General features: G+C 47.1%; 1 long non-coding RNA gene across 1 annotated transcript; it reads left to right on the forward strand.

Moving 5' to 3' along the window:
• Window positions 1-32097: 32097 nt before the first annotated feature.
• LOC113998711 lies at window positions 32098-106940 on the forward strand. The gene is made up of 19 exons (XR_005565900.1): window positions 32098-32212; window positions 44051-44187; window positions 46252-46371; window positions 57281-57520; window positions 73187-73314; window positions 73621-73695; window positions 76796-76925; window positions 77843-78285; window positions 78768-78925; window positions 83257-83346; window positions 85500-85545; window positions 88544-89085; window positions 95866-95941; window positions 96440-96483; window positions 98042-98184; window positions 98268-99025; window positions 99863-100048; window positions 100792-100854; window positions 106601-106940. It is a non-coding gene; the product is annotated as an uncharacterized LOC113998711 (long non-coding RNA).
• Window positions 106941-143752: the final 36812 nt, after the last annotated feature.

The raw sequence follows: 143752 nt of genomic DNA on the forward strand, positions 1-143752 counted from the left end.
AGGTTTTTAGTCTCATTTGTTGAATGTTGTTTGAGGTATAAAGTGAAATTTGTTACTGAAAACTGAAGGGGGAAGAGGGGAAAACTACTGAGGGTGACAGAAGAGAGGTTCTTGTTCTATGGAATTGTAAAATGGGATATCCTGAGCTGGGAGGGACCCCCAAGGCCCATCCAGTCCAACCCCTGGCCCTGCCCAGGGCACCCCAACAATCCCCCCCTGTGCCCCAGAGGATCATCCAAACCCTCCTGGAGCTCTGGCAGCCTTGGGGCCGTGCCCACTGCCCTGGGGAGCCTGGGCAGTGCCAACCACCCTCTGAGGGAAGAACCTTGTCCTGAGATCCAACCTGACCCTGCCCTGGGCAGCCTGGGCAGTGCCCCCCCATTCCCTCCTTTCCCTCGGGAGCAGGTTCCCAATCCCTGGGTGGCTGCAGTGGCTCATCCTGTCCTAGGGAATGCAGGTGGGAACTGTGTTAAAAATGGCAAAACTTCCCCCTGTGCTGGTGCAGAGAGAACAGCACTGCCTGTTCCCTGGCAGATCCCACCTGGGAACACTTCACAGTGAGAGCTCCCGAGCTCCCGAGTCGGAAAATTGGTGCTGGAGTTATTACCAGGATCTATTTTCAGCTCCCTTTCGTTGTGGTGTTGGCAAAATGTGCCACTCCTCTGGAATCACAGCAGCAGGGAGGGGAGGGTGGGATTCACGGGGCTGCAGCTCCTGGGGTGGGCTCTGCCCTGGTGGGGAAGTGCAAGGGAAGAAAGGGAAGAGGATGGGAGAGCCTGGATGGGAACAGGGCTGTGGAAGCAGCTTTGCTGTGGGTGGTTCCTACCACCACATTCCCAAGGAAGGGTGTCCTGGATTGGGATCCTGGGGGGGTGTGACAGCCCTGAGCTGGGCAGCTCTGGGGAGCAGGGGGGAGGTGAGGGAGGCACCTCGTGCCCAGCTTGGCCTTGAGGGTTTTTTTTTTCAGGGTATAAAACCAGGAGCTTTGGTTGTAAAGCATAAAACCAGGGAAATTCTGCTCGAAACACTGAATTTGATTTCGTGCTGAAGGGGCAGAAATTACATTAGACATGTTTTCACAACGGTGTGTGCACTAAAAGTGGTAAAATTCCCCCCAAAGCTGGGAGTGTGTGATGTAACCTGTAGGGTGGGCATAAAAAGCAAGAATTTGTGACATAAAACCACCTGAGTTCTACAGGCTGGTAAATTTGCTGTAGTATAAGCAGGAGGGAGGTGAGGGAGGCACCTCGTGCCCAGCTTGGCCTCTGCTGGGGCTCCTGCTTTATTCCCAACTGCTGGTTTGTCTTTGGGCATCCCCAAACAGCAGGGAAGGGTTGTGGGGTCAGAGCTGTGAGGGGAGAGTGGATTATCCTGTGGAAGGAAGGGGGCTGCTCCTCAGTCCCAGGATCCCAGACTGATTTGGGTGGGAAGGGACCTCAAAGCCCACCCAGTGCCACCCCTGCCATGGGAAGGGACACCTTCCACTAGCCCAGGTTGCTCCAAGCCCCGTCCAACCTGGCCTGGGACACTTCCAGGGGTTTCCCTGTTGCTCCTGGTGCCTGTGCTGGAGCTGCAGAGAGGGACAAGCACTTCCTTGGGCTGGAGAAGAGGACTCGAGGTCCTCATCCCTCTGGGTCTCCTGCTCTTTGTCCTGGAACTTCCAGCTCTTTGTCACCTCAGGAAAGACTAAATAAGCCTGTCTTATCCCCTGTCCCCCCTTCTGTCCTGGAAGCTATTTGGTGGCATTTTGAATCTTCACGAGAGGCATCTTTTACCAACGTTCCAGTTGTCAAATAAACATCTCTTTTTATTTACCAAATACTCCTTCCTGCATAAAGCAAACAAAGCCAGCTGGCAACGAGGGGGTTTGTGATTCCAGCACGTGCCAAGCACTCCCACACTTTGTTCTGGCTTTCAGGGAGCTGCTGTTCCATGTTTTGCATGTTTTGGTGATTTTTGGTTGAGCATCACACATGTTTGTACATCCTGGATTATAGGGAATTCCCTGGGAACACATTGTCCAGTGGCTGCGAGTGGGAGCTGCCTTCCCACTCCTTGATATTCCGGAGGAAAGCCTGGGTGTTGTGCAGAAACCACCTGATGGTTTGCTTTGTTGGGATATTCAGCTGGAAAAAAACTGGATAAATGTAAAATATTCCTGTATCCTGAGGGGAACACCCAGTGATCTCACTGGGAAAAGTGGGATTCCAACCCAGCTGATTCTATGGATGTTCTGAGGAGACTTCTCAAGGCTGGGTTTTAGGACTGCAAGGGCTGAAACAGAGGGATGTAAACAGAGTTTCGGTGTTTTATCGTGGCACAAAATCCCAGGAATCCATAGGAACAAGTGCTGATTCCCTCCTTTTCCCCCTCAGAGTCCCTGCTGGTGGAGAATAAGCCCCTGGAGCTCCCAGCTGCTCCCACAGGTGGGTTTGAGCTGGGACACAGGGACAAGGTGTCTCCTGCAGGAATTGGGGATGCTCAGGATGCAAAAAGCCTCCCTGGCATTCGGCCCCAACGCACTGGGGACGTGAGGGACTGATTTTTCTGAGGAGTTGGAGTGGGCTGAGGGTAATTTCGTGTAATAATTTGTATTTGAGCGTCGTCTCCACATTCCCATCTCCCTGGGCTTGGCTGCAATCCATCACTCTAATTGCCTTCCCCTGCTCAGGTGGATTTATGTGCTGGTCCCTCTCACACTTAAACCACTGTAGCTACAACCTTTCTTTTTTATTTAGATTAGGATCCCTTTTTTTTTTTTTCCTGCTCCTTGGAAGGTCACTGTGTCCCTTTTCCCAAAGCTGATGGCACATCTCAATTTTGGAGCCTTAGGCCAGAAATGGGAGGCATTTTTTTCCTCATTTTAATGGAATATGAGTCCTGGTACTTGGGGCTTGGCTGATATTCCGTGAAGGGTTTTTTGGGGCTGATCCTGAGATGTTCAAACCAGTTTGGATCAGCCCATCTTGTCCAAGTGGCTGTGGTGTGGATTTAACATGGAAAAGGAAGGGAAAGGTGCAGAGCAGCTCATTTCTCACCCTGTGTGAAACTGCTCTGCCCTCAAAGATGTTTTACAGATTTATCTGAGCACTCCATAGTCCTTCCTGGAGGGATTTAGTGCTGGAATTAATCCTGGCTTGATTTACCCATCCAAACCACCCAGCTGTGAATTGATTCAGCCCTCACAAGACACTGGGTTGGTTTTAAAAAACTCCATTTAAAAAATGAGCTTCCTAAACCGTCCTGGACATGAGGTGTGAGCGGGAGCTGAGTGGCTGGGAAAGGGACTGGTTTTGGCAGGAAAATGAAGTGACCAAGTGAACTTTGGAGTTTTCACTTAGCAAAAAACCCCCCTCTGGGAGTTGAACCTCAGGCTAAGGATGAGTTCACACTGTGGTTATGGATTCAGGAGTGACATCCCTGTCCCTGCTGCAATAAACCCCCAGTGCAGATGCAGAGGAACCTGCTGTACGTTGCTTTATTGTCATTTTATTTGAAATAATAGGTGTCAGCTTCCAAATCACTGGAAGCTTCCAAATCACTGGAAGCATTTGGCTTTTTTTTTTTTTTTTTTTTTTTTTTTTTTTTTTTTTGTGGTGGTTTGTTTTTTTTTAAAAAGAGTATTGAAGAACAATCACAGATTCTATTTCACAAGCCACACAAACAATTAACCTCCCAGCCTGCACTGCCTTAATGTGCAGCTCATTTATTTTGTGTCTCCTGCATAGGCAGGAGCGAAATCAATAACACCAGAGGAGTATAATTTTAATGTATCATTTTCAGAAGAGCAAAGAAAACAAAACCTCATAAAAGTTTAACATTTCACCGTTAGTTTTTTTTAAATAATGGATGGGTTTTTTTAAATAATGGATTCCCATTACAAAGGCTGTACTGGAGTGTTGGTTTTCCGTGTACCTGAGCTCAGGAAAGATGTTTCCCATCTATGTACAATTAGAGCAGCTAAAACCAAACAAATCCCTCCTTGGAGTCTCAGTTCAGAACTTCACTTCTCACAAATTTTCTCGGAAATTCTCATTTTTCAGTTTTGTCAATTTTCGCTGACATTTTGCACGTTGAGATTTTGATTTAAGGTTTCAAAGCAAAGCAAAAACCTCTCCCTGCCTTCCTGTCAACCTGCTTTTTTTTCCCCTGTGGGAAAAAGTCTTGTCACCTCAGTGACAAGATGTGTGATCCTAAATGTGGAGATCCATGATGAGGAGCAGGTGATCCATGATGTCCATAGAATCCCAGAATCAGCTGGGTTGGAAGAGACCTCCGAGATCATCCAGTCCAAGCCTTGATCCAACCCCGCCGTGGTTCCCAGCCCATGGCACTGATGCCACATCCAGTCTGTCCTTAAACACCTCCAGGGACGGAGAATCCCCCCCTTCCCTGGGCAGCCCATTCCAAGGGCTCAGCACCCTCTCTGGAAAGAAATTCTTCCTGATCTCCAACCTCCCCCTCCCCTGGCCCAGCTGCAGACCCAGCCCTCTTGTCTTGCTGAGAGTTGCCTGGGAAAAGAGACCAACCCCCCCCGGCTCCCCCCTCCTGGCAGGGAGTTGCAGAGAGTGAGGAGGTCTCCCCTGAGCCTCCTCTTCTCCAGGCTGAGCCCCCCAGCTCCCTCAGCCTCTCCTCCCAGCACTTGTGCTCCAGTCCCTTCCCCAGCCTCGTTGCTCTCCTCTGGCCCTGCTCCAGCCCCTCCAGGGCCTTCCTGAGCTGAGGGCCCAGAACTGGACACAGCACTCCAGGGGTGGCCTCCCCAGCGCTGAGTCCAGGGCAGGAATCCCTTCCCTGGCCCTGTTGGCCACCCTGTTCCTGAGCCAGGCCAGGCTCCATTGGCCCTCTTGTCCCCCTGGGCACACTGGGGCTCCTGTTCAGCTCCCTGTCCATCCCCACTCCCAGCTCCCTTCCTGCCTGGCTACTCTCCAGCCCCTCTGGCCCAGCCTGGAGCTGCCGGGGGTTGTTGTGGCCAAAGGGCAGGACCCGGCCCTTGGCCTGCTTGAACCTCATCCCCTTGGAATCAGCCCATGGATCCAGCCTGGCCAGGTCCCTCTGCAGAGCCCTCCTGCCTTCCAGCTGATGGACACTCTCCCCCAGCTTGGTGTCATCTGCAAACTTGCTGATGATGGACTCAATCCCCTCATCCAGATCATCAGTAAAGACATTAAACAGGACTGGGCCCAGCACTGATCCCTGGGGACACCACTGGTGATGGATCCCAACTCCTTGGCTCGGTGAGGAAAACGGGATCGAGTGGAAGGAAGCTCTGCCCCGGGATGATCAGGGAGATTCCAGGGGCAGCTGGGGCCAAGGATAACTGTGAGTTCCCAGTTTCCCTGCCTCCATAACTCGGCTGAGCTCCAGGCCATGGCAGTGGTGGAAGCACAGAGAGGAGCTGTGCTCTGAGGGAGCTGCTGCTGGGGCTGAGACCCTGGTGAGGCCCTGAACTGACAGTAGATCCTGTCAGGAAGAGCAATGACATTGTCCCGAGGTGGCTGTTCCCCATTTTATTGCCTTTTAGTTGGAAGCTTCTTGCTGTGATTGCCTCTCAATCTGGACTGAATCTTTTCCCAGTTCCCCTCAACCCCCAAGCCAGGGAGAAGAGCCACTGACCCTTCTTTGGTGTGATGTGTTGGGAGTGTTTCCCCTCAACCTTCTGCTGTGTTGCTTTCCCAGTGTTGCCTCAGAGATCCCACTGTAAATCCATCACTTTTCCTCTCCTTTGCACTTCCCAGGGAGTTTGGATTTTTGCAGGAGCCATGTCATGACTGGACTGTGCTCTGCAGACCCCACCAGGGCTGCCCAGGGCCGAGTGATTCCCTCCAGTGACCCAGTTAAGAATCCTTGATGGGATATTTGCCTCTTCTTCCTGGTCTATTTAAACCCTCTCCCCACAATTCCTGGCAGTGGGACCAGCTAAAGGTTCTCCTTCCTCCTTCACTCCATGATCCTGGTGGGTCCCTTCCAACTCAGCATATTCTGTGATTTCATTTTATTCAAATGTAGGGGCTTTGTGCTTATGGAATTTCCCCCATCCCAGGTTCCTTTTGGGATATTCTCTCAACTGATCCAGCTGAAGGTTTGTTCCTGTCTCCAGAGGTGCTCTCGGTGTTGTCCTGCTTTCCTGTTTCGCACAGATCCTGCAGATGTCCATTTTTATTCCTTTGCTCATTTAGGAGAGCAGGGAGTGGCCCCACAGAAATCAGGGAATCATCCCTCTCCTTCCCTTGTTCTGTCAGTTTAATATTCGTGGAGCTTTCCCCAAGAAACACGTTGGGGAATGAGGATGCAGCTGTTGAAATTGTCTGTAAAATGATGAAATATTGTCTTATTCTCTGGCCACAAGACTCAGTGCCACGGGCAAAGGAAGTTAAATCCCTTAGAATAATGGAATTGTTAAGGCTGGAAAAGCTCTCTAAGATCACAGGGTCCAACCTTTGACCCATCCCCACCTTGTCACCCAGACCAGAGCACCGAGGGCCACGTGCAGTTGTTATAACACGTGCTTGAATGAAGATTATAGAGGGGTCAGGGTTGTCTTTTAGTAAAGACAAAGCACTTCTGGGCACGCAATTTGCATTTAATTCCCATTTAATTTGAACATTTGGTTTATGGCGCAGTCTAAGTAAAATATTACAGTAATGAAATTCAGGAGTGAGGAGGAGGAGGGGGGTTGGTTTGAGGAGTGGGACTCTGCTGGCAGTGACCTGGGAAGCCAAAAGCAGCCCAGAGTTAACGAGGAGACTGTAAAAATAGGGATGACATGAGACCAGACCCGTGCTGGGCATTTGTCTGAGTGCAGAAAGATGAGAGAGTTCAGAGGAGAATAAACTTCAGGAACTGGAGAGAAATGTTCCTGAGGGAAGGAGGCTGAGCATCAGCACCTCTGAGCTGTGTCAGGAGGGCAGGGGGCTCCTGGAGCTCCAGGTTGGATCCCACAGGGGTTTTTCATGGCTTAGACAGCACTGCACACCTTCATGTCAGCAACTCTGAGGCTGTTGGGGTTTGATGAATCTGCCTCCAGGAGCGATTCTGGGAAGCCATTCCCTGCAGGCAGGAGCATGAGTGTGACTCATTTGCTTCTTGGTTGTGTCCCTCCTGTTTGCCCTGTGCAGGGAGCAGTTTTCCAAAGCAATCCTGGCTCTGATGGATCCACACGAGGAGCGTTTTTGCTCCGAGAGGGTTTAGCTCAAAGGATGTGATGCCTCTGGCTCGAGGTGTTGTATCCAAGGATGGTCCCCTTAGGAAAAGCTGCCAAGGGAGCGTTTTAACTGCAGCCATTTTGCTTTGTATTGCTGAAGGGGAGAAGCTGATGAGGAGTAAGGGATGTTTGCAGAGTTGCAGACTGACATACTGCAGAACCATCCCTGAGCAATAAGGAATTTGTGCAGGACTTCTTTGGAATATAGGAATGACTTCCCTCGTTTCACTCCCGCTGGGATGGGGTGTGAGCCCTTGGCTTGCCCGTGCCTGTGTGACCCCCTGGACACTGGAGGTGGTTGGGAGGTGGGAGCTGTGCTGGGGTGACAGCAGAGCTCTGTGAGACCCCGGGGGCACATCATGGAGATTCCAAGAGATGCTTCCCATTCCTGATGGGCCCTGAGCCAAGTTTAGACCCCTTCTCTTTCTTGGCACACACAGGAGAGGGCTGAGGAGCTTCCAGCCTGAACACAGGGTGTCAGGAGCAGGTTGGCATTTCATGGAATCATGGAAAGATTTGGGAGGGACCTCAAAGCCCACCCAGTGCCACCCCTGCCATGGGCAGGGACACCTTCCACTGGCCCAGGTTGCTCCAACCTGGCCTTGGACACTCCCAGGGATCCAGGGGCAGCCACAGCTTCTCTGGGCAAAGATGTGAATATGAGTGTGATTGTGCCTTCCAGTGCCTGGAGGGAACCAGTGGGAAAGATGGAGACTTTGGACAAGGGCCTGGAGCGACAGAGAAGGGCTTCCCACTGCCAGAGGGCAGGGTTAGGTGGGATATTTGGAAAGAATTCCTGGTTGAGAGGGTGGGAGGCCCTGGCCCAGGTTGCCCAGAGAAGCTGTGGCTGCCCCTGGATCCCTGCAAGTGTCCAAGGCCAGGTTGGAGCAACCTGGGCTGGTGGAAGGTGTCCCTGCCCATGGCAGGGGTGGCACTGGGTGGGCTTTGAGGTCCCTTCCCACCCAAACCATTCAGGGATTCTGTAATTCCGTGACCAGTTCTTGTGCCCTGGAGCTGCTGGGGAGGGACACCTCCCCTGGGGAGGGACAGCCCCAGGCACCAGTACAGCCTGGTTTGTTCTCAGCTGCAAAGAAGGACCTGGGGGTCCTGCTGGATAAATTCTTATTGTTGGACAGTGACAGGATGAGCTGCAGGGGACACAGGATCCACAAAGGGAAGTGCTGATCACATATTAGGAGAATAAAAGGTACCACGGCAGTGGACAGGCTGAACCAGGGGCTCACAGGGGGTGTTTGATCTCCAGCCTCAGAGATCAGGACTCCCCTGGCCCAGGCCCTGAGCAGCCTGACCTTATTTCCAAATTAGATCCGACTTCAAAGCTGACCTTGCTTTTTGAGTAAGACCTCTATGAGTCCCTTCTGACCCGAATCTCATGATTCTGGAGTATGGATGGAAACCTTTCCCACGCTGAGGGCTCAGAGTCTGTGAGATGGATGAACATTTCCTTACAGAAAAATGTCTAATTACCAAATATCAAAGATTACAGTGCAGTTGGGTGATGTTCAGTGTCACCTCTCACCTTCCCCTACCCCGTTGTTGGCAGCTGTGATCTGAGGGAGCTGTTTGTGCAGCACTGAGGTCTGTCAGCTCCTACACTTGGTTTCTCAGCCTTGACACAGTTTAAATACTTGTGATGATCCTTAGGGATTCCCCATCCCTGAACTTTGGGACTCTGTTCTTTCCCGGAGAGCAGCAGAGTTGGAGGTGCTGTGGGACCTGCAGGTCTTCTGTTTGTTGTCACAGCTGGTGGAAGTGGCTCAAGCACCTTTCCTGCCATCCCTGAGGAGCAGCAAGGAATGAGTGGAATGAGGGGGAATAAAGCTGGGAGAAGGGAAGATGCTGCCCAGCAGCACCTTGGTGAAGCAGCAGTGAGTGATGTGTGGGAGAGAAAACGCTGCCATGGAGTGCCAGAAGGTCACATCGGGGAATTTTCTGCTTGGATGACTTTCAGGGGAAGGTTTTTTGGGTTTTTTTGCTGCCAGAGGATTTTCTTTTGGCAGCTGTGACGGTCCATGAACAGTAATAAGAATAATAAGTAATAAGAAAGCCCCAAGGCTGCCAGAGCTCCAGGAGGGTTTGGACAACGCTCTCAGGGACGGGGGGGATTGTTGGGGGGTCCTGGGCAGGGTCAGGGGTTGGACTGGATGGTCCTTGGGGGTCCTTTCCAGCTCAGGGAATTCCATGGCTCTGTGGAAGGGTAAAGGGAGCTGAGCTGGGTTTTTCCTGAGGGAGCCTGGCCCTCGGTGTCCATCCCCAGTGTCCTGAGGCTGCAGCCCTGCTCAGTGCAGGGGCTGGGGGTTAGTCCTGGCTTATAGTGCAACTTAAATGTGACACCAAACCTGGTGTGTGGTTTTGGGAACACCCCCTGTGCAGAGCAGGGTGGGGTGGCAGTGCTGGCAGGAGCTGGAGCTCGGGGTGTCACAGCCTTCTGCTCTTCCCCAAACCGTGTGGGAGCAGAGCTGATGGAAGAGGTTTGAAGAGAAATTGGAAAAATAACATATATTTAAAAAAAAGGAAATAAATAGCCCCAACAGGCAAAGCTGGGGTTGCCCTCAGCCCCCCAGGGTACCCAACAGCAGAAGGGGCTCCAGAGCCCAGGACATCTCTGGGGACAAGGTCTGGGGGGAGGATGGACACTGACACTGGGCAGGTGTCACCTGAGGAGGAGGATCCAGTTTTACCCACTTTTGGGAGGGTTGGGTCCTTCATGCTGAGGGAGGTGTAGGGAGGGTTTGGGGGCTGAGGGGATGCAGCTCATTTCCAGATCAGGCAGGCCCAGGAGCTGAGCTGCACTTGGGGAATGGAGGGTCAGTCCTACGAGGAGCTGGGGGGGCTCAGCCTGGAGCAAAGGAGGCTCAGGGGGGACCTTCTGGCTCTGCAACCCCCTGACAGGAGGGGGGAGCCGGGGGGGGTCGGGCTCTGCTCCCAGGGAACAAGGGACAGGAGGAGAGGGAACGGCCTCCAGCTGTGCCAGGGGAGGCTCAGGTGGGACAGGAGGAGGAATTTCCTGCTGGAAAGGGTGGTGAGGCCTTGGCAGGGGCTGCCCAGGGAGGTTTGGAGTGCCCAGCCCTGGAGGTGTCCCAGGAAGGCCTGGCCGTGGCACTCAGTGCTCTGGGCTGGGGGACAAGGTGGGCATCGGGCACAGGGGGATCCATGGGCTGGGAGGGCTTTTCCAGCCTCAGGGATCCTGGGACTGCAGACCTGAGCTGGGATGGTCTCCCCTCACATGGGGAGGGACCTGAGCCTCCACAGCTCCTCGGGAAGGACCTGATGGGTGAGGTGTGTCCATCCTGGGCTCCATCCCAGTGTCCCGAGGGCTCTGCTCCTGCTTTCCCTGCAGCCTGGGGTGCTTGGTTAGTGATGGAGCTCATTATTTATGAAATACTGTTTTCCAGAGCCTGGCTGAGCACTGTTTGAGCACAGCAGAGCAAACAGGCTCCCTGAGAACGTGGGGGTTGTGCAAGAGATGAGCCCCCTCTCCTCAGGTCCCTTGTCTAATTGAGCAGGGACTTTGAGGCTTTCATGGATTCAGAGGCTGCTTTTAAATCCCCTGCACAGCAATGGGGTGTTTGGCTTGCTGTTGTTTGCCTGGAAATGATACATGTCTTGAGTTGCTTTTGATTTAATTTATTTTTGTGTGTTTTAATTTCTTTTTGTGCCTCGTGTGTGTTCTGTAAGATTGGCTCGAGTATTCTGGGAATTCAGCACTGGGATGAGCAGGAGAAGACATCCTTTTATTCCCTTGGGTATGGAATATGTGTGTGTGTGTGGATATGCACATTTTCCATCGTTGTGATTAGTGCAAACTGCAGGAAAAGAAGGAACAGCCTCAGGATCCCAGGCAAAAAAAAAAAAAAATAAAATTAAGTACTTATTAGGTATTGTGATTTATGGGACCTTTCTGAAAGTGAAGAAGCTTTTATGAACCAAATCTAATCCCAGAGTTATTAGGGGATGTTTTAGAACTTCATTTTAAGGAAGGAGGATAAATAGCTTTACAAGGACAAGGCTTGGGTGGATGGAGCTGGTCTCCAGAGTTCTCCCAAAATTCAAATGCCAGTGTGCTCTCAATGGAATCAACTTCTTCAGTCCTTGGATTTTCTCTTCCAGTGTGTTTGGACAGACCCTGGACAGTTTGCTGGGTATGGAACCTTCTGACAGGGAGAAGTGGCAACGGGCAAAGACACAAAAATCGGAGCCCAGAAGTTTCTTCTCAGCCAAATTCCTGGGCCTTTCCTCCTCTGCTCTGGGCTCTCCTGGACCATCTCAGACATGGAAACACAGGAGGAGCTTTACCTGGGGGGGAGTGGCCCAGTTGGAGGAGTTGGGGGGGAAGGATAAGGGGGTAAAGGTTTTTCCCCCCAGTCTGAAGGGGAAAGGATTTGGAAGCTGAAGGTGTGTGATCACAGAACCAGGGAATTGTTTAGCTTGGAAAAACCTTCACTGAGTCCAACCATCCCCCAGCACTGCCCAGGCCACCCAGGCCATGTCCCCGAGTGCCACATCCACAGGGCTTTGAAAGCCCTGCAGGGCTGGGGACTCCCCCCTGTGCCAGGGCTGGACAGCCCTTCACAGGGAGAAATTTTCCCAATATCCAACCTCTACCTCCCCTGGCACAACTTGAGGCCTTTCCCTCTCCTCCTGTCCCTTGTTCCCTGGAAGAACAGACCCTTCCCAGCTCCCCCCTCCTGTCAGGGGGTTGCAGAGCCAGAAGGTCCCCCCTGAGCCCCCTTTCCTCCAGGCTGAGCTGCTGATGCCCCTTGTCCGTGTATCCCATGGGCTGGACACGATTCCTCCATGGAGCAGGTCCAGGGAAGCTGCTCCTGGTGCATCTCTGGCACAAGCTGTGTGAGCTCAGTCAAAGAGCTCGGGGTGGTGCTGGATTTCCTGTGCTCCCAGTGGATTTTCCCAGTGCTGAGGGTCCTCTGGCTCCAGGCCCTGCTGGTGACAAGGCCCAAAATGTGTTTACACTCCTCGAGCAACTCTTGCCCATTAAAGTGGAGATAAAAGGGGAAGAAATGCTTTATCTGGGGCTTGGGGACAGCAAAGGAAGTGCCATAATTACAGTTCTCTTTTCTGCTCTATTTTTCCCTCAGTGCTGCCTTGAGGGTTGTAATTGCCCATATTTTAATGATTTCGGCGGAGTTAATGATTTATTTTTAAAAACCAGCGACACTGAGGTATCAGCTCAGGCTGCAAAGCACAAAACAGAACTTGCCACAGTCGAGTTCCAGCTGTAAAAAAGCTCTGTTTAATTTGGAAGTTTAATTTTTCAGGGAGGTTCCATAAAACCTCATGCAGTCACCAAGCTTTGCGTGCGTTTAAGTTCGTTAATATTAAATTAATTACGTAATATGCTCTCCTTTGGAGGATGAAACCTCTCTTTTGGAAGATGGAACCTCTCTTTTGGAAGGTGTAACATTCCATTTTACTCAGATTTGGAATTGTTTGTTTGTTTGTTTGCAGCAGAAATTAAAATGTGGGTGCCGTTGGAGCTTATTTGCATGGAACTGGCCACAGGGAAGGGGTGACTCCTTCCAGAGAACACCTGGGAGATTGGAAGGAGTGACATCCAAAGCAGTTTTGTTGGCAGTGACTGACAGGAGGCGAACACAGTGTTTTGGGGTTTGGCAGATGGTTTGCCTTGGGAGAATCTTACAAGGTCTGTTGGAAAGGGAAGGAGGGATGGAGGACGTTGGGGTTGGGAGCAGCAGAGCTGTGATGGTGATTTATTTACTGGGAGTGCTGCAGAGCCCTGGGAAAGAACAGAGATTCCCAGGTAACAGAGTGTCTGGGCAGGGGGGCAGTTGCTGCACCAATACCTCAACCTCCCCCTCTTGCTCCTCTTAACAGTCTCTTTTTTGCCTCTTTTTCTGGACTTACCCACAATGAAATCAAAAGAGTTCAGATTTTTTTCTTTCTGTACTAAATAAACCTCTTTTAGTCATTATGACCCAGCTCCTAATTCCATTAGGAAATGCAGTGATTGAATTTTCTGGTGTCACCATTGCAGGTGCTGCTCTGCCTTTTCCAGCTGGGAGAGGAACTGGTCGAACTTTTTGTTTGGAAAGGGATCGATTTGAGCTTCATTTTTAATCAGAGGAGAGGCTCAGGTTGTATCAAACCATCCCCACATGTATTTTTAACCAGCTGGGGGCCACATTCCTGCCTTGGTTACAGGCAGAGGTGACTCCATGTGAACTCAGATTTGGCATCATTATGGAATCATGAAATGGTTTGGGTTGGAATATATACATTTTTATATATATATGGTGGAAGCAGAAGTGATGGTGACTCTTAACCAGGGGTGTGGGAGAGGCAGACTTTGGTGCAGTGATAAACTTTTATTTTAAAGGATGTCGCCAAGATCTTCATTTAAAATCCAGAGGAGAAGTTCTCGGAATTGGGTGGGATTTTATGCGCCGGAGGTTAGAGCAGAATTGGAATGTGATGTCTTCGGGGGGGATAAAGGTGATCTGGATTTGTTTTTCCACATGTGGGATGGAAAGAAAAGGAGGAGGAAAAATGGAATTCAGCATCCAAGTAGGTGTGTCTGTGCTTTCCATGCTGGGAAGGAGTGGAGTTTGTCCCGTACCCCGGCAGTGCCACCCCTCTGGTGCCCTGAGTAGTTTGGGGTCCTTCCAGTGACTCTCCAGCCCTGGTGGGGAGTTGCTGCCACCTGGACATTTCAGAAGTTTGGGGACAGCTGGCACTGGCTGATAGGGCGGGATGTGATCCTTGGATTTGTACACTCTGAATCATGGAATGGGTTGGGTTGGAAGGAACCTTCAAGATCATCTTTAATGCCATGGGCAGGGACACCTTCCACTATTCCAGGTTGCTCCATCCTTGCCTTGGACACTTCCAGGGATCCAGGGGCAGCCACAGCTTCTCTGGGCAACCTGGGCCAGGGCCTCCCCACCCTCCCAGCCAGGAATTCCTTCCCACTATCCCATCTAAATCTCTCCTCTCTCAGTTTACACCTTTCCCCCTTGTCCTGTCGCTCTGTCCGTGTAAAATCCTGTCTGAGCAGTGTCTGCCTTCACCCCTTGCCTGCCCAGCTGTGCCTCCAGCTCCTGTTCCAGCTCCTGTGGGGGAGTTCTCTGGGTGTAATCAGTGAATGTTCTTCTGGGTTTAAGGTCAAGATCTGTGCTCGTGGTTTTGGTGAAGGAGGAGAAGGATCCAGAGCCTGAAGGGTCTGGCACCCCCAGCACTCCTTTCCCGAGCCCAGGGAGATTTCAGGCAGTGTCTCCAATCCTGGGGCTGGTCCAGAGTGCTGGGAAGGAAAATGTTCTGAGAGGGCAATGCCTGTGGAAGGTGGGAATCAGCTCAGGAGAAGGTCACTGAGCTCCTTGGTGGGTTTTCTCTCTGGGCAGCCCATTTCCCTGCCCACATCCATCACTGGGCACCGCTCAGCTCCTCTCATTTTGGCTTCTGCTGCCCTGAGCGCAGCTCATCCTTCACCCCTGACAGCTCCAGCCTTTCCCCAGACTCAGCCTGGCCCGTGGACATGTGGGAGCAGTGCTGGCCTCTCCATCTGAGCCAGGAAAACACGGGCTTGGTGCAGAGAAAGCCTTGATCCTTCACTGTGACGGTCCCTTGCCGGGTGGGATTGATGAGCTCCAGCCCAAAGGTGGAGCAGGACAGAGGCAGAAATACTTCTCCTGGTGATTATTGGAACGAATTGCTAATATTTCTAAGGCTGATAGACTGAAAAGCTATTAGATTAATAACTCAGACTTTCTTCTACATTCCTCTTGCTGCTGTTGGGCTCACAGAAAAGTTGGAAATAGTTTATTTACTGCAGTGACCCTGTGGTGGTTGCAAGAGTGGCCAAGGCCCCATCTGATGTCACTGACCCTTAAAACATGGCAGCAGAGGCACCTCTAACTCATATATTCAAGGTATATTTGTTGATAAGGAGCGTGTCTCAGTTGTTTCCGGCAGGTTTTTGTGGTTTATAAATAATAAAGGTTCTGTATCCAGGGGGATGGGGGTGAGGAATGTCTGTGTCTGTCAGGGCTCGTTCTGGATGTGTTTGTGCCACAGCACAGAGCAGACTCCTCAGTTTATTAACCTTGTTTCCCAAAGGTGCAAAGAGAGGAAATGGTGTGTGGTGGTAACTTGGGAATTCTGTAACAGAATCATGGGGGTGATGAAATGAGGCCTCCTGGTTCCTAAACCCTCCAAGCTCAGCTCACCAACAGGAGCAAAGAGTGCAACCCCCTCTTTCTGAGGGGTGGGGTGGGGTATTTTATGGCACCACTGACCTGCTGGCCCCACATGGGAATGCTCTGAGCACACTGCAGCTCTCCTTTGGGAATCTTCTTGAAGGGTCTGAGGTGTCCTTGTGTGGGACCATGGGAAATTCCCAAGGCAACTTCTCCTTCAGGAGCAGAGCTGGGCATCTCTGACCCAAACAGTTCCAGCTCTGAACCATCTCAACATCTGAGAGCTCAACATCTCCTCTCAGATGTGCAAGGAAGGTCAGGCAGGGAATGAGCTCCCAGCAAACTGAGAGAATCCCAGAACCACTGAGGCTGGAAAAGCCCTCCCAGAGTCCAACCCCTGCCCAGTCCCCACCTTGTCAAGGCTGTACCGACCTCCTTCTCTATCAAAAAATATGTATTTCTGAACCTCAACTAAACTTTTTGCCTCCAACTTCTGAATTCCTGGGTGAAAACACTGGAGAATTCCACACTCATCCACAAAGCCCTGAAAAAGGGACCAGCTTCCCACTGAAACTGCAGTGCCTTGATGTGGCACAGATTCTAAACACAGAGAAAAACAAGAGAGTGGGGTTTTTTTTATCTTCTAAACGTCCCTGACATCTTACAGGGGTTTATTTATTAATGACTGTTACGAGCACACAGACAACAACAGGCAGGGTTGATTCTTCCATATTTTATAGAACAAGGGAAAAACAGGCATTGCAGAGGAAGCTGCCATTAATTCTGCCTAAAAGGGAACCCAAAAACGTCTGACAGCTTTAAGAAGTAAGGAAATGACAGTCTGTCCAGCAGGAAAGTACATGGTGCCTGCTCATCCCCCTCTTTCTGGAGCAGACGTGCTCTTTTATTCCTCAGCAGATGGTAATGAAAAAACTCCTCTTTCTGATTTTGTCCAATCACTTTGACACTTCTCCATTAATTTCTGGGGCTTCTCAGCTCCTGGTTTGCCCACATAAACATCCCCACTCCGTCCCAGGATGTGGATTCACACCCAAACCCAGCCCTTCAGGGGTCCCTTCTGCCCGGGCTCTGCTGCAGGAGCCTGAGCTCATCCCTTTGGTCCCATTTCCAGTCTTTCCCAGAGCTTCACCCCGAGCACAGGCAGGAAACTTAGGATGTTAAACCACCAAAACCACCAGGAGCTCCTAGAGCAGAGTTGGCCTGTTTCCTTTTCCGGGATTTCCCTCTTTCTGGATCATCCACGGCTCCTGTTTTTTCTCCCTGGTGCCACCGTTTGTCCTTTGCAGGGGAGTCCCAGGAGGTGTCCAAGCAACATCCCAGCTGGGGGACTTTCTCCTCCGAGGGTTGTGCTCCTCGGATGAGGAGCAGGAGCTCTGATCACTCCAGAAGAGGTGGTTCTTCATCTCATCCACCCCCAGAAACCACGTGGCCCTTCAGAATAAGTGGCCTGTTGCTGGTCCCTAAATTACAGCTGCTCCACAGCAACTCCTGACTTGGGTTTGAGGTGGAAAATAGGGGGGAAAATGTCACTGGAGGTGCTGAGGAAGGGGATGGAGCTGGTGATCCCAGAGGGCAGATGGAGACACAGATGTGGGCAAGGACTGTGCCAGGGATAACAAGGAGGGGCTGCAAGAGAAACGAAGGAACTTTGTCTAAAACAGCAAGAGAAGATGGAGGGATGGGAGGTGGAAGACAGGGGGGGGCTGGAGCAGGGAGCATGGAATGGGACTGAAAACACAGAGCTGTTCAAAAGCAAAGGAGAAGGGGAAGTGAAGAGACAGAGGAGCCAAGGTGGAGAGGAGAGAGGGAAGAGCTGCGAGGAGAGGAGAAGGATGGCCACGATGGTGGGATGAGTGTGGGAAACAGGGAGAGGGGCACTGGGATGTTGGGGGGGTGAAACCTGGATTTTCAGTGATTGGGGAGAGTGGGCAAATCACATTAAAGTGGGCAGAAGGGACGTGTGGAGCTGATGGGGACCATCCCAAGGGAAGGACAGCCCTGCTGAGGAGATACCCCAAATGCATGGACACAGAAAGAACACAGGCTTTGAGTGAGGGAAAGAATGTTGATGTGGTGATACCACCTTAATGCAAAATACATCAATGATCCCACAAACACGCTCCCTCACTCTGCTTTTAGGAGGTTTTCAGGATCCCAAGTGTTTCTGGGCTCAGGCAGCCGAGGTCTCTCTGTTGACTAGAGAGAGGCACATCTCTGATGTGGCTGAGCAGGTTAAACTCTGACTCAACAAGTCTTTTCTGATCCTGTTCCCGATCCTGTTCCCTTTGAACATTTCCCTGTTGGACCCTTGGTTGTCACATCTCTGAACTCGCCAGGACTTGGCCCCTTCTGTGCCTCCGGGGTTCTTCTTCTCTCCTTTCAGCACCTCCAAACTAAACATGAAAAATTAACTGAGATGAGGAAATTCTGCCAAGCCTGACGTGAAGAGACCTCTATTTCACAAGGAGGCTGGAATTAAAAAGTCCTCTCAGCGTTTGTTTGCAGGAGATAGGCATTAGTGCTGGGCAGGGTGCCAGGAACACTGAGATGTTCTGAGACAGTAAAACCTTCTCTGTTCCTTGTGAATCACATTTTAAACATGTGAATTTTATGTCTCAGACATCACTGGCAGATGTTAAATCATTTCAGACACCACAATTAAAAACAGATTAATACTCACTCAAGATGAGTCTCCTTTGAATAAGGAGGACCATGAGGACCAGGATGAAAACCCAGTTGTAGGAAGCACAGCAAACATTTAAATCCATCTCCTTTCTAAGGGCTGGTGTTCCTGCCTGCAGGGATCCAGCCCCTGGGACACACTGGAGTGTTCAAACGAGCAGGAAGGGGAAAAAAACAAAATATAACCAAATTACTCAGTGTTCACTCTAAGGACTGAGTTTATTAATAGCTCCAATATTCTGGGAGAAACATGGGATGGGTTGGGTTGGGATGGACCTTAAAGCTCATTCAGTCCCACCTTCCACTAGCCCAGGTCACTCCAAGCCCCGTCCAGCCTGGCCTTGGACACTTCCAGGGATCCAGGGGCAGCCACAGCTTCTCTGGGCAACCTGGGCCAGGGCCTTCCCACCCCCCCAGCCAGGAATTCCTTCCCAATATCCCATCTCTCCCTGCCCTCTGGCAGTGGGAAACCATTCCCTGTGTCCTGTCCATCAGGATCATCAAGTCCAACTCCTGCATTGGAGAAGGTTGGGAATAGACTTGTTTTGAAACCAAGAAACAACCTTTTACTCAGCAAAGATTTAATCCTACATACTGCAAGGGGAAAAAAAAAAAAAGAGGACTATTGAAAGAATAATTGTTATCCAGCATGGAAAACTGCAGGATATCCCACTGAAAAAGAACCAGCATGTTACAGAAACACAGGGAGAAGAGCCACTGAGTGGGTGCAGGATTTTGGCTGCGTGTTCCTGTGAGTCCCAAACTAAACATGAATTGGAAATGAAATGTTATTGCAGAGATGCCAAACAGGCCCTGGAATGTCTCGGTCACTGCAGAGACTCCAAAGGTGGGGAGGTAACTCCCTGTGCCCCTTGGGAAGGGAGAACTGCAGCATTTCCATCAGTCCTCGCTGGCAGTGGGGGATACAGGCAGAGAGGCTGAATCCAAAATAATCCCAAATCGGAAAAAAACCCCACGTTTAAGGACTACAAGGAAAGAGCAAAGTAGGACTTTCAAACCAAAAGAAGGCAGATGGGCACAGGAAACAGCTTTCAAGGTCATTAAAAGGCTGTTTGTTGAATGCTCACGAATTCTAGGGCAAGAAATGAAATGCTTAAATTTCAGGAAGAAAGGCTGGAGGTGATTCCAAAGAAAAATGAACTCTATCACGAGGATGCTGAGGGCTTTGCTTGGAGGCTTTGGAGACGCTGTCTCTGAAAGTCTGGAGGAAGAAATCCATCCTTTTTCCAGCAGATACGGGGTGTGGATCATCATTACCTGGGACAAGGGGGGCATCGGGCACAGGAGGGATCCATGGGCTGGGAGGGCTTTTCCAGCCTCAGAGATCCTGGGATTCTCTGATCTTACAGGTCTTTTCCAACCTCAATGATTCCATGATTCTACACCATCCCAGTGTAGCAACTCTTCCAAATTTATGGGTTTTTCTTCCTGGAAGTTACTGCTGTATTTTAGCAGTTTAACTCAGTCTATTTTCCATAATTTTTTTTTCCCTGCAGCAATTTCAGGGAGTGTCTTGTGAGCTCTAAACGTCCCCACCACCAGCAGAGTTAAACATCTCTTCCAGTGCAAGAGCTGGGCTGGAAATGGGGCAGCAATTAACTCAGATTTGTTAGAAAGAGGGATCCTTCACTCTCACTTGGAGATTAATTCCTCTGCTTTAAACCCTTCCCCATTTATCCCTCATGTATCCCATTGTTCTCTCCTCGGGGTGGGGGCTTTGTGCAAACACCATTTTAATTACTTTTATAATTAGTCAGCAGCAAAATCTGGGATGAAACACCTCTTGTGCTTCCTGCAATCCTTGCTGCTTTTTTTTTTCATGTATTATACACAACTTCTCATTAACTTTTTCAAGTCTAATTAAATTTCTCTCATCATTCCTGCATTTTCCCCCCTCCAGTAGCACTCCCTCCTAATTCTTCTTGTGCCATTAGTCTGGATGACATCATTAAATCTCACGTGCTTTAGAGGAGAAAAAAGGCATTTTGGAAAATGGAGGCTTGGGAGCAGCTTTTATTTTACTGTTATTTTCAAAGGAGGCTTCTTTCTGCTTCGCTAAAAATTAGTGGAACAGAAATTGGTAACGACTGGAAATGCAAATTTCCCGTGACTGAAAGAGTTTAAACAAAGTCGAAATAATGTTATTGCTGTGGATCCTGAATTTTATAGACATTTTAGAAACAAAGTAGAGATTTTTACAATAACTTTTTCAATTGAAAAAATAAGATGTCTCGGCTCTTGAACTCAATGATCTTACATCTAAATTATCTTCCTGGTGGCCCCTCACTGACCTTAAAGAACCATTTCCAGAGGGTCTGTAATTAATGGCACCTCTTGAACAATCCTTGTAATTAATGACACCTCTTTAACAATCCTTTGCCGTTTGCTGCTCGTGTTTTTGGGATTCACTTCCATGGGAAAACATTTTTAGTCCTTCTTTGCAACTCCCACCTTTCTCTGCCTCTTCACAACTTACCACTGCTTGGTCCCTCCCTGCTTCCCTCTGGGATGGCCTGCAGGGATTTAGTGGTGGCACTAAATAGGAACTGCACAGCTAAACCCTTTGGAAATGAATCCCTGTGGATTTGTTGGGGAGGCAGCACCGGATGAAACAACACCTGGACACGTTTCAGTTCGTCTTTGAGAAGTTACTGTTTGGTCTCGTCGTCCCTTCCCTGCCTCTGCCCACACACCTGGGCATTTATGGTGTGGGAAATCTCTCTCTTTTTCAATTTAGAAGGACAGCATAAACTCAGGGAACAAAGAAACTCAGGGAACAAAGAAACAAGGAAGAATTTATTCAGCACGTTGGGTCTTTCTCGCCCCGAGTTTCTGGGGGAAGGACCCCTTGGGTTTAAATTCCACACATTTTATAGTTTCACAAAATCCCCACTCTTTTCAGATAAAATTAATATATTCTTTGTTTTGCCTAAAAAGGTTTCTTTTCTCTGAGAAGGGGCCTTCCCTTCTATCCAATTGGCCACTGGACATCCTCTGTCAAAAATAATGGATCTTCCTTTGCTCTTTTAGCCCGAAGAGAGAAGAGAAACCTCTGCGTGCAAAATTCTCACGTGGCCTCAAAAGATTTTAATTTTTGGGAATTTTTATATTTCCCTTATCAGGCCGAAAAAGTCCCTGATACCCAGTCCCAGTCTGGGACTTGAATATCTTGAATATGTAAAAAAACCAGATTTTTATTTCTCCTGATGGGAATTGCCAGCGCTGCTTTATCCACGCGCTTCCAGAGCTTTTGGTTTTCCTTTAGTGGGTTTCCTGCCTGTCCTTGGACCTGGGAGCACTTGGTTTGCACCTCCCCTTCAGCCCTAAAAGCAGAGGTGAGACCGGAGCGCGAAGAGGGGCTGATGTGGGCAGGAATATTCCCAGCCCTGGACCAAATCATTCCTGGTTTTCCTTTGGCTCTTTGTGCTCCTGGGATGAACGTGTGGGAAGTTTCAAAGAGCTGCAGAGCATTTCCTGGAATGTCAGAGGTTGGAAAAGACCTCCAAGGTCACCAAGTCCAACCATCAAGCAGCACCACCACGGTCACCTCTGAACCATGTCCCAAGTGCCCCATCCACGTTTTTTGAACTCTTCCAAGGATAACAGCTCCACCACTTCCCTGAGCACCCTGTCCCAATGATTTACAACTTTTCTGTGAAGAAGTTGTTCCTGATTTCCAACCTAAATGTCTCCTGATGCAATCTGAGGCCCCTTTCTCTCATCCTGCATTTGCCTCCTGCCCATTCCACGCCTTATCCCAACTTTCCCATAGAAAAATCCTATCCTGCTGCTGGTGGGACCGACCCAGCCCAGCTCACAGGTGGTGGCATCTCCCCAAAAAGAGGCCTGAACTTGGAAAACACTTCCTGTTCATCTTTTTCCCCTCTTGTTCTTCCATGTGTCCTCCCATAACAATTCCCACACTCTGGAGCACGCTACGGATTTTTAGAGGAATATCCCCAAATCACCATATTAACAAAGCCATTTCTTGGGATGTTTTCCTAAAGACTGCACTTAATATTTAAAGCCATTTTGGCGTTTTTCCCCTCCTGAAGAACATCCCTTCCTGCACCTCTGGAGTTGCTCCCTCACCCTGTGGAGGGACAGGGTGAGCTGCCCTCGGGCTCTGAGCTGTTGTTTTTTTGTGGTGAAGAAAAATTCCAGTGATTAATAGTCCATCCCAGTGATTATTATTCTTTCTTTGTTAAAAAAAAAAAAATATCCTTTTTCCAGTTTTAATTTCCCTGGGTTTAGCTTCCAACTGCTCCTTCTTCCCGTGCCTTTCTTCGTGAGATTAAAGCAGTTTTCACTCTTCATAAAAGTGCTTTGCATGTTTATAACATTCCCTCTCTTTTTTTCTCCCTTTTGATGAACAAGCCCAGCGATTTCTTTGAGTATCTTCAAATGAGAGCTTTTCTTTAACCTCGTTGGGGGCTCTTTCCTGCCTCTTCTCCGTTTTTTTCTCCCATGAAAACAGGAATAAAATCAGCAGCACGCATCTCTCCAGGCATCTTTCAGCAGGAATTTCTCCACTGCAGCATTCAGAGGTGAAACATTTCCATTTAATCACACTCTTGTCTGTCTCTCCTGGCAGATCCACGTGTTTTTTAGGTGTATTATTGTTCTGGGAGCTGGTTCACTCGCTCACTGTGACTCAGAAGGTCGTGTAGCACCACAGTTCTATGGAAACAAGGGGGATTCAGTAAAGAATGGATTTATTCTGTGGCCTGCAGTTCAGACCTTCTTATCAGAACATTTGCTGGTTGCTCTCCAGAGTTGTTTTTTTAACCTCAGTCCCAGCAGGAGTGGGAAAACTGTCCTGGCAGTGTTGCAGTGTCAGAAAATCATGGAATGGTTCATGTTGGAAGGGACCTTAGAGCCCATCTCGTTCCAAAAGCAGGGCTTTGAGGTCCCTTGCAACCCAAATACAGGCAGCAAACAGCAAAGGATTGTTCAGGAGGTGCCATTAATTACAGCCCCTTTGGAAATGGCTCGTTAGGGTCAGGGAGAGGCCGCCAGGAAGGGAATTTAGGTATGAGATCACTGGGTGACAGGGCTGTTTTCTAACAGCTCCTCAGCACACAAGTTCAAGGGCCAAGGCATGGTGTTTTTCAGTTTGCAGTGTTGATTTGAATGAGCTGAGGGTGTGCTCACGGGTTTCTGCTGGGGGTGTGTCACAGCAGGGCTCGTAAATGGATTTGTGGAGTCACTGGGAGAAGTTCTCTGCATCCAACGAGCCTGAAACTCTCATTTATGGTGGGAGTGCAGCCTCTCTAGGGTTTTATTCTGATTTCCATGGTAAATGTGGTGTCTGCTGAGCAAGTTTCCTCCCTGGCTCACAGCAGTGGGGAGGTTTGGGGCTCGTCCCAGTCCAGCCCCTCTGGGACCTCCCTGGCCCTGTGCTCAGCTCACTCTTGATGCTGACCCAGGAGGTGACACTGTGGCACCAACAGCTTCTAGGCTGGGCTTCCTCCTCCCCCCTTGAGTTCCTGTGCTGTCTGAACCAACTCAGGATGAATTCCCCTCTTGGTGAAGAGTTCACTCACTGACAATCCCGGGATTTTGTGCACTCTGGAATTGCGGCGCAAACGGCTCCAAACCGTGACCTTGGCAGCTCTTTCCAACCTGCTCTGCTTTGACATGAGCTCTGCTGGAAAGAGGGAATTGCTGGGAAGAGGGAAAACTGCTGGAAAGAGGGAATTTCTGGGCTCACCATCCCTGGGAGCGTTCAAAAAACACGTGGATGTGGCACTTGGGGACACGAGTCAGTGATGGTTTAACGATTGCACTTGAAGATCTTAGAGGTCTTTTCCAACTTTAAAATTCCATGATTTTTTTTTCCTATAATGAAACACGTGCAAACACCACCTCCTGCTATTTTCTGTGTATTCTGTTGGCATCTTCCTGGATATTTTACACCCAGCACAGAGGGCATTGGGGTTTTTATGATCTCGGTGTGTTGTTTTTTTAATTCGTGTTTGCTTTTGGAGACTTTTGGAGGCTGAGAAGATGTTCAAGGGGAGGGAGGGAATGTGCTGAGCGACACTGAGGTGGATAAACAAGGGGAGTGTGTGAATTATGCATATTTTTGAGCGTTCACCTTCAGGAAGCAGTCGGATTTGGGCAGAGAAGACCTTGAAGAGTAGCTCTGTGGGACTTACTTACTTTTTTATCAGCACAGTCTTCCAGGAAGATTAATTATCCCACAGAAAAGCCTCGAGGGATCTTTTTTTTTTTTGGTTCTCACTGTACCAGTTTTAGGACCAATAAAATAACTCTCTTCCCCAGAGAGTTCTTCTTCCCCCGTCCTGCTGCTGAACTGGACAACAGGTTACCAAGGCACCCCAGTGAGCAGGATTAGGCAGCCTGGATATGGGAATAAGGACATCTTACAGCTCTCCCTGGATTTTATGACCTTCATTAAGCCCAGGGGAGCAGCTGAGCACAGAAGCCATGGGCTCACACCCTGCCCAGGGCATGAACTGCAGAGCAACAGAGCTCCTTCCACGGGGGGCTCGTGGGGAGCAGGACAGGCTGGGCAGGGGCTGGGCAGCTCAGGCAGGACTGGGTTTAATAGTCAGGAAGCTCAAATATAACCCCTCCTAAAAAAATTAACACACAAGGAAAGGATGGATTTAGACAAGGGAGGGTTTGTGTGTGTGCAGGAATCCCAGAATCCCAGACTGGTTTGGGTTGGAAGGGACCTTAAAACCCACCCAGTGCTACCCCCTGCCATGGGCAGGGACACCTTCCACCAGCCCAGGCTGCTCCAAGCTCTGTCCAAGCTGCCTTGGACACTTCCAGGGATCCAGGGGCCGCTCATCCCATGGCTTTGGAATCACCAGCAGGTGCAGCTGCTGCACAGGACTTGTAAAGTCTGTGAGCTCAACTTTCCAAACAAACCTCCAGACCTGTGTCCTGTGCCGTGTGTACATTCTATGTGTTCATCTGGTGTGCACACAGTTAATAAATATTCCCTTTGATTAATTGGGATTGCTTTGGAGCCTGAGCCAGGGCTGGGATGCTCTCACAGTGAGGAGGTGCCCAGGAAGGCAAGGGGGGCGTGTTTGAGTCCCTAGTGACAGTCCCTGCCTTTAACACTTCTAAAGCATCCCAGAATCCCAGGATCCCTGAGGTTGGAAAAGCCCTCCCAGCCCATGGATCCCCCCTGTGCCCCATCCCCACCTTGTCCCCCAGCCCAGAGCACTGAGTGCCACGGCCAGGCCTTCCTGGGACACCTCCAGGGCTGGGCACTCCAAACCTCCCTGGGCAGCCCCTGCCAAGGCCTCACCACCCTTTCCAGGCAGAAATTCCTCCTCCTGTCCCACCTGAGCCTCCCCTGGGGCGATTCCACCAGGTTCTCTTTAAAGTTTTATAATTTCTCTTGTTGTAATAGAGACTCATAATTGCAAATTCCAGCTTAGACTCTGATTAATCATCAGCCCTCAACACTTCCAGCCTCTGGTTTGTGTTTGGAAGGCACTGATGGCCTGTGTGTGATCTCCCATCACTCCAGATAAAGTGGGGTTGCCCTAATGCTTCACACATAATCTGTTCCTAATTGGAAGAGCTCCTTGAGGCCTCTCCTCATCCTGGGGACACAACACTTCATCACTGCAGCTCGTTATGAGAGTGCCACCCTCAGAAATTATAATTCTCTACCTCTTTGAAAAGGAATTAGTGTTTTCTGATGTCTTCCCTGTAACAAGCACCTGCAGCCAAGTTATTCTGAGAGAATGATTTCCTCACAATTAACTGGGCAGGTTTCCCCTCTGTGAAAGAGCAGAGTTTGGTCAGAATGTTATATTGTGGTCAAAAATGAGTGGTTGTAAAGGTCAGGGTGTCCAGTACCTCCAGTGCCCCAACAGTTGAGTGGGGGGTTGCAAAGATTAATAGGAAAATACATGAAGGAAGCATTAAAAAAACCCTCTGTGATTCAGACAGCTCGTTGTGTTCTGCTTCTGAGCCTTGGAGGAGCTGCCAGAGTTCAGGGGGAGTGGCAGGCAAGGAACAGGGATCAGTTTATCCATGGCAAGGGGAGATGTGGCCCACTGAGTTCCCTCTCAAAGGCCAGCAGAGGGCTGGGTGCCTTGGGGCCAGGCCTGGAGAGCAAACATCCCATTTTCAGTGGTTCCTCCAAAACTTGGTGGTTTGGGAACTTCACAGATTTTTAGTGGAATCCAGATCAAAATATAAAAGGATCAGAGGAAGGTGCTGCTGGCAAATATGAGTCTGTCTCTGAGCAGGTGGACTAGAGACCCCCAGAGATCTCTTATTCCATCATTTTGAGGTGTCCACTTTGCCAGAGGAGAGTTCCAAGCTCAGCAGGTTAAATACGGAACCCAGCTCCTCTTGGAAGGAACAACCCATGTCAGGGTCACAGTCTTTGCAAAGAATTCATTTATTCCTTGGAAGGAATAACCTGTGTCAAGGTCACAATCTTCCCAAAGAATTCATTTATTCCTTGGAAGGAATAACCCATGTCAGGGTCACAACCTTTCCAAAGAATTCATTTATTCCTTGGAAGGAATAACCTGTGTCAAGGTCACAACCTTCCCAAAGAATTCATTTATTCCTTGGAAGGAATAACCTGTGTCATGGTCACAATCTTCCCAAAGAATTCATTTATTCCTTGGAAGGAATAACCCATGTCAGGGTCACAATCTTCCCAAAGAATTCATTTATTCCTTGGAAGGAATAACCCATGTCAGGGTCACAATCTTCCCAAAGAATTCATTTATTCCTTGGAAGGAATAACCTGTGTCATGGTCACAATCCTTTCCAAAGAATTAATTGATGTTCTTGGCAGAGCTCGTATCAATGTAGTTTTTATTCTTTTATATGTTGAGATTATTTGATATAATTTGGGACAAAGATATTGATACATTCACAGTGAGAGAGATTCCAGAACTGTCTGGACACAATCCTGTGCCATGTGCTCTGGGGTGGCCCTGGGACCAGAGAAGCCATTGGTCACTTCCTGTGATCTTTATTGAAAACATTGATAAATTGGTGGTGATCAATACCCAGCACCAGTGAGGAGATGGAACTCCTGCTGATCCATTAGAACCAAATGGTGCCACAGGAATGTTTTGGGAGCCTGGGGGGGGATTTCAGAGCTCAAAGTGCTGAGTCTGGTACGAACCAACTCCAAGAACATGAGGACATCTCTGTTCCATAACATCCCACAGGGAGATATCCAATATATCCACTTATTGCTCCCACATCCTTCTCCATGCTGTTGCTCTCAGAGGCAGCATTATCCTGGTTTTTTTTCACCTCCCTGGCTTTCCATCCTCATGGTCCTGCCTTCCAGTCACGTTTGATGGTGTGATTTCACTTTGTGCTTCCCTTGTGTTGGTGCCAGTGGTTACTGAGCTGTTTTTTCACTGCTCTTCCCTCCTCCCTTCCCTGGTTCCACCTGCACTGTGTTCCATCCACTGAGACGCTTCTGATCTCGAGATCAGTGCAGGATCATTTCTGAAGGGTCAGAAAACTGATGCTTTTAAATCATATGGAAGAGAGGAAACAGCCTCAAGTCGCCCCAGGGTTGGACATTAGGAAAGATTCTTCGTGGAAAAGGTTGTCAGGCACTGGAATGGACTTCCCAGGGCAGTGGTGGAGTCCCCATCCCTGGAAGTCTTCAAAGACCACGTGGATGTGGCACTTGAGGACATGGGGGTGGTTGGACTCCATGACCTGGGAGGTGTTTTCCAAACTCAAGGATTCTGTGATTTCATTCATTTAAGTTTTAAAAATGGTGCATTTTTGCACTTTTATGTGTAGTTTGTCCAGAGGAATCTCACAGGCCGTGAAAATCACTGGCTGAGCCACAATTCCAACTAGAATGGGATGGAAGAACCTGTGAGAGTAAACAGGGCTCTCGTGCACTGAACTAGAAGAGGGTTCAGGAGCTGTGGAGCACCAAGGGATGAGAAAAGAGCGTTTAAGAAAATGGTGTGAATTTTCCTTTCATACCTCGGAATAACTTTGTTTTACTGAGCAGAACAAATAAGGCAGAGCCTTTGCTGGAGGGGAGGGAGCCACGGGAGAGATTCCACAGTAAATCAACATTTACCTCCCTGAGTCACACTGAGAATTCCGTGGCCCTGAGGCCCTTTGAACAAATAGCTGGGAAGGAGCACCAAGGGGCTGGGAGGAGTTTTACAAACCTTCTCCTTGCTTTTAATGTCTCTGTACACGAAGCCAAGAGGGACATTCCAAGAGGGGACGTGTGTTTTTGCTGCTAATTTTGGCATTCAGCAGCTCAGGGGGGTGTAAAAAGTCCTGCAGGTTGTTGTGGTGGCTTTTGTCAATTGTTAAATCCTCCCATGGATCTTTTTCTGGCCAGATATTTCGGGACACTGTGTGAGGATGAATGATGGGGCTTTGAGGTGCCTTCCAAGCCAAACTCTTCTGGGATTCTGTGAGGTTTTTGTAGCTTTTAGGCTTTTCAAGCTGTCCCCCACCTCAAAAGGGAAGGGAGCACCCAGCATTCATGGATTTGAAAAGGAGCTGCAAAAGTGAGAGGGTGCAGAAAAGCTTACAAAGTTTTATTGGTGAATGACAGACTCGGGGTGGAAATTGGTGTAAATTAGTTCCTGATCTTCTGGTGCCTGGGGTTTGAGTGAGGAGGAGGGGGAGAGGGAGTTGAGAGAGAGAAAAAAAGGAAGGAAGGATGATCCTCAGTCCTGGCTCCAGCACAGATCCAGCTGAAGGGGTGTCCTGAGTCCTGGGATTCATGGGAACACCTTTTTGGAGATAAATTTCCCCACCCTGGAGATCACTTTCTTCATTTCTATGCAACTTAATTCTCATGCTCAGCCTGTTCTCCCAGACCCTTCTGGAGATGGGTCAGAGGATTTGGGGTCTTGGGTGCCCCTGATCCCCCCGTGGTCCATTCCCACTTCTCCAGCTCATCTTTGCTGATCTCCAGGAGCCAGAACAAGGATGTTTGTCCCAGAAAGTGCTGCCCTCCCTCCATGCGGCCCCTTCTCCAGCCACATCCTGCTCTTCCTCACTGTGTGTTATTCCCAGCAATCCTTGGGTGTCTCCATGGGACAGACACATGAACTCTGATCTCCTGGGCTCCTCCACACCTCCCCTGTTGGTGTCTTCAGTTAAACTCCATCTCTTCTGCTGCCCTGGACCAGCTGCCTTTTGTTTCCTCTGTCCCAAAGGGAAGGAAATCCTTGGAGTGGAGTGGTCTTGTTCCCAGCTGGGAATGGGAAGGGGATTAATGCTGATGTTTCTGAGCTGCTCCTGGGTTTTGCTTGGAGAGGAGCAGATGTGCTCATTTAGTGGGAAGTGATTGTCCTTAGCAGGGAAACAAGTTCTGCACAAGGTCTACAAATAAAAAATATGTTTAACTCAGCAGGAGCACAGGTGACCTAAAGCAATTGATTGAGGGGAATTTTGATTTATTAATTGATAGATTTTGGGTTCCAGGGAGGCCTTAGAACCCCTTGCAGGGCCTAAAGGGGCTCCAGGAGAGCTGGAGAGGGACTGGGGACAAGGCCTGGAGGGACAGGACACAGGGAATGGCTTCCCACTGCCAGAGGGCAGGGAGAGATGGGAGATTGGGAAGGAATTGCTGGCTGGGAGGGTGGGGAGGCCCTGGCCCAGGTTGCCCAGAGAAGCTGTGGCTGCCCCTGGATCCCTGGAAGTGTCCAAGGCCAGGCTGGAGCAACCTGGGCTGGTGGAAGGTGTCCCTGCTCATGGCAGGGGGTGGCACTGGGTGGGCTTTGAGGTCCCTTCCAACCCAAACCACTCAGGGATTTTATCATTAACTCATAGAATAAGTAAAAAAAAATAGAGTTTGCAATACTGGATAAATTTTAAAGCCTGATCAAGGTTTAATATGCAAATGAACAAAAGGGTCATGGGTGGGTGACCTGCAAAAATAGTGATAAAATCTGCTAAAAGGAGTGACTTTCTTGCCAGAGAGCCCGTGAGCTGGAGTCAGAACTTGGGCTCTCTGCAGGAGTGCAGGATAAATGGAATGTGTTGTGCTCCAGAACTGCCCAGACTGGATGATCTACTGTCTGTTCTGGGCTTCAAATTGGTCTGTAATTCTTTGGCCAGTGGCTGTGGCAAAGCTACACGACAATGAGCGGGACCTGCCATGAATCTCCCCGGGAGAAAGAGTTGCCAGGTCGTTCATCTTCCCCTTGCCAGCGCCGTGACAGGTCCCTGGCAGGCCCTGGCAACGCTTACGTGCTTTTAATTAGAGTTCTGCAAGATTTACATCAGTGCTCCAGCCCCTGCCCCACCATATCCCACTGCAGAGAAACGTTCTGCCCGCCCAGCTGGCAGGGAGGAGAGATTTTTCCAAGGAATAACTGATTCTCGGGAGCACATCAAGGACGAGGGCTTGAATCCAGCCCAGAGGAGTGGGGTGGGAAGTCCCAACTCTTATTCCTTCTGGGTAATTGTCAATCCGTGGTCCCTGCACAGAAATCGACTTTTAGGAGTATTTTCCCATTATTTTGTGGAAGAGTTGGGATATCTTTTATTTTCAGGAGCTGCAGCCTCTGCCCATCAGAAGTTCTTCAGTGAATACGTGACATTAAAATGCTGCACCTTAAAACTGGGAAGGGCTGGAGGTATTTTTAAATAACAGTGGCTAAAAATAGTGATGGACAAGCCACCATATATTACAAAGTACAATGTACCTTTTGCATCAGGATCCATGAAGGAAAACTACCCAAGTTCCTGGTTTTTAGTACAAATTAGGCAGGCACAGGAATATGAACACGGGAAGCAGAGTCTGGAAAAGTCAGAAACCTTGGCTGGAATTAAAGACTGGTCTTTGAGGAAATTTTTCCCTCCTGTTGCCCAGAATTCCACTGTCCAGCTGCTGTGTCTGCAGACACCTGTGACGCTGTGCTGGAGGCATTTTGGGGCTTCATTTATTTATGTGTTTATTTATTTGCTTCTACCTGAACTTCCCCACTGTGTTCAGGAGCTTCAGTCCTGCTCTGCAATGCAAAATAAATCCGGGTTAATGTGTCTGCAATGAGGTTATAAATCAAAATCCATTTAAATGACCTCCAAACCTCGATGCAGTGCCTCAGGTTTTATGTGGTTCTGGGTGGGTGGCTGGGTTGAACGTGGTCCTTTTGTTCTTAAAGAGCTGCAATAGGAAAACCATGGGAATGAGTTTAAAACATGCAGATTTAGATGAGTTTAAAACAGGTAGAGGGAGTGTGTTGAGTTGGTTTTGACTTTGTGCACTGTGTGATGTAATTATAGAATTACCTGATACTTCAAAAAAAATTAGGGATTGTATTTTCCAGTGACTGGTGAGGACCAAGGCTGGTGTTTGTCACTCAGGCCCTAATTCCCATTTTTAACTCACAGAATCCCAGACTGGTTTGGGTTGGAAGGACCTCAAAGCCCATCCAGTGCCACCCCTGCCACGGGCAGGGACACCTTCCACCGGCCCAGGTTGCTCCAACCTGGCCTTGGACACTCCCAGGGATCCAGGGGCAGCCACAGCTTCTCTGGGCAACCTGGGCCAGCCTAATTCCTTCCCAATATCCCACCTAACCCTGCCCTCTGGCAGTGGGAAGCCATTCCCTGTGTCCTGTCCCTCCAGGCCTTGTCCCCAGTCCCTCTCCAGCTCTCCTGGAGCCCCTTTAGGCCCTGCCAGGGGCTCTCAGCTCTCCCTGGAGCCTTCTCTTCTCCAGGGGAACCCCCCCAGCTCTCCCAGCCTGGCTCCATAAAAATACCACACTGCAGGAAAAAGTGGATCTTGCCCAGTCAGCTCCAGGCTGGCAAAGAGCCCCTCCTGATTTTTGGACAGGGATTCAGCCCCTGCATCAGAATCCAGCAGTGCAGCAGGTCCCGTTCCCGGCCCCGCGCCGGCAGGGACCGTAAACGGCTTTAATGTGCTTTTTGTGATGTGTGAACACGAATATCCTTCCCCTCTGCTGGGATTCAGCTCGCAGTGACCTCTCCCCTCTCTCTGCAGGAGGAATATGAAACGCTGGCAGTGTGATTATTCCTGCCCCCGGGCACATTCCCTGTTTTCCTCCGCTGGGACTCGGCCGTGCCGCATTGTCCGGGTGCTGCTCCCCTGCAGCCAACAGCAGTAAGTCTTTATTTCTCTTTTTTAAGGGTTGAAAACATTAATATCTGTAGCAGTAATAGAGGTTGTGGAATCCCCTGGATCCCTGGAAGTGTCCAAGGCCAGGTTGGAACAACCTGGGCTGGTGGAAGGTGTCCCTGCCCATGGCAGGGGTGGCACTGGATGGGCTTTGAGGTCCTTCCAACCCAAACCATCCTGGGATTCTGGGATTCCTACACACACACAAACCCTCCCTTGTCTAAATCCATCCTTTCCTTGTGTGTTAATTTTTTTAGGAGGGGTTATATTTGAGCTTCCTGACTATTAAACCCAGTCCTGCCTGAGCTGCCCAGCCCCTGCCCAGCCTGTCGTGCTCCCCACGAGCCCCCCGTGGAAGGAGCTCTGTTGCTCTGCAGTTCATGCCCTGGGCAGGGTGTGAGCCCATGGCTTCTGTGCTCAGCTGCTCCCCTGGGCTTAATGAAGGTCATAAAATCCAGGGAGAGCTGTAAGATGTCCTTATTCCCATATCCAGGCTGCCTAATCCTGCTCACTGGGGTGCCTTGGTAACCTGTTGTCCAGCTCAGCAGCAGGACGGGGGAAGAAGAACTCTCTGGGGAAGAGAGTTATTTTATTGGTCCTAAAACTGGTACAGTGAGAAGCAAAAAAAAAAGATCCCTCAAGTGGCACTGGATGGGCTTTGAGGTCCTTTCCCACCCAAACCATTCCATGATTCCATGATTCTGCGATCCAGTGCCAGCGATCTTGGAACCACAACCTCAAACCTTGTGTGGAAGAGAAAAAAAAAATGGTTAAAAAATGAGGAGTTGGAGGTGTTTGCTCAGCCCTGCAGAGCTTCAGCTTTGATTAGAGGAGTAGCTGCTGCAGGAGGTTAAGAACTCACAGGATTAAAAGAACTGATGATATTTAAACCCAGTTTCTGAAGGTTCATTATCCCCGTTGAACAAGACAGTTGTTAAATATTGGGATAAGAAGGAAACTGTTCCTGAATGGGAAGTTATTTTACCGAGGTCGCCTGAAGAATTTCTTTCTCAACAACACTGGTTTTTAACTTAGAGTTGCTTGAATGGGTGGATTTTTAGTAAGATTGTGTTTAAAAGCTTTGCCCAAAGATCTCTTGCCAAACCCACATAATTATGCAGAATTCCAATGCGGGAATTCAAATACTTCCTTTACACTTGTTTTTATTTTAATTCAAAATATAGGAAAGTACTGAATGCAATTTCTCTAGTAAAGTTTTGTCCATACCAGAGAACTCACATGATAGGCAATTAGTGAGATGTATTAGGGCATTATTTTCCCTTGACAAATGAACGGATTTTTGCACTGGATTTAGAGGATGGAAAAAATTACACCAATTAAAAACGAACCCTGAGGCTCAGCCATCAGAGCTCAAGTGTCAAAATAGAAATATTTCCCAGGGAGCCACTCTATAACGAGGAGAAGGAGGGCTGTCCCCTCAGAAAGGGATTCCAGACAAAACTTTGGCATTTCAAGAGCCAGGAGGGTGAAAAATTATGTAATTTACGGAGTGACACTACTGTGGTTGTGAGAAATGCGTGGAGAGGGGATTGGAGAAGAGAAATTCCATGTTGGGAAGCACAATCTTCTCAGCCCCTGCTTTGGGTTCCTCCTCCAGCCGGAATAGCTGTGTCACAGCAGGAGTTTTGTGTCTTTCCATGGAATTCAGGGTGAGCCAGGAGAGCCCTGGGTTGGAAGAGCTGAGCTGACCCTGAGCCCCGATGGACCTGTGGGGTCTGAGGGTCTGTGGGACTGTGGGATGGGATCCTTGGGCCCTGGGAAGGGTTTTGCTGCTCAGGGCTGGTCTCCTCTGGCAGAAGGTGGAGTCACACCATTGTTTAGGTGGGAAAAACCCTCTGAGACCATGGAGTCCAACCAGCCCCAGCACTGCCAAGGCCACCACTGACCCACGTCCCCAAGTGCCACATCCACAGGGCTTGGAAATCCCTCCAGAGATGGGAATCACCCCTGCCCTGGGCAGCTGTGCCAAGGCTGGACAGCCCCTTCCAGGAGGAAATTCCTCCTCCCGTCCCACCTGAGCCTCCCCTGGCACAGCTGGAGGCCGTTCCCTCTCCTCCTGTCCCTTGTTCCCTGGGAGCAGAGCCCGACCCCCCCCGGCTCCCCCCTCCTGTCAGGGGGTTGCAGAGCCAGAAGGTCCCCCCTGAGCCTCCTTTTCTCCAGGCTGAGCCCCCCCAGCTCCCTGAAGGAGAAGGTCTCTGGAGCTGTCATGGACATTAAAGGGTGGTGAGGCCTTGGCAGGGGCTGCCCAGGGAGGTTTGGAGTGCCCAGCCCTGGAGGTGTCCCAGGAAGGCCTGGCCGTGGCACTCAGTGCTCTGGGCTGGGGGACAAGGTGGGCATCGGGCACAGGGGGGATCCATGGGCTGGGAGGGCTTTTCCAGCCTCAGGGATTCTGTGACGTGCTGCAGACACCACCCTGCAGTTGCAGTGGAGCAAAACTGGGATGTGGCCTTTAAATTAAAACACCTTAAAGGTTCGGAATCCCAACGCTCTGCTCCTCCTGAGCTCCTGCACCCATTTCCATTCACATTTTCCCATGTCCATCAGTGTCAGCAGCAGGAATTTGAGGACAGGGAGGTTTCTGCAGCACTGCTGGTGCCCAGCAGTTCATCCCCACGGTCCTGCTCCAGCTCCCAGCTCTGTCCCTGCCGAGGGCTGAGGTGTCTGTGGGATCCCAGCCTTGTTCCTGCTCAATGGCCCTGTAAAATCCACACACTTGGAGCCTTCACAACAGAGGGTTTTTTTATAGCTCTAATAAAATCCTTGGGTGATAAATTATTTACCTCAATGTTGTTACTCCCTGGTTTGAATCCACTGTTCAAAGTGGCTGATCAGTCACCCCAACAGCCTCAGTTTTTACAGCAATAATTCTCTGGGGATTCCAGCACGGACTGGGCATGGGCTGGGAGTGTCACACGGGGGCTGGACCATCCCTTTGTGCTCCTGGGCAGTTCTCATACTCCAGAAGTCATCATGGAACGGTTTGGGGTTGGAAGAGACCTTAAAGCCCATCTCATTCCAGCCCCTGCCATGGGCAGGGACACCTTCCACTAGCCCAGGTTGCTCCAACCTGGCCTTGGACACTTCCAGGAATGTTCAGGTAAACAGGGTATTTTAAGGAGCACAACCAAAGAGGAAGAACAGGAGGGGTTTGTACACTACAAAGCAATTTTTACATCAGTAATGCCATTATATTTTCTTTATTATAAATGTTACTATCTGATGCTGTTTCACCGAACAAATATACATTGAATATCTTACCCCATTAGATTGTGTAATTCCCATTACATATTCCATGGGGATGTGAGTGCCAGATCCCACTGCACTGCACTTCTTCCACAGCTTTGACTCCTTAAAACAGGAAAAGTCAGGATAACCCCTATAAATAACCTTGCCTTCTATTCCTACATGGGGTGCTGGTGGGTGGATTTTCATCTTTGGTGGTTTTTCCTCAGGGATGATTAATGTGGTGGCTTTGCGGGGCACTGGGCTCTGCCATTCACCCTCCTGAGCATCTGGGACAAACAGGGACTGGTGACCAGGAGGAGCCTTCCCCTTCCTTGGCAATCCCAGGAATGTCACTAAAAGCTGCCTGATGAAACCCACGTGCTGCTGATGGAACAGAATTTACAACACTGAAATCTTTTCTGGTTCAGATTTCTGAAAAACAGGTGGAAATCCCTCCCGCTCAGGAAATCCTTCCTCTGTGTCACTCTGCTTGCTGTAGGACCTTCCTGCCCTCAGAACCTGTGCAATAATCTATGAGATCACCTCGGTGTATCCCATGGAGAACCATCTGCTCCTTTCCAAGAAACCTTGTCAGTGCAATCCCAGTGGTCCTGTTAATCCCCCACCTCGTGGCCTTTGGCAGCAACTTGTCAGGGATCACAGAATCATGGAATCATGGAATCATAGAATCATGGAATCATGGAATCATAGAATCATGGAATCATGGAATCATGGAATCATGGAATCATAGAATTATAGAATCATAGAATCATGGAATCATAGAATCATAGAATCATGGAATCATAGAATCATAGAATCCCAGAATCAGCTGGGTTGGAAGGGACCTCCGAGATCATCCAGTCCAACCCTTGATCCAACCCCGCCGTGGTTCCCAGCCCATGGCACTGATGCCACATCCAGTCTGTCCTTAAACACCTCCAGGGATGGAGAATCCCCCCCTTCCCTGGGCAGCCCATTCCAATGGCTGAGCACCCTCTCTGGAAAGAAATTCTTCCTAATATCCAACCTAACCCTCCCCTGGCACAGCTGCAGACCCAGCCCTCTTGTCTTGCTGAGAGTTGCCTGGGAAAAGAGACCAACCCCCCCCGGCTCCCCCCTCCTGGCAGGGAGTTGCAGAGAGTGAGGAGGTCTCCCCTGAGCCTCCTCTTCTCCAGGCTGAGCCCCCCCAGCTCCCTCAGCCTCTCCTCCCAGCACTTGTGCTCCAGTCCCTTCCCCAGCCTCGTTGCTCTCCTCTGGCCCTGCTCCAGCCCCTCCAGGGCCTTCCTGACAGCTGGACAGGTATCCTGGCCCTGGGAGCTCCAGCCAGGAGCCATCCAGGCAGTCCAGCCCTCGGCTCAATAAATCCTCCTGCACTTCATTCAGCAGCAAAGGGGCTTTGCTGCAATGTGTAAAACCCCCCCCCCGTGTGTGGCACAAGAGCTTTAATATCCCAAATTCTACCTTTTAAAACCCCAAATCCCCTTCTCATCGGAGCCGATGCTCAAAGGTCCCGTTGCCGTGGGGCAAACACGGGACAGAATTTCAAACACAACATTTCAAAGTGGTCTTTTCCCTATTTTTTTTGTTTGTTTTGTTTTTTGTTTATTTATTTGTTTGGGTTTGGTTTTGGTTTTGTGGACTTTTTTTGGTTTTGTTTTTGGGGTTTTTTTGCTTTTTTTTGGTGGGTTTTTTTTTGGTGTTTTTTTTGGTGTGTTTTTCTTTGGTTTTTGGTTTTGGGTTTTTATCCTTTTGTTTTGGTTTGGTTTGGTTTTGTTTTTTGTCCTTTTTTGTTTGTTTTTGGTTTGTTTTTGGGGGAGTCTTCTGGGATTTTTCTTTGATTTTTTTTTTGTTTGTTTGGGTTTTTTTGGGACTTTTGTTTGTTTTGGATTTTTTTGGTTTTTTTGTGTGTGTTTTTGTTTTCATTTGGTTTTGGTGTTTTTTAATCCTTTTTTGCCTTTTTTTTGGTTGTTGCTGTTGTTTTTTGTTTTTTGGTTTTTTTTGTAAGTGTGTTTTATTGTTTGTTTTGTTTTTGGGGCTTTTGTCTGTTTGGGGTTTCTTTTGGTTTTTCTTTTTGGTATGTTTTTCTTTGTTCTTGGTTTGTTTGGGGTTTTTTGTTTGTTTCTTGTTTTGTTTCAGGTTTTTTCTTTTTTGTTGTTGTTTTTTTTTAGTAGCTGAAATACCACAATTTCCCAAGGCACTGCTCCTCTGGATTTGTCCCACTCAGCCTTGTCCTAACTAAATCCCCCAAAAGCAGAGCCCTGGCCTGAAAGAAAGAATAACAACCTTGAGCAAGACAAACAAAAGTAAACCCCCAAAGAAACCCGTTGCTATTTATAAAACCAGCTCTGGTAACTGCCTTCCACGCAGGAAAGCACAAGGATTTCCCTGGAGGTGGAAAGAACATTTTGGTTGAAGCTCCTGAAGCAACTCTTGTTCTTGCGATGAAGCTTTGCCTCGTGGTTTCAGCTGCAGGGGGGGTCCTGACTCGGAATTCCCTCTCTCCTCCTCCTTCCCACTGCACAGCTGGAGCTGGGAAGAGGTGGAGGGGCTGCAGGAGACCCTCCCCTCCTGCCCCCCTCGGGCAGGGCTGGTGCTGCCACTGCTTTTCCAAGCACCTGTGGGCTCAAAAATCCACAGGCGTCCCTTTGGTTGTCACTTCAACTTGCCTTTTTTTAGGAACAGAAGGGGAATTGATAAGGAAAGAGCTGAACAAGGAGGGAATTGATAAGGAAAGAGCTCTCCCGGCTCCCCGCTCATCTTCTCCTCAGAGCGTGGAAAAAAAAAAAATAAACAACAAAACGAAAAAACCAAAAACCACAAACCCAAACGCCAAGACAAAAAACAAAAAAAACCAAAAAAAAAAACAAAAAACAAAAAAAGGAGGGAATTGATGAGGAAAGAGCTGTTTTGCTGCCCCTGGCTGTGGCAGCACAGGGGCTGGGGGCAGTGGGGTCAGGCTTTTGCTTTTCCTCTGGATATTCCAGCTCGTTTCCCACGGCAAAGCTGCTGGAGATTCCAGCTCCATTAACTGCTGCTGCTCCTTGGCCTTCCATCCCTGCCCAGCCCCAGGCTGCAGGAGAGAGAAATGCTTATTTTTATTCAACTAGAGCCTTAAAAAAGCCCCTCCAGCAGCACTTCCCCTCCTCCCAGAGTGACAAACAGCCCTGCCCTGCTGCCTGAGGTTCCTGCTGGGCCAGACCCACCGTGTTCCCCTGCCAGGGGCATTGTCAGGGAATTCATTTCGGGCGTGTGGCACCAGCAAGTGGCAGAAATCGTTTGTTTTCAAGTGTCAAAGAGCTGCTTTCCCTGTTCCCAGCTGGAAACTCCTCTGCAGCTTTTATCCCTGACTTCCTTGTGTCCAGTTCTGGGCCCTCAGCTCAGGAAGGCCCTGGAGGGGCTGGAGCAGGGCCAGAGGAGAGCAACGAGGCTGGGGAAGGGACTGGAGCACAAGTGCTGGGAGGAGAGGCTGAGGGAGCTGGGGGGGCTCAGCCTGGAGAAGAGGAGGCTCAGGGGAGACCTCCTGACTCTCTGCAACTCCCTGCCAGGAGGGGGGAGCCGGGGGGGGTTGGTCTCTTTTCCCAGGCAACTCTCAGCAAGACAAGAGGGCTGGGTCTGCAGCTGGGCCAGGGGAGGGGGAGGTTGGAGATCAGGAAGAATTTCTTTGCAGAGAGGGTGCTGAGCCCTTGGAATGGGCTGCCCAGGGAAGGGGGGGATTCTCCATCCCTGGAGGTGTTTAAGGACAGACTGGATGTGGCATCAGTGCCATGGGCTGGGAACCACGGCGGGGTTGGATCAAGGCTTGGACTGGATGATCTCGGAGGTCCCTTCCAACCCAGCTGATTCTGGGATTCCTGCAAAGTGCAGCGCACTGCAGGTTGGTGTGGGAATTTCCAGGACATCCCACTGCACCCACACATCCCGGGGTGCTGCCTCAGGGAAAGGCAGATGTGAGCAGGGCTTGGGGTCCAGCTGGGGCAGAGCTTGGGAGAGGCTTGGGAGAGGTTGGGAAAGATGTGTGGCTAAAAAATGAGGAACAGAGTGACTTTGTGCCTAAAGGGGCTCCAAGAGAACTGAAGAAGGACTGGAGTGCCAGGACACAGGGAATGACTTCCCACTGCCAGAGGGCAGGGATAGGTGGGATATTGGGAAGGAATTCCTGGCTGGGAGGGTGGGCAGGCCCTGGCCCAGGTTGCCCAGAGAAGCTGTGGCTGCCCCTGGATCCCTGGAAGTGTCCAAGGCCTGGTTGGAGCAACCTGGGCCGGTGGAAGGTGTCCCTGCCCATGGCAGGGGTGGCACTGGATGTGCTCTAAGGTCCCTTCCAATCCAGGCTGGAATTCCATGGTCACACCTGCTGCCTGCAGGGTTTGGAATTGGAGCTGAACAGCAGCTTTTAGTAGATGGTGTTTGGCACAGAGGTGGGAAGGGAGGTTGAAATATGTCCCTGGTTTTCAGCTGAACAGCTCTGAAATGAGTCTCAGGGGTTCAGGCAGCCCTGAGGAACAGGCTGGAGCAGCACTTTGTGTCCTGCTTCCCATTGATAGATCCTGTGGCTGGAGGCAAAAGCAGCATTGGAGTCTCCACAGGTTTAATTTGCTCTGTGCACAAGCAGGGGGTTGTTTCCATAAAGGGGGTTGTATGTACATAAGTACAAGTGTTCAGTCCTGACCCAAAGGGGGGAAGTACCCGGGCAGTGGCCGTGTGGAATTGTGAGTGCCAGGAAAAATACTGCTGGGGGTGGTTCTTCCTTCTAGTGGGAGGTGTCCCTGCCCATGACAGGGTTGGAATAACATGGAATTTAAGGTCCTGTCCAACCTAAGCCATTCTGTGATTCCAGGACAACAGATCTGTGAAAACCAGGCCCCAAAGGTTTGCAATGCAGTCGATGCCAGGACTCTTCTCCAGAGCAGCTGGTTGGTTTGGAGCAGGACACATTCCAAGACACCCAGTTCCTTGCATTGGCTTGGTCACAGCGACATCAGACCCCTGGAGTTCTGCTGATGTTGCTCATTATTGGCTTGAAGTGTCGCTGCCACTTGGAAATGTGGAGTTGCAGTCAGAGAAAGTTCAGTTTGGGGTCAAGTTTCCCAAAATAGCCCCGAGCTGGGCCAGGCAGAGGAGGATCTGATCCCCTGCCATGGAGAGGGGGGTGTGGATCTGACCTCCTGCCTCCACTGAGGAGCTCCTGCGAGCACCAGTGTCACTCATCAGGGAGAAACCTGCCCCAAATGGCCCATCTTCAGCACCAGGGGTTCAGCTTTGCTCTGTGGGAAAGCTGGAATTTGCCCAAGCAGGAATTTGTCTGTGCAGGTAAACAGCAGAGGTGCAGCTGCTCTGGTGCCGGCGAGAGTCCAGCTGGTGGGTGGGGAACAGATGGACAGGCAGGGCTTTGATCTCTGGGCTGAAACGTTTCTGTGAGCCCACAGCTGCTGGGGAAGAAGGAAAGCCCCCCTTTCCCACTCCAAAATGCCATCCAGAGGGTGAGAAGGGTGGGGGGAGGACACAGCCTGGAGCAACACCGAGGAGTGGGAAGGAAACTGGGAACTGGTCTCCATTTGGGTTGGGGGGTCTGGTCTGGGGGCTCTTGCCCTCTGAAGAGCCCTCTGCCAGTCCAGAGATGCTCCCACCAGAGCTGATTCCACCCCTTGAAGAGAGTGCCAGCTCTATTTAGAGCTGCTGTTCCTCCACACAGGGTTTGGGTGTCTGGCAGACCTTGGCAGCTGTCTTGGTGTTTAGCACGAGAGTCCTAATTTATTTTTCCCCTGAAACCACACAAGCCTGAACAAATCCTCTCCTTTGTCCCCTGTCAGAGCTCTGTGTCCCTGGGAGTTCATCCCCTGTCACTGGAGATCACTGTGACACAGGAGAGTGGAGCCACCAGCACCTCCAGGGCACGGGGGGCCCGTCAGTGTTGGCTTTCCTTGGCCAGGGACACGGGGAGCTGCTGTCAGCTCCCTTCTGACACACTCCACCTCTCCTGGGAGAGCCTGAGCTGCTCAGCAGAGCTGAGTCAGGCCTGAAAGCCCTTCCAGCCACCATCCTGGCTGGCAGGAGCTGTCCTGCCCACTTCCCAGTGCCAGGAGAGGTCCTTCCCTCAGGGCAGCCCTTGAGCTGCCTCAGGCTCTGACTTTGCTCTGGGTTCACCTGAAGGAAATGGGAGAATTCCCTTTTGCTCTGGGATGAAAGAGCTGCCTCTGCTGTGCTGCAGGTTTTGGGCAGGCAGGGGTTGCAGAGGAGGGTGGTGGAACAGGTTCTGCTTCAGGTCCCTCCTGGCAGATCAAAAGCTGCCTTTGTTCCTAAAATTCATGCCCTGATTCCAGGGATCTGCTGGGCAAGTGCAGGTGAAAATAATTGCCATCTCATGGTCAGGTGCACACAGCCAAGGCAAAAGGCCCTGAGCTTTGGTGAGAGAAGTGTTTCTGGAGTGGAGGACAGGGGAGAATTTCCTGTGTGAGTGAAAAGCAGGAATTGGGAACTTTTCTCTCCCTCATTGGGGAAAAACCTCCCTGGGGTGACTTAACAGAGCAAAGGAGGAACCAAGGTGGGCTTGTGATCCCCGAGGCACTGGTGGCACATCAAAGAAGGGTCTCTGTAAGTGAGACAGCAGCTCATTCGTTTCTAGGGTGGTTTTGATCCTTTTTAAGCAGGATTCCGGGGCACAACAGGCAGGTTTGAGGAATCTGTGCCTCCTTCCCATGTGTCCCACATCCCTCATAGCATGAGGAGGGGGAGGAGTTCCCTGCTCCTGCAGGGAATGCTGCAAGTTGGCCCTTTGTGGTGGGGCAGGGCCAAGAGGAGTCACCCCCACAGTGGCCACAACACGGTTTGCTTCCCCAGGAAAGGGGAGGAGATCACAGGACCTTTGGGGTCAGTCTTTTCTCCTGGATAACAAGTGACAGGGTGAGTGGACACGGCCTCAAGTTGTGCCAGGAGAGGGTCAGGTGGGATATTAAGAAAAATTCCTTCGTGGAAAGGGTTGTCCAGCCCTGGCACAGGGTGGAGTCCCCATCCCTGGAGGGACTTCAAAGCCCTGTGGATGTGGCACTTGGGGACAGGGGGCAGTGGTGGCCTGGGCAGTGCTGGGGCTGGTTGGACTTGGTGATCTCAGAGGGCTTTTCCACCTTTAATCATCCTTATCCACTGTCCCCTCCAATCATCCCTCTGGAGGCTTCTCCATGGCAGATCCCCCTGGGATTGCAGTCCAACAGCAGCTCTGCTTCTCTGCCTTTTCTTTTCACTCTGGAGGTGGTTCAGGGCCCTGAATTTGTATTTACAGAATCATGGAATGGTTTGGGTTGGAAGGCACCTTAAAGATCATCTAGTTCCAACCCCTCCACCAGAAAACTGAGTTTAAAGCACATATCTTTCTCCTGGGGTGTTTTGAAGCTTTTTCTCTGATGGCTGCAGGTCCCAGGATGAGTCAGAAAATGAGGGATGGGGAAATCCCGCTGGGTTTGTAAATGACTTGGAGGAAAAGGTGCAGCCAAGAGACACACCAGAGCCTGGGGATGCTGGAGCTGAAGTTCCTTTTGTTCTCTAATGACAGAGAGAGCTGCCAGTCTTGGCTGTGCTGCAAGGCTCGCTCTCCGTAATTAAAAATCAATTAGTGTGTTTAGCAATTAGCTCATTGACTTACTGAAGCTGTCATGTTAGATTCATATCCAGACACGCCTCGGGACTGGGGGGGTTGGTGACGATGCCAACGGTGCCTTTGCTGCTCCTGCACGTGGGGATGAAGGGAAGAGCGGGAGGCTGTTGGGAATTTGGCACATTCCCGATGCTCCGGGCCTGGGGATCCTCCAGGGATCAAGCAGGGGTGGGAAAACTTTCCTGGGAACACGTTCTCCACGTGTAGGACTTGCTCCCTGAGGCTCAGGGTTGAGGAATAGTGGAGAGTGATCCCAACATCAGTGGGAGAGTTACAGTCGGTGCAGTTTGACCGTCCTGGGGCTTGTTCTCAGGTCAGTTGGTGGCCCAAAGGACCAAGTCTCAGGCTCTACCTGGAGCATTCACGCTTGGCTGGTGGTCCTGGATCCACCACTGCCCACTGCTGGGGCACCTCCAGCCCTGGGGGCACTTCTGGGCCCTCAGACAAGAGAGACACGGAGGGGCTGGAGCGTGTGCAGGGAAGGGAAGGGAGCTGGGAAGGGGCTGGAGCAGCAGGAGGGGCTGAGGGAGCTGGGGGGGCTCAGCCTGGAGAAAAGGAGGCTCAGGGGGGACCTTCTGGCTCTGCAACCCCCTGACAGGAGGGGGGAGCCGGGGGGGGTCGGGCTCTGCTCCCAGGGAACAAGGGACAGGAGGAGAGGGAACGGCCTCCAGCTGTGCCAGGGGAGGCTCAGGTGGGACAGGAGGAGGAATTTCTCCCTGAAAAGGGCTGTCCAGCCCTGGCACAGCTGCCCAGGACAGAGATGGAGTGCCCAGCCCTGGAGGGATTTCCAAGCCCTGTGGATGTGGCCCTTGGGGACAGGGGTCAGTGGTGGCCTTGGCAGTGCTGAGGGAGAACAGTTGGACTCGACCTTGGAGGCCTTTTCCAACCTAAAGAATTCTGGGATTCCATGATTTCTGTCTCATTTATTCCAGGATCCTTGTGCAGCAGGAACCATCCCCTGGGCAGTCACATTCCCAGCACCGAGTGTTTCCCTGCTCCCAGTTCCATCCTCTCAACAGGAATAAAAAGCTGTCTGATGCCAAGGACCCCGTTGTTTCCTGCCCCAGAGGTGAGGTCAGGCTCAGTCCTGAGTTGGTATTTACAAAGCCAGCTTTTAAGCCAGCTTTTAACCCAGCCTAGGTAGTTTTCTCTGCTGCAGCTCTAACAGGTACTAAAAAAAAATAAAAATGTCCATGGTTTTGTAACTGGCTGTAGAATGGGAATTGGGAACAGCTTTTGCAGCCTCTGTTTTTTGTGAAACATCCTGGATTCCAGCCCTTTCCTGGGAATCTTGCAGTTCAGGCTGTTAATGAGGAGGGTGTGCAGGAAGGTAAAATGGGATGGCAGTGGCTTTGCAGAGCCAAGCCTTTATTTAGTTCAGAAAACTTAACTTCCCATCAGGGTTTGCTGATGGGAATTGGAGAAAATCCAGAGCAAGAGGCACGAGCAGATAATCCAGACCCTGTTTCCAAAGGTGGGTTGGGACTATGAGCCTGGAAACCTGCAGGTGTGTTCAGGCAGAAGGACTCAGGTGACAGATATTGCTGGTGACATTGTCTGGAGCTCCAGCTCTGCAGTTCCAGACGGTGCTAAAGGCAGGAAAAAACCCTCCTGTAAAACCTCAGCTGCCTGGGAAAAGAACTGGGGAAGCTTTAGAGGTTTGGAAGACCTAAAACTGGGGCTCTTGCTTGCCCTTGATAGCAAAAATTGAGCAGCTCCAGCGCCAGTGGGAAGGATTGATGGATCTGAGGGGGCTTCCTGGCTGGACAGTTCTGCCTTATTAATAGCAAGGGATGTGATAAACCCTTCTAATTGTCTTCCTGAATCCCCTGGGATACATTTCTCCTGGGAAAGAGTGGGCTGGGGTTGTTTGGTGACGTGGGAGCCAGAGCTGTGTGGGATCTGTTGGGGAGTTGCTCAGCCTGGACTCCCAAGGAAGTTGAATATCTTCGATCCTTGTGTCAGTTAAAAACCTCTAAGGTGGAAAAAATACACCAGGAAGATGAGCATAAAGGGGATGTGGGCAGGTTTGGGAAGGTCATTAGGTGCCTAAAGGTGCAGGGAGGTATTTCTGGAACAACCTGAGTCCCAAAAGTCAGTGGAGAAGAAATAAGAGAGAGTTCAGAATATGAATAAGGAGCTCTGAGGGAACAGGTTAGAGAGGGGATGGAGGCAGGTGAAGAGGTGGAGATTTATCAAGCAGGACTGGTATTCAGGAGCATTAAATTCTTCAGCAAGTGCTGAGACCTAATGTCAGGTCTCCAACAGGGATGGGAGTCCAGTGTCCTGGGAGCAAAACACTCCCTGAGGTGCCCAGGGGACAGAGCCAGGCTGGGGGACAGGGCTGGCACAGGGGCAGGGGAGGAGCTGGCAGCATTTCTGGGAATGGCTGGGAAGGGAAGGACAAGAGGCAGCCAGGTCAGCAAGGAACAGGACTGTAAAGAGAGGATTTGTGAGACAACTGGAATTGCAAATTAAAATCATAAATAAAAATCAAAGAGAAAAGTTCTGTCTTCATAGACTCCCAGAATGGTTTGGGTGGGAAGGGACCTCAAAGCCCATCCAGTGCCACCCCCTGCCATGGGCAGGGACACCTCCCACTGTCCCAGGTTGCTCCAACCTGGCCTTGGACACTTCCAGGGATCCAGGGGCAGCCACAGCTTCTCTGGGCAACCTGGGCCAGCCCCTCCCCACCCTCCCAGCCAGGAATTCCTTCCCAAGATCCCATCTTTCCCTGCCCCCTGGCAGTGGGAAGCCATTCCCTGTGTCCTGTCCCTCCATGCCTTGTCCCCAGTCCCTCTCCAGCTCTCCTGGAGCCCCTTTAGGCCCTGCCAGGGGCTCTCAGCTCTCCCTGGAGCCTTCTCTTCTCCAGGTGAACCCCCCCAGCTCTCCCAGCCTGGCTTCACCCTTGATGGATTCCCAGTGATGGGAATACCCATAATGGGTGTTCCCCCATCCCGGAGCTGTAAAACTGTAGCTCCAAGGATTGTCCAAACAGCAGTTTCTTTATCATCAGTTAATTTTGTGCCTCAAAATCATGTGACAAGTCTGTAGATCAGACAGACATTTCTAGTTTATGCCACTTCATGCATGACACAGCATCTTACAATCAATTATTCCCTTCTGTCCTCAGATCCCAGTATCCTAAAGGACATTTAATACTATAACTGTGATCGAGGAGGAACCGAAATATTTCTTCAAGACACCTGAGCTCCTGCAGCACTGAGAGCTTTGGGAGCTGACCCTGCCACAGGTGAGTGATTTTTTCCCCTCCTCCCCATCCTGCTGACACCCAGGGCCTGCTGCCAAATGCACTTTCCGTGTTTGGTGCTTCAGCACCGCAGGAAACGCTCTTAAAAATTGATAAGTGCATGTTGCACAAGAGCAGGGACTCTGCCTTGGCTCCCTGTTCTGCCACCCAGAATAGAAAAATGCATTAAGGACTGGTTCAGGTTTTCGCTGTTTCCTCTGTGGTTGTTTTACAACCTGCTGGAGCTGCTGAATTGTGTCATAAATTGGGGAGTTTAAAGGTTGTCTCCCAGAAGTAACCAATTATCCCATTTGCAGCTGTCTGTTTGCAGGGTGATCTCTGCTGCAGGAGCTGGAGATCACAGCCCTGGGTGGCAGCACAGCAACTATAAATTACAGCTGGAAACATTCCTCTCTTTTTAAAACGTGGCCACGGGAGGATCTGCCTTTCCTCTCCCCCCAGAACCCTGGGTGGTCCTTTCCATTTGGAATTATTGCCCTTGTGGGAACTTTTCCTCACGGGTTTGATGCCAAACCTTGGTACTTGACCACAACCCTGCCCCTCAAACCCCTGAAACCCCCCCCAAAAAAAACCCTTCTCAGGTCTGCAATATCTCCACAAATCAACGTTTTGGAGTTCTCAGCCTTGCAAGGATCTGCACAGTTATTATCCTTAGGTGGGAGAGCAAAACTCTGGGAATTTTCTAGGGTTTTTCCAGGCAAGAGCCCACAGGGAGAGGATTCCTGGAGCTGCCTTTGTCCCTGACCTCCTGCTGTCGATGCCTTGGCATTTGTTTCCTTCCTGAAAACAAGGAGCTGCTCCATGAATCCCTGCCCAGCTCCTCTGGCTTTCATGGTACCTAAAATCCTACAGAGATTTCCATTCTGGGAATGGGGTGAAAGGGCTGTGGAGCCACCCAGGGAGGGGTGTTAGAGGTGGTAGTGTTCAAATATGGAATTTTGGAGAAGAAAATGGGATCCTCCAGCTTCGGTCCCGAGCACCAGGACAAACTGGCTGGGAAGGGGAGGGCAGGAGGAACTTCTGAGTGTGACCATGGAATACAGAGGAAGGATATGGGAGAGTAAACAGTGCAGAAAATGGAATTAAAAGAGAGATAAAAAACTCCCAAAAACCAGGGAAAATACCCCCAATGACCTTTATTAGGGCAAAGTGAAATAAGGTCAGAACTGGTAGGAAAGATCCTTTGGGAAACAAGCCCAAATGGAAAAAAAAAGGAGTTGAGGGAAGTGGGCAGCTCTTTAAAAATGCTGTTAAGGGCACAGGTACAACCCATCCCAGTGCAGAGGAGCTGCCAGAAGGGTGGGGAGGGACCATGGGGGTTAAATCAAGAGCTCTTTATCGACTTGGAGTAAAAAGGGATTGTACAGGGAGCAAAAAGTGGATCAGCTGTGTGAGAAATGGAGTGTGGAGAGTGCTGCAGGCACAGGGGGAAGAGGGAAAAGCAGGGAGGAGGGTCAGGGAAGGGCTCAGTGGTGCAGCTGCATTGGAGGAGACCTGGAAAACTTGGGGGTCATGACTGGGAAAGGCACAGGGGGGCTCAGGTGGGGCCTTCAGGGATGGATGAAGGGCTGAGGGTCCTTTTCCTGCTGGAAACACCAGCAGGAACGCAGCCCAGAGGGAACAGGGACACAGCCAGAGGGAACAGGGACACAGCCAGAGGGCACAGGGACACACCAGAGGGAACAGGGACACACCAGAGGGAAGAGTCAGTCTGGAAGAGGGAAAGGATTTTAATGAAGTGTCTGCATAAGGGAAGTGTTGTTGGATCAGGCTGGTTTGATGGAATCACTGAATCATAAAGGTTGGAAAAGCCCTCTGAGATCATGGAGTCCAACCATCCCCAGCACTGCCAAGGCCACCACTGACCCCTGTCCCCAAGGGCCACATCCACAGGGCTTGGAAACCCCTCCAGGGGTGGGGACTCCACCCTGTGCCAGGGCTGGACAACCCTTTCCATGGAGAAATTCCTCCTCCTGTCCCACCTGAGCCTCCCCTGGCACAGCTGGAGGCCGTTCCCTCTCCTCCTGTCCCTTGTTCCCTGGGAGCAGAGCCCGACCCCCCCCGGCTCCCCCCTCCTGTCAGGGGGTTGCAGAGCCAGAAGGTTCCCCCTGAGCCTCCTTTTCTCCAGGCTGAGCCCCCCCAGCTCCCTCAGCCCCTCCTGCTGCTCCAGCCCCTTCCCAGCTCCCTTCCCAGCTCCCTTCCCTTCCCTGCACACTCCAGCACAGCCCCTTTTGCCCTCCCTGCTCTCTCCAGGTGACCATGAGCAGGTCCCTGGGCACAGGATGGGAGGGGGTGGCTCCCTGGAGAATAATTAGCAAGATCAGGGATGAAATTATGTATGAGGTGACCTTACATTTTGGAACAGACCCCAAACAGACCTCAGAAATCAGGACTGTGCTCTGAAGGTGATGTCAGGGAAGCTGTCCCCTTTTAGGGCTCCTGGGTTTCTATTAATTTAACAGAACAGAGGTAAATATAACTCAGTGTGTAGCCTTGAGCTTTCCATTTTCCTGTCCTTAATTCAGCTTCAGCAGAGAAAAATTATATTCTGAAAGGTCAGTGCTTGTGTTTTTACTGTAAACCAAAGATACCTTCTTGGAAAAGCATCAGAGCTGGAGATGTCAGGGAAATTATTGAAATTATTGACAGAAGCTCTTTAGGAATCTTAGAATCATTAAAGTTGGAGAAGAGCTTTAATATTATCAAGTCCAACCATCAATGTTCACTCTCCTCACGGCCCCCAGTGTTCATGTTCACCGAAAGTGAAGCAAATGGTGCAGCACTGACAGACAATCCCGTGCCTTGGTGGGCACGAAACTGCAGCAGGAATTCCTGAATTCCTGGCTCCTGGCCAGGTCAGAGCTCCAGGGTTTGTGTTGGGGGGAAAAAAAAGGGATTATTCCATCCCTTTGCTAAGTACAGGCTCTGCTGGCAGCTCCTCCAGCAATCAGGTGAAACCCATCCCTGGAAGTGTCCAAGGCCAGGTTAGACGAGGCTTGGAGCAACCTGGGCTGGTGGAAGGTGTCCCTGCCCATGGCAGGGGTGGCACTGGGTGGGATTTAAGGTCCCTTCCAACCCAAACCATTCCAGGACTCTGTGATCTCCATGCAAAGGCCTGAGAAGTCCAAATTTCCATGCCCAGCCAGATATTTGTTGGGATTATTGATGTGCTGCTGGTCTGGCAGGTGTTTGGTTTGCAGGGGTAAAGGTGAACCAGCTTGGGTCTAGGATCCCTTTTCTTATCCTTATCCCAACTGTTTCCCCTTGGAAACAGGACTGAATGCCATGGATGGTCTTTTCCTCTGGGGAGGAAATGTAGAGGGGAGACCTGGAGAGCTCCACTGGGACAGCTCAGGAAATGGAGGGATTTTTCAGCTGTCCTTTTGCTGGATGCAATTTTCCCTGTTTCTGTGGTGGTTGACCTTGGCTGGCCCACCCAGCTGCTCCATCACCTCCCTCCTCAGCTGGGCAGGGGAGAGAAAGCACAACAAAGGGTTTGTGGGTTGAGAGAACCAAACCCACCCCCAAAACCTTGCCCTGGAACCCCAAACCCTGCCCTTGGGCTCAGCCTGTGGGTTTGCTTCCAATACTGAGTTATGAACCCCAAAGCTTTGCCTGTGCTCAGGTGACCTGTCACAGGGCCTGGAAAATCATGGAATCATTCAGGCTGGAAAAGCCCTCTGAGATCATGGAGTCCAACCATCCCCCAGCACTGCCCAGGCCACCACTGCCCCGAGTCCCCAAGTGCCACATCCACAGGGCTTGGAAACCCCTCCAGGGGTGGGGACTCCACCTCTTCCTTGCCCAGCCTGTTCCTGCCATGCCAGGAGGGTGTTCAGCTGGATGAGCAAAGAGGGGCTGAATTAAACCCTCAATCTTGCTCCTCTCCCCGTTGGTGTCCCAGAGAGGTCGTGTGGCCTCGGTGGTGGAGGCTGGGAAGAAGATGCTTTGGTCACTTGTGTCTCCTGTGCTCCTGAGCTTTGGGGCAGAGCAACAACTTGTATTTTCCAGCTCCAGAGCTGGGTGAGCTCTGTCCAGAGCAGGAAGGCACATGGAGCCCATTTTAATAGAATCATGGAAGATCCTGAGTGGGAAGGGACCCACAAGGTTCATCCAGTCCAACCCCTGGCCCTGCACAGACACCCCAACAATCCCCCCCTGTCCCTCAGAGCGTTGTCCAAACCCTCCTGGAGCTCTGGCAGCCTTGGGGCCGTGCCCATGGGGAGCCTGGGCAGTGCCAACCACCCTCTGGGGGAAGAACCTTGTCCTGATATTTCTGTCCCTTGGTGGTTCCCTTTCATTTCTGTGATAAAAGCATCCCACACACGCAGCTCCAGCATCTTCCAGCTGTGGCAGCAAGGTGTTTTGTCCCCTGTAAATCCTCTTTTTGTGCCCCAAGAGCAGCACTAAGATGCTGAAGAGCCCTGCAGAGGGAGGAAACACCTCCTAACCGAGCAGGTGCCTCGCTTTTCAGTCGCGCCCGCGTGAACATTTATGATTTCATTTCACAAAGGCGTTGCAGTGAGCTGTGCCTTTACAAATAGCAAATTAAATCAGCTGGTGATGTAAACCTGCAGAGGAGAACAGGCAGCTGTAATGGTTCTTTATTGCTTTTTTCATCTGCTGTTGCATTTTGCCATCGTCTGGTGCTTAGTGAAGTGTATGATTTATTCATAGGAGACACTGTCGCAGCCAAAGGCTTGTACAATAAACCACTGACAAGGCCTGTGCCAAAAGCCATTAGGAAGAGAGAACAATAATGCAGACACAAAGTATTTACAGACCAAGTTGTCTTTAATTTAAAATCCTTTACTAGGGCTTGATGATAATTGCATCACATTTCCAATCAGCCAGTGCTGACAGGCTGCTCTTCCCCACGTCGGCGTGAAAAAATCCGCGATAATTGAAATGTGCCTTATGAAGCTGCGACAAATTAATGTCATCCCGAGGTCACCCAGGCTCACTCATGCTGCCAGGTTTTGCTTGATGGTGGTGCCAGGCTGGCAGAGGAGTTGGCATGACAGGTACGTGCTTCATGTGCACGTTGGGCTGGATCCTCATCCGTGGGTTTTTCTTTCTCCTCTTCCTTCTCATTCTCTCTCCCTTCCCATACAGAGCCATTTATAGAGGGAGAAAATATCTCTGTTTTATAGAGAGATCTATATATGGGTTTGTTTCTTTGGGAGGGGCTGAGGGGTGTTACTAAGGTGGGAATGGAGACACGATTTCAAGCCTGCAAATCCATTGGAATTCCCAAAAGGACCTTGCCTGCTGTTCCCCTCAGCTCCCCCTCTCTGCTCCAGCTCAGCCTTGGCCATTCACCCTCCAGCTCCTGGGAGGGGGTTCTGAGTGCCAGGGGTGTCCCTGTGGGCTCCAGGGGATCCCAGAGGATGAACATCCCTGTCCCAGAGCAGGGGGCAGTGGGAGGGAGGGGCAGCTCCTCCTCCTCCCCTTGGCTCCCCTGCACCCCGGGGGAGGGTTGGGAATGGAGCTGGGCACATCCTGCTCTCCAGAAAGCGGGCAAGGCCAGGGGAGAGGCTCATCCCACAGCCCCCCTTCCGTGGTTCCCGTGGCAGCAGTGCCCCCCCAGGGCTGGCACAATCCCTGCCTGCCCAGGGGCAGCTCCCTCTGCCTCCCCATCACTCCCATTGCAGCTCCCACGATGTCATAGTTTGAGACCCCCAGAAATCCAATTTCCCAGTCCAAGCCCCCCTCCCACAACTCACCCCACTGGGAGGGGGGTTTTCCAGACACAACACAGGACTCAATATGAGGGGAAGGGAATTCTATTACAATTATTACACAGATAAATATTATAAGACATTATAGACACAATCTTAACTCTCTCTCCTATGGTAAAGCAATATGGGTGTCTCAAACTACGACACATGGTTTGGGTTCTCTGCTCCTGGACAACCTTCCCAGGCACAATTCCCTGGGCTCTCTGTCCCATGGTGGGATGGGAACCCCCCGGGAAGGGGCTCTTAGCCCAGAGCCTTAGCAGTGGGAATGTTGGGAATTGCTGCAGACAGGGGGTGATTCCCCCCTGAGCTGTCCTGCTGAGCCATCTCTGCAGGCAGGGCGAGGTGCCCACGCTGGGCCATCCACCTGAGACACACCCACCTATGGCCTGGAACAGCATTTATGGGTGTTATCCACCAGGGATGGTTGGGAATGGAGCTGTGCACATCCTGCTTCCCCAAAAATGGGAAAGGGCAGGGGAGAGGCTCCTCACAAACCCCCCATGCCATGGATCCCGTGCCACTGGTGGCCCCACAGGCTGCCTGTCCCTCAGCATGTCCGTGGCCAACTTCCAGCTGGGACATGTGCTGGGCAGGAGGGGGGAATAAACCTGCTGGATATGCCACAACTCCTGTGCAGTGGGAATTTTGGGCACTGCTGCAGACAGGGGGATGATTTCCCCCCCTGAGCTGTCCCCTCCAGGCAGGGCGAGGTGCCCATCCATCTCAGACACACCCACTGATGGCCTGGAACAGCATTTATTCACTGCTAGACAAAGACATTGGTGGCAGCACATCAGGCCCAGGAGATGATGGGGAGAGATTTGGGGCCTGGCTGATGTTAGTGACACCTGGCTGGGCTGGAACAGGTTTTAGTGATGGCTTTGTGAGAGGTAAATACCTGTATTCTCCACAAATGGGATTGCTTTTTGACAGGGGCCCTTCATTTCACTCTGCCATCCTCCTTCCTGTAAGAAATAAGGGTATTTTCTGTTATTGAGGGTCTGCCTGCACTGTCAGTGCTTGGAGAGGGAAATAACTGCTTATTCTGTGCTGGTTCTGCCTCATTCCTGTCAAATCCTGGCCAGCCCGGGGGTGCTCCAGTGTCCAACAACGGGAGTCAGGGAGGAATGAAGGGATCTCACGCTGCAAACCCACACTGGGAACGTGGTCAAGGCTGATTTAGTGCCTTGGGGGGTCCCAAAAAGCACAACCCACATAAAGAGAGAAGATGCTGCCCCTGGTACCCAAAACTGTGCCCTGGGCTGATCCCACAGTGTGGGCAGAGTGAGGGGGGATCCTGCCCCTCTGTCCCCTCAGGTGAGACCCCCCTGCAGAGCTGCTCCAGCCCTGGGAACAGCACAGGGGGGACGTGGAGCTGCTGGAGAGAGTCCAGAGGAGCCATGGGATGCTCCAAGGGCTGGAGCCCCTCTGGAGCCAGGCTGGGAGAGCTGGGGGGGTTCCCCTGGAGAAGAGAAGGCTCCAGGGAGAGCTGAGAGCCCCTGGCAGGGCCTAAAGGGGCTCCAGGAGAGCTGGAGAGGGACTGGGGACAAGGCATGGAGGGACAGGACACAGGGAATGGCTTCCCACTGCCAGAGTTAGATGGGAGATTGGGAAGGAATTCTTGGCTGGGAGGGTGGGGAGGCCCTGGCCCAGGTTGCCCAGAGAAGCTGTGGCTGCCCCTGGATCCCTGGAAGTGTCCAAGACCAGGCTGGAGCAACCTGGGCTGGTGGGAGGTGTCCCTGCCCATGGCAGGGGATTGGAAACTGAGAGTCTTTTAAGGTTTCTTCCCACCCAAACCATTCTGGGATTCTCCAAAAAAGAAGAGCAATTATATCATCCCCAAAGCAGGGGGGGGAACTGGGCACTTGATTGTTTTCCTCAGTGAACTAAAGCTGTGATTTCTGCTGCACCAACTGTGTCCTTGGAACGAATCAACACTGAACAGCGTCTGAAAAAAGCAGATTGTCTGCACGGGAAAGCAGAGCCCCGGGCAGGGTGGTGCTCAAAGGGTTAACGAGCTGCTCCCTCCCGGCTTTGATGTATTCGGTGACATTTTTTTCTGGCCGATTTTTGGAGGGAATAGAGGAGCAATCCCGAGGATCCCAAGGCTCCCCTCACCACGGTGGCACCTCCCGGTCCTGCAGGGCGGGATGTGCAGTTCCAGGGCTCTGACGATGGGGAGCAGCAGATCCTTCTCTCAGCTCCTGAGGATGGGGAGCAGCAGATCCTTCTCTCAGCTCCTGAGGATGGAGAGCAGCAGATCCTTCTCTCAGCTCCTGAGGATGGAGAGCAGCAGATCCTTCTCTCAGCTCCTGAGGATGGAGAGCAGCAGATCCTTCTCTCAGCTCCTGAGGATGGGGAGCAGCAGATCCTTCTCTCAGCTCCTGAGGATGGGGAGCAGCAGATCCTTCTCTCAGCTCCTGAGGATGGGGAGCAGCAGATCCTTGGCTCTGAGATCCTGAGATCCTGCTCTCAGGAGTCTCTGAGGAGGAGGAAGAGCAGCCTCACCTCAATATTTCCCTTCGCTGTAACTTTGCTCTGCCTTTATTTCTTGGTGATCTCAGAGCTGCAAGGAATCAGTAAGGACGTTAAAAAAACACATCCTGGTTTCTTTGTGATGCTCAGTGAAAGCAGGAGGAGGAAAAAGTCAGTTTGTAAACCCAGCAGTGTAAAACCCCTTTAATTGGCAGCCTGATGAAAATAACCCTCATGCAAACACACCTCGAGGTTTGCCTCCAACTGGGAATGTAGGGTGTGTTTGTGGGCCCTTCTGGAAAGGTCTTGAGGGTTGGAAATTGTAAAACTGTTCTCCAAAGGGAAATTCCAGTCCTTTAAACAGGAGCTGTGGCATATCCAGCAGGTTTATTCCCCCCTCCTGCCCAGCACATGTCCCAGCTGGAAGTTGGCCATGGACATGCTGAGGGACAGGCAGCCTGTGGGGCCACCAGTGGCACGGGATCCATGGCATGGGGGGTTTGTGAGGAGCCTCTCCCCTGCCCTTTCCCATTTTTGGGGAAGCAGGATGTGCACAGCTCCATTCCCAACCATCCCTGGTGGATAACACCCATAAATGCTGTTCCAGGCCATAGGTGGGTGTGTCTCAGGTGGATGGCCCAGCGTGGGCACCTCGCCCTGCCTGCAGAGATGGCTCAGCAGGACAGCTCAGGGGGGAATCACCCCCTGTCTGCAGCAATTCCCAACATTCCCACTGCTAAGGCTCTGGGCTAAGAGCCCCTTCCCGGGGGGTTCCCATCCCACCATGGGACAGAGAGCCCAGGGAATTGTGCCTGGGAAGGTTGTCCAGGAGCAGAGAACCCAAACCGTGGGAGCTGCAATGGGAGTGATGGGGAGGCAGAGGGAGCTGCCCCTGGGCAGGCAGGGATTGTGCCAGCCCTGGGGGGGCACTGCTGCCACGAGAGCCATGCAAGGGGGCTTTGGGATGAGCCTCTCCCCTGGCCTTGCCCGCTTTCTGGAGAGCAGGATGTGCCCAGCTCCATTCCCAACCCTCCCCCGGGGTGCAGGGGAGCCAAGGGGAGGAGGAGGAGCTGCCCGTCCCTCCCACTGCCCCCTGCTCTGGGACAGGGATGTTCATCCTCTGGGATCCCCCGGAGCCCACAGGGACACCCCTGGCACTCAGAACCCCCTCCCAGGAGCTGGAGGGTGAATGGCCAAGAGAGCTGGAGCAGAGAGGGGGAGCTGAGGGGAACAGCAGGCAAGGTCCTTTTGGGAATTCCAATGGATTTGCAGGCTTGAAATCGTGTCTCCATTCCCACCTTAGTACCACCCCTTAGCCCCTCCCAAAGAAACAAACCCATATATCAATATCTCTATAAAACAGAGATATTTTCTCCCTCTATAAATGGCTCTGTATGGGAAGGGAGAGAGAATGAGAAGGAAGAGGAGAAAGAAAAACCCACGGATGAGGATCCAGCCCAACGTGCACATGAAGCACATACCTGTCCCACCAACCCCTCTGGATGAACCTTTGGTCTGACCCAGTATGGTCATTATTATGCTTTAATAACCTTTAATTAATATTTCCTGGGAGTTTTCATCAGCTTCTGATGATTTAATCACGTTTAGATAATATTCCCTAGGAATTCCCAGCAGCTGACACGGGCTGGGGAAGGACATGGGAACAGCTGGATGACCGTGCTCAGTCTCCCAGAGTTTTAGAAGATGTTGAGGATGATAATTTCATGAATAACAAATTATTTGAACATCGGGAGTTCTTCCTGTGCCGTGCAAAACGGGTTTAGACAGCAGAGTTAACCAGCTGGTGACACTGGGAAAGGGAAAGGAGCACTCAGGTGTTCAGGAAGCACCAGGAATCCAGGAAGAGGATTTTACAGAGAGGGTGCTGAGCCATTGGAATGGGCTGCCCAGGGAAGGGGGGGATTCTCCGTCCCTGGAGGTGTTTAAGGACAGACTGGATGTGGCATCAGTGCCATGGGCTGGGAACCACGGCGGGGTTGGATCAAGGGTTGGACTGGATGATCTCAGAGGTCCCTTCCAACTCAGCTGATTCTGGGATTCTGTGATTCTCTGAGTCTATGATTCTGTGATTCTGTGATTCTGTGATTCCATGATGTTGATTTGCACAGCTCTGATTTTCTGTGGGAGCGAACGTGCATTTCGGAGCATCCCTTTGGAAAGGGAGAACGCAGCAGGTTTGGGGTGATGCTGCAGTGGAGACACGTTGGAGTGAAGAAAAGGATGTGGGCAAAGGAGTAAATAACCCATTTTGGCAGGAAATTATATTTTTTGGGGGGCGGGGAGGGGAAGAGGGTTTTCCTGGAGTCTGGTCGGGAAAAGTTCTCCTGGTTTTTCCTTCTTGTAAATCCCAGACTGGTTTGGGTTGGAAGGGACCTTAAAGACCATCTTGTTCCAACTCCCTGCCACAGGCAGGGATGCCAATAAGTGGCAATTAGTGCTAATTAGGATGCCAGTTGTGATAAATAAAATAAGCAAAAGCTGCTGCAGAACCGATTTCCTGAATGAGCACAAATCCACTGTGAAGGCAGAGCAGTTGCATTCCTGCAGGAATTCTGAAATTTAGGGTTTCCATCTCCTTCCCCCACTAAAATTTCATGTTGAATACCCAGTTATTACATTTTAACAAATTCCTGTGTGTCTCCTTTCCGCAGGAGGAAAGGGCCAGCACCTTGCTTTTCATGGAATCAATCATGGAATATCCTGAGTTGGGAGAGACCCAAAAGGACCATCCAGTCCAACCCAACCACTTTCTGGGGGAAGAGCCTTTCCCTGATTTCCAGCCTGACCCTCCCCTGACACAGCTCCAGCCATTAAAGCTTCCCCACAGCTGAGCTGGAATTGCAGGAAGAGAGGGATGACCGTGGTTGGTTCCTGGGAAAAAGGAGCTCTGGGTGAGTCACACAAAAACCTGAATTTTTTTACTCTCTTGGATGCTCAGTTGTTGCTTTATATCCTTCCTGTCGTGCCAATGCTGGAAATGTTTGGGCTTTAATTATTTCCTTGCTGGAATAAAAGGTTGAGGGGGAAGAAAAGCAGCTCCTGAAGAAGGAGTGGGAAGGATTTTGGCAGGAGGAAAGGGAAGAGGAGGAAAAGTTCCTGCCTGCTTAGAAAGGAATGATGTGAGCAATTACCACTCTGGTGGCAACGGGGTGATGGCAAACGAGAAAATCTGGGCTGAAATATCCTCAGCAAATGCATCTTTCAGGGATGGGACCTTCTCCAAGAAGCGTTTTTAACCGAGTAGTTTTTATGGAAGCAGTTTTATCTTTGGGATAAAAACCCACGCCGAGCGTTTCCCAGCAGAAACGCGGAGAGTGTTCAAACCCCACCGAGCCAATTTGCTGGAAATCTCAATTATTTTCCCCTTTGTGGGTTAGAAAGTCAGCCCGGGGTCTGCTCTTAATGCCTGGAAAAGTCAACGGGAGGTTTTCCCATTAATTCTCCGGAGGGCTGGATCCCTCTGGTGCTCGACTGCAAAGCCCTTAAGCTTTTGCTGGTTTTTGTGAGATTTGCATAGTGGGAAATTGGAGCCCGGGAGTTCCAGGAGGTCGGGGCTAATTTGGGGGAGAAATGAGATATCCAAGCACAGCCTAAAAATCCAATCTAACTGGAAGTAGTGCCAGGGAAGTGCCTGGTTTCAGTCCAGGTTTACATTGCACAGTGATCCTAAAAAGCGATTTAGGACAAAAAAGCTCTGCCTTTGTGTGGGTTGAGCGGTTATAGGATGTTTTCAGGGGGAATTTTTTAATGGAAAGGGTGGTCAGGCCTTGGCAGGGGCTGATTTTTTTGGGTGCTCCGCCTTTAAGTCACCCTGTGGAAAAAAAAATCTGCAGGAAAACCGGCAAAGGCAAATAAAAGAAAAGCAGAGTGGGAATTAATTACCTGTTTCTAAAGTGTGGCAAAGTTAAATATTGAAAAGGCTGAATATTTAAGTGCAGATAGGATAAACACTAACTATTAATGCAGGAAAAAAGCATTAAAATTCCATTAGATGCCTGACATTTTTCCTATACCTGTTTGAAGAAAACTCTCCCTTGATCCCAATCCTAGTGGGAACAACCACTTTCATTGTTTGATTTCCACCTCAAAGGAGTCTCTACATCAAAGGTCAAAATCATCAATAGTTAACCAAACTAATTAATTAGCTCTCAGGATCACTGCTAGAGCCCAATTTTAACATCATTTTCCTTTAATTCCCCTCATGTCCACCGAGTTGATAAACTTTTTTACAAGTTTCTGTGTTCTAGAAATTTAATTGCGCTTTTATTGTTGTGTTTGGAGTTAATTACACAGCCAACCAGGTTTATCTCTTAGATATTAAATCTAGCAAGTGCTCTTTGAACAATCAATTGATATTTAATTACAACAGAGAAGCTGCCCTATTAAATCTAAATTAAATGCTCATCGAAGACTATTAAAGTGTTACCAGACCATCAAACAGCAAATGCAATACAATGAAACATAAACCCTGATGGGGTTGGTTTTCCAGGCCTGCTTTGGAAACCTGAGCAGAAAAAGTGACCTCAGATGCCATTTCCCTCCCTTTTTGGTGAATTCCTTGGCAAAGTTCCCTTCACAAAGGCAATTTTACTTCACGAGGAGTGACAACAACACGGGGCCTTTTTTGTACCTTCCAGCCTGATTGGAAGAGTTTAGACCAAAGGATTCAGGAGAAGGTCGGGAGAGGAGCATGGAAAAGGCAGGAGACACTTCAGCAGGGATAATCATGGAATCCCAGGATGGTTTGGGTTGGAAGGGACCTTAAAGAGCATCTCATTCCACCCCTGCCATGGGCAGGGACACCTTCCACTGGCCCAGGTTGCTCCAACCTGGCCTTGGACACTTCCAGGGATCCAGGGGCAGCCACAGCTTCTCTGGGAATTCTATTCCAGGGCCTGCCCACCCTCCCAGCCAGGAATTCCTTCCCAATATCCCATCTAACTCTGGCAGTGGGAAGCCATTCCCTTGTCCTGTCCCTCCAGGCCTTGTCCCCAGTCCCTCTCCAGCTCTCCTGGAGCCCCTTTAGGCCCTGCCAGGGGCTCTCAGCTCTCCCTGGAGCCTTCTCTTCTCCAGGGGAACCCCCCCAGCTCTCCCAGCCTGGCTCCACCCTTGAAGCATCTCCAGGGCCTCCTCTGGCCTCCTCCAGCAGCTCCACTGCTGTGCTATTTTGGGACCCCGAGCTGGCTGCAGGGCTCAATCCTGTTATTCCTTCATCCTTTGTGAGCCCACAAGCTCCCAGAACATCTGGCTGAGCAGAGCAATGTCCCCCAGAGCAGTAACTGGGTTTTCCAATATCCCAGCTCCTTTGGCTGAGCCTGTTTTCCACCTCTGCCCTCGGGAGTGGAACCTGCCTTATCTCCAACCTCTCCATGTTCAGGTGGAGCAGGATCCTTCCTCTTCCTTGAGGAAATAAATACCTGCTGACCACTGACAAAGCAAGGACAGCAAAGCCAAGGGATTCTCAGGGACAGAAATTTGAAGTATTTATTTTGATTAAAGGGTCACCACGTTGAAAGCAGGAAGATTTATTTTTCCTTTTGAGATTCTACAGAAATTCTACAGAAATTCTACAGAAAATCTTAAGAAATTCTACAGAAATTCTAAAGAAAATAGTGCTTAAATGAAGGAGCCAAGAGGGGTTTTTTTTTTGGGGGGGGGGGGGTTGTCTGAAAGGCATTTAAGTGACTCTCTTGTTTCATTTTGAAAGAGGAACTTCCATTACTCAAGGAAAGCCATTACTCTGATGAGTTCTGGGTCATCCATCAGTCACTCCCCTAATGCATCATCCATATTCATACCCAACCTTCTTAGAAGAGTGATGTTAATTTGGGTTTCCCTTGACTTGTTTTCCATCTTCATTTACCTGCACACTCTGAGCTTCCAGCCTGAGATAAGTGGAGATTTGTTTGATGATTTTCCCTGGGTCAATTAGGAGTGGATCAAGCAGCAGACAGTTGGGAACACGCTCCGGGAAGGCTTTTGCCTTCCAGCAAATGGGAAATTAGACATGGGCACCTGCCAAGCTCAGCCCTTTGGACCTTCCAGAGCCCGTGGCAGAGATGTAAACATCCAGTTTCAGGTGTATTTACACTCAAAATGCGTTTGGTTACAGCAGAATCTCATGATCAGCTGCAGGTATAATATTGACGTGTTATAAAAACAGGAAAAGAAAATTTATAGTTCCCGATTTTTCCCCTCTCATCTCCTGTTCTGAGGCCAAGGTGTTGTCCCATCCCTTCAGGCTGTGCCAGGGGAGGCTCAGGTGGGACAGGAGGAGGAATTTCCTCCTGGAAAGGGTGGTGAGGCCTTGGCAGGGGCTGCCCAGGGAGGTTTGGAGTGCCCAGCCCTGGAGGTGTCCCAGGAAGGCCTGGCCATGGCACTCAGTGCTCTGGGCTGGGGGACAAGGTGGGCATCGGGCACAGGGGGGATCCATGGGCTGGGAGGGCTTTTCCAGCCTCAGGGATCCTGGGATTCAGTGGCTTCAGGGCTCACAACCCCACAACCAATCAGTGTTTTGGCTCCTCGTTGCTCTGCCACCTCCCTGCTGGGCGAGGCTCAAACAGCCCCTGTCCCCCTGGGCCTCTTTCCCTTTGGTCCCAGATCCATCCCCTGGGCAGAGACAGTGGTTTGGATGCTCTGAGTTGGGACCTTGAGGAGCTGAACAACTTCCCTTTGCAGTCCAGTATTCCTTCTCCTTTTCCTTCCCGTGGAAGAACAAACCGGACGATTCCTTTGCCGGGGTGAGAGCGAAAAACGCTCTTTTTGCCCAGCAGGATGAGGGGGGGGAGAAACCCTTTGAGCAGAGCAAGAACAAACTCTGCTCCTTGCAAGAGCATCCAGGGGGGGTTTGCTGTGCCAGCTCAGGAGCCAGATCTTTGACAGGAATGTGTGAGGAGGGATTTCCACGTTTAGAAGTCGGGAGGGAATGGATTCAGCCGGTGATTCCCTTTCCTTCCAACAGCACAGGTTTTTTCCCAGCAGATTCAGGGAATGTGCTGCTGCATTTCCTCCTCTCAGCTGGGGGCCTTGTCCAGGAGACCTGGGTTGTCTTTGGGCAGTGGTAATTCTCAAATCCTTTTTTTTTTATTTTGCTTTTTTTTTTTACTGAGAAATAACATCCTTGGTTTTAGGCAGCTCTAGAAAATTATTTCCAAGCTTCCACCCACTGCCTGCCCTGCCATGTTTGGGGGCCAGCTTAGGTTTTTCACCATGAATAAGGGATCACTGAGTGTGATTCCCACCACTGGAATAAACCCCTATTTTTCAACCACAGCAGTACCAGCAGAACCCAAAGATGCAAAATTTTGATTACAGGTTTCTCAAGTCCTGAGTGTTTTTCCTTTATGACTCTCAACTCAAAGGAAAGTCTCAGCAGTTTTTGGAGAACTGATGAGTCTTGTGGCCCTGTTTTATTTCCCTCATCTCCTGCCAGAGAGATGGATCTGATCTTTAATTATTACCTAAAGTGCTTTGCAAATTCACTGGAGCAATTCCAGTGTGAACACAACTGTCTGGGCTGGCTCCTTCCTGTAGTGGTGGAACAACAGGAATGCTTTAAGCTGGGAAAGTAGGTTTAGATGGGATATTGGGAAGGAATTCCTGGCTGGGAGGGTGAGGAGGGACTGAGAAGAAATTCCCAGAGAAGCTGTGGCTGCCCCTGGATCCCTGGAAGTGTCCAAGGCCAGGTTGGAGCAACCTGGGCTAGTGGAAGATGTCCCTGCCCATGGCAGGGGTGGGGCTGGATGGGCTTTAAAGTCCCTTCCAACCCAAATTGTTCCATGATTTCTGGCCATGGTGTTTCTTGTGCCATCCCAGAATTTGCTCCTCTCAGGGCAGAGCAAATTTGACAATAGTTTAATAATTCCACCAATGTTTGAAGTAAGAGAAACAACCTTTCAGCCCGAGCTCACCCGAGTGGGGACTTTTAGATCAACCCTTGTCCAGCTGTTTTATTAAAGTAGTTAAAGCCCAGCTCAGTTAATCCCAGGTAGTTTGTAGGTGGAGAAGGTTTTGCTCCTTTGTGTGCCCAGCCCAAACATTCCCCCAGAGAAGGTGCCCACCATGACACCACAATGATGGGCTGCTGAGCCCAACCTTGGGGCTCCTGTGCTGCCCTAAAACCGAGCCTAAAATTACAGTTTATTGCCATTTTCTGGGTAGGAAATGAATTGTTACCTGAGACTCGCCTTACCTGTGACCCCCCCCGAGCAATCCCCTCCTCCTCCAGGGCAGGTGGAGTTCCCACATCTCCCAGAATGAGATTTCAGGCCTCTTACAGTTGTTGCTGATGGTTTCTACACTCAAGTGTGCAATAACCTCTGAGCTTTTTATGCAAAATAGTAAAATTGAACTGCTCCTTATCCCATAATTTTTAAGTGTCCTGGAATTTATTCAATGGAAACTCAGTTATGTGATAATGAGGAGTTGAATGGTAAAAACCCCACTGGAGTGAAACATAAATGGTTTCAGTCTTGTGTTTTTCTTTGGGAAAACAGTTGTCTGTAGCTTCTGTCCTGAACAGCAGGTATTTACATATATATAGATAATTTATAAGATGGATAATCAAGTGGATCCACTGAAAGAAAAGCTGAAGGAATGGTGTCCCTGAGCCCCTGCTCACTTCACCAGTTCCCACTTCTGCTGAAGGTGTTTCCTCCCAAGCCTGTGTGGGTATAAAGCTGATTTTTTTCCTGATAGAAATCACGTGGGGTTTAATGTCCCTCTGTAACATCCCCCTGCCCACAGCAGATAAAAATCCCCCCCATTAGATATTGCCACCCAGTCAGCACATTAATATTCATCATTACCTTTTGCATTTTGCCTTTCAATTAGTTTCCAGCCCACATGAAAGTGCTCCTGTCTGAGCCTATTTAATTAGTTTTTCAGGTAGACTTTCTATGAGACACTTTCTGCCACTCTGCTCCAAATATAATAGAGATTCCTTGAATCTGCTTTGATAAGTCTGTTGAAAGCACAATCAGCTCTGCTTAGCAAGATAAATCTGGGATAAATTCTGCTGCCAGTGCTTTTCTGAGCTGCTTAAGAATGAAAGTATCTCAATTAATTATTGCTGGTGTGGAGAAATCCTGCCTCAAAAAAACCGTGGTTTTTGTGGAAAAATCTTGACTGTGGTGTCACCCATGGGAGCAAGAGGGTTAAATGTTGTCTGTGGAATATATTTGCCACAAAACCTCTTCTTGGCTGCCAGTCTGTGCTTGAAAAGAGAGCAGGGAGTGAGCAGGGAGTGTTCTCACGTTCACACGGGGGTCAGGGAGTGAGGGAAGGGTTGTAGCTCTGCTCTGTGTAACTACTCTGTGTTTACTACCTGGTGCTGGCACGGCTCAGAGATGAGGGTGGTTGTTCATTCAGCAGGAGAGAAATTTGGGAAGATACACCTGCTTCTAGGCTGGAATTGGTGGGACAAGGCTGGTTGGGCTTGGACAGGAAACCCGTGTGAGGGAGGTGCTCTTGGAGGTTGGGGACAACCTTCCCAACTCTGCTGGGAACTTCAGCACCACATTTCATGGGATCATGGAATGGTTTGGGATGGAAGAAGGGGCCTTAAAGCTCAGCTTATCCCAACTCTTTTCCGCGGGCAGGGACACCTTCCACCAGCCCAGGTTGCTCCAACCTGGCCTTGGACACTTCCAGGGATCCAGGGGCAGCCACAGCTTCTCTGGGCAACCTGGGCCAGGGCCTTCCCACCCTCCTAGCCAGGAATTCCTTCCCAATATCCCATCTAAACCACTTTGAAGCCATTCCCTGTGTCCTGTCCCTCCATGCCTTGTCCCCAGTCCCTCTCCAGCTCTCCTGGAGCCCCTTTAGGCCCTGCCAGGGGCTCTCAGCTCTCCCTGGAGCCTTCTCCAGGCTGAATAGTCCCAGTTCTCTCCCCTTTCCTCCCAGCTGAGCTGCTCCATCCCTCTGCTCATCTTGGTGCCTCCTCTGTTCTCCCTCCAGCAGCTCCATGTCCTAACTGTACCTGCTGTTTCCGCTGATCCATGGAAATCCTGGAACTTTGCCTCCCCCTTGTTGTCCATGTCACCTCAATCCCGAGAGAACATCCCAGTGCCTGAGCACTGCAGAGCCCTCCCTCCTGACACCCCTCAGCCAAAAAACAAGCAGCATTCACTGCCACTCCAGCTGCCTTTCAGGAAGATTTATGGCTTTTGTTGCCAGGCTGGATTTTATAAATAATGCCTTTACTTTAAGTAAGAAGTTATTGGACAGCCGCTGCCTCCGTGGCAGGTTTGATGGAGTAAATGCCAGTGGGGAGCAGTTCTTCTGAACAGATCCATCTTCTGGCACGAGGATATCGTTGTATCCTTGGCTACAGAGCTGGAAAGGACTGCAAAACAAATGTACTCGTTCTGTTGGCTGAGGATGAAGTGGCCCAAGCCTGGATTGAACGCTCAGGGTGGTGGGTGGGGGGTCCTCTGCTCGCCTTGCAGCAGCTCCTGTCTGTGCTTCAAACAGAACAAGTGAGAGAATGAAACCAGGACAGAGCTGGAGACAAAAAACATGCCGAGAATAGAAGGAAATAACATGATCCAGGTGTCATCCTGGTGAGCTGGTCTATAAAATTCCCCTCCCAGTGAGCACAGGATTTGCTTTTACAGACGCTGCTGCTGGGGTGGCTCTCCAGGAAACAGGGGCATTAATTCCCTTTCTGGGTGCTTTTATCCATACACATAATTTATCCCTACACATATCAGCTGGCCCAGAGGAGCTGTGGCTGCCCCTGGATCCCTGGAAGTGTCCAAGGCCAGGTTGGACAGGGCTTGGAGCAACCTGGGCTAGTGGAAGGTGTCCCTGCCCATGGCAGTGTTTGGAATAAGATGGTTTTTAAGGTCCCTCCCAACCCAAACCATTCCACTATTCCATGATGAGAACTTTGCCACTCCAGGTTTATGTGAACAGCTCTAAAATGAACAAAACCACGAAAATAAGAATGTTTTGAGGCGGCTCATAAAGTTTGGAGAGTGGCAGCACGAGCAACTAAATCCATCCTTCAGCACAAATTCCCTTTCTGTGTTTCCTTTCCAAGTGGGGCTTGTTCCTTCAGTGAGTGCAGCGTGGAGCACATTTAACGCCCCAGCAGCAGCGATTTCAAAGCTCAACTTGGTGATTTGCCGAATTGTTGTGATGATTATTCGGAAAAATCTGATAATGATCAAGTTTAAAATGCATCAAACGTTCCCGGAGCTTCCTAACTGATTGTTGCAAAAATAATCATTATGGTGCATTATGCTGAAGTGTTTGTTTTATACTAATTGTTCTGACCTTCTTCCTCTGTGGTTGATGAGATTTCTGTGCATAATTAAAAGGCCCTCCAGGAAAAGAAAAAAAAAAAAAAAGTAGTCAGCAAAGTAATCTATAGGACAAGGAAATGCAGATCATTCCCATCGCCTTAATTCATTTAAAATTCAGTCTTTAATATTCTTCCTTCAGCAGTGCTTAGTGGGAGCTAATTATAAGTCACTTTAGTCTGTTATTAAGATGCACACAAGACTTTTTATCCCCATCCTGAAGCCAAAGTTTTTCGTTTTTAAGGCAGGCAGTGGTTTCTTTGGGAACTCGTGCCGAGGAAGGTGTCCCTGCCGGTGGCAGGGGGAGGATGAGGTGGGATTTAAGGTCCTGCCAACCCAAAGCATTCTGGAATTCTGTGATTCCCTCTCAGCAGAGCTCCCCAGGCCAGCAGGCACGTCTGTCCCTCGTGGCCCCTGGGAGGGGGACAGAGCAGGGCAGGGAAAGATGGAACGTGCAGAGAGCAGAGGAAATCTTTCCAGGGGAGAAGATGTGGAGTCCCACGGAGCAGGAGAGCAGGACTGAGGCTCTTCACACCCCTAAATCCTCTTGGAAGTTGTTCTTCCTGAATGGAGAGCAGGACTGAGGCTCTTCACATCACTAAATCCTCTAGGAAGTTGTTTTTCCTGAATTTGTGGACCAGCTTATTGGGACTTTGAGCGACTCCTGATTATTAATTTTTTTAAATTTCACTTCAAAAGCTCCAGATCCACGAATTGATGATTTCAGCACTACTTATGTGGATGTTGTTCCTCACAACGGAGAGCAGTTTGGGGACTTTATTTTCCTTTTTGTCTCGGCTTTGCCAACTTTAACCAGGAAGAAACGCTGTTGAATAGTCCTGAGACTCTGAGAGCTCTGGGTTTTATTGAGAATTTCAGTCTGTACTTCCAATTAAACAAACTGCCACTGAAGGGAACACTGATTTGAAGCCTGAAAAGCATCAAATCTGCACGGGTGGATGCTTCTGTCCTCAGTAATCTGGGTGTTTTGGCTGTGCCATTCTGTCCTGGTGGTTACAAACCCAATTAGCAGCTCTTTGGCAGCCTCAGCAAAGGAGATTCTTGTAGATGTTAGGGAGGGAAAACCCCCCAAACAGTTAAAACAGGCCTGAATTTCCTGGGTTGGTCCCTTTCTTTCTGTTGTGCTCAGACACCACAGAGATTTTGGGGTGAGTGGTGTTTTATCTTCTCTCTGTAAAGTGTCTGTTGGCTCGTAGACATTAAAGAAAAGGTTGCAAAAAATCTCTGGAAGGCTGTCAATAAATCCTTAGGGAATAAAACAGCTGGTTCAAGATGCAGATCTCAGTAAGGGTTGAATCCTGGAGTTTGTGAGGGGCTTGTGGAGCTCAGGCTGAGTAGCTGCACTCATCCCTCTGAATGAAAGCAAAGTGCTGAGCCCTGTTTAAAGCAGAAATGCTGCGTGAGACAGATTTTTGTCTCTGAAAACGCACATTTCAGAAGCACACAATTCCCTGAATAAAAACCAGGACGTTTTCCAAGGTGTTACAAGTGCTTATTTCAGCTGCTGTGTTCACTAAAGAGAATTAAAGGGGATAAATCTTAAAAAAAGGCAGGGCCCAAAGCCGAGGGTTGGGAGTCCAGTGTCCACAACAAGATTTGCATCTCCTTAGTGCTCCTTCCTCCCACAGCCCTGACATTTTAAATGGGTCAATAGATGTTAAAATCCCCTCGATTCATTAATTTTTCAAAGCAAACTTGGAAAAGATGCATCTGGGAGGGAGATGCCCAGTTAGAAAGGTTAATTGTTGTTTCAAGGCACTCAGGAAAATCGATGGGACCGGGAGCTCCCAACGCTTCCTGTGCCAGGGTTTTGTGGAGGAGCAGCTTGAACTGTCCCTGCTGGAGCCCAGGAGTTCTGTTCCTCATGGAAAGGGAGCAGTGGCTGTGCAGGGACTGGGGCTCAGAGCAGGATAACTGGATCAAGCTCCTTGTCAGTGATGGAAAATCAAGGAATTGTCGTTTTTGGCAAAGGCCAGAGGAGGTTCCAGGGAGTCTCTGGTTGCAGAAGACCCAGAGCTGGTTTCAAAGGTGCCGTTGGAGGTCACAGGGACAGTCCCCCAGGAAACAAGGGGCAGATCAGTGTTTAGGGACATTGTCCCTTTTTCCTCCACTGAGGGACCTGTGAGGGAACAGAGGCAGCAGAGCTCACCCAGCACAGAATCACTGGGATTAGAAAAGACCTTTAAGTTCAAGTCCAACCATCCCCAGCACTGCCAAGGCCACCACTGACCCCTGTCCCCAAGTGCCACATCCACAGGGCTTGGAAATCCTCCAGGGCTGGGCACTCCAAACCTCCCTGGGCAGCCCCTGCCAAGGCCTCACCACCCTTTCCAGGAGGAAATTCCTCCTCCTGTCCCACCTGAGCCTCCCCTGGCACAGCTGGAGGCCGTTCCCTCTCCTCCTGTCCCTTGTTCCCTGGCAGCAGAGCCCGACCCCCCCCGGCTCCCCCCTCCTGTCAGGGGGTTGCAGAGCCAGAAGGTCCCCCCTGAGCCTCCTTTGCTCCAGGCTGAGCCCCCCCAGCTCCCTCAGCCCCTCCTGCTGCTCCAGCCCCTTCCCAGCTCCCTTCCCTTCCCATCTCCTCCATGTCCTTCTTGTCCTGAGTAGAAAACAAGCCATTGAGTCCCTCAAACTTTTCCTCATCCTTTATGTTTCCCCCCCATGGAGATTCTCCCTCCTTTTGCTGCTGATATATTCATATAAACCTTTTTAAGTCTTTTGTGGCAGTAACCACATGAAATTCTTCCTGGGCTTTGTCCCTTCTCGTTTTCTCCCTGGGTGACCTCACGACACCCTCGTCCCCCTGAGTTCCTGCCCCTTCTTGAAATGTTCCAAACTCCGTGTTCTGGTTTAATTCCTGCTGTTTGCACAGCCCAGGGCATTCAGTGCTCACCTGCTGGGCAGAATTCAGACTCGAGATGGAAAACAAGTCCCAATTTCCTGGGGGTGGAAGGGCTCGAGCCCTGGGAAGTGACCCAGGGATGTGTTTTTGGAACAAACTCTGAGGGGAGAAAACAAACATTTTTCTCTCTCCTTTGCCCCTGAAATGGAGGCTCAAAGAGATCAAAGGCAAAGGCTAATTTGGGTGCTGTGTTTGGGGTACCCTGGGCCTGGTTTTGGGGTGAGTTTGGTGCTCCCAGCTCAGCTCCTGCTGGTCCCTTCTCTTCCTGAAGTGCCAACTCCAGCCCAACTCACGGGAACATAAACGTGCCAACAGCTTTGAGCCTTGACTTAATAGATTGAAATGCTGAAACACAGCAGGAGTTTTGTTCAGAACACGAGTGCAGCTCAGGAAAGATGAAGGTGTGTAAAATTAATGCCGACGAGAGGAGAAAATGAGATTTTTTTAAAGATTTCTGGCACTTCCACTTCAAAACACCCTCATCAGGGCTGTTCTTTTGTCACCCTTCCCACCTCCCCCCCGTCCTTGGAGTGTCCTGATCCCGGGATCAGGGCCTGTCATCCCAGGAATTCTTGTCTGAGCCCCACTTTTTAACCAGGCATCAGGTGTGTCCCTGCTCCCCCTCCCTGCACTGATCCTATTTAGATGGAAGGATACAAAAGCCCCGTTAGCCTGAGCTAATCTGAGTAATCAGAATTATTTAACAGCCTTGTTTTCTCTGTACTGAGTGAATGTAGCACATCCAGGAGATCTTCCTGTGCACAAGGAAACCCTGATGAAAGCTCCTAAGCACCAGACTAAATTAAAATCGCTCATAATGCCCATTGAAACCTTACACAGGAGTTTTAATGAGATATTGCTGATTAGAACTAGTTCCAGGATACCTGTCTTTATCCCTTTTTCCTTGGGATTTAGCAGTAATTTGTATTTTAATGGCCCAACACTGTCCTTTTGTACAGCTCTATTAGATCCTTTCAGATTTTATCCCTCCCCCTTTTGATGGGAAGAAAAATTCCACGGGATTTTCACAATCCAGACATTACTCTGGATTTTTACTCATTGTCCAACATTCCAGCCCTTCCCCAGAGTGTGGGTGAAGGTGAAGCCTTTGGAGTAATCACAGTTGTTATCTGTAGGAGTGAGTGAGCTGGTCATAGAACCATGGAGTCCTGGGATCATGGAATGGTTTGGGATGGAAGGGACCTTAAAGCTCATGTTATCCCAACTCTTTTCCACGGGCAGGGACACCTTCCACCAGCCCAGGCTGCTCCAACCTGGCCTTGGACACTTCCAGGGATCCAGGGGCAGCCAGAGCTTCTCTGGGCAACCTGTGCCAGGGCCTCCCACCCTCCCAGCCAGGAATTCCTTCCCAATATCCCATCTATCCCTGCCCTCTGGGTTTCCTTCATTTCCCTCTTTGGCTTGGGCAGATCCTTTGGATTTTCCTCATTTCCCTCCTTTCGGATTTCCTTGTTTCTCTCCTTTGGGTTGGGCAGATCCTTTGAGATTCTCTTATTTCTCCCCTTTGGGTTTCCCTCATTTCTCCCCTTTGTCTTGGGCTGTAAATCTCCCAGGTCTCTTTTGCTGTAGGAAGATCTGAGGGTCTTCTCTGAACCTAAAACATCTCAAAAATTTAAATATTTAAACATTTTAAAAGTGTAAAATTTAAATATTTCTGCTGCCTCGGCCTGAAGTCAGCACAAATATATCAGCGAGTAATTCCAAGTCACCCCACCAGGATGTCACCTTTGGTAATTCCCAGGTCTGGGATGGCCTGGAAACCCCTTTTTGGGTGTCCCTGTGTATAGAAGGGTGAATTATTCCCTGTCCCAGGAGTTTGGGAGCGGGTGGGATGAGAGGAGGGGGGGATTCCACTGTCACTGTGTAGCGACCGTGGCTGAAAGTGGAGCAGAAAACAAGAGGGGACTTTGCCACTGCACATGTCTGGGAATGTTTTCCTCCTGCCATTCCCATTTTCCTCCTGCCATTCCCATTTTCCTCCTGCCATTCCCATTTTCCTCCTGGCATTCCCAACCTTCACGTTGTCCCTATTTGCTCCCAGCTCATTAAAGGAGCACCTGAGCACTGCCCTCATCCCAATCCTCCCCTTATCCATCCCAAATCCACACCTGCAGCAGAGCTGGAGGTTCCCCTCCCGAATTCCAGTCAATTGGAATAAATAATTTGCAATTGAGTTCCTGCTGCAATTCTGTGGATTTAAACAATCTTAATTGTCTTCAGGGGGGAAAAAAAATTAAATCATTAATCTGTGGTTTGATCATGGCATTTAATCAGTTTGTAGCAATTAATTCCCAGTATTTCCACCATAATTATTATTAATTATAATTCATTCCAACCATTTCTTTAAAAACAGTTAATTTTGTGTGTGATTATACATGCACAGACCTGAAAACTGTCTCATTCCTCTTTAAAACAAAGGAATATATGTATTTGTTTGTATATTTATATATATATATATTCAGCAGACTGGCTGAGTGGCTCCAGGTTTGAGGATATGCTGAGTTTAGAACTGTCTGCAGTTCAGCTCCTCTGGGAACCAGGGGAGTGTGAATTCATCAGATGCCTCTGAGGCTTGTAAATGTGTCACCTTGTTTTCTAAAGCTTGTCTTCCTGAAGCAAGAGCAGAGCAACAGCTGGGAAAATGCAACATTTCACTCCCAGGCAGATATTTATAAGGAAAAACAGGGATTTCACCGGTGGTGTCACGTTAGCACTGGTCAATGTGGGACCATTGCTTAAGGTTTGTTCAAAAAAATACCTTTTTACTACAGAAATTCAACGTGGTGTCAAATCTGGAAATGGGCAAAGAAGGCACGAGAGGATTTTTGGCAACAAAAAACCCTGAAAGAAATTGGATTTTTTCCACAAACAGGCTGTGGCCAAAGCGATTCTCTCCTGACTGATTCAGGAGCTTTTCAGGGAGATTGGGCTGGGAGGGAGCAGGAGCTGAAGTATTTTTGTTTTCTGTCTGCTTTGTGTAACTGAAGTACAAGTGGTTACCCTGGGAATGAGGGATCTGTCTTTTTTACTGAGCTATTAATCATCTTCCAGCTCTATGTCTAGAGACAGCAAAGGACAGAATCACTGAGCCTGCCTGGCTAAAATGGGCCTGTTGTGCTCTCTATTTTGGTCCAGAGGATTTCCAGCTGTAAATCTGGGCTTTTGCAGCACTGGAAAAAAAAAGGCTTTTTTTTTTTTTAGTACATTTAATGTGCTATTTTCCAAATGAATTGGAGCACCAGAGTTTGATGGGATGTGGGTGGCAGTGTCTTTCTACACCTGCATCAGGGATGAAAGGTGGGTTTAAATGGCTTCAAACTGGAAGAAAGTAGGTTTAGATGGGATATTGGGAAGGAATTCCTGGCTGGGAGGGTGAGGAGAGGCTGGGATGGAATTCCCAGAGAAGCTGTGGCTGCCCCTGGATCCCTGGAAGTGTCCAAGGCCAGGTTGGAGCAACCTGGAATAGTGGAAGGTGTCCCTGCCCATGGCAGGGGTGGCACTGGATGGGCTTTAAACTCCTTTCCAACCCAAACCATTCCAGGATTCTGTGGCTCTGGTACTGCCCAGAAGGCAAAGCCCTTTGAAAGCAGGGAAGCAAATTCCCAAACTGTGCCCAGAGTTCCTGTCAGGTTGGTTTTGGCTCCACAGGGATCCCTTTACACCTCCTCGGGCATTTAAAGATCCCTAAAGTGACCAAAACTGCCCAAAGCCAGAATTTCCAGGTCTTTTGTGGTTCCTTTGGGCTGCCAAAGATGTGGAAAACAGCTGTGACAGAACTGGCACTGCTGCCCAGCCTGGCTGAGTGGGCTTGAGCTGAGGCAGCAGCTCTGCCCTGAGCTGTTCCTGCAGCGTTTGCAGCACTGCAGGTTCCTTGCCCTCAGAGTTTGCACCTCCTTCACCCTCTGCTTTCCTTCCAGCTGGAAACAGGAGCAATTCCCGAGCTCTGGGCCTGGATCAGGGCACTGTGCCGAGCTGGAAGCACAGTCAGGAGTCTGCTGGGAGCTGGGTTGGAACTGAGCCCCACCACGGCCAGGCTCCTCCACAGGGCAGGGGGCTCCAGCAGCAGTGGATTCATAGAATTCCCTGAGCTGGAAAGGACTCACAGAATCAAATCCAACTGCGGGCCCTGCCCAGGACACCCCAACAATCCCACCCTGTCCCTGGGAGCGTTGTCCAAACCCTCCTGGAGCTCTGGCAGGTTTGTAGGTTAAGGTGATTTGCCTCCCTGTCGTCTCCTCGTTGATTTGGGGCTTTCTAGGACACGTTTACCTGCTCTCTTCTTCCTTAATTTCTTCTCCTGCCTGCTTTAGGTGTCCACCCTGCCATGGAGGAGCATCTTCACCTGCTGATGGGTCAGAAAACTTGCAGAATCATTGAGGTTGGAAAAGTCCAGCCAGCACCAATTCATCCCCAAGGTGCACATTAAAGACAAAATGATGTGAGTACAAAGATATGGATGAATTGTGGAATCCCTGAGGCTGGAAAAGCCCTCCCAGCCCATGGATCCCCCCTGTGCCCGATGCCCACCTTGTCCCCCAGCCCAGAGCACTGAGTGCCACGGCCAGGCCTTCCTGGGACACCTCCAGGGCTGGGCACTCCAAACCTCCCTGGGCAGCCCCTGCCAAGGCCTCACCACCCTTTCCAGGCAGAAATTCCTCCTCCTGTCCCACCTGAGCCTCCCCTTGATGCTTAATAGGTTGATCACCCAGTTCTCTGGACTCACTGACACCTCTTTGCCCCACAGAGAAGCTGGTCTGAGATGTGTCAGACAAACCATATCATGTCTCACCTCCCCCGGTGAAACAGGATCTACACAAAGGTAGGGGCAGGAAAAGCAAAAATAATATGATTATTAGAATTCTGCAGTGCAAGTTGCATCTTTTTATCCTGACAAAAAAAAAAACCCAAAACACTGGGGCATTGTGAGACATGGAATTAATGGAGACAGCCCTGATTAAATGGGTGGCTGCTTCTCGTAGTAATAAAAGAATTTATGGAAGACCACAGCAGTTCAGCACAGATCAGCTTAAAATACATTCTGAGGCTAATCATGGAGCCTGAGAGCTGTGCAGAGAGTGCTGAATTAATCAGGGGCTCTGGACTATGAAGCACTGGGAAAGGGAGAAAAGAGAAAGGGCCTCGTGTCTGCTCAGTGAACTGCCTGGAGCTGAAACGGTGCCCAGGGACCCCTGGAACAGGAGTCAGCAAAAGGAGTGACCTTCATTAGCCCAGTGCTGACTGGGCACTTTCTGGGGCTGCTTTCAAATGGCTCAGGGAAAGAAATGTCAGGGGAAAAAAACCATGTGCTTGGAATCAACAGCAGTTCCCGGCCTGGTTTCAGAGGAGGGGCCTGTTTGGGGCCTCTGAATGACAGCAGGATTTGGGCTTTGTTGCCAGGTGCCTGCCTTGTTATTTAGTCTGTTTAGCCCTCAACTCTCCAGGGCAAAAATGGGTGTAATAATTCCTCTTTCCTCTCCAGTTCTGTCTTGTCTGTTGGGTTTGAAAGCATTTCAGTGCAGGGTTAACCTTCTTTCCCATAAATACCCCTGTGCTGGGCACAGAGTGCGTGGGGACCCTGCAGGGACACTTTGTCTCGTGTCACAAGTGATTGTGAGGTGTTTTTCTTTGCCTGACCATTAATGTAAGGGGACAGAAATGGTCCTGTCTCCCTGCCAGCATCTCCCAGAGCTCCCTGGGATGCAGGTGGGAGGTGGAGGCTCCAGTGGGCACCTTTCTGGGGTGGATTCCCTGCAATTAGGACATGAATTGCATGAGCTGGTTGTTCAGGTAGCAAATGCACACATTGCTCCATTTATTCCAGCCAGGAGTGTCCCTGCAGCAGGAGAGAATTCTCCCTGCTGGGAGAGAATTGGTGCAGAGGCAATTCCTGCAGTGAGGAATGTCCATCAGGAGGTGGGGAGGGAAGTACCAACCTCTCTGAAGAGAGCTGGCAAAGAGAGCCCTGGGGTCTCCTGGGATTTTGTGCAGGTCCCAAATGATGCCACAGGTTTATGTCCTGGAATTGTTTCCCCGTGTGCAGATCCCAAATGATCCCCCAGGTTCATGTCCTGGAATTGTTTCCCCAGGGATTTTGTGCAGATCCCAAATGATCCCACAGGTTGATGTCCTGGAATTGTTTCCCCAGGGATTTTGTGCAGATCCCACATGATATCCCCCAGGTTCATGTCCTGGAATTGTTTCCCCATGTGCAGATCCCAAATGATCCCACAGGTTCATGTCCTGGAACTGTTTCCCCAGGGATTTTGTGCAGATCCCAAGTGATCCCCCAGGTTCATGTCCTGGAATTGTTTCCCCAGGGATTTTGTGCAGATCCCACATGATCCCCCAGGTTCATGTCCTGGAATTGTTTCCCCACTTTCCCCCCCTCGTACTCCCCACAGGGACTCTGAGCAGCACAGCAGGAGTTTTGGGCACCCTGAGCAGTGTCCTCTTCAGGAAATTGTTTCACCCTTGGAGGCTGCAAGGACCTCTCTGAGTTCCCCATTCCCACGTGTGTGAGGAGGTCACTGGTGGTGGCACATCCTGAAAAAATTATGGAGTCCTGGAATGGTTCGGGTGGGAAGGGACCTTAAAGATGATCCAGGGCCACCCCCTGCCATGGGCAGGGACACCTTCCACTGGCCCAGGTTGCTCCAAGCCCTGTCCAGCCTGACCTTGGACACTTCCAGGGATCCAGGGGCAGCCACAGCTTCTCTGGGCACCCTGTGCCAGGGCCTCCCCACCCTCCCAGCCAGCAATTCCTTCCCAATCTCCCATCTCTCCCTGCCCTCCGGCAGTGGGAAGCCATTCCCTTTGTCCTGTCCCTCCATGCCTTGTCCCCAGTCCCTCTCCAGCTCTCCTGGAGCCCCTTTAGGCCCTGCCAGGGGCTCTCAGCTCTCCCTGGAGCCTTCTCTTCTCCAGGGGAACCCCCCCAGCTCTCCCAGCCTGGCTCCAGAGCAGAGGGGCTCCAGCCCTGGAGCATCTCTGTGGCCTCCTCTGGACTCTCTCCAGCAGCTCCACATCCTCATGTTATTGTTCCCAGGGCTGGAGCAGCTCTGCAGGGGGTATCTCACCTGAGCAGTCAAGGGGAAGAATCCCCTCCCTTGACCTGCTTGGATATGTCCTTCCATGGACCTTGGATATGTCCTTCCATGGACCTTGGATATGTCCTTCCATGGACCTTGGACACATCCCTGGGCAGGAGGTGAATCCCCCACGAGGCCCATCTGCTCTGAGCTGCCTCAGCAGCCCCCACATCACCCCAGAAGGCTTCTCACCCTGCAGAACTCACAGCAAAAAAAACTTCAGGGGAGAATGATGCTGATAAGAACAAACAGAGAGATTAAGCCCAGCTCCTCCAAGCTGTGTTTAGCCCTCTAATTCCCATGGCAAACAGGAATCCTCAGGGGCTTGGCACGAGCTGAGCCAGTTAGAAAAGCATCAAGATTAGACAAAGCTGAGTTTGCTTTCCTTTGATCTGTAACTCTCTCCTGGTTTTTAAGGATAAAACGTGAGGCAGGAGGCCTTTCCCAGAGCAGGGAGCAGAACCCCCAGCTCCCACTGCCAGGGGGGCTCTGTAGGGACCTCTGGAGGAAGGGATGGGGCAGGAGGTGAGGTGGGAACTTGTGTTTGTGGTGGCAGCAATCTGGAAGTGTGGCAGCTTTGCCATTTATCCCAGAATCCCGCAATGATTTGGGTTGGAAGGGACCTTAAAGCTGATTTTGTTCCACCCCCTGCCATGGGCAGGGACACCTCCCACCAGCCCAGGTTGCTCAGAGCCCCATTTAGAGACAGGCAGCACTCCCAAAAACCTCCCCAGCCATAAACCAAAACACTCCTGAGTTTTAAAATTGCTTTGTGCAAAAATATTGATATGCCCTTCAAAAGTTTCATTTTGCTCACTGTATTTTCTTCTACAGAAACTCCCGTTCCAGGAACACCGGGAAGATGAAGAGAGAAGAAAATGAAGTCCCAGGGGATGACAGGCACCTCTTGGTGTTCAGGAACTCCTCATGACATGGTGTCTTCTTGCACTGATTCGTCCCCAAGGTGCACATTAAAGACAAAATAGTAGGAGTATAAAGATATGGATGAATTGTGGAATCCCTGAGGCTGGAAAAGCCCTCCCAGCCCATGGATCCCCCTGTGCCCGATGCCCACCTTGTCCCCCAGCCCAGAGCACTGAGTGCCACGGCCAGGCCTTCCTGGGACACCTCCAGGGCTGGGCACTCCAAACCTCCCTGGGCAGCCCCTGCCAAGGCCTCACCACCCTTTGCAGGAGGAAATTCCTCCTCCTGTCCCACCTGAGCCTCCCCTGGCACAACCTGATCCCATTCCCTCTCCTCCTGTCACTCTTCTGTACAATTACCCAATTAACTGGTTCTCCTTTAGATCCCAGCTCCTTGGATCATCCCCCATGCCATGGGTGATGATGGATCCATAAACCCCTGTACACAGCTCGGTGTTTTTGGGGAATATTCTCCAAGATGGGATTCCTACCTTAAGCAGCAGCTTTGTGTCCAGACGTGGCACTTGGGGAATGTTGCAGGACACACCAGTGGAGCCATTTCAGGGCTTTGGGAGGGATATCCTGAATAATCCCTATGGGAATATTCCATTATTACTGCTGCAGCTATTTTAGCATTTAGGGAAAGAGCCACCTGAGCCATCCATGGAGCCCCTCTGGATCTGGGATGGATCTCGTCCTGTCCCTTGTTCCCTGGGAGCAGAGCCCGACCCCCCCCGGCTCCTCCCTCCTGGCAATTACCTGGATCATCCCTTGTTCCCATTTTTCCAAGCTGTCTGTTCCTCCAGCAGTTTTTAGCTCATCATCTCAAACAGCTGTTCCGTGAAGCCTCTCAGTGTGGTACAAACCCCGGGATGCCTTTCATCGTGGCAGGTGAGGAGTTTAATGATGTCTCTGTGCTAACTGCCAGCTTTCATATTCCTCAGTCATTTTGTTGCAGCCCGTCCTGGTGCATCTGGTGGAAGAACAGCTGCTCAGTTAGATCCTGCTCTCAGGGATTCAGGAACTGGACACCAAACAAAACGTGGAGGGCCCAGGACTCGGCTCATCTGTGTGCTCAGAACCAGCCCCAGCTGCCTCAAGCTGCTGCTGAAGTGATTTTTTTCTAGAAGTAGATTGAAGGAAGGACCTCAAGTGCAGCTCAGATGTGGAAAAAAGACTCTTCCAAGTGAGGACAGTGTTTAGTGGCCTCAAAGTTTCCAGCAGATGGTTCCCCTAGGGCTGATCACAGCTTCAGCTCTCACTGATTTGGCAATTTTGGGTGGCTTCCTGCCAAAACCCACCTGAAAAATGGCAAGCAGAGAAGTTTGGGAAGTGGGACAAGAGCAAGGTCAGCTGGGATGGAACCAGCACCACTCTCCTGCCATCACCTCCAAGTATCAGGTTTGCTTTGTTAATGCTTCAGCACTTTGCTCCATTTCCCATATTTTTCCTGTATTTTTCCCATGTTTTTCCTGTATTTTCCCCATATTTTTCCCATAAGAGTGTGTTCTTATCCAGGAGGAACTAAAGAGTCTGGTAGGCCAAGGAAAGGTTAGCAGGTCTTGATCACCTTCCACAGGTTTACTCCTGTAAAATGTCAAGGAACAGGCAAAAACATTTTGAGGAAGGAAAGTGCTGGATTTGAAAACTTCTGTCGTGCTGCAGCTTTTTCCAGCTGTCCCGAACAACGAGATATTCCAGAGTTTTTTATTGGTTTGTTTTATAAAAACCATAAAACCATCTAAAAAAACCCTTCTTTTTTATCCTCTTTTTTTTTACTGCTTTTTCTTGACAAAGTAAAAAAAAAAACAACCCACCAAAAAGACCCAAAACACTACATAAAATCAATTTTCATTTAAATTTTTTATCATTTCCATCTGCAGGAGCTTAATTGCAGATCAATGGATTTTAATTGGCTTCTGCTCACCTCGGAGTTCCCATTTCAGCCACGCAGAAGAATTTGGAACAGCAACACAGGGGAGTTCCACCAAGGTGGAGCCTGGACCTGCTTGAGGGAGAGTTTTGGAGAGGCCTGTGGTTGGTAAGTGGTGAAAAAGGAGGAATTCAGTTGTATTTGGATGCTGTGAAGTAGTACAGGGGTTTTTGGACAAATATCCTGTCTTGGTGGAGGTGACACCACACATTCTTCTTTAGGAAAATAGGAAGAATTGGGTTAACTTGGAGCAGGAAGTTAAATCTCAGAGTAGAAAGAAAGTTCTTTACTCTGAGGGTGGGGAGGCCCTGGCCCAGGTTGCCCAGAGAAACTGTGGCTGCCTCTGGATCCCTGGAAGTGTCTCCAAGGCCAGGATGGAGCAACCTGGGACAGTAGAAAGTGTCCCTGGAACAAGATGGGCTTTGAGATCCCTCCAACCCAACCCATTTTATCCTTCTGCTCTTCTCTGATATTAAATCCACGAGCAGTTAAGCAGGTCCTGAGCACTTCATTTTAAACTGGAATTCAATAATATTTTTTTTTTACTTAATGGAAGGTCTTCAAAAATTACCCATTCAACCATTCACTGCTCCTTTGGAGAGGATTTTTGGAATGCAAGAAAGGACACCCTGGGGTTGGGTTCAGAGTTGTGGCCTTGGTGCTTTATCTCATGGTTTGACCCCACCACAGGAGCAATGTCTTATCTGAGGGACATCTCAGCAGCAGGACTTAGTGGGACCTCAGAGAAGAAAAATATGGAAAATTTTGGGTTCCAGCTCTTTGTTCCAAGTCAAAACAGGATCCCAAAGATTTCCCTGCTCCCCAGGGCTGCTGCAGCCAAAGGGGAGGGTTTGGTTGCTCAAAATTTACCCTAAGGCTGCATCTGCCCACAGAGGTGCCCTGAGCTTTAAGTTCATTCAGGAGTTCCCTCCTGAAGCTTCACCACATGAGGAGATCACAGATCATGGGTAGGTGTTGGTCTTGGCTCTTGTACCCACAGAGAAACACAGGGTACAGGTTTAGGTGGGAATTTTGCATCTCCCAGCCCCTCAGAAACATTTTTGCCCCAGAATTCCCCCTCCCATCACTTATTGCTTTCTCCACGTGAAGAAAAACATTTCCACGCTGGAACATTAAAAATCACAATTCCTTGGCCCAGGCACCCACGGAACTGCCGAGGTTCCCTTTGCCTCCATCACTGGTTATTGGGATATTTGTGGGAAACCAGCAGATATTCCATTTTCTCCTCAGAGTTCCTGCCCTGTCCATGCAGTCACAACCCAGGTTTGTGGCATTACCTGTTTGTCACCACAGGAACCATTCTGAGATCGGGTTGTCTGGCCAACCTCATCTCCTTTTATGACCAGCTGGCCCACCTGGAGGATGAGGGGAAGGTGTGGATGTGTCTGTCTGGACTTCAGCACAACCTGGGGCACTGTGTCCCACTGGATACTCCTGGAAAAGGCTTGGACAGGGGCACTCCCTGCTGGGTTAGGAACTGACTGGAGACCCAGAGAGTGGTGGGGATGGAGCTGCATCCAGGTGGGATCCATCACCAGTGGTGTCCCCAGGGATCAGTGCTGGGCCCAGTCCTGTTTAATGTCTTTATTGATGCTCTGGATGAGGGGATTGAGTCCATCATCAGCAAGTGTGCAGATGACACCAAGCTGGGGGGAGTGTCCATCAGCTGGAAGGCAGGAGGGCTCTGCAGAGGGACCTGGCCAGGCTGGATCCATGGGCTGATTCCAAGGGGATGAGGTTCAAGCAGGCCAAGGGCCGGGTCCTGCCCTTTGGCCACAACAACCCCCGGCAGCTCCAGGCTGGGCCAGAGGGGCTGGAGAGCAGCCAGGCAGGAAGGGAGCTGGGAGTGGGGATGGACAGGGAGCTGAACAGGAGCCAGAGTGTGCCCAGGGGGACAAGGAGGCCAATGGATCCTGGCCTGGCTCAGGAACAGGGTGGCCAACAGGGCCAGGGAAGTGATTCTGCCCCTGGACTCAGCGCTGGGGAGGCCACCCCTGGAGTGCTGTGTCCAGTTCTGGGCCCTCAGCTCAGGAAGGCCCTGGAGGGGCTGGAGCAGGGCCAGAGGAGAGCAACGAGGCTGGGGAAGGGACTGGAGCACAAGTGCTGGGAGGAGAGGCTGAGGGAGCTGGGGGGGCTCAGCCTGGAGAAGAGGAGGCTCAGGGGAGACCTCCTCACTCTCTGCAACTCCCTGCCAGGAGGGGGGAGCCGGGGGGGGTTGGTCTCTTTTCCCAGGCAACTCTCAGCAAGACAAGAGGGCTGGGTCTGCAGCTGGGCCAGGGGAGGGGGAGGTTGGAGAGCAGGAAGAATTTCTTTGCAGAGAGGGTGCTGAGCCCTTGGAATGGGCTGCCCAGGGAAGGGGGGGATTCTCCGTCCCTGGAGGTGTTTAAGGACAGACTGGATGTGGCATCAGTGCCATGGGCTGGGAACCACGGCGGGGTTGGATCAAGGCTTGGACTGGATGATCTCAGAGGTCTTTTCCAACCCGATCAATTCTATGATTCTGTGATTCTATCATCCCAAATCTGGCCTGTGGAGTTAATGAACAAATAAGGAGGTAAGAGCACTGATTACAAAAAAACCCCAAACAAACCATTGAAAACCTCTGCAATCAGCAGTAATAACAATAGAAAAAAATGCATGGCAGGTAATAAATGAGAAAATTCTCAGCATTAGAGTTGGAAAACTCTGCTCAGGTCCTGCAGTTTCCTCTGCTTTAATCCAAGAGGAATCTCCTGTCCGCTGCCTTGGAGAAAAATAACTGCTGATCAGATCTTCATTTGAAAGGAGGAATTCTCATTGCAAGGATAACGTTCCCCCAGTATCAGTTTCCAGAGTCTCATGGAGAGAAATATAAACCTGAAAATGAGCATGAACAAAAATATTGTCCTTTGCACATTTGGTTTTTCAATATTTAATACCGACAGATCATTTTTTTTATTATTATTATGTGATGAAATGAAAAGGAGCCAAGTAGGAGCCTGAGGGGAAAATAACTTCTTCTCTAAAGAGAGGAGTTTTATTATGAGTTTTTATTATTATGCTGGATCTGTCTGCAGGGTGTAATGAGCTGCTGGTTGATGGTGTGTCCTTGTCCAGAGGGCCAAGCCAAACCATTCCATGATATCCCTACAGGCTGTTCCTCCCACTGGCTCTTCCCAAATCACCCAGAGCAGGTCGGTGGGTTGGGGGCTGCCCCACAAACCCTCGGTGATGCTCAGGGGGGTTTGCAGCTCTCCCAGCATCCATCTGCACTCCCGAGGAGGACACTGGACGTGGAGAGACTTGTCTGCAGGACAATCCACGTCAGGAACGTGCCACAGATCCTTTGCTTCGTTCCCGTGGGAAAACATTTCCAAAAGACCGGGTTGGGCTGTCAGGCCATGGAAAGCTGGTGTTTGTGACAGAGTGTTCAGTAAACAGCCTCATTCCACGGGGATGGGAGGAACAACCACGTTTTCCAGCTCTTTTAGGGCAAAGGCTTTTAATGAAAGGATTTTAATCAAGAAGGTAGGCAGGATAAGCCACTAATTGATGTATTTGGCTGTCAGGCCAAGCCCCACACGACATCCTTTGGGGATGGGAGAGGCCAGGGAGGGCAGGAAAACATTAATATCAACAACTAAAAAACTCAATTATGCCCAAGCAGAGAAGAGCAAGAGAGGAAAAGCAGCTTCCAGGGCTCATCCAGAACAAGAGCACAATGGAATTATGTCTTCTCTGCATTTTATGAATAGTTGGCATTAATAATAACACAGGTGAACACTTGCAGAGAGGCTACAGCTTCTCTGGGAATTCCATCCCAGTCTCTCTCCTCTCTCCCAGCCGGGAATTTCTTCCCAATATCCCATCTATCCCTGGGAAGCCATTCCCTGTGTCCTGTCCCTCCAGGCCTTGTCCCCAGTCCCTCTCCAGCTCTCCTGGAGCCCCTTTAGGCCCTGCCAGGGGCTCTCAGCTCTCCCTGGAGCCTTCTCTTCTCCAAATCCCATTTGGAATTCCCATCTCTCACTATTACAAACAAACAGAGACTTAGATTTTGAATTTTCCAGGCTTTTCTGAGAAAGAAAGGAATGACCTTCAGATCTTAGAGGGAAAACCACTTTTCTCAAAGGTTTCAACAACAAGTGTGTGTTGAATTATCTGTGCTGCACAGAGAGAATTCTGCAATCTACAGGCACTTCTATTAATATAAAATGCTAATATTCATAGTTTATTTTATCCTCCTTCTCTTTAAAGTCAGCACTCCAGTCCTCATGTGTATCCTATCTCACCAGAGCGAAGAAATGTGACTTTATTTCTTATTATTTTACACTTGATTTCTTTTCAAACCCTCGGAATTTTTTTTTTTTTTATTTTCTCCTGAGGGTTTTTTGTTCTCAAATTTCTTGTGTTTTTTTTTTGTTTTTGTTTTTTTTTCACAGCTTCCACAGAGACTTCAGGCTCTTGTCAAAGCCTCCTTCTCAGCTCCCACGACAAGTGCCCTTGGATAAAGAAATGTTGTATTTTCAATGGTGAGGCAAATCAGAACTTCATTATTTCTCTTTCCAGCTACTTCAATCAACCCATTTCCTCTTCCTTATCGAGAGGCCCCATAGTAAAGTTTTCTTGACTTTTTAATAACTCTGATTTTGTTGTCCAAAGCTGTCGGGGATGCAAGGGAGGGTTTGAATTGCCAGTGTTTTGGAGACAGGAATGTTCCCACAAATCAAATGTCCTGGGGTGTTGGTTGGTGAGGTCCCACCTTCCTGCAAAGAGAGGTTTGAGGTGACCTCAACTTGAGTCTCCTCACAAGTCTCAGGCCGTGTGTCCATGAACTTTGTGTCTGAGGGCAGAACCTTCCCAATTTTGTCATATACAGGAAAAACACTTGGATATCTTCTCTCTTTTAATGGGATATTTTCAAGCAGTAATTTTATGTCTGTATGATCTTTATGGCATTATTTTATTTGTAGCTCTTGTCCATGTTCTACTTGACTGGGGTCTTTTTGGAGTCTGGGGCCTCTTGCTCCAGGAGGGCTCCAGGAGATGTTTCCAAGCAAAACACCCACAAATTCTCACAATTCTTGGGAGCTCTGCAACCAGGTCTGGGGTCCTCATCAAAAGAAAGGAAGGGACCTGTTGGAGCAAGGCCAGAGGAGGAAGGTTTTTGAGGGGCTGGAGCCCCTCTGGAGCCAGGCTGGGAGAGCTGGGGGGGTTCCCCTGGAGAAGAGAAGGCTCCAGGGAGAGCTGAGAGCCCCTGGCAGGGCATAAAGGGGCTCCAGGAGAGCTGGAGAGGGACTGGGGACAAGGCCTGGAGGGACAGGACACAGGGAATGGCTTCCCAGTGCCAGAAGGCAGGGAGAGATGGGAGATTGGGAAGGAATTGTTCCCTGTGGACCCTGGCCCAGGTTGCCCAGAGAAGCTGTGGCTGCCCCTGGATCCCTGGAAGTGTCCAAGGCCAGGTTGGAGCAACCTGGGATAGTGGGAGGTGTCCCTGCCCATCTCAGGTAGCTGGAACTTGATGATCTTCACAGTCCCTTCCAACCCAAACCATTCCATGATTCCAGGATTTACCTGTTGGACACAACACCAGCACAGCCCAGTCTTCCAAGAACCTTCCATGTGCTCTGGGGAGCACTGGGGAGAATGCAAGAAATCCAGGAGCTAGTTGGGGGTGAGGAATCCCACGGAAATAAATTCAACAGGGCTCTGAAGCCTAAATGAATATCTCAGTGCCTGGATAAATCTGCTGCTCTTTATTAAGTCCTGCGAAGATTTATTAAATTTCCTGTGGCTTCAGAAATACAAAAGAACTGCAACAATAAGAGAGAGGGGATTGCTTGTAATTCACATTTTAATAATGGTCAAATGGCTCGATTGTATCTTTTCTGCTGCGATGAATATTATAAAATGTTATATAACCTAATATTTGGGGGGAAATTTATGCAACACAAAGATGTTCAGATGGTTCAACCGTAAATAATAAAAAATAAATCACTTTGGAGCCTTAAATAACTTTGGCATCAAGGTTTCTACTTAAGGTATTTTATTGCAGCATTATTTTGATCAGAAGAATTGAATTTTTTTTAGCATAAATTGGATGTGTACAATTCACTTTTATGAGAAGTGGAAAGTTTTGATTTCTCCTCATCCAGCATGGAGATAAATCTGGGTCCACCTTTCACTACCCCAGGTTGCTTCTGGGGGGTTTCACAGAATCCTGGAATGGTTTGGGTTGGAAAAGACCTTAAAGATCATCTTATTCTATCCCTTTTCCATGGGCAGGGACACCTTCCACTGGCCCAGGTTGCTCCAACCTGGCCTTGGACACTTCCAGAGATCCAGGGGCAGCCACAGCTCCTCTGGGAATTCTATTCCAGGGCCTCCCCACCCTCCCAGCCAGGAATTCCTTCCCAATATCCCACCTAAATCTCCCCTTTTCCAGCTCAAAGCCACTCCCTGTGTCCTGTCCCTCCATCTCTCTCCGTGTTTTTCTCAGCTCCTTCAGGCCACAATGGGGTCACCCCAAAGCTTCTCTTCTCCAGGCTGAACGATCTCAGTTCTCCCACAGCTCCCCAGGAGCTGCAGGGATAGAAAATAGGTTGTACTTGTGAGAAGAAATTCTCTCCAAGTTCAACTCTGACACTTTCTTCATCAAATAACAGTATTTTCTTCCTTTTTTCAGCCTGACACGGAGGGTTAGAACAAAAACCCCTCTGGGAAGGAACCAGGTCAGTCGCTGTTTGGTGTGGGCTCAGCTCCACTTCCAAAATTCACTCCAAAATCCATTAATTTCTGGCTATCTTCTCTCCAACCAGCAACAGAAAAGAAAATCAGTTTATCTGCCTCAAACTCCCCTTGATTGAATCGTTTCAGCCCCAAATTTCCCCTCCAGCACCCTCTACCCTCACCCCCAACCAGCAGCAAGAGGGAGGTCAGGAAATCCCACCCTGAGCCCTGGAAAACATCTTTGTTTTCCTGTTTCCAGGGATTAAACCTGACTGGTTGGATGAGGCTGGAAACACAAGGAGTGCTGACTGGATTAGGGAACCCATGTACAGGAACAGAGCTAATCCCATGCCAAGCTCCAGTTGGCCACTACTCCTCAGTGACAGCACTTTAGGGATGTCCTGCTGGCCTGGAAAAGCCCCCGGGGCTTTAACCTGATCCCATTTTACGTGAGAACTCGAAAAAGAAACAACCCACCCTACACACCCCCATGTAAAATTTCCTTTATCTGCTTTATCCAGATGGCTGGAAAAGATTTGAGATTAAAGACCTAAACTTAGAGGTGGCAAAGGTATGAGATCAGAAACTACACTGAGAGATGGCAAAGATGTGAGATCTGGGACCCAAACTAAAAGGAAGGCAAAGATATGGGTTCAAGGACCTACACTGAGAGGAAGGTAAAGGTATGAGATCCAAGGCCTACAATGAGAGGAAGGCAAAGAGATGAGATGTAGGACCTAAACTTAGAGATGGCAAAGATGTAGGATCAAGGACCTAAACTTAGAGGAAAGCAAAGATAGGAGATCCAGGAACCAACACTGAGAGGTGGCAAAAATATGAGATTTAGGACTACACAGAGAGATTACAAAGATAGGAGATCCAGGACCTACACTGAGAGATGGCAGAGATGTGAGAACAGGGACCTAAACTTAGAGATGGAACAGATATGAGATCTAGGACCTAAACTTGGAAGAAGACAAGGAGAAGATGTATTCTTAGAAGAAGATGTGAGATCCAGGACCTACAATGAGAGGAAGGCAAAGAGATGAGATGTAGGACTTAAACTTAGAGATGGCAAAGATATGGGGTCAAGGACCTAAACTTAGAAATGGCAAAGATATGGGATCCAGGACCTACACTGAGAGATGGCAGAAATATGAGATTTAGGACCTACACAGAGAGATGGCAAGGATACACTGAAAGGAAGCAAAGATATGAGATCTGGGACCTAAATTTAGAGGAAGGCAAAGATATGGGATCTGAGACCTAAACTTAGAGGAAGACAAAGATATGGGATCTGGGACCTACACTGAGAGGATGACAAAAATATGAGATCTAGGACCTAAAGAAGAAGGCAAACCCCACCCTCAGCACAACTGTCACTGCTGAGATTCTCATCTGAACAGCACTTTGACCTTCTGCCCATGGCCAACCAGCCAAGAGCACCCCCAGGCTGCCAAGGCAGAGCAAACTTCCAAATCCTCCTTGTTTGCAGGAGAAGCTGAGCTTCTGTTGGACCCTTTTCCTGCTTTAGTTATTTATTTATTCCCCTGCCGCATCTCTTAATTAAATCATGTATTTACATAAAAAAAGGCCTTGCCACAATCACCTCTCTGTGCTGAACAAGCCACAGCCTGCACTTCCATTATTACAGGGCTGTTGCCTCTTTTATTTTATTCCCAGCTATTGGAGGTGAAAGAAAAAGCAGGATGGAGGAGCACGTGGCTGCTCCAGGATGGCAGCAGCTTTACAGGATCCACAAGGTCATTTGCACCTCCCTTAATTAGGGTGTTCTCCACGTTAACAGCTGAAAAGCCATTCCAAGTCATTTATTGTATCAGCTTTGTTAAGCAGGATATGAGTTGGAAGGGGGTAAAAGCAGCTGATGTGCAAGGAAAAATTCCTTTTCCGTCCCTACATCCTTCTTGCTTTAGACACGTGAAGATACTTTGGGAAAATGTACAGGGAACTCCAAAAATAAAATAGGAATGTTGAAATCAGGCTGAACAGTGAGACCAGGCTGTACATCTGAACCACTGAAGTTCATCTCCCTCCTCATTCTCTGCTCGTGGCAGCTCCAAAGAATAATTTCCTTGGAGTGAATTTTATTTTTTTTTCAGGCACTTCATTTCAGTTGGATGAAAAATTGTTTCTCCAGGACCAAAATTGTCTCTGGGAATTCCACCCTCCCTCCTAATATCAAAGATGAGCTTATGGAGATATTTACTTCCAGGTCACTGAGAGCTGAAAGAGGATATTTTTATTTTCCAGCCCAGTCACTTCTGCTACACTTGGTCCCCAAAGTCTCCCCAGATTCCCAGGCATGGGCTTTTTTCTGCATTCCTTGCAGAAATTGGGGAGAAATTCCTGCCTCCCATGAGCTTGGAATGCAGATCCCATCCTCACCAGAGGAGCCAGAGACAGATTCTCACCCAGGTGACCTCAGTAAATTTACCAGGGAACTGCAATTAAACTGAATAATTCTGTGCTGAACTGAGACATTTGAACCAGCCCAGCAGAAATTATGGGGACATCCAGCAGGAAAAGGCCAGAGATTCCTGAATTTGCCTTGTTTTACACAGTGCAGAAGATTAAATGTCTGAATTCCAAAGGAATCAGCTTGGCCACACTATTCCCCTTCTTAATATAAGTCACTGTGACCCTGGAGAGGGAAGATGTGGAGAAGCCCAAATCCAACTCCCACTAAAGTTAGTGGGTATTAACTTACATATATTGTAACTTATGTAATTATTATTAACTAATTGTAACTTCTATAATTATTTATTTAAGAAAAGACTAGTAAATGGGTAAAGAATGGAGATTAAAAGCAACCTAATAAGTCATTATTGACCAAATCCCGGCCAATCCGCTGCTTGAAGTTTTACCTCTGGATGTCTGCAGCATTTCTTTAAAGAAGCATAAGGGTGTTCCAGGAATGTTCCAAAAATGAGCCCCTGGTTCTGTTCCCTTTCCTAAGCACCATTTTATTGTGTTTTCCAGTGAGCTGTAGGACTTCAGGAGTTTCCCTGCCTGAATTCAGCAGAGCACTCGTGTTTTCCATGGAGCAGCACGGAATTCCTGCCCCTGACAGCCCTGCTGGGGAGCCTGTGTGGAGCTCTGAGCCCTGATATCCTGCAGGATCCCGTTTTCCTTTTCCAGCCCCCCCAGCACAGCACGGATGTGACAGGGGGACGTGTCCTGCTGCCTGGGACAAGGAATTTCCGTGGATGTGACAGGGGAACGTGTCCTGCTGCCTGGGACAAGGAATTTCCGTGGATGTGACAGGGGAACGTGTCCTGCTGCCTGGGACAAGGAATTTCCGTGCCAGGATGTGACATTCAACCACTGGTGTTCCATCCCACATCCAGAGGGGCTCCATGGATGGCTCAGGTGGCTCTTTCCCTAAATGCTGAAACAGCTGGAGCAGTTGGAAAATGCCAATCCCATTGGGATTATTCAGGATATCCCTCCCAAATGGCTTCACTGGTGTGTCCTGCAACATTCCCCAGGTGCCACGTCTGGACACAAAGCTGCTGCTTAAGGTAGGAATCCCATGTTGGAGAATATTCCCCAAAAACACAGAGCTGAGGGCAGGGGTTTATGGATCCATCATCACCCATGGCATGGGGGATGATCCAAGGAGCTGGGATCTAAAGGAGAACCAGTTAATTGGGTAATTGTACAGAAGAGTGACAGGAGGAGAGGGAACGGCCTCCGGCTGTGCCAGGGGAGGCTCAGGTGGGACAGGAGGAGGAATTTCCTGCTGGAAAGGGTGGTGAGGCCTTGGCAGGGGCTGCCCAGGGAGGTTTGGAGTGCCCAGCCCTGGAGGTGTCCCAGGAAGGCCTGGCCGTGGCACTCAGTGCTCTGGGCTGGGGGACAAGGTGGGCATCGGGCACAGGGAGGATCCATGGGCTGGGAGGGCTTTTCCAGCCTCAGGGATTCTGGGATAATATAAGAAAGATATAAAGGTATTAAAGAACTACCAAAGGAGGGCTGCAGAGATGGTGATGGGTCTGGAGGAGGAGCCGTCTGAGCTCACTTGGTTTGTTGAGCTGCAGGAGTCTGAGGTTGGAGCTCACCAGGGGCTGCAGCTCCTCCCGAGGGGCAACTCCAGTCTCTGCTCCCTGTGGCCACTGACAGGACCCAGGGAAGGGCTGGAGCTGTGCCAGGGCAGGGTCAGGTTGGATCTGAGGACAAGGTTCTTCCCCCGAGGGTGGTTGGCACTGCCCAGGCTGCCCAGGGCAGTGGGCACAGCCCCAAGGCTGCCAGAGCTCCAGGAGGGTTTGGATGATCCTCTGGGGCACAGGGGGGGATTGTTGGGGTGTCCTGGGCAGGGCCAGGGCTTGGACTGGATGATCCCTGTGGGTCCCTCCCAGCTCAGGATATTCCATGATTCTGTGACAACGTCAGCACATCGCTTTTTGGTTTTCCATTTTCCTGTGGTCTCATTCTTACCAGTGTAAATGTGCTTTGCTGCTCATCAGATTTCACAACTTTCTGGGGGAGAAAAATGAAGTTTGTTGATGGGTCCTGTGGTCTCTCAGAACCCACCCTGTGTGACCTGAGCAAACAGGGCACGTCCTGCAGCTCCTCTCACCCCCACAGCGCTTCAGTGCCCGTGTGAAGTGTGTTCAAATGCCATTTTCACCTCAAAATCACTGAGCAGACTCTCTATAAATTTTAAAGTCAAGGTTACTGCCCTTCCTACGTGGTTTGCATCAGCACTGTCTCTCCACAGAGAGGATTTTTTTGTACAGCACAGTCAGGAAAAGGCTGGAATTGTTGGCCACCAGCTGCCCTTGGCCAGTCCTTCCTTGGTCAGAGCCCCAGTCCCATCCCACACCAGGAAAGGAGAGAAGGAGCACATGGATTCTGTGCCAGGAGCACAGAACTCACCAGGAATTAGGACCTCAGATTTACAGAATATTTGGGGTATTTATTCATGTTTTCTTTGCCTGAGCTCCAGTTCATTGTGAATCTGGAAACTGGATAAGTTTACTGGCAAGAGGGAATTCTCTGCCTCTCAAGGAGCTGTTGGAAGTGGGATGAGTAACCCGGGGAAGGGCAGGAGCTGTTCTGTTCCCTGAGCATCCCTTTTTATCTCCAAGATGAGCTACAGCCCTGTGTGATTTCCTGCTCTCAACCAGAACGTTTCCTAAACTTTTGGTGCCGTACAGGGACACATTTGTACTGAACACGGATAATTGAGTGGGAAGGGGAGAGGGAGAGCAACAAATCCCAGGAATTGCCTGCCCTCCCATCCTCAAATAGCAAAGCTGCTCTTTCCATGTGTCAACCCCTGGAGCAGGGAGAGCAACAGGAGCCCCTCTGGACTCTGCCCCAGCTCTGGGCTGCAGGAAATCTGCCATTTCTGGCAGGGTTCAGATTTATGTACCCCCCAAAAAAATCAATATCTAAACTCAGCCACACCAAGCCCCTCCCGTGGGTGTCGTGCACCTGAGATGAGTGAGCAGAACGGGAGGGGTTGGTTGGGGGGAGCCCAAGGTGTAAAGAACTGAATCAATCAAGGAAATGCTGAAGGTTTATGGGCAGAAAAGCTCTGGGTTGTTGCCTGTGGACCAGCACAGGCACCCAGAGCCACGTGGCTCCTTGGCCTGACTCCAGGCACTGAATCCAGCCTTGCTACTCCCTAAATTCCTAATTCTGTTTAGAGACAGAATTTAGCCTTTAAACAGCAAGGGATTTATTTAGGCAGCGTTGGAGAGCAAGGTGGTTCACACCACACAAGACTTGCTCTGCCTTTTCAGTGAAAAGACAGGTTTATATACAATTTCTGTGAGGGATTACGACATTTTCGCATACATATTCATATAATTGCAACATCTAGTTATAATATTCATAACAGGTGGAGTCTGGTGTGGAGTCGTCTTTTTGGGGTGATGTTTGGTGGTAACAGGTTTCCCAGAGAAGCTGTGGCTGCCCCTGGATCCCTGGAAGTGTCCAAGGCCAGGCTGGACGGGGCTTGGAGCAACCTGGGCTGGTGGAAGGTGTCCCTGCCTGTGGAAGGGATGGCACTGGATGGGCTTTAAGGTCCTTTCCAACCCAAACAATTCCATGATTCCATGTCTTTCCAATCCCTTTCCAATCCAGCACTTCCTGGCCAGCAGCCCCATGGAGATGCCTGTTTCTTCAGCCTCACGGGGTCGTATTTTCACTCTTCTTCCTCAGCTGAACTTTTCAACTTTCGTGATTTTCGCTGACTTTATGGTGAATTTTGCAAGACTTTTGGACTTAAGCCCCTATTTCTCCCCTTATCTATTTGTGTTCTTACCCTGTCTTTATTTATGTAGGTGTGTGAGCATTCTTTTGGTGGATGGTACCATCTAATCCCTAAGCCCTGGTTTCTGTCTCTAGCTAAGCAGTACATTATCACAGAATCCCAGAATCAGCCGGGTTGGAAGGGACCTCCGAGATCATCCAGTCCAACCCTTGATCCAACCCCGCCGTGGTTCCCAGCCCATGGCACTGATGCCACATCCAGTCTGTCCTTAAACACCTCCAGGGACGGAGAATCCCCCCCTTCCCTGGGCAGCCCATTCCAAGGGCTCAGCACCCTCTCTGCAAAGAAATTCTTCCTGATCTCCAACCTCCCCCTCCCCTGGCCCAGCTGCAGACCCAGCCCTCTTGTCTTGCTGAGAGTTACCTGGGAAAAGAGACCAACCCCCCCCGGCTCCCCCCTCCTGGCAGGGAGTTGCAGAGAGTGAGGAGGTCTCCCCTGAGCCTCCTCTTCTCCAGGCTGAGCCCCCCCAGCTCCCTCAGCCTCTCCTCCCAGCACTTGTGCTCCAGTCCCTTCCCCAGCCTCGTTGCTCTCCTCTGGCCCTGCTCCAGCCCCTCCAGGGCCTTCCTGAGCTGAGGGCCCAGAACTGGACACAGCACTCCAGGGGTGGCCTCCCCAGCGCTGAGTCCAGGGCAGGAATCCCTTCCCTGGCCCTGTTGGCCACCCTGTTCCTGAGCCAGGCCAGGCTCCATTGGCCCTCTTGTCCCCCTGGGCACACTGGGGCTCCTGTTCAGCTCCCTGTCCATCCCCACTCCCAGCTCCCTTCCTGCCTGGCTGCTCTCCAGCCCCTCTGGCCCAGCCTGGAGCTGCCGGGGGTTGTTGTGGCCAAAGGGCAGGCCCCGGCACACTGGAGCTGAACATGACATTCTCCTGAGCAGGAGGGTCCCCGGATCAGTATTCAGAGTTATCTCTTTAGGCCCTTGCTCCGTTTCAGATGGGCTCGGTTTTAACCAACCTTTGTGCTTGGGCACAACCCAATCCCGTGTCCTGGGGCTGCTGATGCGACTTTAAGCAGGGAATTCCCTGGGATTTGCTGAAGGAGGAGGACACCAGGCAGGGCAGGAGGCCCAAAGCTGCCCTGCCATGGCCCTGCAATTAGTCAGCAATTAGTGACTGGCTGGGCTTTGCTCAGAACCTCTTCACCTCCACGGGGAGGCCCCGTTTTGCTTCCAGGCCCTCATCCCAATTGTCCCGTGGGTCTGGCAGGGATCCCACCGCCGCCTCTGGCTGGGAGGTGCCTGGGTTGGCTCTGCCTGCGCCGCAGCCTCCGGGAGAAATGAACTTCCCAATAAAGCAGGAATGCAGTCCCATAAATCCCGGGGAGGAAAGGGAAGAGGGATCTGCTGGGCACGTGCTTTGCTTGTGGAATAAGAGGCACAGGCCCAGAGCTGCTCTTCTGAGGGGAAAGCAGCCAAAAAATGAGATGTGAAGAGAAACCAAAGCCTGCAAAGGCACAACTGGTGCTTTTTTAGCTGGTTGTGAGTGTTGACAGAATCATTAAGGCTGAAAAAGTCCTCCAAGATCATCAAGTCCAACCTTGGAGCAATCCCTCTGTGCCCATGAAGTGCCACATCCACTCACTTTTTAGGTTGTTCAGAGGGAGAGGAAACTGCCTTAATTTCTGTGCTGCTATATTTCACTCATTATATTTATTTTTTTTAATCCTCTGCTCGTTTATTACAAATGATTTTTGTGCCTTGGAGTTGATTTTCTCAGCAGTTCATCCTTCCTGGAACTGCTTTGCTTTGCTGTGCTTTGCTTCCCTCACTTCCAGCCCAAAGCTCAGCCCACCTGAATTGCTTCTTTATATTATTATTTTTTTTTATTATTTTTTTACTGTTTTATTTATTTTTTATTATCACTTTCAGCCACAGTTTCTCTGAGTGCCTCGGTGCTTTGGGAGAGATCTCGAGGCTCTGAATCCTCCTTCAGCTCCGAGCTGAGAAGGGGCATTTATGTCTTTGCAGAAGTCTCATTTTCCGCCCATATTCTTTGAGTGCAGCATCTCCAGGAGGAAAAAAAAATGTTCTTTTTAGATGGCCAGTCAAGAATTACAGCTGCCTGCCTTACCTGAGTGCTCTCTTTGTGCTGCTCTGTGTTTATTCCCTCCCGTGGAGGATGGATGGAGCAGCCATTCAGCCAGGAAAACACTTGCCACGGGAAACTGCAATATTATCCCGAGCTCCTGGAGTGTTCCACATCCATCCCCACTAATCCCTGCCTCCGGGTGACAGATCTCCCCTGGGGGAGCTGCAGAGCAGCATCAGCTCAGGAGGAGCTTCCAGGGGAAATTCAGCCCTTCCTGCCCAAAAGACGGTTCCAAGGAGGGTTCAGCTGTTGCTAAACGGGGGAAAGTGTCTCCAGTCCATCAACCTGCCCTTTGTTTTTCGGGCAGGACTCGCTGCCTTTACTGTGTTATTCCAAACAAAGCCCCCGGGGGAAGTGGTTGGAGGGGTTGGTTCCCTCCTTGCAACAGGGGTAGTTACAATTTTATTCTGTTTTTAGTTGGCTGGAGGGAAAGCAAAGACACCTGGAGTCACTTCAGGGCTCGGCTGGGACAGTTTCTCAGCCTGGTTTAGTGGCCTCACCCCCTGCCTGATGTTGTGCAGAGCTGCACTCCCACATCCTCCTTTCCCACAGCACCTGGGGGACAGCAGGAGAAGCTCTGGCGGTGGGCAGGACCCAGGAATCCCTGGATTTGACCCCTGGAGCTGCCCAGATACAAGGTGTGCAAGTACAGCCCAGTACAGAGAATCAGGGAATTGTTCAGGTTGGAAAAGCCCTCTGAGATCCTGGAGTCCAACCATCCCCAGCACTGCCAGTTCCACCACTGCCCCGTGTCCCCAAGTGCCACATCCACAGGGCTTTGAAACCTCTCCAGGGGTGGGGACTCCACCCTGTGCCAGGGCTGGGCAGCCCCTTTTGGTGTTGGAATTTTCCCAATATCCAACCTAAACCTCTCCTGGCACAACTTGAGGCCGTTTCCTCTTGTCCTACCAGGAACGACCTCCAGTGCTGCAGCACCTGCCCAAATTAGCAAATAGAGATGTATTTTTAGATCAGAAAAATAAGAAATAAGATGTATTTTTAGATAAGAAAAATAAGAAACAAGATGTAATTTTAAATAAGAAAACACCCATTAAAAAAAAAAGAGTTTCTTCTTTTTGTGGGATAATTTGTCAAATCTCCACTGGTGCCAATGCACTGGTTGCCCTGGGGGCTTCACTCAGAACTGGCTATTCCCCCCAAAATTCCAAGCTCCTGAGCCCTGGCCATCTGCTCCCTGGAGGTTTAGGCTGGCCTAAAGACCCTGCTCAACTTCCAGCACAGGTCAAGGTGCTTTAGGTGATCCTGGTTGGGCTGGGAGCAGAGTTCATCAAGACAGTGAGTTTCCATTTCAAATATGGGTTTAAATATCTATTTATTAAAAACAAACACATAAAACCACTTAAAACCAGTTGGTACCTCAGCTGTGGAAGTCGTCATGAGAATAACTTGGGTTAGTTTGGAGAGTGGAGCCCAGTGAACTGGTTTTTCTCATTTAATTATGTCAAGTTCTCTCCTGAACTATCCAGCAGCAAAAAAAAAAAAAAAAAAAAAAAAAAAAGTTGCAGAAAGACGTAAATTATTAAAAAAAAAAAAAATCATTTTGTCTGACTTAATTTTCGACTTGGTTGACCTGAGGTTGAACAAGGAGGTTCAGTCCACTGTAACCAGAATTACCAAGTGCAACAAGAACAAGGCTGGTGTTGGGCTGTGCTTTGTGCTGATGAGGTTTTCATGTCAAATTAAAGCTCTTCCCGTTCTCCCGAAGCCTTTAGTTGTGCTGGCAGGTCCTGCACACCGACACGATTCCTGAATGTTACCCGGCAGAACCTCATCCCTGTGGGAATTGCTCTGAAACAAAAATAGGCTCGGGCTTGTTCTCGTGCACCTGCTGCTTCCAAGATGGAAACACGTAGGGAAGCAGTTTAGAAGGACAGAACAGGTTTTAATTGAAGAAATATATTGGTTTTTTTGGAAGACTGGAGCACAGCTGAGCTTTGAAGCAGAGGAGAAACATGTCTGAGGGTCACGGACATCTCCAGTCTGGGAGGATGGTGAGCATGTGCTGGGAAGGGAAGGGAGCTGGGAAGGGGCTGGAGCAGCAGGAGGGGCTGAGGGAGCTGGGGGGGCTCAGCCTGGAGCAAAGGAGGCTCAGGGGGGACCTTCTGGCTCTGCAACCCCCTGACAGGAGGGGGGAGCCGGGGGGGGGTCGGGCTCTGCTCCCAGGGAACAAGGGACAGGAGGAGAGGGAACGGCCTCCAGCTGTGCCAGGGGAGGGTCAGGTTGGACATCAGGAGGAATTTCCTGAAGGAAAGGGTGGTGAGGCCTTGGCAGGGGCTGCCCAGGGAGGTTTGGAGTGCCCAGCCCTGGAGGTGTCCCAGGAAGGCCTGGCCGTGGCACTCAGTGCTCTGGGCTGGGGGACAAGGGGGGCATCGGGCACAGGGGGATCCATGGGCTGGGAGGGCTTTTCCAGCCTCAGGGATTCCACAATTCATCCATATCTTTATTCTCACATCATTTTGTCTTTAATGTGCACCTTGGGGACGAATCAGTGCAAGAAGACACCATGTCATGAGGAGTTCCTGAACACCAAGAGGTGCCTGTCATCCCCTGGGACTTCATTTTCTTCTCTCTTCATCTTCCCGGTGTTCCTGGAACGGGAGTTTCTGTAGAAGAAAATACAGTGGGCAAAATGAAACTTTTGAAGGGCATATCAATATTTTTGCACAAAGCAATTTTAAAACTCAGGAGTGTTTTGGTTTATGGCTGGGGAGGTTTTTGGGAGTGCTGCCTGTCTCTAAATGGGGCTCTGAGCAACCTGGGCTGGGGGACAAGGTGGGCATCGGGCACGGGGGGATCCATGGGCTGGGAGGGCTCTTCCAACCTCAGGGATTCTGTGTGAAACACCTCAGAGATCCAGCAGGCACCCAGAATTCTCCACTCAATTAGAACAAGCTCATTCAAGGCAGCAGCACCTTTCAGGCCTTTTTAATAAATCTTTCCATGATTTAGAAATTTTTAATATCTACATGAAAATTGTCAGATTTTGATTTTGAAGCTCTATTTTCTTTACTTCTGTAAATTTTTCTCCACGGACACTGTGAGGTTTTTCCTGGAACAAGGTAAGACTCCTTTTGGTCTTTCCCCAACCTTTTGTAGCTCACCAGCCTTTGTCCCATCCCTGGAAGTGTCCAAGGCCAGGTTGGAGCAGCCTGGGCTGGTGGAAGGTGTCCCTGCCCATGGCAGGGGTGACACTGGGTGGGCTTTGAGGTCCCTTCCAACCAACCCAGTCTGGGATTCTATAACAAACAGGAAAGTAAATAAATTAAGGCTTTCAGTTTATTGAAATGTTGTTTTCAGTCTGCTCCAAACAGGTTTGTGATGGATGCTCTCCCGTCGCTTTGTCTGTGCTCTGTGCAAAACCATCCAGCTTTTAAATTCCATGTTTTTCCCAGGAAGCAGAGCCCTGTGCAGCCCAGGGCCAGTCCAGCTATTTCTACAGGGACATTCTCCCTTTCTACTTCAGCGCTCTAAAAACAATGTCAAACATTATTTATATTATTTTTACATTTTATATATGTATTCTTTATTTATATAAATATATATAAGAATATATAATATTTTATATTATATATTTATGTATAATATATTTAATATAAAATAATATATAATATAATATAAAATAATATATACAATGTAATATATATAATATATATTTTTATATAATATATAACTTATATTTACATATAATATATAATATAATACATTATATATTATCTTATTGTGTATTAATACATGATATTATTATGTATTTATATATAAATATATCTTTATATTGTAAATATATTCATATATATTTATATTATTTATCTAAATATATTATATATATTTATATTTCTTATTATATATTCATATATAATGTTTATATTATTATACGTTTATAGATTATTATATATTTTATATATAAATATATTATATATATTATATATTATATATATGATATATATAATATATATACTATATATTTATATATAAAAATATATATAATGTATATTTATAAATATAATATTTTTAAAATAAAATAAATTTTTTTAAAATCACATTTTTAACTGAAATCTTTCCAGCCTTTCACTTTTACACTTTGCCCTCCTCAGGCTGGCAAGGTTTGGGTGGTGGCACCAACCTGGGAGTGTGGGAAGTGGGAAGAGAGTCCCATCAGTGCTGGAGCTCTTTGGCTCAGAAGGATCAATAACATTTATTTGCAAGTGTTTAGAGCAGATTATTTGCATTTGTGAAGGTAATGAAAAAACTATTGAATTTTAATTAGCATTTTCTGGCTCTTCTGGGAGAACTCCGGATTCAATCCGTGGATACTCGCAGTGTATTCCAGGGAAAATTCCGGATAATTTTGGGTGTTCTGCCATTACAAAACCACCTCCGAGCACAGATTTCCATCAAGTCCCCCCCTGCCAGGAGTTCTTGCAGGAGCATAATGACAGGTCTGTTGTGCTCGGAATTGTTTTGTCATTTCACATTCCTGGGAACTGCTGAGAAGAAAAATTAAATAAATAAAATGACCGATTTGCTCCTATGAAACTGGGCCTCAGCTGGGAAAATGAATTTTTTTTAGATAAATAGATCAGCTTTCTCTCTGCTCCGGGCTCCAGAATAAATAACTGTGCTAAATATCCATGTAAATGTTTCCCACAGAAAAACACACAGCGGGAAATGATAAAAAATACTGGGAGTCGGAGTGGTCACAAAATGTGGGATTGCTTTTCTTCCAGGGAAAATGGACGTGCCCTCAGTGGGTTTTCCAGGTGGGAAAGGGAGGGTGGAACAAAACACGGAGGTTTTAAAGGAGAGCTGAATAAAACCCTCAGGAAGGTGGTTGTGCTCATGGAACACTGGAATTCCTCCATTGCACGGGGTGGTGGTGGTGTTTGGGCAGAGCTGAGATTCCTTAACTGGCCTTTCCCTCTCTTATATGGAGGGAATTATATATTTTTATATATAAATAATAGATATATAAATTATATTTCCCATTTATAGCTTTAACTGGTTGGAGTTTTGGACTCGCTCTGCTCTGTTTCAATCCTCACGTTCCAGAGAAGGACTGGAATTCCATAAACATCCTGGTAAATATGCTGGGGATAAACTGGCTGTGGGTGGGAGAGAGGGAAGGAAAGGAATTTGGGTGATTGCAGCTCGGATTTGGGTGCTGAGACATTCCAGGGAGCGGGAATGAGAGAGGGAAGGGAGGGAATTTGGGAATTTGGGTGATTTCAGCTTGGATTTGGGTGCTCAGGAGCAGCTGAGACATTCCAGGGAGCTGGAATGAGAGAGGGAATTTGGGAATGAATTTGGGTGATTGGAGCTCGGGTTTGGAGCCGCTGAGACATTCCAGGGAGCTGGAATGAGAGAGGGAAGGGAGGGAATTTGGGAATTTGGGTGACTGCAGCTTGGGTTTGGGTGCTCAGGAGGTGCTGAGACAGTCCAGGGAGCAGGAATGAGAGAGGGAATTTGGGAATTTGGGTGATTGCAGCTCGGGTTTGGGTGCTCAGGAGGTGCTGAGACATTCCAGGGAGCGGGAATGAGAGAGGGAAGGGAAGGGAAGGTTTGGGAAGGGAAGGTTAGGGAAGGGAAGGTTAGGGAAGGGAAGGTTTGGGAAGGGAGGTTGGGAAGGGAAGGATTGGGAAGGGAAGGGAAGGTTTTGAAGGGAAGGGAAGGTTTGGGAAGGGAAGGTTTGGGAAGGGAAGGTTTGGGAAGGGAAGGTTTGGGAAGGGAAGGTTTGGGAAGGTTTGGGAAGGGAAGGGAAGGCAAGGCAAGGCAAGGCAAGGGAAGGCAAGGGAAGGAATTTGGGTGATTGCAGCTCGGATTTGGGCGCTCAGGAGCCACTGAGACTCCCATTCCAGGGAGCGGGAATGCCGTGTTTGCCCCTCGTGCTCCTCCTGGCTGATATTTGCTGTTTGCAGGCCGATGTTCTGAGCCTGACTGATGCTTCTCCCCTGGAAAGCTCCTTGGGAACTCGTCTGGACCCGGAGTTTTGTGCTGAGAAGCAGCAGCCGGTGCCAGGAAATGTGGCCATTCCAGCCCCAGCCCTCCTGTCAGAGACAGGGATTTAATCCTGGCTGATGGACAAGCACTTCCATTCCAGGCTTGTGAGCATTCCAGGCTGAGTGCCGGGCTGGAATGTGTGTCTGGGCCGGAGGAGAGGACTCTCCTTGTTTCTGGTGCATCCCTGCCTGGCTTTGGAGAGGTGCTGGATGCAGTGACAGTGCCAAGAAGCCTTTCAGCGCCTTGGCCACCATCCAGGAGAGCAGGGCAGTGCTCCCTGCCCCTCTCACTCCCTCTAAAGCTGATCCCAGAGCAAAAGGATAATCCCTTTATTCCGGTTCACTGCCCTCCTGGACCTCTGGGTTAGGGATCAGCAGTAACTGCCTCATTTTGGCAGCCCTGGGAACCAAAGGAGCCCAGGCTGGCACCTCACACCAAAATACTGGGGCTAAACCCCTTTCCCATCCCCCCAGAGGGATCTATTATATATTTTATATTATTATATATTTATATATAATAATATATATAAAATTTATATTTATATTATTTAAAAAATAAAATAAAATTTTTTAAAATCACATTTTTAACTGAATTATTTCCAGCCTTTTACTTTTGCACAATTCCCATCCTCAGGCTGGCAAGGTTTGGGTGGTGGCCACTCCTGGGACAGCCCAGGGCCACCAACCTGGGAGAGGGGACAGTGAATGGCTGAGTGTAGGAAGGCACCAGAGAGTCCCATCAGGACTCTAACCCTGTTAGGAAAGAATGTGAGAAAGAATGTGATGTATGGGCAGGAATTACAGCAAATACTCCACTGCAGCCTCATAATCCTTTTTTTTCTTTACAGCAACGTGCCCAAGGATTTGGAAAGAGGAATAAAGGAGGAATAAACCCTTCTCCATTTTACCAGGTAAGTCTTGCCCCGAGCCCAGTTCTCACTGCTGAGCACAAAAACTGCTGCAGCTCTGACCCAGCAAATAGAGCAAAAAAACCCTCCAAACACGAGGAAAAGCAGCTTTGTTCCCAAGCTGGAATGGTCTGGTGACTCTCCTTGGAAATGCTGAGTCCAGGGAAACTCGGGCTCCTGAAAGCAGGGGAATGTGCAATAAATAATTAAATTCCAGCTTTATTGTCAAGGCAGGTTTCCCAAAATAGACCTGTTTTCAGGCAGGATTATCCATGTTCACAGCAGGGGGGTCCCGAGGGGTGACTTAAAAATGCCGAGTTGGAATTGGCTTAAACAGCTGATTGCTGGAAGCAGGGAGATCAGGGAATCATGGAACGTTCTGAGTGGGAAGGGACCCCCAAGGACCACCCAGTCCAACCTCAGTCCCTGCCCAGGACACCCCAACAATCCCCCCCTGTGCCCCAGAGGATCATCCAAACCCTCCTGGAGCTCTGGCAGCCTTGGGGCTGTGCCCACTGCCCTGGGCAGCCTGGGCAGTGCCAACCACCCTCTGGGGGAAGAACCTTTCCCTGAGATCCAACCTGACCCTGCCCTGGCACAGCTCCAGCCCTTCCCTGGGTCCTATCCCTGTCACACAGATCCAAGTGCCCTCAGCTGCTCCTCCCATGGCCCCTCCAGACCCTTCCCCATCCTCGTGTCCCTCCTTTGGCCGCTCCAACAGCTTTAGATCTTCCGGAGAACTTGGGGTTCAGGTGATCCCTGACCTTCTCTCTTCTCCAGAAATCCTCTGGCAGGACACCAGGAGGGAGGATGTGCAGGTTTTTTCCTGCAGAAGGCAGTTTAGACCCACTGGTAGATGTTCATCTGGCTCCCTGTTCAGGGGAGGAGCAGATTTTTTCCCGTTCTTGGAGCATCCTGCTCCATCTGCTCCCCTCTCTGTGGTGCCTTCCAAGGGGAACACGACTGAGAAGTGCATTAATGCTAAAGCTGGGCCCTGATTCCTGAATTATCCACTCTCCAGAGCTGGAATTTAAGGTCCCAAAGTGCCACGAACACCCAATTTCTACAGTGCCCTTGTCTGGTCTCAGCCCCACATGCTGCCTGTTGGCTCCAGGGATGAGGAACCCCAAGCCCTGCAATCCCTTGGGAAGGCTGGGAGCTTCCAGGGCTGACCATGTGTCTCAGGAGCCTTCATTCCACCTGATAAATCGTGATACATTTTGCTCATCCCTTCGTGTCCGTTGGGGTTTCTCTGGGAAAAAGAGGGGGAAAAAAATCCAATATCTGAATTATTTCCTTGTGCTGCCTGTGGAATTACCTGTGGCCCCAGGTACATGGATATGGGGTGGAACAGAAAGGCAAAGGGGTGCATTTCTCTGGGAAAAAGAGAGGAAAAATTCAATATCCAAATTATTCCCTTGTGCTGCTCCTGCTCACTTTGGAATCATCTGTGGCCCCTTGGAATCATCCCTGCCCCAGGTACTGAAGATGGGGTGTAACAGTCAGCAGGGAAAAGGGGTGCATTTCTCTGGGAAGAAAAGAGGGAAAACCTCCAAGATCTGAATTATTTCCTTGTGGAATTACCTGTGGTAACGTGAATATGGGGTGTTACAGACAGGAAAAGGGAATGGAATTATTCTTTTTTCTGGATTAGCCTGAGTTTCACTGCTGCATTTTGCTCACGTCTGCACGTGGAATTTTCTTGCCTGTGTTTTATCCTCACAGCACCTCGAGCAGATGGACAGCGAGTCCATAAAGAAATGAAACAATCAGATGAAATATTGTTCCCTTACAGCATTCCTAAACAAGAGCAACGATGCTCCATGGCAGGGGTGAGAGTTAAACTGCAGCAGTAAAACACAGAATAATTCGGGGATGGATGGGTTCAGAATTTGGATGAGGTTTTTGGACAGACTTTAAGGCAATTCCGTAAAGGCTGAAGATTCCCGGTTATCCTGAGTTCTGGACACTGGGCCAGAAGCCCCATCAGAGCTCCTGGGAGGGCTCTGCATGGCCTTGCTTGAGATTTATAAAGTAAAGACAGCAAATTATCAGCAGGGCTGATTACAAATTTGTAGAGATAATCCTGGCTTAAAATGCCATTCCAGGGGTTAAGCCTGTGGTGTTTGGGGATAAGCTCTGCTTGCTTGTGGGTGTATTAATGGTGATACTGCTGGAATATATTAAATTAACCTGTTATTTTCATGGAATCGTGGATGGTTTGGGTTGGAAGGGATGTTAAAGATCATCTACTTCCCTGAAGGGACACCTCCTACCAGACCAGCTTCCTCCTCTGCTCATCTTTGTAAAATATTGCAGGTTTTCCTGGTTTTTCTTTGATGATTATTTATTCCTAAAATTGGTATCTTTGCTGTGCTTTGTGTTCAACATGAGAGACAGCGACAAATTTTATTTTTTGATCTTTTTTTCCCCCCCCTCACTGAAGGTTCCTGAGCAAAAGGAGGTTTCCCACAGCAGTATTGCTGCCCTGGGCTCAGCTCCCTCCTGGAATTCCATCCTGGAATTTTACGATTCTTTACTTCCCTGTCTTGTTTTCTGGGGCCACCTCTTGGAAAATGCTTATTTTGAGGTACTTTGGGGAAAAAAACTCTGTTTGTACCACTTGAAAATGATATTTCCTTCCCCAAGAACACGAGTGCTCGATAACGAGACGTGGTTATTTTGTTAGAATTGTCCAAAAGCTTCTTTTTATTTCCACACCAGGTGGGAAATTCGACATTCCTGACTCCCCTGGTTCCCTGGCACAGCTCTGTGTGTCCTCTGGGACGTGATCAGAGCTGGGGAAAAAACAAACCACCTGTAACGAGTTACCAGAGAAAATTAACATTTGCAAAATCACTTTTTTTTTAATGTGCCAGAAAAGAAAAGTCAAGTTCCATTCTCATTTTCGTTTCAAGCATTTAAGAAATAGTTTCTTAACTTCTTATTTTCTGTGATTTGGCATTTTTGTCCCTTTTATTTTTTTTTTTGCTGTTCAATTTTTCTCTCTTTTGCTTCTTTTCACCCTGTAAGAACGGAAAATAAATGCAACAAATAGAACTGAAACCAAGCTTTATTAACGTTTCATTTTTTTATAAAACACTTCATAAATTAAAAACCCCTCTCTCTCCTGGAAGACCTGGCCTTTAATGCTTATTCCAACCCTTTTCCATCTCTTCCTTGCCACTTTGACACTGTCAGAGAGGTCGGAACCCCTGGAAAAGTTTAAAAAACGTGTGGATGTGGCACTTTAGGACATGATTTTCTGGTGCTGGGTGGATGGTTGGACTTGATGACCTTAAAGGTCTTTTCCAGCCTTAATGATTCCATGATTTTATGGCTCCTCCTGATCCTTTGTTTCCACCCTGTGTTCCTTCCTCCAGCTTGGAGTGAGTTTATAGGGAATTTTTAGGGAATCCCTCAGGCCTTTTTTCCCCCTGACTCTGACACAACCCTCCAGCAGAACTGGAAATAAATCCCAGCCCAAAGTGCCCAGTCCAGCATTAGGATAAAACAAGGATTAATTATTATATTCCTTGATTTATTATAATTAGTGTGTTTGCCCCTCATGGTGACCAGGGAGGGACATGCAGGTTTAAGGGATATCCTGATCCTGTTTACCCCAAAAATCTCCCTGGGAATCAGCACCTCCCCTCTCCCTCTGAGGGGTTTTCCCCCTCACCATTCCCACTGTCCTGCCCCAGTGAATCCCAGCTCTGATTCCCAGCAGCTTCCAAAGGAATTGAGCTCCCAGATCCCAGCCCAGCTCCTGCCTCCCCCAGGGAGAACCTGGAGATCCAAGCTGGATATTGGCCCTCCTGCATTTTGGCAGCAGCCAGAAAAGAAGTTAATTTTGGTTTGTTGAAGTTAATTATCTGGTTCACTGGGACAAAAATCCCCCAAATTAGATTTCCCCTCAGGCTGCTGTTGGCCCCTCACCATCCACACTGACCCAGGGCTGTCCCATTTCCCAGGGAAAAAACAGCTTTGGGTTTTTTTCCTGGGACATCAAGATCCACAAATCCATGGCTGATTAAAAGGGAGAAAGCTTTTTTTTCCCCCCTAAATCGTGGCAGTGTTCTCTGAGCACCAGATTGATCACCCCCCTAACGTGTTAAGTCGTTATGACACATTTTGCTTGTTTACTCTGCAGCTCTAATTAAGATGAAAACCGAATTGTGGCTCAGAGAGCCCAATAAATCCAATTTGAATCACATCCCCTTTAATTTTAATTTACTTACCCATAGGCTGGATGTAAAGAAAGGCAGCAAAACAATTATTCTAATTAAAAAGGAAAGATTTGCTGGAGCTCATTTCCATTTTAGTCCTGTCTGGGTTCCATCACAGCCTCTCACCAGCCTGTCCAGGAAGGGAGGAAATAGTTCCTGTTTCCCAGATCCTTTCATAATAAAACCCAGAAATAGTTCCCATTTCCCAAATCTTTTTATAAATAAAACCTACAAATAGTTCCTGTTTCCCAAATCCTTTAATAATAAAACCCATAAATAGTTCCTGTTTCCCAAATCCTTTCATAAAAAAAATCAGAAATAGTTCCTATTTCCCAAATCTTTTTATAAATAAAACCTACAAATAGTTCCTGTTTCCCAAATCCTTTAATAATAAAACCCATAAATAGTTCCTGTTTCCCAAATCCTTTCATAAAAAAAATCAGAAATAGTTCCTATTTCCCAAATCTTTCTGTAAATAAAACCCAGAAGTAGTTCCTGTTTCCCAAATCCTTTAATAATAAAACCCAGAAATAGTTCCTGTTTCCCAAATTCTTTTATAAATAAAACCCAGAAATAGTTAGTTTCCCAAATTCTTCTATAAATAAAACCCAGAAATAGTTCCTGTTTCCCAATCCTTTCATAAAAAAAATCAGAAATAGTTCCTATTTCCCAAATCTTTTTATAAATAAAACCCAGAAATAGTTCCTGTTTCCCAAATCCTTCTGTAAATAAAACCAGTCCCTTGTTAATAAGATTTAAAAAAAAAAAAAAAAAAGTTTTAAACTCCTGAACTTTGCTCTGAGGTTTTGCATGAAAAGATTCCTCTAAAGCCAGGTGCAGGTGCCCTCCAAGAGCTGTCAGGGTGCAGGTTTTTAGGTTTGATGAGAGGTGGCGTTAAATGCTGGAAAAAAACCCCTCTCTGCTGAGGAGCAGAGGGAAGAAATGCTGAGGTTGTTTCCAATAAAAAACCCTTTCAATTCCTGGGCCATCACGTTCCATTTCAGTGGAAAGCCTCACACAAGTGGATTTTCCTGCTCTACAGTGATTTGCAAGCGCTGCTGTAATAAAAAGGGAATAAAACCCCCTGCATTTTTAATATAAATAGAAAATTATTACCTTTTAGCTGTTTGGTTTTTTGCTTGATTTGAGTGCACACTTTCACTCAAAACGCCTAACCTTTTCAATTATTGAGAAGCCAATGCCATAAATATATTATGGAATATATATATATATATATATATATATATACACACACTACAGTGGTTTTCCTCAACATCTGGAGGGAGTACCCTGCTGGAAACGGGGTCAAGGGAAGAAATTTTTCTCCCCCAGTTCTTCAAACCCAAACCTCTTAAAAAACACTTTTATTTTTTCTTTGTTTTTTTTTTTTAAATTGATTTAACAGTGGGTCAGAGGGATAAGAATGTGCAACACGAGCAGTTCCTGCTTTATTCAGCCCCATTTTTCAGGAATATCTACGGATAAAATTCTCTCATTATTTCCTCTCTGTCATTCCCCAGGAGCTGAGTTTCCCATCATAATTCTCTGCTGTTTCCTTTCGCACCTCGGGGACGTCGATGAGACAAATAATTCAGCATTTCCAGCTGCAAGACAAATAATTCAGCATTTCCAGCTGCAAGACAAATAATTCAGCATTTCCAGCTGCCTGGAAGGATTTTAACTTCCAGAAATAACCCCAAAGCTGCTCCCTTGGGCAGCATTTGCTGCTAATTCCCTTCCTGGAGAGAGCTGGAATCCATCACCTTTTAGGATATTTTATGAGCAGGGTCTGGAGCAGGAGGGCAGAAGGATTTAATCCAGAATAATGAGATGTTTGCCTTTTTCCAGGCTTTTTTTTTTTTTTTTTTTGTGGAGAAGCTTCTCCAAAAGTGCTGAAGTTTGGGCTGGAGAAGAACCAAGGGCTCTGGGTTTGCCCAAGTGTTACAAGGAGAGGAGTCACCACAGACAATTCCATCCTCTCCTGCTGCAAGGAGGGTTTGGGAATCCCAGGAAAGACATGGAATCATGGAATGGTTGGGGTTGGAAGAGACCTCGAAGAGCATCTTGTTCCACCCCCTGCCATGGGCAGGGACACCTCCCACCAGCCCAGGTGGCTCCAACCTGGCCTTGGACACTTCCAGGGATCCAGGGGCAGCCACAGCTTCTCTGGGAATTCTATTCCAGCCCCTCCCCACCCTCCCAGACAGCAATTCCTTCCCAATATCCCACCTATCCCTGCCCTCTGGCAGTGGGAAGCCATTCCCTGTGTCCTGTCCCTCCATCCCTTATCCCAAGTCCCTCTCCAGCTCTCTTCCAGTCTCCCTTCCTGGCAGCACATTCCTACTTTGGGAATCCCCCCCCATTCCATCCAGAATTCAGATTTTTTATTCATAATTCATAATTTTCCAAGGAGACAACCCCACCAGCCTATTTTTGACCTTATTTCTCCTGCCTGGGGCCTTTGGCCTCTATTTTTTCTTTCCTACCTGACAAGGCTCCAGTGACACATCCCTGAGCCCTCACCATGGCAGGGCAGTGTCACAGCTGTGGAAATCCCAAAATACATTCAACAACATATTAATTATCCTCTGGGATATCCTGGCCTGACACTCTGGAATTTGAAAAGGGCCACTTCTAGGAATTGCTGCACTTGGGTCCTTCAGAGAGAAGCTGAAGTGGAGCTGTAATTTGTGTATTTAATGCATGTTTAAATGAGAGTCTGGTTTTGTGGAAAAGGGCTTTGATTGTGCTTTGTGTGATCTTCTTGTTGGGGAAGGGCTGGGCTTGATGATCTTGAAGGTGTTCTCCACCCTTGATTGGAAGGCTTTTCCAACCCTAGTTATTCTACCACTCTGTGATTCTAAAATGGAGTAACCCTGTGAGGAAAGAACGTGAGAAATGTGCATTGTGATGTATCTACGACAGGTTATTTCTTAGACTCCTTAATTCTATCTAATTTTTAACATTAAAGAACATGCAGTGCCCCCCCACACTGGAAAGGGGACAGTTTGCTGACTGCAATGGGCTGTCACACCTTGGGAATCTGAATTGTTTGAGAGATATCCCTGTTTTCCTGAAAGAAAAACCAACTTATAATAGCAGGAAATTATTGTAACAACCCAATTCCAGGCACGGATCACGATCAAACCATGTCCAAAGGGTTTGACATTCCCATCTCTGCTGGAAAACAGGGGTTGTTGGCAGATTTACATCCCTGAAATGATGGGAATGCCAGGATTTACATCCCTGAAATGATGGGAATGCCAGGATTTACATCCCTGAAATGATGGGAATGCCAGGATTTACATCCCTGAAATGATGGGAATGCCAGGATTTACGACTCCCTTTTCAGCAGGGGGACAAAGCAGCCCCCGAAATAGGTTTATCTCCAAGTGCTTGGGGAGAGCTGGAGGGGAGATTTGAGTGGATGTGGAGGCTGGAAACAGGGAATTCATCTCTTCCTCTTCCCAAAGCAGCAGGGGGAGTGTCCAGAGCTTTCCATCTTTCCATCCAGCAAATCCAGGGAGCAACAGTCAATAAATAGATCAGGCAGCTAAAGGTTAATACTTTCAAAGGGCTTATTGCAGGGAACAACTGTGGGCTTGGGGTATTTCTGCATCTTTCTTTTCCTTGCTTCTAATTCCCCGAAGAAATCCCAGGAATAAAAGCTGATTTTTTAGGCAACTTTCAGGGGGACTCAGCAAAACTGTTTTAACACCAGGCTGCTGATTTTAGATGTGCTGAAGAGACTAAAAGTGGCTGAGGCTGGAGACGAGCCCGTGGATCAGCAGGAATTGCAAGAGCTCATAAATAAAACAGGAGCGAGGGGGGATTTTTATTAAAAAATATAGATCTTTTTTTACTCGCTTTAGATTCAATTCTTAAATCAAAAAGGAAGGGCATAAAACCATCCCAGTTCATTCAGCCAGATGATGACTTCAGCAGAGACACTTCAAAAGGAGAGCAAGCAGAAGAAATGTGCTTTTCCCTCTCTTTATATATGAATTTCGTCGTTGTTTTTTTAGGCCTCCTAAGTCCAGGTGTCTGTGACTGGAATTTGGAGCTTTTCCTGATCACTCCACCCAACTTGGAACAAATAAACAGGTGGCAAACAGAAAATAGGTGGATAATTCTTGCTTGAAGCACCACAGATTTCTCCATCCAGCACATCCAGAGTGTCCCATAAATAAAGGGCCTCTCTCAGAAGGAGAAAATGTGGGATATTTCTGCCTCCTGGCTTTGTGTGGTGTCCAAATCACTCCCTGTGAGCAATAAAAACACCCAAGAAAGGATTTTTTGCCTTCGTGGCCCAGCACCAGCATTGGGTACCAACCTTCTCATCCAACAAAATTCAGAGAGTGAAGCAAATAAAACCAAATCCAATTCAAAGAATAAAGCAAAGAAAATAAAACATAAAGGATGATCAGAAGAGAAATAAAATAAGGAAACAGGCACAGGCTAAAGGCAGGAGAGAAGTTTTGTCCTGTCACCTTTCACTTGGGAGAAGAGACCAGCCCCCACCTGAGTCCAACTGTCTTCCAGGTAATTTTAGGGAGTGAGAAGGTCCCTGAGATGTGAAGGAAGGGAAGAAGATCCAACATGACATCATGTCTGGCTGATCTCCCCCCTTTCCATGACATTGCAATGGGATCAGTGGGTGGGGGAGAGGTGGGAACATCTTATATTTTAATTTCACCAGGCTTTGGACCCTGACTTCCATTCTAGGTAAAATGAAGGAATATGGTCCAGGGAAAACTGCTGCATGACAAGGGAAAAAATGTTGGCAGGACACACACAGGGCTTTCCAGAGGTTCATCTCCAAAATGAAAAAATAGTTCCCAGTGGGATTTTGTCTGGTGGCACAAAAACCCCTCCCTAAATAACAGCACCACTTCAGCTTATCTCTGAATACCCAAGTCAATCTTAAAAAGAATTCCTTCAAGTGGCCTTTTTCAGGTTCCAGAATGTCAGGGTGGGTCTCCCAGAGGATAATTAATATGTTGTTGAATGTATTTTGGGATTTCCACAGCTGTGACACTGCCCTGCCATGGTGAGGGCTCAGGGATGTGTCACTGGAGCCTTGTCAGGTAGGAAAGAAAAAATAGAGGCCAAAGGCCCAGGCAGGAGAAATAAGGTCAAAAATAGGCTGGTGGGGTTGTCTCCTTGGAAAATTATGACTTATGACTAAAAAATCTGAATTCTGGATGGAATGGGGGGGATTCCCAAAGTAGGGATGTGCTGCCAGGAAGGGAGACTGGAAGAGAGCTGGAGAGGGACTTGGGATAAGGGATGGAGGAGCAGGACACAGGGCATAGGAATGGCTTCCCAGTGCCAGAGGGCAGGGATAGGTGGGATATTGGGAAGGAATTTCTGTCTGGGAGGGTGGGGAGGGGCTGGAATAGAATTCCCAGAGAAGCTGTGGCTGCCCCTGGATCCCTGGAAGTGTCCAAGGCCAGGCTGGAGCCACCTGGGCTGGTGGGAGGTGTCCGGCATCAGAACTGGACGATCTTTAATGTTCCTTCCAACCCAGGCCTCTCTCTGGGTCTGCAATTCCCTGACACTGGCAGGGCTGATCATTCCAAAGATCCCTCTGAGCCTTGGAACCGAAGCTTTGATGATCCACATCCTCTGGAGCCCGTTTTGTCCCAGACTCTCCGAGTACCAGCGCGAAGCCCCCGGGCCGGGAAGCGCTTCGGAGCCTCCCTGTCCCCGTCCCTGTGACAGCACCAGGAGTTAAAAACGCTCTTCCACAGACTGGCAGCTCCCTGAGTGGCTCCCAGGGGCACTTTTCCGTGCTTTCCAAGCCCTCCTGAGGAGCTGGAAGGTTTCCTAGCCCCGTGTCAGCCCTGACAAATGCGCTGACAAAAGCAGAGATGAGAAATGATGGCTCCGGGAGCACCTCGATGAATTCAGAGAAAAATCAGAGCTCCCTTTCTGCCCAGACAGGCAGGAAAGGAATTAATGGAAAGGTTGTTGGAATGATAATAGTCTGTTAAAGCATATGTTACAAGGAGCTTATAATGTTCCCGCTCCGTTGGAAGTGATTATTTTTCATTTAGCGGGATCTGAAGAGCCAAATAAGTCGGAATCTTTGCTCCTTCCATCCCTCAGCACCGAGTTACAGCACGAAGAGGGAAGTTTTTCCTGAGGGCAGAAAAAGAAAATAGAGCAATATATTAAACCCCCAGTTGTAAGTAATTGTGTGTTTTTCCTAAATAGTGCCTTTTAAAATTGCATTTCCTCAAAACGCTTGAATTATGCAGGGTGTTGGAAACATGAAAGCAGGCACGGCTTACACGCTCTGAACAAATATCTGCCCTTTTATTGGCAATCAATCTCGCCATCAGAGGGACAAAATAGACAATTACAAACCTTGCAGGGCAGAATTTACGGGGCTGAGTCGGGCTAAAGCAGGAATGGGTTGTTAATTCTTAAGAACCGTCGGTTTGCACGGGTTGTCATCACGTATTAATTGGGTTTTTATGGGGTTTTGGCATCACAGATCTTATTGGGTGGGAGTTTTTATCGTTGGTTTTCTGGGGCAGAGAGGCGCTTTTTCACTTCAGGATTTGAGTTTAGTCAAAAAATTAAAGTTCAGTAAGAGGGGTCTGGAGTGGAGGGAGAGGAGGAAGAAGGACAGAGCACCAGGAGAGGAAGGACAGAGCACCAGGAGAGGAAGGACAGAGAACCAGGAGAGGAAGGACAGAGCAGCAGGAGAGGAAGGACAGAGGAAGGACAGAGCACCAGGAGATGCTCCATGGCAGAGCAGGGACAAATCCATAGGGAACGTGGCTCAGGGATAGTGCAGGAGACAGGACAGAGAAGGAAGATCCAAATATGACCATATATATTAAAAAAAAAAGCTTAAATAGCATGAAAAATCCATCTAAATTTAAAGGAAACAGGAGTGAGAAGGAAGGAGCAAGAGCAGCAAAGGGAGAGAGAAGGAAGGAATGGCCCAAGGGGAATGCTGCAATTTTCCATAATTTTCAAGGAAATGCAGTTTTAACACTTGCCACATTTTTACAGTTGCATCTCTGAGTAAATTTTGTATTAATAGCCCAGAATACCCCCATGGTTTGAAGAGAAGGAGTAGGTATTATCCATATTTTTTTTTTAGTCTGGAGCTGGAATGAATAATTTCTGTGTTAGGAGTGTTCCCTTTCCATTAACACTGAGATTATCTGATATATCTGTCCCAAATTAACATGGAATACGCAGGATTAAATTAATCAGAGATCCAAATATGACCATATATATTAAAAAATAACATGAAAATCCATCTAAACTTGCAGGAGACAGGTGTGAGAAGGAAGGAATGGCCCAAAGGGAATGCTGCAATTTTCCATAATTTTCAAGGAAATACAGTTTTAACACCCCCCACATTTTTACAGTTCCATCTCTGAGTAAATTTTTTATTAATAGCCAAAAATACAGCCCATGGTTTGAAGAGCAGGAGTAGGTATTATCCTTTTTTTTTTTTTTAGTCTGGAGCTGGAATGAATAATTTCTGTGTTCCCTTTCCATTAACACTGAGATTATCTGATATATCTGTCCCAAATTAACATGGAATACACAGGGTTAAATTAATCAGAGATCCAAATATGACCACATATATTAAAAAAAAAGCTTAAATAACATGAAAATCCACCTAAACTCTGTTTTTTTCCACCCAAGAAGGTGAAACCTTCACTGCAGTGAACATTTCCATCTGCTTTCAGCTCGGGGAAGTTTTCCCTCTCCACGTTCCAGGAGAAATCAGATCCACTTTTCCCTAAATTACCACCTCCATTAAATGCATTGTGAGGGAGAAAAAAACCCACACCAATTTTTTTCCCTGCTCTTGAGCAGCACAAATTTCCCTCAAATACAACAAAGCCACGTCTTTCAGGCATCACTTCCCATCGTGTGTCCTGGGTGATCCATCATTGCCGGGAGAGGCCAATCCAGCTCAAGAAAAGAAGGAAAAAAAAAGGAAAAAAAGGAAAAAAAGGGAAAAAATTCCTATTTTTCTCGCCCTGCCAAAGCTTTCAGCACCATTCCAGTGGCATTTGAACAGATGAATGCCTGCAGGGGAGGAGGCAAATTCATCCTTTAAAAGTTAAAACATTACAACCCAAATTATATTGGACATAAGAACCCCCTCCCGGGAGTTCCAAGGCAGGGAAAATTTATGCAGAAAAAGCCTAAAATAAAAATAAAAATCACAACTAATGTTGCTGTGACTCAAGAGCAACACTCAGACCCTTGGTTAAATTATATTTTAATATCATATCCTCTTGACACAAGAGGGATCAACTTTTCCCTGAGCTTGAATCTTGGGAGAATTGACTTCCAGAACCTGCTCCAGGAGAAGAGAATTCCTTTGGTTAATTTATTTATTGGGTGGCTTCTCGTTCTGGATGGGGTTGTAAGAATTTTTTTATGTTATTAACAGTATATATAGTTAATATTAATATTGTTATTATTATTAACAGCTATATTAACAATATAATATATAAAATACATATATTTATATTTATATAAAAATATATAAATATTTTTCCTATATAATAAATATATAGATGAGATACACATATCTATTGATAAATATATAATATTACTATAAATAAGATATGGAATTATGAGGTCTATATACCTAGCCCTCTCACTACTCTCATAAATATAAAATCTAATATAAATAGATCAAACTATATCAATGTATTATGTTCGATTATATGCTACATATAAAATGAACAGAAACTAACACGGGATATATTTATATATACTATCTCTTTGCTATGTTTCATCTCCAGTCTCCACCTCCTCGATAAGTCTCATTATCTTAGATATTGATATCTTCTGTAGCATCTATTATCTCTTAGCTAATGGATATATCTAATCTATCAATCCTCTATCCAATAATATCTCCTCTCTCCCTCTCTCTACTCTCATCTCCTCTCTTCTCTTTATACTCTTCTATCTTGATACTAGTCTTATTACGATATGAGATATTCTCTATTCTCTATTATATATTTCTCATTTCTATCTTTATAGATCTATGATCTTTATATCATTCTTCCATTATATCCGACTCCCTACTACCATCTATAATTATCTCTTATAATTAATATATCTATTCTACTCAGATCTCGTATATCCTGTTCGATCATAAATCCCTCATATCCTGTCTTCTTTTTCCTGTATAATCTTTTCTATTCTCATAATCTCTCTTTCCCTGTCTACTCTCTTCCGTCCCTCAAGCGAAATTTCGTATTAGCGCGGGAAAAGGAGCAATGATGTCCCATGGAAATGTTTGCTGTTGGATTTGTGTGATGGACATTAATTTGTATAATTAACCCCTGTTAATTACTCATGTAAGGAACAGAGGGAAAGGGGGAAAAGGAAGATACTGGGAATGTTGTGCCAAGTCCTTTCCCTCTGGATGAACTTCCTGAGGAAATGAGGAATTTAGGAAGGAAAATCTAAACAGAAAAGGATGAATTTAGGAAGGAAAACCTAAATAGAAAAGGAAAAGCAGCACCAAAGCCACAGAAAATAAGGAGGAATGAGGAGAAAAAAGCTGGAAAAGGCACAAAAAGTAGCACCAAAACTTCTAAAATAACGAGAGGCAGAAAAATGTCATTTTGTGGGCAAGGAGAAACAAGAAATAAGAAAGAGATTTAAGTGTTTTCTTAGGGGGAAAAATATCTGAATATTAATTGAGTTCTCCTGAGAATGAATATTAATGTGGGTGATGACAACACAGAATAGGTGCAACATTATTTATCTGTGTTTATATTTACATTATATTTCTATAAATAAAATAGAAATTTATATAAATAAAAATATTTACAGCTAAAATTTCTATTTCTCTGTATCTTATATTTATATTTCCCTGTGTTCCAGGGCGGGGAGATGACAAAGTGACCTCCTGAGATGTGTTTTGTAACGACCTTCCAGCTCTGGAAATTGGAGAATTTGTTATTATTATTCCTGCCTCTGGGAAGATATTTTTAGAAATAAGTTCATATTTTTAGAAATTAGTTTGTATTTTTAGAAATGATGATAATAAGGAGACAAATGCATTCCAAAAAGATTAACACTGGGAAGTGGGAACAGGGATACGAGTCCAGGGCCACCAGTTTGGGGGATTACCCTGAGTGAGAAATGCACAATGAAATGGGAAAATAAATAGATAAATATTTATTTATAATGAATATAAGTAAAATTTTATAAATATAAATAAAATATTGTAATTATAATTATTTATAACAAATAGAAATAATATTTTAATTATAATTACATTATAATTTAGGAAGTAAAATCCAAATAAAAAAGGAAAAGCAGCACCAAACCCACAGAAAATAGGGAGGAATCGGGAGAAAATATAATCTATAATAATATAATCTATAATAATGTAATCTATATAATCTATATATAATCTATAATATTATAATTATAATATTATAGATTATAATTATAGATTATAAAATATAGATATATATAGATTATAATTATAATATTATAGATTAAAATACATTATATACTAAGCAGTATATACTTATATATTATATTAATACATAATTAGAAAATAATAATAATTAGTAATAATTAACACATAGCTATAATATTGCAATTATATATTTATATATAATTACAACATTATAATATTATAATATTGTTATTACATGATATATATTTATATATAATATACATAAATATATATTTTATATATATTTATGTATAAATATAATTATAATAATGTTTATATTATATATAATAAATAAAATAAATTAAAAAATAAAGATTAAGGAAATGGAGCAGGGGCAAGACACAGGAATAGCTAAAATTAAGTGATTGTACAAAGGAACAATTAAGAATATTAACTTGAATTTTCTCTCTCCCCCTCTGAAAAGTTGGTTTTCTTGGCTCAGGCATCTGTTGAATTGCAATATTAATAATTACCAACATCAAAAATGTTATTATTGCTGTTGGGCATTAAATGAAAATCAACCCTGGAGTGAGAAATTTAAGCTCAGCAAATTTGAAATTTTGCACCTCTGCCACTTATTTATTTTATTTATCACCCCTTTTGTGTCAATTGAGCTCCTTTATGGACACAAGTTAGAATTCTTGGCCCTTTATAAATTAGTGTTATGGAATATTACCTCCTTTTTTCAGCAGTCCTCGGGATTTATGACATTTAGTGGCATAAACTCTATTTTTTATGTCGAAATCTCTGCCGGTGCACGATGAAAAATGTCCTTTTTTTTAAGGGCACCTGAGAGATTCAGAGAGAGAAAATGTGACACACTTGCACTTTTATTTCCATCCTGGCAATTAGAGAGATTAAATTAAATCGAAATTAAATTCTTCAGCACATCTTCAAACAATATTTTTCCCCGCGGCCTTTTGTTGTTCCCATTCTTATGACATGAAAAAATGATGATTAATGACGCTTCAGGAATGAGTATTATATTTTCCTGTATATCTGTTTCCTGTATATAAATATTTTTCCAGTATATATATTTTTCCTGTATATATTTTTTCCTGTATATATTTTTTCCTGTATATCTATTTCCTGTATATATTCTCCTTGTATATGTTTTCCTGTATATCTGTTTCCTGTATATCTATTTTTATTGTATATATTTTCCTGTATATCTATTCCCTGTACATATAAATATTTTTCCTGTATATCTATTTCCTGTATATATATTATTCCTATATATATTTTCCTGTATATCTATTTCCTGTATATATTTTCCTGTATATCTATTGCCTGTATATCTATTTTTCCTATGTATATTTCCCTGTATATATTTTCCTGTATATCAATTTCCTTTATATATTTCCCTTGTACATATTTTCCTGTATATCTATTTCCTGTATATCTATTTTTCCTGTATATATTTTCTTGTATATCTATTTCCTATATATCTATTTTTCCTGTATATATTTTCCTGTATACCTATTTCCTCAATATCTATTTTTTCCTGTCTATATTTTCCTGTATACCTCTTTCCTGTATATTTATTTTTCCTGTATATATAAATATTTTTCCTGTATAACTACTTCCCTTATAACTATTTTCCCTGTATATATTTTCCTGTAGACCTATTTCTTATATATATTTTTCCTGTATATGTTTTCTCATATATCTATTTCCTGTATATATATTTTTTCCTGTATATCTAATTCCTGTATATATTTTTCCTGTATATATTTTCCAGTGTATTTATTTCCTGTATATCTATTTTTCCTGTATATATTTTCCTGTATACCTATTTCCTGTATATACAAATATTTTTCCCATATATATTTCCCTGTATATCTGTTTCCTGTGTATCTAGTTTTCTGTTTATATTTTCCTGTATACCAGTTTCCTGTGTATATAAGTATTTTTCCTGTATATCTATTTCCTGTATATATATTATTCTTGTATATATTTTCCTGTATACCTATTTCTTATATATATTTCTACTATATATATTTTCCCATATATCTATTTCCTGTATATATTTTTGTTCCTCTATATCTATTTCCTGTAAATCTATTTTTTCCTGTATATATATATATATTTCCTGTATATATTTTCCTGTATACCTATTTCCTGTAAATCTTTTTCCTGTGTATATTTTCCTGTATATCTATTTTTCCTGTATATATTTTCCTGTATACTTATTTCCTCAATATCTATTTTTTCCTGTCTATATTTTCCTGTAAACCTCTTTCCTGTATATTTATTTTTCCTGTATATATAAATATTTTTCCTGTATATCTGTTTCCTGTATATATCTGTTTCCTGTATATATAAATATTTTTCCTGTATAACTACTTCCCTTATAACTATTTTCCCTGTATATATTTTCCTGTAGACCTATTTCTTATATATATTTTTCCTGTATATGTTTTCCCATATATCTATTTCCTGTATATATATATTTTCCTGTATATCTAATTCCTGTATATATTTTTCCTGTGTATATTTTCCTGTGTATTTATTTCCTGTATATCTATTTTTCCTGTATATATTTTCCTGTATACCTATTTCCTGTATATACAAATATTTTTCCCATATATATTTCCCTGTATATCTGTTTCCTGTATATCTAGTTTTCTGTTTATATTTTCCTGTATACCAATTTCCTGTGTATATAAGTATTTTTCCTGTATATCTATTTCTTGTATATATATTATTCCTGTATATATTTTCCTGTATACCTATTTCTTATATATATTTCTCCTATATATATTTTCCCATATATCTATTTCCTGTATATATATTTTTCCTCTATATCTATTTCCTGTAAATCTATTTTTCCTGTATATATTTTTTTTCCTGTATATATTTTCCTGTATACCTATTTCCTGTAAATCTTTTTCCTGTGTATATTTTCCTATATATCTATTTTTCCTGTATATATTTTCTTGTATATCTATTTCCTATATATCTATTTTTCCTGTATATATTTTCCTGTATACCTATTTCCTCTATATCTATTTTTTCCTGTCTATATTTTCCTGTAAACCTCTTTCCTGTATATTTATTTTTCCTGTATATATAAATATTTTTCCTGTATATCTGTTTCCTGTATATATATTTTTCCTGTATATATAAATATTTTTCCTGTATAACTACTTCCCTTATAACTATTTTCCCTGTATATATTTTCCTGTAGACCTATTTCTTATATATATTTTTCCTGTATATGTTTTCCCATATATCTATTTCCTGTATATATATATTTTCCTGTATATCTAATTCCTGTATATATTTTTCCTGTATATATTTTCCAGTGTATTTATTTCCTGTATATCTATTTCTCCTGTATATATTTTCCTTTATGCCTATTTCCTGTGTATACAAATATTTTTCCCATCTATATTTCCCTGTATATCTGTTTCCTGTATATCTAGTTTTCTGTTTATATTTTCCTGTATACCAATTTCCTGTGTATATAAGTACTTTTCCTGTATATCTATTTCCTGTAAATCTATTTTTCCTGTATATATATATATTTCCTGTATATATAAATATTTTTCCTGTATAACTATTTCCCTTATAACTATTTCCCTGTATATATTTTCCTGTGTATCTATTTCATGTATATATATCTATTTTTCCTGTGTATATTTTCCTGTATATCTATTTTTCCTGTATATCTATTTTTCCTGTATATATTTTCCTTTATTCCTATTTCCTGTATATATAAATATTTTTCCTGTGTATATTTTCCTATATATCTATTTTTCCTGTATATATTTTCCTATATATCCATCTATATTTATATATTACATTATATATATTAATGCATATATTAATTATTATAAATAATACATTATAAAAATTATATACAATACATTTTAATATAATGTACTATATATTAATATAATATATAAATATATACTACTTACTATATAATGTATTTTAATCTATAATATATTAATATTTTATATAATTTTATATAATTTATATAATTTTATTTTTTATAATTTTATATACTACTTATTATATAATGTATTTTAATCAATAATATATTAATATCATATATAATTATACAATTCTTGTTAATATTATTAATAGAATTTCAAATTATGTGTTAATTATTATTACTTATGTTTAATTTCTGATTATGTATTAATATAATATATAAATATATACTACTTACTATATAATGTATTTTAATCTATAATATGTTAATATTTTATATAATTATACAATTATTATTATTAATAGAATTTCTAATCATGTATTAATTATTATTCATTATTAATTTCTAATTATTTATTTATATAATATATAAATATATACTACTCAGTATATAATGTATTTTAATATTATATACAACTAATATTATATACAATTAATACTATATACAATTATATAACTATTGTTAATATCATTAATAGTAATTTCTAATTATGTATTAATTATTATTTATTATTAATGTCTAATTATGTACTAATATAATATATAAATATATACTGCTTAGTATATAATGTATTTTAATATATAATGTATTAATATTATATATAATTATACAATTATTGTTAATATCATTAATAGTAATTTCTAATTATGTATTAAATATAATTTATTATTAATTTCAAATTATGTACTAATACAATATATAAATATATACAGCTTAGTACTTAATATATTTTAATATATAATATATTTTTTTTTTTTTTCATCATAGAAAGGCTGCAAATTCTCCTTCAAAAAGTAGATAAATGAACACAATTTATTGTATAGAAATGGGAATTGGGGAATGGTCAGAAATCAAGTCGGATCATTCTCTGTTATTGGGTTGGAGACTTTTAGGTGGGTCTTTCACTGAGCCCCAGGATGGTTTGGGTGGGAAAGGACCTTCAGGATCCCCCCCTGCCATGGGCAGGGACACCTTCCATGATCCCAGGCTGCTCCAACCTGGCCTTGGACACTCCCAGGGATCCAGGGGCAGCCACAGCTTCTCTGGGAATTCCATTCCAGCCCCTCCCCACCCTCCCAGCCAGGAATTCCTTCCCAATATCCCACCTAAACCTTCCCTTTTCCAGCTCAAAGCCATTCCCTGGGTCCTGTCCCTCCATCCCTTGTCCACAGTCTCTCTCCATCTTTCCGGGAGATCCTTCAGGTCCTGCAAGGCCACAATCAGGTCACCCCAAAGCTTCTCCTCTCCAGGCTGAACAATCCCAGCTCTCCACCCTTTCCTCCCAGCAGAGCTGCTCCATCCTCTGATCATCCTGGAGCCTCCTCTGGACCCATCCCAGCAGATCTGTGTCCTTACATATGTTCAGATCTCCATCCATCTCCACACCAGCTTCTCTGGGAATTCCATTCCAGCCCCTCCCCACCCTCCCAGCCAGCAATTCCTTCCCAATATCCCATCTAAATCTTCTCTTTTCCAGCTCAAAGCCATTCCCTGTGTCCTGTCCCTCCATGCCTTGTCCCCAGTCCCTCTCCAGCTCTCCTGGAGCCCCTTTAGGCCCTGCCAGGGGCTCTCAGCTCTCCCTGGATCCTTCCCTTCTCCAGGTGAACCCCCCCAGCTCTCCCAGTCTGGCTCCAGCCCTTGGAGCAGCTCAGGAAAGTAAAATCTATCTTTTAAAGATAAAGCCATGGGGGTATCAATTATTATCAGAATACATTTCTAGCTGATATTTTAAATGAAAAATGAGCCGTTTCACGTTAAAAACCGCTCTTGGAAAACACCCATTTCCACAAAAAAAAAAAAAATGTGTTTCTTTACAAAAAAATCAATCAAAAGTATGGAAAGATCGTGTCTTGGGTGACTAAATCCTGACTAAATCCTGCTGGTTGCCAAGTCAGGCTCTTGGTTTCCATTATGGCAAAGCTAAATGACATTATTGCTGCTGTTCTTGCAGGTTTTCCCGTCCAAGTGAAAGGTTGATGCACGGCGGAGAAACTTGGGAAAAATCTATTTCTTCCCTGGGTGGTTTTTAGTGTGAAAAGTTGTGCTGACCAGCCAGAATTCGTGACTTATTTGTCATCCCAGAGACAGAGAGATATTACTGGAGTAAAATTTCAGCAGGGAGAGGGTGAGTTGGGACGATGCTCCTTTCCAAGGGGGGAACAGGTGCAAATTCCAGGGGTGAATTCCTGTTTCAGTCCAAAATCTGTAGGATTTGAGATGTGATGAAAGGAGAGGTGGGAAAGGGCAGAAGATTCACCATCTTTGGGGGGATTTCAAAGCCCTGTGGATGTGGCACTTGGGGACAGGGGTTAGGGGTGGCCTTGGCAGTGCTGGGGGATGGTTGGACTCAGTGGTCTTAGAGGGATAAAATTAATATATATTCATTGACTGCTCATCCACAGCCCTGGGAGGTCAGTTGGGATCATTCCTGAGGGAACTGCAGAGCTCTGCATCATCCAGATGGATAACAGGGAGCTGGAGACCAGTGACAGGCCAGGCTCAGAACAGAGATCTTTGGCTTCAAACTGAAAGGGAGTAGGTTTAGATGGGATATTGGATGGAATTCCTGGCTGGGAGGGTGGGGAGGCCCTGGCCCAGGTTGGGCAGAGAAGCTGTGGCTGCCCCTGGATCCCTGGAAGTGTCCAAGGCCAGGATGGAGCAACCTGGGCTGGTGGGAGGTGTCCCTGCCCATGGCAGGGGGTGGAATAAGATGGGATCTAAAGGTCCCTTCCAACCCAAACCATTCTGGGATTCTGAGAGTCCCTGATCCCATGGTTTCTTCACATCTTTTACATCTTCTCTATTAAAAATAGAGGACAAAGACCCAGCCAGGAGAAATAAGATCCGAAATAGGCTGGGGGATGGTCCAGGGCCATGTTTGATTTTCCAGCTTGCAAAGCTGCAGCAGTTGGGAAGATTCACCCGTGGGCTCTTTCCAAACCATCAGCAGAGCCCTCCTGGATCCAAACTGTCATCTCTGGGCTTTTCTTTTTCCTTGGGAGAAATAACCATGGAATATTTGCTCCTCCAGATGCCCAGGACCATCAGCAAGTTCAGAACCTGTTGCCCAATAATGGTTCCTGTATATATATAATTCTTCCTGTATATATAAATATTGTTGCTGTATATATTTTTCTGTGTATCTATTTCCTGTATATATATTTTTCCTGTATATATTTTCCTGTATATCTATTTCCTGTGTATATATTTTCCTGTATATATTTTCCTGTATATATATTTTTCTGGTATATATTTTCCTGTATATATTTTTTTCCTGTATATTTTTTCCTGTATATATTTTCCTGTATATATTTTCCTGTATATATTTTCCTGTATATATTTTCCTGTATATATATTTTTCCTGTATATATATTTTTCCTGTATATATATTTTTCCTGTATATTTTTTCCTGTATATATTTTCCTGTATATATATTTTTCCTGTATATATATTTTTCCTGTATATATATTTTTCCTGTATATTTTTTCCTGTATATATTTTCCTGTATATATATTTTTCCTGTATATATATTTTTCCTGTATATATTTTCCTCTGTGCCTATTTCCTGTATATATTTTCCTGTATATCTATCTATATTTATATATATGTATGTATATATTTTTAATGCACATAAGAACTAGATCCTGCCCTGTAAAGGAAAACATGGATTCATCGTTATCCTGTTCCTGAACCACAGGGTTTTCCTACTTTATGGACCTGAAATGAAAGGGGAAAAAAACCCAAAAATGCTGTTTAACTGCAAAATATCATGAATATTATTAATAGTTACAGATTAACTGGTAAGCCCAGACTTAGCCTGACTCATTTATTGTGGCAATTGGTATCTTTTGGGAAATTTAGGCGGTGTTTGGGTTAAATATAAGATTGTCCTAAAGAGGAACCACCTCTCCCTTTTTCTCCAAGTGAAAACCAGACAGGAATTTTCTGTCCTGGTGAATTCTCATTTTTTTGGTGGCTTTGTGTTCAATAAAAGGAAGAATGTTCCTGCTTTTTTTCCAGCACGGCCTGAATCCTGATGGAAGAAGTCCTTCAATAAATAAATATATAGGAACGGAACAAGAAAATGACATTTTGTCATTCCTCCCTGCGACCTGTTGACTTATTTCCCGAGGAAGGTGGGTTTATATCCCTTCCCAGAATAATCCTGGAGCACAGAAACCCATGAAATCATTGCAGGCCCGTTGAACACGTTGCAAATAAAACAGAGAGATCTCAATGGATTTGGAGGAGAATTATTCAAATGTCCTTCAAGGCTGTGTCAAATCCTTCCGTCACGTTCCCGAGCCATTAAACCCGTGTTATCTTTGGGAGGAAAAGCAGAGATTAATGGCCTGGACCAGAATGATGGATTCACTGTGCAGGAGCTGGGAGAAACTTCTGAAACAGGGCAGCAAAAAGAGGGAGGAAATATTAAAACTAGAGAAATAATAGAACAAGAAGGACAAAGAAGGAAAAAAAATAATAGGGTGTTATCTTAAATTATTTTAATTGTGTTGCCTACATAAAAAAATATTAACCATCTATATATGTATTTATGTTTGCTCTGGGTTGAATTTTCTCCACAGGGAGAAAATTTTAGTGTCAAATCATCTCCTCCTCATGCCCTGCACGAATCACAGCCACTGAAATCGAAATTAGTGCACAAAGGACATTATTGTGGTTAATAAGACAAAAAAAATCACCCACCAGCGGCCTCAGACACAGTCAGGAAGTTTTTAATGATTCTTTTTTACTGTTGCAATTTGCTGCTGGAAAACCACCAGGGCAATTTATTTCCTTTTCCTCCTTTAACAGGAGGATTTCTGACAGGAGGGGTTTTAAATATTGGCACCTCTTGCTCATATTTGGGTGTGGGATTGCCTCAAGTAGCTGCTGCAGGGTTAGTTTGCTCCAGAATTCCTTCTTCTCTCTGTTCAGAGAGTATTTGCATTTATGGCCCAGAGTGGGAGCTGGGTGGGCTGCAAGGACGTGGGTTTTTAAATTATTGATTAATCAATATTTTTATGCATTATAATGAATTAATATGAATTATTATGAATTAAAATCAACACATGACTACTAATTAATATATTATTAATCTATCCTAATAACTCTTTAATAAGGAATTAATAAGTAAATCACGGGGGTTTCATAGAATCACAGAACCATGGAATCATTGAAGCTGGAAAACTCCTCCAAAGCCATTGAGTGCAGCACTGCCAAGGCCACCACTGTCCCCTGTCCCCAGGTGCCACATCCACTTGGGAATTTACTTACAGTAAATCCTTCCCTGGGAGGATGGGAACAGGTTGCCCAGAGAAGCTGTGGCTGCCCCTGGATCCCTGGAAGTGTCCAAGGCCAGGTTGGAGCAACCTGGGACAGTGGAAGGTGTCCCTGCCCATGGCAGGGGGTGGAATAAAATGGTTTTTAAAGGTCCTTCCAACCCAAAGCATTCCATGATTCCATGTCTTTCCAATCCCTCCAGGGGCAGTGACTCCAGCCCTTCCTGGCCAGCAGCCCCGTGGAGATGCCAGGACTGTGGGAAGCCACCTCTGCTGTCCCACTGCACGAGGAAAGGCAGGTGTGAGACCTTTTCCCTCTCCAGAATTCCAGGAGCCATTCCAGCTGGGCAGGACACACACATGCTGCTCCGTGCCGAAGCAAGGAAGTTTTCCATGGCCCTCCTGCAGCAGTTCCCAGGGATGCAGAAATGATGATCCTGAGGGTCTTTTCCAACTGGAAAAGCATTTTACTCCTTGCTGGGAGTGATGACATTTTTCACTCCATGGGCACTGCTCTGAGTGCAGACACTGCACGAGTTTAGAGGAGAATTACTGCAAAATAGCATTAAATTGTCTAAAACAAGCAATCTCAGGGGCCTTGAGCTACTGAGGAGGATGTTTGGAGCTCAGGCACTGGGATTTATTGCACAAAGGTCCCTCAGAGCACCAGTGAGGAGCTCTCTGACTTCTGCTGCCCAGAGCTCTGCTGGGAGCAAAGGGATTAGTGCTGGGATTTATACCCCGAGAAAAATGCCACCAGTATTAATTTCTCAGGGCTGCGGTGGCACATCACAAATTATTAAGAGCCCACACTTAATAAATCTGGAAGAACAGTGTCTGCTACATCCAGAGGAGAGTAATGCTGCAACTGGAAATGAATTTCTGTGTGTGGTCTCTCCCAGGGCACAGACCTGCATCAGGCTGGAAGGTTCGTGGATCAGTTTGGATGTCTTGTTTCTTGTAGTAAATAAAATTCCCATCTCCAGGTATGAATCTCTTTTCTCTCAGTGGGTGTTTTAGGAGCTCTCAGTCCTGGGTTGGCTCCAGAATCAACTTCCCAGAATCCCAGAACCTGCTGAGCTGGAAGGGACCCCCAAGGCCCATCCAGTCCAACCCTCAGCCCTGCACAGGCCCATCCCCAACAATCCCCCCCTGTGCCCCAGAGGATCATCCAAACCCTCCTGGAGCTCTGGCAGCCTTGGGGCCGTGCCCACTGCCCTGGGCAGCCTGGGCAGTGCCAACCACCCTCTGGGGGAAGAACCTTTCCCTGAGATCCTCTTTCATTCCTTTATCAATTTTCCCCTCTCCCTGCCCTCTGGCTGTTTGTTTGCATGACAGAAGCACCTCAAAGGAGAACCCAAGGGGCTCCACTGATCTCTCACCCAGAGTCCAGAAGGCAGTTCTGTCCTTTGCAGCCTCACAGCTGCCTGGGAAAATCATGGAATCCTGGAATGGTTTGGGTTGGAAAGGAACCTCAAAGCCCGTCCAGTGCCACCCCTGCCATGGGCAGGGACACCTTCCACCAGCCCAGGTTGCTCCAACCTGGCCTTGGACACTTCCAGGGATCCAGGGGCAGCCACAGATTCTCTGGGAATTCGATTCCAGGGCCTCCCCACCCTCCCAGCCAGGAATTCCTTCCCAATATCCCACCTATCCCTGCCCTCTGGCAGTGGGAAGCCATTCCCTGTGTCCTGTCCCTCTAGATCCCTATAAACAGTCTCTCTCCATCGGTGTCTTTTGGTTCTTCAGCCATGAGAAAATGTTCAACCAAATCACCCAGATTTCTACTGCTCCAGGGTCTCTTTAACCTTGCCCAGGACACCAATACAGCTGCTGACAGTGCTGGCAACCAAAGCCACTGGTCAATCATATCTGAAGCAAAAAGGATTTGGGGAATGAAAAATAAAACTTCCCTCATTACCTTCAGTGTTGGACCATTGTAATCCTTCCAGCCCCCAGGAGAAAATTATGACACCAGAGGGAATTTCAGCTGGCTGGGAACCAAAAGCTTATTAAAAGGGGGAAGAGCAGTCCAGGAGTGTCTTGGCCACTGTAAAATAAACTGTAATTACACAGAATGTGCACTACATTAGAATCCTGACAGGTTACAAAGAGCTCTTGAACTTGGGAAGATCCATCTTTTGTGGGAGACAAAAAACCAACAGAGTCATGATGATAAAACCTGGGAAATGCAATCCTCGTTTTTAGAATGGGAGACCAGGGAATATGGGAAGCAAATATAGAAACGATCCCATGGGGGAAGGCAGAGTATTACGTGTTTTTCACCCAAAAGTCTGGCCAGTGACAGACTCACCTCTCCTGACTTTTGTCTGTCTTGACAAGAATTCTTTTCTTTGAGGAAAACCTTTCTTTTCTTCTCTCCTCTCTCCCCTTCTCCCTTCCCTTCCCAAACCTTCCCTTCCCAAACCTTCCCTTCCCAAACCTTCCCTATCCACCAAAAGAACAACATCATCCACGTTTCTTTCCTGTGGTGTCCAAAAGAACAAGGCAAAGGAAAGGATTTGGTTGGAGCTGATGAATCAAATCATCTGCTTCTCTGGAGCCTTTTTGTTTGAACCTCACCAAAGGAACTGTGCTGAGGATGACACACGACTGGATCCTCCACCAACCCCCCAAGGCTGTTCTGACAATCTGACAAGGAAAAAATAAGAAAAAGGACAAAATAAGAAAAAGGAAAAAACATGAAAAAGAAAAATATGAAAAAGAAAAATATGAAAAAGAAAAATATGAAAAAGAAAAATATGAAAAAGAAAAATATGAAAAAGAAAAATATGAAAAAGAAAAATATGAAAAAGAAAAATATGAAAAAGGAAAAAATATGAAAAAGGAAAAAATATGAAAAAGGAAAAAATATGAAAAAGGAAAAAATATGAAAAAGGAAAAATATGAAAAAGGAAAAAATATGAAAAAGGAAAAAAATATGAAAAAGGAAAAAGAAAAAAGAATAAAGAAAAAAATGAAAAAATGAAAAGAAAATGAAAAAAGAGAAATGAAAAAGGAAAATGAAAAACAAAAAAGGAAAAAATATGAAAAAGGAAAAAAAGGAAAACTCCCAAAAAAGAAAAAGGAAAAAAGCAAAATTAAAAAAAAAAAAAGAAAAATGAAAAATAAAACATCAACCTGAACAATAAAAAATGAAAATAAAAAATGAGGAAGAAAATTAAAAAATGAAAACCCCCCAATGCCCCCTGCCCCCCTTAAAACTTCAAAAATGAAAAAGAAAAAAAATGAAAAAAGGGAAAAGGTAAAAAGAGAAAATGAAAAAAATGAAATAAAAATTCAACGTAATTTTGCTTAAAAAAATATATATATAAGTCATCCTGTGTCACAAGTGTTTTCCAAGGAATGCTGTCTTGGCCATAACTCAAAGAGCAGCTCAGGATCCCAAATCCCTGCCGTGATCACACCCCAAACACCCCCTCATCTTCCCCACGAGACAACAACGGGGCTGTTCCCCTTTCCAGCTGCCAACAAAACAACCTTGACATTAGGCCCCTTGACATGGAGCCTCTGGGAGGGTTGGGCTGAATTCCTCTGGAATTGTTGGATTTCTGGAAAGCTCCTCAGTATTTGTGATTGGCACCAACGACCTGACTGCAGGAGCAGGGAGAGAGGAGCCTTTCATTGCCTGCAATTATGAGACAGTGGGTTTGATACTGGATGAATCAATAATTCTATTTCGAGTGAACACTCAAATTTGTAGCCTTTTTGTTCCAGGAGATATGTCAAATATTCAAAGGAGACATCATTAAATAAAAGCAGTGATAATTGCCTGCCTCTTTTCGAGAAGGAAAAATAGTTGACCCTGCATGTAAATTTTCCCTCAAGGAATCCATTAAGTCTCTTTTATGTTCGTTAGCACAGTTGGTTGGAACGATTCAGAGAATAAATGAACTAATGGCTTGAAGCTTGAGCTGGGCTGACAGACCTGAAAGGGCTGGAAAATTCATAAATAACTGCTTTGCTTCGTTTGCTGGCAAATGCTACCTTGGCTTTTAGCTTGGAATGGTTTGGGTGGGCAGGGAATTTCAGGATAACCCAGTGCCACCCCTGTCATGGGCAGGGACACCTTTCACCAGCCCAGGTTGCTCCAACCTGGCCTTGGACACTTCCAGGGATCCAGGGGCAGCCACAGCTTCTCTGGGAAACCTGGGCCAGGGTCCACAGGGAACAATTCCTTTTAAATCACCCATCTCTCCCTGCCCTCTGGCAGTGGGAAGCCATTCCATGTGTCCTGTCCCTCCATCCCTTGTCCACAGTCTCTCTCCATCTTTCCTGTAGATCCTTCAGGTCCTGGAAGGCCACAATCAGGACACTCCAAAGCTTCTCCTCTCCAGGCTGAACAATCCCAGCTCTCCCAGCCTTTCCTCCCAGCAGAGCTGCTCCATCCTCTGATCCTCCTGGAGCCTCCTCTCGACCCATCCCAGCAGATCTGTGTCCTTAGATATGTTCAGATCTCCATCGATCTCCACACCAGCTTCTCTGGGAATTCCATTCCAGCCCCTCCCCACCCTCCCAGCCAAGAATTCCTTCCCTGTATCCCATCTGTCCCTGCCCTCTGGCAGTGGGAAGCCATTCCCTGTGTCCTGTCCCTCCATCCCTTGTCCCCAGTCCCTCTCCAGCTCTCCTGGAGCCCCTTTAGGCCCTGCCAGGGGCTCTCAGCTCTCCCTGGAGCCTTCTCTTCTCCAGGGGAACCCCCCCAGCTCTCCCAGCCTGGCTCCAGCCCTTGGAGCCTCTCCTGGCTTTGTTTCATCTATTTGAAGTTGTATAAAAAAATAAAAACCTATTAAGGAGTTTGGGGGCTGCTGTCAGAGCCAGATGAATTCCTCAGGATCCCAGATTCAAGTGATTAATTCAACTGGAGAAAGCAAAATCACTCAATAGCCACTGGAATTCTTTTCCCCAATGAACTGAGCTCGCTCAGAGTCACCCTCAGTGTCATTTTAAGCACTGAATATTTTGCACTCACAGAAACCTCTTTCAAGCAGCCCAGAAATGCAGCTCCAGACACAGAGTGTTACACCTGGATAAAGTGTGAATTGGAGTCACAGGCACCTCACAGGAATCTGGGATGAGATCAGGCAAGAGCTGGGGGGGTTCCCCTGGAGGAGAGAAGGCTCCAGGGAGAGCTGAGAGCCCCTGGCAGGGCCTAAAGGGGCTCCAGGAGAGCTGGAGAGGGACTGGGGACAAGGCCTGGAGGGACAGGACACAGGGAATGGCTTCAAAGTGGTTTAGATGGGATACTGGGAAGGAATTCCTGGCTGGGAGGGTGGGGAGGCCCTGGCCCAGGTTGCCCAGAGAAGGTGTGGCTGCCCCTGGATCCCTGGAAGTGCCCAAGGCAAAGAGGGATATCCTGTGGGGAAGAGGTTGCCCTGCAATGATGGAGTTGGCAGCAGGGCCAGACCATCCATTGCCTGGGGACCTCTTTGCCCTTTTAGGCTGGGAAGTGCAGAATCATGGGATATGCTGAGCTGGAAGGGACCGCCAAGGATCATCCATTCCAACCTCTGGCACTGGACACCCCAACAATCCCCCCCTGTGCCCCAGAGGATCATCCAAACCCTCCTGGAGCTCTGGCAGCCTTGGGGCCGTGCCCACTGCCCTGGGCAGCCTGGGCAGTGCCAACCACCCTCTGGAAAAGACCCTTTCCCTCAGATCCAACCTAAACCTCTCCTGACACAACTCCAGCCTTTCCCTGCCTCCTGTCCCTGGTCTCCACAAAGAATTTCTCCTTATAGAGACAACTCAGAAGCAATGAGTTAACCCGACTGCTGAGCCTGATACTTTCAACTTGTGGGGTTTCTTTTTAGGTTTGAGGGGTTTAGGACCTTTTGCCCCACTCTTCTACATGTGCATGTATTGGAAATTTCTGCCATTATTTTCTACTAATTTCTTGTAAGCTTTTATTGGCACAAGTTACATTTGGGGAGATTATTACAGTTGAGAGTCCTGTTAATACCCCCTGGGGAAAGAACCTTTCCCTGAGATCCAACCTGAGCCTGCCCTGGCACAGCTCCAGCCCTTCCTTTGGTCACAAGAGAAAATTCCTGAAGTCAAGAATATTTGCTGACACCAAGAACCCGCCCCTGGCACTGCAGAGCTTCTGTGGCTGCAGAAGTGCAGGTAATAACAATAATAATAGTACTAATCATAGTGATAACAGCAATAATCATATAAATTCCAACAAAGCCGACATTCTCCCCTCTGGATTCACACCAGCAGGACTGAAAAATGCACCTCCCCAGAAGCCAAGCCAGCAAGGGGAAAAAGCCAAATTTCCCCTCATCCAGCATCGTTAGCCAGGCCCTGAGAGACTGAGAGTAATTAAATAAGGTATGAATTCACTCCATGGAATCAGCAGGGCACAAATGTTTGCAGAGCCCGTGTTCTGGGATGCTGGAGGTGAGGAGCTCCCCACTGCAGCACAGGCAGCCCCTCTGGACCCTCTTTTTTTAGCTGGCAAGGAAAATGGGAGCAATAAATTCTGCACTTCCTGGGTGTTTGTTGGTGGCTTTTCTTTTCCTCCTGAATGTGGATGATTTATGTCTGTTGAGTTATAACTAATACCTATAGCTACATATGAATTACACATAAATTATAACTAATAACTATATACCTATAGAAGAGAAATAATTACTATATAGATTATAACTACTACCAATACATAACAATATATGAATTCTATGTGGATTATAACTAATAACTATAACTACAGGAGATAAATAATGACTATATGAATTATAACTAATAACTGTAACTATATAAGACAAATAATGACTATATGGATTATAACTAAAAATTATAACTACATAAGAATATATCAATTCTAGATGAATTATAACTAATAACTATAACTAGATAAGAAAAAATGACTATATGGATTATAAGTAATAACTATAACTACATAAGAATATATGAATTACACATGATTATAACTAATAACAATAACTATAGAAAATAAATAATTACTATATAGATTATAACTACTACCAATACATAAGAATATATGAATTCTATGTGAATTATAACCAATAACTCTGACTATATAAGATAAATTATGACTATATGGATTATCACTAATAACTATAAATACATAAGAATATATGAATTACACATGACTATAATAAAAAAATCAAGAAGATAAAAATAACTATATAAGACAAATAATGACTATATGGATTATAACTAAAAGTTATAACTACATAAGAATATATGAATTCTATGTGAATTACAATAACTCTAACTATATAAGAAATTATGACTATATGGATTATAACTAATAACTATATATAAGAATATGTGAGTTACATATGATTATAACTAATAACAATAACTATAGAAGATAAATAATGACTGTATGGATTATAACTACTAACAATACATAAGAATATATGAATTAAAACCAATAACTGTAACTATATAATAAATAATGACTATATGGATTATAACTAATAACTATACATAAGAATATATGAGTTACATTTGAATTATAACTAATAACTAACTATATAATATAAATAATTACTATATGGATTATAACTAATAACTATACATAAGAATATATGAATTACAAATGAATTATAACTAATAATTGTAACTATATAATGAATAATGACTATGTGGATTATATTTCTCCTACCTGTGAGAGCTCATGGGGAAACCAGCTGGGAACAGTTTGAACACTGGGAATAAGTTGAGAGAAGTGAAATGCAGCCAAATCAGGTGGTTTCCCAAATAAAGGAACCTTTAAGAAGCTGGAGAACCCAAGGCCCACAAAATTCCCAGCAGCATTATAGGCTGGATAAGGCTGGTGCACAACTGAGCATGAAATAATTCCGTGCAATATAATTAGGATATAATTAGGAAACAATGGCTCCAAATAAAAGGAGCAGAGGAGGAGGAATGTTCAATATCAGCTGTGGAATTAACAGGGCTCTCAACCATAATAATCTGCCCAAATGTAACTTGTGCCAATAAAAGCTTACAAGAAATTAGTAGAAAATAATGGCAGAAATTTCCACATGTAGAAGAGTGGGGCAAAAGGTCCTAAACCCCTCAAACCTAAAAAAAAAACCCCACAAGTTGAAAGCATCGGGCTCAGCAGTCGGGTTAACTCATTGCTTCTGGGTTGTCTCTATAAGGAGAAATGGGAGGCAAAGAGAGGGGAAAAATAAAAGGAAAAAATCTAAAATATAAAACCAAAAAAAAAAAGCAAACCAAAAAACCAAAAAGCCCATAAAAAAACACCAAAAAAAACCTAAAAAAGAAGAAATTTCCATAACAACCAGCACCACTTTTGCCAGGGAAAGGGAGGAAAGAATCCAAGATAAGAAAGAAGGAATCAAAGCAGCTTAAGGAATATAAAAAACCAATAGGAATTGTTTATGAATTATATATAAGTCTGCTAAGAACTCTTATAAATCAATTCAGAGGGAGAGAGGAATGTTGAATGCATTCAAAGGAAAGGAAAAGATATTCTTTGCATTCTAACACTTCCCTATAAATTATGGATCTTTCTGTTTGGGAAGCAACTCTGTGAAGTGAGTTGACTTTGTGGAGGTCCAAATATTTAAATGTAACACCAAGTCTATGATGGGAATGTCCTGCTGCTTGAAATGGCCCAGGATGGGACATTCCCAGTGTGGGAGAGGGGGCAGAGACTCTTCAGTTCTCACTGTGGCTCTTCCAAGTGCCCTGCAAAGATCCTGGAATGGCTTGGGATGGAAGTGACCTTCTGAACCATCGGGTTGTTACAATAATTTCCTGCTATTATAAGTTGGTTTTTCTTTCAGGAAAACAGGGATATCTCTCAAACAATTCAGATTCCCAAGGTGTGACAGCCCACTGCAGTCAGCAAACTGTCCCCTTTCCAGTGTGGGGGGCACTGCACGTTCTTTAATGTTAAAAATTAGATAGAATGAAGGAGTCTAATAAACAACCTGTCGTAGATACATCACAATGCACATTTCTCACATTCTTTCCTAACAGGGTTACTCCATTTTAGAATCATAGAGTGTTAGAATAACTAGGGTTGGAAAAGACCTCCAGTCAAGGGTGGGAAATACCTTCAAGATCATCAAGTCCAACCCTCCTCCAATAAGAAGATCACACAACAATTTTCATACCCTGAAACCTTCTGGTTCTCTATTTTCCTTTGGGTCATCTCTCCATAGAATCATGGAATGCTTTGGGTTGGGAGGGAGCTCAAAGCCCATCCAGTGTCACCCCTGCCATGGGCAGGGACACCTTCCAATAGCCCAGGTTGCTCCATCCTTGCTTTGGACACTTCCAGGGATCCAGGGGCAGCCACAGCTTCTCTGGGAAACCTGGGCCAGGGCCTCCCCACCCTCCCAGCCAGCAATTCCTTCCCAATCTCCCATCTCTCCCTGCCCTCTGGCAGTGGGAAGCCATTCCCTGTGTCCTGTCCCTCCATCCCTTGTCCACAGTCTCTCTCTGTGTTTCCTGTAGCTCCTTCAGGTCCTGGAAGGCCACAATCAGGTCACCCCAAAGCTTCTCCTCTCCAGGCTGAACAATCCCAGCTCTCCCAGCCTTTCCTCCCAGCAGAGCTGCTCCATCCTCTGATCATCCTGGTGCCTCCTCTGGAATTTCTCCAGCAGCTGCATGTCCTCCCTGTGCTGTGGAGAGACTGAATTAGCCTGAAAAAAGAGCTTATCCCAAAAGGAGAATATTTTATGGCACAAAGGCAGAGCCATCTCAAGACAATTAATTATCAGAAGAGACCCAGAGGAAGAAATCCCTGAATATCCTGTGCCAGGAACTCCTTGGACCAGGTGACCCACTGTTGTCCCTCCCATGGATTTGATGATCCCAGTGGCTCCCTTCCAACCCAAGATATTCCAGGATTCTCCAACTCAAGATATTCCAGGATTCTCCAACTCAAGATATTCCAGGATTCTCTGACTCTGCCTCCCTGGGCTTGGGCACAAATAAACCCCCACAAGAGCAGCCTGGGCACAAGTTTTTCCCCCCTCTCCCCTTTAAATCTGACCAGAAGTGATAAAGAGAACAAGGATGAAGTTCCTAACAGACATATTTTGTTGTTAATTAGGAGTGTGTGAGGATTTGGGCCTCCCTGGGCTGGGTGGGTCTCCAGGTCTCCTCAGGGAGTGGAGGAAGATCCTTGAAATGCCATTTTGGGACCCCAAAACTGACCTCAGGGTGTTCAAGATGCTCAAGTGCTTTGCAAACCCTCCTCCTGCCTCTCAGTCTCTTCCCTAAAATGTGACCATTGTAATAGAGAAGATTGTATTGTTTTACATTACAATAATGTAGGTGCTGCATGCCATGTGGGTATAAACTATATAATCGATATTTCATATTTTTATATAAAATCTACCAGAAAACCACAGCAGAACACAGCAGTGCTCACACAAGGGTGGAAATTTTTATAAAGACACCAATTAAATGAGTTGATTTTCGATGTGTGAAGTTCTGCTTTTTCCCCAGACACCAAATTTCCCACCCCCTGGACATGGAAAATAACCCAGGGAGGAAGAATTTCTACGAAGGAAAGCTCCATGTTGAGCAAAGGATGGATTTTTTTTTTCAAGGCAACGACCACCTGAAAGTTCCATCCCCACTTACTTCTCACTAATTTCACATTAATTTTCACACATTTCACTTAATGGAGCCATTTCAAAAATAACATGTGTGTGGGGGGGAAAGAGTGACAGAAGGAGTAAAGCATTTTATAATTTCTTTACAGGCTTTGCCACGAAGCATTTGATGAAACAGAGGCAATTCATTACTCAGGATGGGAACTGGGATGCTATTAAATAATAAAATGTCCTTACATAATCTGGAAAGTTCCCTGAATGTTCTACTTGCCACAAAAATTGTCAGCAGTGGAATTATTTCAATTTAAAGCCACCATAAATGACATCTCCATCTTCCTGATTCGACCCAACGAGGGAAAATAAAGTACTTAGCAAGAGAGTTCCTCTCAATATTTACTCGGAAACAAAGTGTTTTAGAGATTAACAAGCAGCATCTCTGTTTTTCCACGGGCATTTTGGTGAGTGATGTTCAGCAGGGAGGCAGAGATGTCAGCCTGCACTGGCATAATTGCAGGTTAAAAGACTCAAATATTCCGATTCATTAAGTAAATGACGAAAGAAAATGAGGGGGAAAAAAAAGGAGGATGAAGGAAATCAAGAGTGAATAAAGAAAATATACCCAAAATTAGATTATCCCATCAACATCAGAGTCAGGGGACTTGATAAATCACAATTAAAGGCACCCACAGAGCACCAATAAATAACTCCTTGACATTTCTACAGGAACAAAGAATGAGCCTCGTGGAAGCACAGACTGGGCTCCAAAGGGATCCAGTTTCCCAGTTTTTCCATGGGATACCCAGGGCAGGTCTGGTTTAGATTTCACAGCAACTCTCCCAAACTCCTCCAGGATTCAGGAAATTATTCAATTTAATGCTTCCAGGAGGGTTTAGACAATGCTCTGAGGGACAGGGTGGGATTGTTGGTGGAATAGAGAAAATATACCCAAAACCCAGATTATCCCATCAAAACCAGATTATCCCACCAAAACCAGATTATCCCACCAAAACCAGATTATCCCACCAAAACCAGATTATCCCATCAACATCAGAGTCAGGGCACTTGATAAATCACAATTGATAAATCACAATTGATAAATCACAATTGATAAATCACAATTAAAGGCACCCACAGAGCACCAATAAATAACTCCTTGACATCTCTCCAGGAACAGGGAATGAGCCTCCTGGAAGCACAGACTGGGCTCCAAAGGGATCCAGTTTTCCATGTTTTGGAATATCTCCAGGGATGGAATCACAGGCAACAAGAAGGATGAGACACAAATTTTTATGGAAGATGAAGAGGCAAAGATTATTTTCCGCCTCTCCCAGCCCGAAGGTGACAGCAATGATCTTGTTTTTATTCTAATCTGGGCTTTTTAATTATACACTTGGGTTTTTCAGAGAAATCCAAAGTATTTTAAGAAGCATTTGAAGCACTAAAGGATGTTGGTTCTGGGCAGAGCATTCCCAGGGGTTATTTTGAGAGCACAGAAATCAACTTGGCAGAGGTATTAATTAAATTTTAAAGCCTAAAAGCGGGTTTGTTTGGTTCATAAATACAATGTATTTATGAGGAGGAGATAAAATGTAAGTTATCACTGTTGGAAGTTTGGAGAGTACAAGATTATTGCTTTTCAAATAAATTCATTTTTAGGTCGACTTCACCTTGGAGAGGAAAAAAAAATCAGAAATCCGATATTCTTAAGCAACCAGGCAGGGACTGTCAGACCACACAAATTGCCCAGAATTTCTACCTGTGTCATGAACAAATCAGATGTTAAATATACAAGGAAAACAAAAGTTCCCAGCATGTCCCACCCAGAGATTTGCAAGGGATTTAATGCAGAAATTGTGCTTCAAAATTGGTCCAATTTTGGGAAACTTAAAGAAAATACCAAAATTGAAACAGGATATTTAAATTTCAGACTCCAAACTGCCAAACTGGAAGTTTCACTTTCAATCAGTCACTTTAAATTATATTCAAACTATATCTATTATATAATACTAGATATATAATATATATAATATATTATATAATAAATATAATAATATACAATATAATAATATTATGTATTATTATCTATAATATATATGACATGATATAATAAATACAAAAATATATATAATAATATATAATATATATTATAGATAATGATATATAAAATATAATAATATATAATTATCATATAATTATATAATAATATAATATATAATAAATATAATAATATACAATATAATAATATTATGTATTATTATCTGTAATATATATGACATGATATAATAAATACAATAATATATTATATATAATAACATATAATATATATTATAGATAATGATATATAAAATAAATTAATATATGATTATCATATAATTATATAATAATATATTATATAATAAATATAATAATATATAATATAATAATGTTATATAATTATATATATATATATATATATATATAAAATACATGATACATTATATAATAAATACAAAAATTGGATTTGTTGGCTCTGGGAGGAGAGCAGAGCACAGAATCCCGGGATCAGGGGGTTGGTAAGGTTGGAAAAGCCCTGTAAGATCATCAATTCAACCATCAACTCACCATTAAACCACATTCCCAAGTGCCACGTCCACAGGGCTTTGGAATCCCTCCAGGGCTGGGCACTCCAAACCTCCCTGGGCAGCCCCTGCCAAGGCCTCACCACCCTTTCCAGGAGGAAATTCCTCCTCCTGTCCCACCTGAGCCTCCCCTGGCACAGCTGGAGGCCGTTCCCTCTCCTCCTGTGGGAAAACACAGAGAAAAACACTCAGAAAAGTCATTTTTTTCCCCGAGTTACACCGGGAATGCCCTGGGAATGCATCGGGAATGCAGCACACATTGCCTGACGACATCCCTGCCTTGAACCACCTCACAAATAAAAAAACCCTGCCTGATTACTCACTTGAAAAATACACTTGTGCTGCGAGGGCAGCGTCTGCTCCGAGGAAAAATTCATCCCCTTTAAGTGCAGATTAAATTCTTAGATCACCTGGATCATAACCTGAATGCCACAGTCCATTAAACTTCCCTGGCAATCCCCACATCCACTCTCCTGGCGGCCAGGGAATGGAAATCCTTCATCCTTTGCTGCAGGATGAGTTCTGTGCCACGGGAGGCCGAGACTCCACGGATGCGTGGGCAGAGAATTGGAGGGATGACCCCCACCAGGAGGAGGAGGAAGCAGGAAAAAAATCACAACAGTCTCCACGAGTTCCACCTGCTCAAAAATTCCTGCCAGTTTTTACCCCGGAAATGGGAACAGCTGGAAGCATCTGGGAGGAGGAGGAGCAGCACCGAGTCCACCCCATCCACCTCCGGCTGGGGCCAAATCCCTGCTGCTTCAGCTTCCTACCAGGAAAATACAGGCAGAAGGAGTGGGAGCAGCTGTGTCCAGAGGGGAATTCCTTCCAGGCACCTGCAGCTGATTGCCTGAAGACACAAGACAGGAAATTTTAATTTTAATCAGAGTTTTTCCATGGTCAGAGAACTCCCAGGGCGAGATGGGTGTTTCTCTCCTCTCTTGCCCACGGACGTGGGTGGGAGGTTGTGCAAACTCACAGAGCCCGAAGGCAAAGGGGATCCTGGACACGGAATTTGGGATTTTAACAGAATCACACAATGATTTGGGATGGAGTTGGGCTGGGGTAGCTACTCTGTGCAGTTTAAAAGCCATAGAATCATGGTTTGGGTTGGAAGAGATCGTAAAATTAATCCAGTCCCTCCCCTGCCATGGGCAGGGACACCTCCCACTGTCCCAGGTCGCTCCAACCTGGCCTTGGACACTTCCAGGGATCCAGGGGCAGCCACAGCTTCTCTGGGAATTCTATTCCAGGGCTTCCCCATCCTCCCATCCAGGAATTCCTTCCCAGTATCCCACCTAAATCTCCCCTTTTCCAGCTCAAAGCCATTCCCTGTGTCCTGTCCCTCCATCCCTTGTCCACAGTCTCTCTCCATCTTTCCTGGAGCTCCTTCAGGTCCTGCAAGGCCACAATCAGGTCACCCCAAAGCTTCTCCTCTCCAGGCTGAACAATCCCAGCTCTCCCAGCCTTTCCTCCCAGCAGAGCTGCTCCATCCTCTGATCCTCTTGGAGCCTCCTCTGGACTCTCTCCAGCAGCTCCACGTCCTCCCTGTGCTGGGAATGTTCAACCTGCAAGGGCAGGGCTGGCACAGCTCTCCAACCCTGGCAAGGTTCACACCTGCAGGATCCTCGAGCATCCAAAGCACTTTTTGCTTCAAATGTTGCTTTCCCAGTCGGTTCCTGCTGTGGGAACCTTCCCACACAACTCTGGGAACCTTCCCACACAATTCTGGGAACCTTCCCACCCAGCTCTGGGGCAGCTACAGGACCTGCAGCCCCCCCAGCCCACAGAGCCAGTCCCCACTTTGATGTCACTTCAGTGTCACTTCAATGTCACAGGGTCCTCCTGTTTCCCTTTATTTTCTGAGGGATCATAAACCTTTTTTATCCAGAGTCCAACTCCCTCCAGGCCCTGCTGCCCCCCCCTCCTGCCAGCCCCCCGAGCTCTGCTCTGCTTCTCCCAGTGCTGCTGTTCCCATGACCAGCACTAACATCCCATTTGCATCCCTAGCTCCTCTCAGGCAGCCTCATTATCCCCAAATATTGAACAAGAACCCCAGGAATGCTTGTTCCCTGCCATGCCCAGGGCTGCTGGCCCTGATGTTCCCCCAGACTGAATCAAATGGAAAATGTCAGGCTGCACTTTCGCTCAGGTACCCTGATAAATAAATCTCTTTAATTAAAAACAGCTCTTGATTTTTATTTATTTATTTATTTATTTTAACATCAAATCAAACGCTTTCTCATCTTTCAAGTGGTCCCTGTTCCCTGGGAGCTCCAGATTATTATTCCCTGTGTGTTCAGGCCCGGCAGGGAATGGGACTTGCAGTGAGAGGGCTCTTGCTGAGCGAGCAGCAGGACCTGTAATGCCAATTAGGACGAGGTTTAGAGGGATTTAAGCCTCAGTCAGCCTCTCCCAGGGCCTGCACATGGGCTGCAATTACCACCCAGCAGCAGTGGAGACCATTTAGGAGGAAGTTTTTCTGAATATTTTATCCATTTAAGCAAAACAGGGGTTTGGATTTGCCTGATTTCTTGCTTCCTGCAGGGAAAAGTGAGTCTGAGGATGTTATAACTCTTGGAAGGGTCTGATCAAGGCTAATGAAACAAGACAAAGGTGCAGGAGAACATCAGTGATGTTCCATGAGGGAACTGGAAGAACAGTATTGAAGGAGATTTGGGGATTGTGCCCCTCTGCCCCTCAGGTGAGACCCCCCTGCAGAGCTGCTCCAGCCCTGGGAACAGCACAGGGGGGACGTGGAGCTGCTGGAGAGAGTCCAGGGAGGCTCCAGGATGATCAGAGGATGGAGCAGCTCTGCTGGGAGGAAAGGCTGGGAGAGCTGGGATTGTTCAGCCTGGAGAGGAGAAGCTTCAGGGTGACCTGATTGTGGCCTTGCAGGACCTGAAGGAGCTACAGGAAACATGGAGAGAGACTGTGGACAAGGGATGGAGGGACAGGACACAGGGAATGGCTTCCCACTGCCAGAGGGCAGGGACAGATGGGAGATTGGGAAGGAATTCCTGGCTGGGAGGGTGGGGAGGCCCTGGAATAGAATTCCCAGAGAATCTGTGGCTGCCCCTGGATCCCTGGAAGTGTCCAAGGCCAGGTTGGAGCAACCTGGGCTAGTGTGAGGTGTCCCTGCCCATGGCAGGGGTGGCACTGGATGGGCTTTGAGGTCCCTTCCCACCCAAACTATCCCATTCCATTCCATTCCATTCCATTCCATTCCATTCCATTCCATTCCATTCCATTCCATTCCATTCCATTCCATTCCAATTTCTTCCCAGCAGGTCCCTGCCTGTGGGATCTCATAGGAGAAAGGTGGGAAAATGCAGACACCTTCCTCTATCCCAGGTTACTCCAACCTGGCCTTGGATACTTCCAGGGATGGGACAAAACCTGAACCCTGAGCCCAACTCCCTCTCCAAGCATTTTTCCTGGTTGGAGTTTTTGGTGGTCACTAAATCTCCCCCACCCTCAAGAAATACTCACTCCAGACTCCCCCTCCCAGGGGAGCAGGAACAAAATGTCCTTTTCTGGTGCCTCATTTCTAGAAAAACACCCCACTTTTAACTAAATAAATCATTATTTGGATCTCAACTGCTCTTCAAGCCCCTTGGAAATGGGACACATATTCCAAGACTTATTAAGAGGACTGAGAGGTAAAAACCCCTCCCAGAAGGGTTGTGTAATCCTTGTTCCCCGAGGAATTAGGCTGAAAATGTCAAGTATTACTGAGTACAGCAGAAACACACATTTTTGCTGTCCCCCCAAGTAAACTGGGATTTAGATCCCTCATCAGAATGTCATTTTTGAGCTATTTTTTATTAATTTCCACAGCCTAATTAAGGAATATGAGAGCAGCCATTGTGCTCTGGTGGGATTAGAGCAAATAATGGGGATTATGGAAGGCCTGGAGCCACTCCAGTAATACTTTAATCCCTGCAAATACACCCCTGTCCTCCTGGCATGGAAAAAAAAAACCCAGGCAACATGCCAAAAAAAAACCCTCCAACATGAATAAAAAGCACTCCCCAGGGAGACAAATCTGACAGTCCTGGCAGCTTGACATGTTGTACCACTTCAGGGAGCAATAACACAGCAGCTCCCCAAAATCAAGCAGCTGATCAGGGTCAGCCATGGTGTGTTCAGTCCATCCTACAGGTCAGGGTTGGTCCCAGCTGATCTTAGTCTGAAATGGTCCTGTTCCCATAGGGAAAGTTCCCAAAAATCAGTTATAATCTATCCAACAGACTTAATGCTGGTTTTTTTTTAGGAAAATAATGCAAAAAAATCCAACATTTTTCCATAGATGTGTTGAGCAGCTTCCACAGATCTTTCTGGAGCGGGGTGGGGTGGGGACAGTGAGGGGCAGATCTCAGTCCCTGAGGGAGGTGTCGTGGTTTGAGACCCCCAAAAATCCAATTTCCAAGTCCAAGCCCCCCCCCAGTTTGCTTCAGTGTGAGAGGGTTTTCCAGGCATAACACAAGACTCAATAGGGGGGAAAGGGAATTATATTACAGTTATTACACAAATAAATATTATGCTACATTATAGACACAATTCCAGCTGTCTCTCCTATGGGAGATTCCTGCAGGGAATGGTGCAGAACACCTCTGGGGTGGAAATGCAGGTAAAAAATCCAGGGGGTGACTGTTGTACTCTGAGATCAGGTTGGAAGGGGCTTGGAGCAACCTGGGAGAGTGGGAGGTGTGGAAAGGGGTGGAACAAGATGAGCTTTAAGTCCCTTCCAACCCAAACCAGTCTGGGATTCTGTGGTTCTCCCAGCAATGTGTATAAACCAGGCTGTGTTCCCAGCCCATGGGATGTGCCCCTGGGGGCTTTTCTTGGCCCAGTGTAGAACCAGGATCTAATTCCCAGGATCTAATTCCCACCACAGAAGGGTGAACAGGTCAATGTGGCACAAATAAAGTGCTTCAGCCCATCCCTGAACACCCGAAAACAAGGACATGGAGCTGCTGGAGAGAGCCCAGAGGAGGCTCCAAGAGGATCAGAGGATGGAGCAGCTCTGCTGGGAGGAAAGGCTGGGAGAGCTGGGATTGTTCAGCCTGGAGAGGAGAAGCTTTGGGGTGACCTGATTGTGGCCTTGCAGGACCTGAAGGGGCTACAGGAAAGATGGAGAGAGACTGTGGACAAGGGATGGAGGGACAGGACACAGGGAATGGCTTCCCACTGCCAGAGGGCAGGGAGAGATGGGAGATTGGGAAGGAATTGCTGGCTGGGAGGGTGGGGAGGGGCTGGAATGGAATTCCCAGAGAAGCTGTGGCTGCCCCTGGATCCCTGGAAGTGTCCAAGGCCAGGTTGGAGCAACCTGGGCCAGTGGAAGGTGTCCCTGCACATGGCAGGGGGTGGCACTGGATGGGCTTTGAGGTCCCTTCCACCCAAACTATCCCATTCCATTCCATTCCATTCCATTCCATTCCATTCCATTCCATTCCATTCCATTCCATTCCATTCCAGTTGCTTCCCAGCCGGTCCCTGCCTGTGGGATCTCATAGGAAAAAGGTGGGAAAATGCAGACACCTTCCTCTATCCCAGGTTGCTCCAAGCCCTGTCCAGCCTGGCCTTGGACACTTCCAGGGCTGGAGGGACAGGACACAGGGAATGGCTTCCAACTGCCAGAGGGATGAAAAACGACTTCAGGTTCTGAGATCCAGTGGCACAGGGGGATTTTTTAAGCTGAAAAATAAGAGACTGTTTCTTTTTAAAAGAGACCTTTTCCTTTTTTTATTTTTT

The sequence above is a fragment of the Pipra filicauda genome, unplaced genomic scaffold (assembly GCF_003945595.2).
Source record: "Pipra filicauda isolate LSUMZ 115617 unplaced genomic scaffold, ASM394559v2 scaffold571_size334496_pilon, whole genome shotgun sequence".
Taxonomy (NCBI): Eukaryota; Metazoa; Chordata; class Aves; order Passeriformes; family Pipridae; genus Pipra; species Pipra filicauda.